The sequence below is a fragment of the Mytilus galloprovincialis genome, chromosome 9 (genome assembly GCF_965363235.1).
Source record: "Mytilus galloprovincialis chromosome 9, xbMytGall1.hap1.1, whole genome shotgun sequence".
Lineage (NCBI taxonomy): Eukaryota > Metazoa > Mollusca > Bivalvia > Mytilida > Mytilidae > Mytilus > Mytilus galloprovincialis.
In genome coordinates, this window is record NC_134846.1 from 79,882,438 (window position 1) to 80,026,616 (window position 144,179).

The 144,179-nt window shown below is 31.5% G+C and overlaps 2 protein-coding genes across 7 annotated transcripts; one reads left to right on the forward strand and one right to left on the reverse strand.

Annotated features, from left to right (window-relative positions):
- The first annotated feature begins 10,028 nt into the window (after positions 1-10,028).
- On the forward strand, positions 10,029-93,263 carry LOC143046088 (protein FAM149B1-like). Of its 6 annotated transcripts, XM_076219072.1 has the most exons (17): positions 56,484-56,938; positions 62,950-63,063; positions 70,360-70,501; positions 72,119-72,258; positions 72,843-72,983; positions 78,338-78,511; positions 78,891-79,023; positions 79,940-79,991; positions 80,469-80,575; positions 81,189-81,283; positions 82,647-82,812; positions 84,897-85,004; positions 86,034-86,147; positions 86,558-86,651; positions 87,210-87,323; positions 88,495-88,549; positions 89,944-93,263. In XM_076219072.1, exons 1-16 carry the CDS (start codon positions 56,739-56,741, stop codon positions 88,545-88,547), a joined length of 1,947 nt encoding a protein of 648 aa, XP_076075187.1. In that variant the 5' UTR covers positions 56,484-56,738; the 3' UTR covers positions 88,548-88,549; positions 89,944-93,263. The 6 variants fall into 6 exon arrangements, with proteins under 6 accessions (XP_076075190.1, XP_076075188.1, XP_076075189.1 ...); XM_076219075.1 differs by lacking the exons at positions 56,484-56,938; positions 88,495-88,549 and adding an exon at positions 10,029-10,452; XM_076219073.1 differs by lacking the exons at positions 56,484-56,938; positions 88,495-88,549 and adding an exon at positions 26,783-27,362.
- Positions 93,264-99,671: 6,408 nt separating this feature from the next.
- LOC143046089 (uncharacterized) lies at positions 99,672-132,357 on the reverse strand. Its single transcript, XM_076219076.1, has 22 exons — positions 132,291-132,357; positions 132,156-132,208; positions 128,911-129,004; positions 128,273-128,347; positions 124,991-125,056; positions 123,398-123,502; positions 122,547-122,799; positions 121,742-121,906; positions 120,596-120,695; positions 119,703-119,814; positions 118,952-119,110; positions 117,502-117,584; positions 113,449-113,527; positions 111,813-111,917; positions 110,277-110,456; positions 108,889-109,015; positions 108,335-108,503; positions 107,371-107,506; positions 106,758-106,868; positions 106,239-106,345; positions 105,503-105,581; positions 99,672-104,904 (listed from the first exon to the last, which is right to left on the reverse strand). The coding sequence occupies exons 1-22, from the start codon at positions 132,342-132,344 to the stop codon at positions 104,698-104,700; spliced, it is 2,619 nt and encodes an 872-aa protein (XP_076075191.1). The 5' UTR covers positions 132,345-132,357; the 3' UTR covers positions 99,672-104,697.
- Between the last annotated feature and the right edge of the window lie 11,822 nt (positions 132,358-144,179).

The window sequence follows — 144,179 nt, forward strand, 5'->3', positions numbered from 1 at the left end:
ATATTCTCTTAATTTTCAAAATACCGACGCCTACAAATGGATAGATGCATGGGGGCATAATGTACAGCGGCAACTTTTACATAAATATGAAGGCTGGAAGTAATGTTTATGGTAAACGCGTTTATAATAAATATGATGACTTTTACAAAACCAGAACGATAAGTTGGATGTTAAAGTTTGTTATTTTTTTTTTTTTATTTTTTTGTCTTTTTAATTTAATTCGACTTTATTGGCTTTTTAAAACTTAATTTGATTCGAGCGTCTTTGATAAGTCTTTTGTAGACGAAACGCGCGTCAGGCGCAAATACCAAAATTACAACCGGGTAACTATCTATAAAGAGTTTATGTAGATACCTTATAAAAATTTCCTGACTCCAGGCTACCAATAATTGATCTTACTCTTAATTTCGGCTGAAAGAGATATCGAAACCTCCCCCATTCCAGACTAGCACAACGTTCATTGGGACACCATGAATTCAGATTTCCTACCGTACCAATACTTAGAACTGAAATCATTGATACAAGGTAATATACGACCGTCATGCAAACGATAAAAAAAAATGAAAACAAAACGTTAAAAGTTACGACCGAAGCGCTTTTCTGGATCAGGAAAGCTGAAAGCTGAATATCTAAGGTCAACAATTAATAAAGAAAGGAAATTGTTGTTGATTAAAACGTTAAAGATGATCGCTACAGATTTATTCATCTACCGACATGATTGCAGAAAGTAAGAAATCGTAGAGAAAAACAAAAAAGTTGAAATCAAATGAGATAATACAACGTGTATTGAACAATTTTATTGCTTAAAGTCCAGCAGAAAACACATATATACTCAACCTAACCATACTATTTGACCTATACTGCGAGTTGGTCAGTTTTTACTGTTACTCCTAAAATATGGGTGCTGGGTAAACCATCGTGTAAGATGGTCATTATCAGAGCCGTGTGTGTTACACGGACCCTTATAGGATTGTAAGTATGTTTTATTTTATCACCTTGCACTTTCACATTTTGGCTGAACAATTTGTTCAATATTTTGACCAGTTGAACAATTTGGTTTAATATAACAAATTGCAATTTGGTCAAAATTTTGAATGAGTTGCAATTACTGAATAGCAACACTAACAGTCAAGTCACTGTAAGATTTTGTGGCTTTGTATGTTTCTCTAGTAGTCACAAGACCACTATGTGTGGTGTACGGAATGATTGTAAGGTTTATATGTCTGTCTGACATTGTTGACTGTGACCTCATTGCGTTGGGTCATTGGTTATAATAAGTTTATGTGATACTTGTAGTAAAATCTTCACATTAGATAATTTCAACATAAATTCAATCAAGTGTGTAAAAATCTACACAGGATAACTAACAGAAGCAGTAAAATTAAACAACACACACAAGATCACTCTATAAAACCAAGGAAACCTACCGTGGTTCAGAGAATTAAAACGTTCCTGCAACAGATGTGCTCATGTCATGTAAAGAAATCAAAATTGCAGTTTAAATCGATTTGCCATTAAAATGAAATAATAGTAGGGTAACAATCACTTCGCAACTGTGAATATATATAGACGGCGTGCACAAAGCTGAGTCCACAAACGTAACGTCTTCAAAATACTAAAAATCATTTACAACGTCCTCATTTCCTCCCAGAAAACACGAGCGTAACAAAAACACTGGACATATAGTTTATCACATAACTAAAACATAAACATTCAATGTCTTTCTTTTTTTTTGTATCTGTAGTAATATTAAAATCAGATTAAATGTATGTCACCATCTTGGATTGCAAAATAGCTGTACAAAATCGGTCTAGATCTATGCTTAAGTCTGCAAATTTTGAAACATAATTGAAATCTATGGATAAGACACGGATAAGATTGTTTTATCGTTAAAAGGGAAAATGAGTGATTGTACTATTTAGACTGCTTGAACAAAAAACAAATTGTATGTTCGATTAATTTTTTTCAACTTAATCATATAAGGGGTCATAACTCTTTTACAAAAATATTTACAAAGGAATGTTTACGAAATTTAGATACTCGTCTCGCCTGCAAAGAAAATCGAAAAAGGCAATATAAAAAAGAAGATGTGGTATGATTGCCAATGAGACAACTATCCACAAAAGACCAAAATGACACAGACATTAACAACTATAGGTCACCGTACCACATAATCAGCTATAAAAGGCCCCGATAAGACAATGTAAAACAATTCAAACGAGAAAACTAACGGCCTTATTTATATAAAAAAAATGTGTACGGAAAGGAGTCATGATCACTGACCCAAAGGAAATTAAATATTTAAAGAGTTAGGAATGGGGTTCCTCCTAGAATTAACGTAGGAAAATAGGTGATAAGATACGAAGTGAAATACCTTCTCTCACTCTGAGATTCAGTGACTGCTGTGGAAAGTAAACTTGGAATTGATAGTACAAAAATAAAACACAATAGGTCTAATTACATTGTTCATACACTTTTATCCGGGATTGGCTATTTTGTAACTATTTTACATGTGCAGTTGAATTAGTTTTGAAAATAATATTATCCAGCTACATGTATACATGTGTCAATGAAACAACGGCAATCGTATCCCTCAGAGCAATCTGCTCTTTGACTTTTTTTGGGGGGGAGGGTTCCAAACCTGTTGTTTATAAGTTGCAAATCAGGCCATTACTTTTCTTAATTCAATTGTTGCTTACTTAACATGTCTAGACTGTTTTTTTTTCTCACTTTTTAAGGCTGTATGGTTGCCTATAATTACTTTGTTATTTTAACCTCTGGAAAGCTGTCTCATTGGAAATTATACCACATATATACAGATTTTTATATGGATTGTAGACCTGAAAAAAGATGTTCAAAGTTGAAGATGCTGCAAACTTCAAACAACCTACTACTTATTTACCATGCATGTTTATCATAAAACTTTTGATCAGAACTATACATAAGTGATTTCACCATTTCTTCATATGTGTACCACTATCAATCAACAGAACAAATGCAAATAATTTTTTTTAATATTTGCATATGGTTTCCTTTAATTTCTCACATCTATTTTATTTGAATTTAGGGAAATAAGTATTATTTATATAAACAAATCTCATGTCGATATATAAATGTACAACAATCAAACATCAACCCACACCAAACTGGCTGTATTCGGAGAATTTATATTATCACATGTACATGCATTTGAAATATTTAAAATATTTTTTTCAAATTTGTTAGTTTTAGGTTCCACCTAGCTGGGATTAGAAAACTGGGATTTAAACGCTAGTCTATTAGAGGAATATTTCCCAGTGGCGAATCCAGAAATTTTCATAAGTGGGGGCCCACTGACTGCCTAAGAGAGGACCCACTCCGATCATGCTCCAGTGGTTCTCTAAATAATCAACCATATTTTTCCAGACAGGGGGGGGGGGGGGGGGGAGCTCTTAATTCGCCTTTGATTTTTTCATTGGTTGTAATTTTTATTTTATCATGAATCAGATTTGAACACGTCTTGGGGAATGAAGCTAAAGACCGAATGTCAGTTTTAGTCTTATAAATGTACTTTAATTTTAGTCTTACATGTATTTATGTGTACATATATCACTGATTCAGTGGCGATGGTGAGTAGCTATATATAGACACTGACAAGTCTTAGATAACATTTTATAGTTTTGAATGTTTCTTCATCAGTTGACTAAAATTAGGTGGAGGTATATATTATTTCCAACAGAGGGGAACTCATGCTCAACCTATATCAATTTGTGCATGAAGCGATTGATAGTTGCCAGACACTGAATGATTATACCAAATTTGTGAAAATTTTAACCTATGCACTTTAAATACGATAAAAAAAAAAATCATGTCTTTTTCAGGACTTCTGATCCAACCATGTAGTATGGCATGTTATTGAGATGTGGTTCTGGTTGATGGATGTTCATGAAGGACCTGTAGTACAAAGTATATCACTGGATTGAGCTCTCTGTCTAAGTGTATTATTAAAGTGCTTTGCTTTGAGCTCGGTTCATTGTTATGCAATTCATACTTTGTGAAATAAAGATTTTACAGACAACTCTCATGTACAAGGATGTCTCAAAGTATTATCATTTCTATGTACAATGTAAGTAACAGGGAGATAAAAGCATTTTATTTTATGTTTGAACCAAACATAATTTGTCCATTGACCAAATTTGTTTTGCTTTCACCAGCTTTGAAGGAGATATTATCAAAGAATTGATAGAAAACAGCACAGAAGCGTACTTTCTAGCTCATCAGGCCCAAGCATCATGTTAGGCATTGTCATTACTAAAAACCAAAAAATGTCTTCTAATCTGAGGATCAATTCAACATTTTAAAGTGTTTTACTAATGATACTGACAAGCCACCACAAAGATATATAAATAGAACCATACAAATAGTTAGCAAATACATATAAAAAAAGATGTGATATGATTGCCAATGAGACAATTCTCCACAACAGACCAAAATGACATAGAAATTAACAATTACAGGTCATCGCACAACCTTCAACAATGAGTAAAGCTAATGCAGCATAGTCAGCTATATAAAGGTCTCGAAATGACAATGTAAAACAATTCAAAGGAGAAAAATAACAGCCTTATTTATGTACAAAAAATAAAGAAAAAACGAATATGTAACACATTAACAAACGACAACCACTGAATTACAGGTTCCTTATATCATGTTCTCAGATATCATCTCCCAATTTAAAAAAATCACGAAAAATTGAACCTATTATGTGTTGCTCTCCTAACTATAAAATGTATCCAAAATCAAAGATGTGAAACATATTCTATCAAAATCATTTGGTAACTGATGCAATTAGTGTCTCTTCCATGCCCGTCTTGAACATGAAAACTAAACTAAATATAAAATAAACAACACTCCTAATGCTAAGGTTGGTTTTCATCGTGCAACACAGTTAATAACACATATAGGAAAATCATAGAACTACATTTATCATAAAACACTGTCAAACATCCAAACATACTATCCACACTCATCTGTGTCCACACTTGTTTATGTAAAAAAAAATGAACGAAAAAGTCAATTGTGTTGCTTTTTCGGCGTCGTGAACTGGTTGCCTGTGTCATCAATTCAAGTTGGTACTTAGTATGTTTTAAATTGCTTAAGTTAATTTGTAGGAACTACTTGTGATAGAAGCGCGAATATCAGATTAACCCTGTCAGGTGAACATGTACACCTTAAAACCACTTTATGATTTCAAAATAGTTGACATATTGCTAAAATGTAAAATAACACAAATACTGATCTCCGAGGAAAATTCAAAATGGAAAGTCCCTAATCTAAAAGACTTCGTATCTGAAAACCAGACCTAACCACGAAAAGCTTGGGAGACGGATTTATATAAGGGTCATATACGTTTTTCCAAACTTGAATCCGAATTCCATATTTGAACTTCAGGTAACATTGTAATATTTTATTCTTGTAACTTTTCATTGTCAATTTGATGAATACTGTTTAAACTAAAAGCTTACATAAACGTTGACCAATAAACCATGCAAATCAGACGGATCAAGGTCAGATGAGCCTTATACCAAGCTGACAATGATAACAATTCTATACTTCAAATATGGATGACCAATTGCGCATCGTATTTTTGAAACCTATTTGTTCCAGCTTCAATACAAAAGTATTACACGATTACGAACGCTGAAATGGCTCGGCTGCTTTACTTATCATGATGGGCCAATGGACAATGAAAATTAGCTTAAAGTTTGATGAATCTTGCCCGATAGACATGTACACCCAATATTGTGTCCCTATTACTTATAGTATCTGACTGAATAGACGGTGCCGATTAAGGAGCGGTATATCAAACTGTTTAAGCTTCTACTCGGTATGAAAAACATTCTGAGACATTCTATACATCAATTCTAGTTGACCTGTTGTATATCCTAGAATCGACTTTAGTCTAAGATGCATGATATATGTTTATTAGTTTGTAACGGGCTTTGAACTAGCTGTCCGAGTAACTGCGAGTACTCTCAGATCAGTTATCTTATAAGTGTCTTTTTGTTGTTGATATAAACCTGTTGTATATCCTAGAATCGACTTTAGTCTAAGATGCATGCTATGTTTAATAGTTTGTAACGGGCTTTGAACTAGCTGTCAGTAACTGCGAGTACTCTCCGATCAGTTATCTTATAAGTGTCTTTTTGTTGTTGATATAAACCTGTTGTATATCCTAGAATCGACTTTAGTCTAAGATGCATGCTATGTTTATTAGTTTGTAACGGGCTTTGAACTAGCTGTCAGTAACTGCGAGTACTCTCAGATCAGTTATAAGTGTGTTTTTGTTGTTGGGAAACAGACCTGTTGTATATCCTAAAATCGACTTTAGTCTAAGATGCATGCTATGTTTATTAGTTTGTAACGGGCTTTGAACTAGCTGTCAGTAACTGCGAGTACTCTCCGATCAGTTACAAGTGTCTTTTTGTTGTTGTGATATACAAGTACTCTGTGTTTTTGTTGTTGGGATATACAAGTACTCTGTGGTTTTGTTGGATATATTTCTATATGTATCATCTGATGAGTTAAGTCTTTTCCAACTGGTTTTTATAGGTCGTTCTTTTGGACGTACGCTTTATGTTTCTTACTATTTAATTTTTCACGTGACGAAGTCAATAATTTGTGTGTACTAAAAATATTGGTAATATATATTTTTTTAATATATTTAATGTATTATTCGTTATTCAAATAGAAAATATTTAAATAAATGAATAAACCCAGAACTGTCAGGAATGATCAATCATGCAAACTTTAATAATTTTAGTTAAAAGTTCAAATTTAATTTAATAATGGTAGGCTTCTGGAATCCAGCTGACTGGAAAAATAAACAAACCGTCAAGCAGTTTATATTGGACATGTTAGACATATCGATGATGAATGTATCTGAAGCATTTTTTTTTCAACAGAAATTTGGCATTCCATGGGAACCCGCAATAGTGCTCTTTCAACAAAATGTTGTTACATTAATTTATATGATTGAGTTATAATCTATTATGAGTATGCAGTTATAAGGCATATATAACCGTTAAACTTTAAAGGGACATTAGCTACGAGATTTATTGATTTCGCTATCTATTTATGTTTATATCGGGTTGTGTAACTGTTGGTAGTCTTCCGAGGTAACCTCGCTAGTTAAGTAGATAGCGTCTACACTAAAATACACACGAAATGCTTATACATATGATTGATCCCATGACTTGTAAATTGTTTATTGTAATCGTTTTATAATTGGAAATACGTTTTAGTATGTTATATATAAATCAAATACGAGAATTTGAGTCAAATCGGTGAACTTGAATTTGACAGCTAATATCTTCGAAAAAAAAATTTACTTAATGTATGTGTTATCCTCAATAAAAATGATACCCCTGGACTCACCATTGTTAATAAATTTACGTGCATTCGGAATGAGAAGGGCTTCAAATTCTCAATCTCGTGGAAAGATAATGTCACACTCTCATCTTTTGTCACTTGCAATAACCTTTTGAGTGGTCCGTACCTGAACTTTTGCACAGTAATATTAGTTACATAGTCATTTACTGACCGGGTACGGAATTTACCCTGGTCAGTAGCTTTGATACTATTCCGTACCCGGTCAGTAAATGACTGTGTAACGAATTTACCCCATCGATTCCTTGTTTGAAACGACAAAAACCTAACGAAACCAAATGCCAAATAATGCACATGTTTGAGACGACAAAATTTTTATACCTAGAAATAGACAACAAAAAACAAATGATGCACATGTTTGTGACAACATATACCAAGTGATGCACATGTTCATTTGTTGGGTAAAATGTTTTACCGTGACATTCTAAAATTCGTCCAATATATCAATGAAATATTTGCCGCTGGATCTTAAACAGCAATCATCCTTAAACCTGTGTAAGAATGATGTGTTTTAATGCATTAAATTTCACAATAGTAAGTAAATATCAAAGTCAAAAATTTTGCAGACTATCACAACTGTGTAACCGATATGTCATAGATAAACAATTATAAGGAATAGACCACACACAAGCCCTGTTTCCGTTCTGTAACTGAAAAAAAGTCCTTATATCTTTTTTATTATATGAAAAAAAACCCAGATCATTCAAAGATACTGCAAACAAAAAAGGAAACATCGTTTCCCCTTGCCTGATCCCATCAATTGAAACTTTCTGTTGTAAAAAGTATAATTATATTTACACTTATTGCATTTTTTTCATCCCATTAAACATTTAATTTAAATTACCCATTATTACAAAATGATATGCTGAAGCTGAGAATACTATAACAGTAGTCTCAGGCTGAAGTCATCAATCTCTTCAGTCAAATTTTGTCACATGCCTCTTCCGAATCTAAATGATTATGCTGGGTTTCTTAAATAAGCTAATAAGAGACTGAAATCAATCGCTATTGGAATATTGGCTATATTATAAATGTTCCAGGAATAGTTATCATGGTTATTAGATAATTAAAGTTATAGAAATATTTATTATATGATCAAAGTTCTAGGAATAGTTACAATATATATCCAAAATTATTTATAGCTACAAATGTATGGAAGTAAATTTCCAATAATAAAGTACATGCATTTTCAGCTGAAATTTGTGGCCAACTTCGTGCTTGACTAATGTATAAGCTAAACTTTCTTAATTGGTACAGACTAATGGACCATTTAGTTTAGTCACAGTGGAGCGTGCAGTTATAAAATATTAAAAATATATATAAAATATATATTCGTACCTTGTCTAGAATAAGAGCCATCGTTTAAATATGTAAAAATAAATTGTATTCCTCAGACTCCATTCTTTGTATGTACTACATGAACAGGTAAATGTCATGTGAGGCGAACATTAATTAAGATCTAATCAGATGTAAAAAAAATCAAATGACTATCTTTTTTAAAGGAAGAAATATTATGAAACCATATGTTTTAGTTCCAGGAAAATATCTTATGAAGGTGGAATTAATTTTATGTAATGTTTGTTCCCAAGAACTTTTGTTATCCATAGTTTTGTTCCAGGGGGAACAAGTATTATGCGGAACAAATATATGTTCACTTTACTTTCCTTATATAATATTTTATCCAATGCTATAAGAAAATTTCCTTCTCAAAGGATAAAATATTACATAAGGAAAGTTCCCAATGGAACTTTTGTCATGTTTGTCATATGCTAAAAGTTCTTTGGAATATTAGAATGATTAGTATGGACAATATGTTTTATATAATAAAAGTTCCAGGAATATTTGCTATATTATAAAAGTTCTAGGAATATTTGTTACATTAAAAGTTCCAGGCATATTGGAATATTGGCTATATTATAAATGTTCCAGGAATAGTTATCATGGTTACTAGATAATTAAAGTTCTAGAAATATTTATTATATGATCAAAGTTCTGGGAATATATGCTACAATATCCAAAATTATTTCTAGCTACAAATGTATGGAAGTAAATTTCCAATAATAAAGTACAGGCATTGTCATACCTTGTCTAGAATAAGAGCCATCGTTTAAATATGTAAAAAAAAAATGTATTCCTCAGACTCCATTCTTTGTATGTACTACATGTACAGGTAAATGTCATGTGAGGTGAACATTAATTAGTATGTAATCAGGTGTAAAAAAATCAAATGACACTCTTTCTTTAAAGGAACAAATATTATGAAACCATATGATGTTTAAGTTACAGGAATATATCTTATTTAGGTGGAATTAATATTAAGTAAATTTTTGTTCCAAAGAACTTTTGTTTTCCATCATTTGTTCCAGGGGGAACAAGTATTATGCGGAACAAATATATGTTCACAACTATCTCAAACAATTTCCAGTCAACTGGGTAAATAAAAGTATTTATTTACCAAATATTAATAAACACTTTAATTATGATTCGTCACAAGCAGAGTATATTGAGAATGGCCAAGAATGTCTTTAAATGGAGTGAAGTTGGTAAATAGATAGACCATTAACGCTGTAAAGAGTTATGGGTAATTTATCGGCCATTTTATTTGTTTTTATTCGATACGGGGAAAAAGTGCAAGGACAGACTGAAGTTTTACCAAATTCTTTAATTTATGAAACCATTTTCTGCTTACTAGCAAAAAACAACCTCCCAGTAACTGCATGCACAAATAACATTATAAAATAGAATAGAAACTGTAAAATAAGCCATTGGAACGTCTTGTCATTGACTGTTGAACTGGTGAACGTGAACTAGGGCATACCAACCAGCTAACAGACTACTCCACCTGTAAAGACAACACTTGTCATTTGATTAGATGGGATAAACATTACCATTTCATTCGAATTTGTTATAAGAAATGTATTTTATGAACTAGATGTATTCATCTGTAAACTAAAATGTAACTGAGGCAGTCATGATCATGACAGGGCGATATGTTAGGAAACAAGTTCCCTTGGAAGTGTCTGTGTAAGTACCATGCCTGTATTTAAATGAAGTTGGATCATGTATTATCAATTTTGTCATCCAGAAAGAAATCAACATATTATATATAATTTTCAGTAGCAAATTAAAATAAAGGGGGCCCGGGGGGAGGTTAGAACTTGAAGGCATGTGCCCCCTTTAATAGACGTAGTTACATGTACACAGCCTGTTGGATAAAAGCCAAAATTGGTATTTTCAACATTACAAACAAATACAGATACTCTTATATGCAAGTTTGTCTGCAATTACTTAAAAATACACATGTTCCGGGCCAACTTCCGGGACTTCCCGTAAAATCACAATCTAAGAAATTTGACGTCATAATGAAAAAAGGATTATTATTGTTGCTTGATGTCAAAAGGTGATTCTTAGTGGGTCTAATGTAATTTGGAGACAAATTCAGCTAAATACCAAAATTGTATATGCTTGTTGAAGCATTGTAAAATGTATAATTTTAAGCATAAATTCATCCCATATATTTTTTTATTGTTAGATTAGCCATTTCTGATTATATGATTTGTTGTCAAATCCATGTGCAACTTGCTAAACTGACTGCTAACCTTTAAAAACAGTTGTTTTCTGAACAATTTTCTTTCCTAAAGCCTTGCCATCATTAATCATTACAATTTTGTATGAATCTCTTATCAGTCTTTTTTGTACCATATGTTTTAATTTGGTTTGTCAAACAAGAAAATCAACCAGTACACCTTAAACATCATGACAATTTAGAGAAATAACTCAAATTCATATAATTAAATCATTTGAAACTTTGATATTGAAAAGACTAATGTCAGAATGTCAGTATATGAATGTGCAATCAGTGGACTCCTAAATATAATGAAAATTTCCACTTTTTTGCATTTTGCTTTAAACTTTATCAGATAGAGGAACTCAACTGTGTTTAAAAAAATGTTTTTTTGAAATCATAGCTAATAGACAGCTTAAAGTTTGAACAGAAAAACAAAAATGATCAGCAAAGAAGATCTACAAATTTAGTCAAATGATCAACACCCAACAGGAGTTGTTTCCCCTTAATAACAATTTCAACCCAATTTGTAAGCAATTGCTTTTATGGTATGGCAAATCTGTTAATTTAATAACCTACAAATGTAGATTACCAAAATGCTTGAAATAGATTCGTCTTCTGCTTTGAAAAAAATACCTACATTGTATTATTAATTGATTTAGAACAAGTTCAGTTTCCCATAAGACAATGGAGACATGTATTTATCTTTTTCTTGAAATTTATTTATTGCAAAGTTGAAAGTTGCACACAACTATGTAATTAGCAGATTTCTAAGTTGTAGGAAAAGATTTATCTGTTCAAATTCAAAAAGATGGAACAAAAATTGAACACAATTAAAGTTTCCAGTTCTAATATTATTGAAACTAGTTTGTTTTCTGAAAACATTATTGGGTTTCATGAACATATTAATTTTATAACAAGCATGAAATACAAATACATGTAGCACAACATTTATATCCTCAATTAATTTAGATATATATTTATTTTTTATTTTATAATATTCAAAATCACAATCTCAGTTACTTACATGTATAAAATCTTTCCTTTTGTTAAGAGGTTACTGAAAGCTGTTGTCAATTTACATTACTTTACATCTTAATGATCTTAGGAGCTAGTGTACAGTGGAGTAAAAGTGTTTCAAATGACATGTTTGATTTTAAAATGTTAACAGACTTTCAGATTATTTTTTTCTCTAATATATTTGAATATTCTTAATTATGAAGCCCAGAAAGTAATACTAAGATACAAATTGTGTTAGAGTTGTCTCCCTTGTTTCATTTACCTTTTGACTGCTTGTTCTACTAAATGCTTGAATGGTAAGATACCATGAGTTTTTTTTATAAATCATTGTTGGTAAGGATAGGTAAATAGGTATTGTATAAAACATATTCTCATATGTCAGTATATATTCATTTGTTTTAAAATCTTGTTGGTTTGTTTAGAAATTAATTGACCGAGACTGATCTATTATATTTTTTTCTACATCAAAGGGTTAATTAAGAACATTAGTGACTTAAGTATTGTTCGTGGAGATATCTAGGTTTCACAAGGACAATAAGCAATACACGCATAATAATGTTGTAGGTGATATCTGATCTTTTATTTGGAGGTTAAAGGTTGCGACCATTTAAAGAAATCTCAATAATAAAATCATTTTATCATGGGTATGATCACACAAATTCATAACAAGTTATTCAGACTAGTTATTTGTAAATGATGATTTGGTAAATAAAGCTAATTAAAACATGTTATGACATCTAGGACCCTCTGGTTTACATTATTGTACTAAAAAATTTAAACAGGGATTATATTCCTTGTTATAGCTGTTCTTTAAAAAGGGTATTTACATGCAGTTACAGGTTTATAGTCATTGAATATCAAGTATTTCGTATACAAATTACAGTGTGCAGATATATAAACCAAATTTTTTAAAAATTAGGCAGATAGAAATTTTAAAGTCACTTCTTATATTATAAGTTTGATAATCAATGAAAATGAATACTGCAAGGTGTTTATTTTTTAGTATGTATATGAGTACAATAAAGTTAAAAAAAGATTTTCCTTCTTCAGTCAAAGTATTCAAGCAATATGACAGTTTGCCAACATTTTACCAACATTTTCACTCCTTAAATGTCACTTTCAAATGTTTTGTAAGGTTCAATACACACCAAATATCTTCCTTGTAAATGACAAATGTTTTACTGTTTTTTTTTTTTTTATTTGCATATGTATCTTACATTTTATATATCACTTGATATTTGTATGAGTATCAATATATATTTTACCAAATATACTTGCAATTGTAACTGAGTGTCATTGTAGTCACTTCTTAAGTTTAGTTATCTTCAAGTGTCTTCCACACACATCTTTTTAATTTTTTTGAAGTCTGACTGTCACCTTTTAAGAAAAAAATGTTTGGGACAGACATCCAGCAGCACAATAAACAAAATAAACATATAGATTATTGACAAGTGTTTATACTATTTGTTTAAATCTGAATTGGTCACGTTCAATAATAAATGAAATCAACTCAAATTTACTAAAAAATTGTCATAAAACATGTAAAAAGTACTTGTGGTAATATTTCTTCTGTTCGTTGGTATACATGTACAATGTACTATAGTACAACTTTTTTAAGAAATGTGTAAAACATTTAAGTCTTTATAATCATATGGTCAGTTATGGTCAATGACTACTGAAACTTATAATTACTTTCAGTTATAAGAAAAATGTAAGATATTGAACATGGAACATAAAAAGGTATAAGATTTGGTTTTGAATAGAGTTCTAACTTATTTAGCGTTAATTGAACTTTTAATATGTACTTTTCCTCTTGATTATATGTGTTTAGAATTTAATTCTAATATCTGAATAGTATATAGAACATACTGATTAAAAAATGTGGGTAAATTGGTAAGAAAATCAATTTAAGGATACACAAATATCACCACATTGTCATAACAACATACACAATGAAGCTTTATGTAGATGTGCATGTGAGATATTTCCCTGTCAATATACTATCAATTTAAAAATCATTATCATAACTGTTTATATCAATACTGACACAAAAACAGTATTGTCAGACTTACCAAGGGCCCGGGTGTTATCAAGTAATCTTCAAACTGCCTTAAATAAACCTTTTTTGTTTATTTATTTTAATTAATTTGCACCAGATGACTATGTATGATAGCCTACGTTAATTTTGTTCCTATAAAAAGAATCTTGTTAGGTAATGCATGCATTTAAATTCTGATGTTTTTTTCGCTAACATTAGATTTTTTATAGGGATATGAGATTTCCAAGATAGTCTCTCAATCAAACTGGAGGTTTTTAGAAGTCGTATCATATGAGATCTTCTAGAGATCGGTCTTTCTGTATTGTTTCATCTTCCTTGATGAAAGGTTTAGTCAAGTGACATTGACCATATTGTATGCAGACAATAAATTTAATTAGTTGATCCCAAAAGAGACTACTATTTTGACATAATCATGTGTGCCATGGCCAGCATAGGAGAAACATACTATTTTAAAAGAAAGTGTGTATTATATGTACACTTCTTCAGTAAGCCCATAGGTTGGATATTTTGCCCTTAGTCTCATGTGGTAAAAATCTCTTTTCTTAACATTAGATTAATATTTTTCAGCAAGAGAGTTAGGTGTTTGGTTGAGATTTCTGAAGATATGATTAAAACTTGCATTTTAGATATATTCTAGAATTTTTGATTGAAATAGATTGATTGTACTGTCTGTCACAAAGTCGCTTGCAATAACAGTAAGCTAACCAGTTGAGTTTAAATGCTTTATTCCTCAAACTTTATGGTAAAAAGCTACAAAATATAAAAAGAACATCATAAGTAAACATAAAATACTCGTTTTCATTTATAAAACACACAATCAAGCAAATGTCTATATTTTGTAAACTGTTAGTGTTAAATTGGCGTTCCATAGATTGTTTTTTCAACAGAGTTCCACTGTGTCACAATATTTCACAAAAAATCGGGTAAATAGTTCAGGTAAGTATAATAAATCAATGTGTAGGACTGTTTATAAGGTAAGTATACTCCGGTAATAGTTTGTGGTAAGTTTTCGTAGGTTCAAAGTAGGTCGGCTGCTGAACGGTAGCATTTCGGTTGCCTGGTCCATTGGAAGCATAATTTATACCGATTATGCATATGACCGATGTTGTCCATATAAGAGAAGTTCAAATAAATGTATGATGTCGTATATTACTTACACTGTGCTGACATATAGCAACAAATTTCCATGCGGTGTCCATGATGTAAACAAAAACGAAAGTAAGTAAATGGGAGACAACTCCAAATGCTCAGGTAATTCACAGTACGGTCAGCACGTTTAACAACGGAGACAGCACACTCCCCTTCTGATATCACCCAGATATCACTATTCAAAGAAAGGATAAAGAATATATACACTTGTCCATTAATCCTATGCCTAAATGTACGTTTCACTGAGATGCAGAATGCAGTAACACCAATTCAGTAATCGGACGCAGGTAAGTCGTTTGTTTTCCATCCTTCATAATTCGAACTTCAGTTTTTCTTACCATCTTATCTTCACTCGGAAAGATGTGCGTTACTATTCCGACTGGCCATTCATTCCTATGGGCGCTTTTATCCTTAAGAAGGACAACATCGTTTTCTGAAAGATTCGTAGTAGCAGATTGCCATTTGCGCCTAGTTTGTAGTGTCTGTAGATACTCCCGTCGCCACTTATTCCAGAACATTTCAGCCATCACTTGAACCCGTTTCCATTGGGCCTTGTACATGTCGGTGATGTCAAGGTTGCTGAAGGAGTCATCCGCCGATTCCGTCTTGTGAGTCAATAGAGCTGATGGTGACAAGATTTCTGGAGACTCGGGATCACTTGAAACTGAAACAATCGGGCGAGCGTTAACAATGCTACATACTTCAGCCATCAGAGTAGTTATAACTTCTATGGTTATATCCTTTGCTTTTGTTTCCAACATAATTGAATCCAAGATTCTTCTAGTTGTCCCTATCATCCTTTCCCACACTCCTCCCATATGTGAGGAGTGTGGCGGGTTGAAAATCCAAACACTTCCCTTTGTAAGCAGAAAATCTTTCACTGGGCCATGTTCAATATTTATGACATCTATTTTCAAACTATTTGTTGATCCGACAAAATTCGTTCCATTGTCTGAGCGAAATACCTTGACATGTCCACGAATAGCAATAAATCTCCTTAGCGCATTTATGAACGAAGAAGAACTCATGTCATTAATCACTTCTATATGTATAGCTCGTATGGTCAAACAGGTGAAAAGAACCGCCCAACATTTATTATGAGATAAACCTCCTCTTGTTCGTCTTGCTACTACACTCCAAGGGCCAAATACATCCAAGCCAACGAACGTAAACGGAGAAGCTGGCGTGAGACGGTCTACTGGTAGGTCTGACATTTGTTGAATTTGCACTCTTGCTCGAAGTTTGCGGCATTTGAAACATTGAAAAATTACAGACGATATGACTCGCTCTCCTCCAACTATCCAAAATCCAGCGCTTCGTACAGCACCTTCGGTGAAGTGTCTCCCTTGATGGAAGACCAACTCGTGACAATATCTAACTATAAGGGTAGCAAGATAGTGCTTTCCTGGTATAATAATGGGATTCTTTTCATTAGAACTGATATCAGCCCTACTCAGTCTGCCTCCTACACGAAGTAATCCATCATTGTCAAGAACAGGATTCAAGGTAAGTATTGAACTGGTCTTAGACACACACAAATTTTCCTTTAGACAAGAAAGTTCACTATCGTATGCTTCACGTTGAACGACACGGATAATGAATTTCTGAGCTTCTTCAAAGTTATGAACGGATTTGCAGTCTACACAACTATGCCATCCATGAAAGGTTCCTGAGAAAACGGTTGAAAGAAAGTGCTTCAGTCTTGCGATTGCTCTGACTAATGCCATCCATGATGAAAATCTTTCGAAGCGATTCGATCCTAGTTTTGCAATGTCATTTACATTCGTTTTGCTAACTGTAACTAATGGTCTTATCTCTTTATCAGTGTCTGTATTTTCCAACGGAAAGTCTGGTATAATGTGCTGTGATGAAGTTCCTTTATCTAAATCCTTCCTAGTCAAAAAATCTGGTCCAATCAGCCAGGAACTGTTCTTGATCTGCGAGGCATGTGAAGGCCTAGTAGCATAGTCTGCAGGGTTTAAGTCCGTGCGAATATAAGTCCATTGATCAGGCGCCGACACACTCCTGATCCGTTCCACTCTATTACTGACGTACTTGAAAAATCTTCTACTTTGGTTGTGGATATATCCCAATACCACTTTACTATCCGAATAGAATACAGCTTTGTCGATATATGTGTCTAGCTGATTCTTAATTATTGCATACAGTTCAGTCGCTAGAACAGCCGCGCACAATTCTAGGCGGGGAATAGTATGGCTGTGTATCGGTGACACTTTAGCCTTTCCAATGACAAACTTGACTTCCGTGACTGCACTACTAGACTCTGTTCTCAAATAAGCAACTGCAGCTATAACTTGTTCAGATGCGTCGCAAAAAATGTGTAGCTCTTTCTTTACAGCTGCTGACAATCCTTCCGTTGCATATGTACGCGGAATTTGTAAACATCGGAGATCTTTTAATGAGTCTCGCCATGTTTCCCACTCTGTACGATGTTCTTCCGGTAACGGCTCATCCCAATCCTTAGTTCCTGAAATAAGCTTACGCAGAAACATTTTCCCTTGTACCGTTATTGGTGCCAAAAATCCTATAGGAGCAAACAAGCTGTTCACAACAGATAATATTCCTCGTCTCGTGTAGGGTTTTTCATCGGTTGATACATCAAACGTGAATGTATCAGAGGCCAGATTCCAGCATAGGCCTAGACTTCTTTGTACAGGTAAGTTTTCCGGTTCTAATTTAATGTCCTTCAAATCTTTAGCTAAGTCATCATTAGAGAATGCAGACATAACTGTGACGTCGTTTGAGGCAATTTTGTGCAACCTCAGATCGCCGTTCGTCTTGAGCGCCTCTTGTGTTCGCCTCATGAGGTCAATAGCCTGAGAACTATTTGGTAGTGAATTTAACCCGTCGTCTACGTAGAAGTTCCGAACGACATAATCTTTAACATCTTTCCCAAATTCAGTTTCGGAGATCTCAGCAGTTCTTCTCAGCCCAAATGTGGCAACTGCTGGCGATGGCGAATTGCCGAACACATGTACCGTCATTCGATAGTCTATAAGTTCCTGATTGGGATCATTATCCTTGTACCATATGAATCGTAAGAAATTTCTATGTGTCTCTGTCACTCGGAAGCAATAAAACATTTGCTGTATATCTGCAGTAATGGCAATAGGCTCCTTTCTAAAGCGAAGAAGTACACCCAACAAGTTGTTTGTAAGATCCGGACCTGTGAGGAGTACATCGTTCAATGATATCCCCTTGTACTTCGATGAAGAATCAAAAACTATGCGCACCTTGTCCTTTTTTCTCGGGTGATATACACCAAAAACTGGAAGATACCAGCACTCTTCGTGTTCTGTTACAGGTGGCGCTAACTCTGCATGTCCTTGTTCTAGTATTCCTTGCATGAATTCAGTGAACTGGTATTTCTTAAGAACGTCCCTTTGTAGTGTTCTATCTAGGTTTCTTGCTCTGAATAAAGCATGTGCACGATTATTCTGTAAAACAGGTCGTGGGGATCGAAAAGGAAGTGGTGCTATCCAATGATCGTTCTTATCCTTGTGCATATCTTTGTTCATTATTTCCAAAAACGTTCTGTCTTCTACTGACGTTCCTGTTTCGTTGTCTTCTTTTGTTCTTTCAAATATGGTCACTCCAAATGAATCATCTTGGTCGTTTAAAACGAGGTCGCTTGGTGTTTCTTCCATAACTTTAATGTTGTTTGGACAAGCCTTGAAGATCGACTCCCTGCTGGTTCCAGATACGAATGTTTTGTTGACATTTACTACTTCTGGAGCATGCACTTTCCCCAAGCATGCCTCTCCAACAATTACCCATCCTAATGGTAATTTCTGGGCGTATGGAGATTTCCTATGACCAATGCGTTGATCAAACACGTGATACGCCTCTGGTAAATCCCTTCCAATCAACAGAAGGGTTGATGCAGTTTCATCCAAACTCGGAATAAATCCACAAATGTCATGTAAATGAGCGTATGACTGTGCTACCTCCTTTGTAGCAATTTCGTCCTTCTGATCAGGTATTTGGTTGCATTCTATCAATGTTGGGAGTTCTAACTTTGATTGTCTATCTAATGACTCCACAATAAAGTTACAAGCTCTCCTTCCTGTGTTGACAGTACTTCCTGAACATGTAGATAAAGTGTATTCCATAGAACTTCCGTTCAATCCGAAAATGTCAAAAAATGTAGACCTGGCTAGCGACCTGTTACTTTGGTCGTCTAGAATTGCATATGTCCTTATAGCATTTTCTGGCTTACCATCTGGGTAAACATCTACGAGCAATGTCTTTGCACACGATTTCCCACTGAAACCCTCACCACATATTTGCGTACATCTGGATGACACATCTGTTTTTTCAATCTCCCCTTCGTGATTGGAAACAGGAGAAGACAATTGTGTTCCTTTTTCTATATGTAATGCTGTTGCGTGTCTTTCACTTCCACAGTCTGAGCATTTTATACTCTCCTTACAATCTTTCTTCATGTGGTTGCTCGTGCCACAGCACCTGAAACATATCCCGTTCTCCTTTAATAGCTTCCTACGTTCACTTATAGACATGGCTTTAAATGCCCGACAATTGTTCAGTGTATGACCGCCCGTTTTATGAAATGAGCATTTCTTCTCAATACTGTTGTTATTCAAATCTGAGTTCGGTAAGACATCTGTTTTTCTAGTTGAAATAAAGGACCTGTCAGCTGTGCTCCTTGGCAACGTCCTACTTGTTTTATCATGCTGATTTGTCGTCTCGTAGAAGAAAGAAGGGTCATTTTTAATCCTGCTCATGTCTCTGATGAATTCCACAAATACAGAGAAAGGTGGAAAGGTGACTTCATTCTTCTTTTTATATATCACTGCATGATTGGTCCACTTCTCTTGAATCCCATAAGGAAGCTTGTTAACGATTGGCAGAACTCCTGTAGAAGAATCGAAGTAAGCTAATGATGAGCTGTACTTTTCATTGCATTTAGTAGATTCAATTTCACCCAAAATATCTGCTAATTCATAAAGTTTTTTATGGTCTTTGTTTGTTAGTTTAGGAAAGTTCTTCAATTTAGACTTTAGTGTAGCTTCTACTAATTCTGGACTCCCATATCTTTCGTCTAAGCGCTCCCAGATTCTTTTGAGTCCTCTTTGTGGATCACTGTGATTTGAAGCTCTAATACTTGTTGCATTTTTACTGGATTCCGGTCCTAACCACTTTATCAAAAGATCTAGTTCCTCACTGGTGTTAACACTTAGCTCTTGCATAATACTAAGAAATGTAGACTTCCATAGTGTGTAAAATTCTGGTCTGTCGTTAAAACTACTGAGACGGGTCAGTAGTAGATCCTTCTTGAGTAAGAATCTGGTAAACTCTGAAGTGATTGATTGTTCTGTGTTTGCAGGTGGAACACGAGCAGTATGCATCAAATTACGTGGAGTTGGTACGAAGTCAGGATACTGTCTTTGAATAGGTGTGACTAAATCCTCTCTTTCTGTAGGCTGATTTACAGTATTTTTCACTTGCTCCTCAACAAATTTATTCGTACGTTCAACAACATTAATATCTTGGTTGACATCGTACTCACTAAGTGCTAGACCACTACGAACTTCTTCTTCAGCCTCGTAAACTTCCAGCTCGACTTTGGCTGCTTCGGTTTCCTTCTTTTGAACAAGCATATTTAAGTCAACCTGTAACTCTGCTTTTTGTCTAGACACTTTAGCATTTGATAACTCCTGCTGTTCCTCAATCATAGCCTTTTGTTTGTGTATCTTTGCCTCTTCTTCGGCAAACTTTAATTTTGTCTTTGATGCCTCAAGTTCCGCACGTTTTTGAACTAAAATGGAACTTCTCTTTGAATTAGCACTGCTCCTACCTGATCTATGCGAGGATGCTTTTGATTGCAAAGTGAATGTTTTAGTTTTCGTGAATATTTGCTTCAGAGCACTGTCTATTACCATATTGTGAGATTTGATGACATCCATCAGGTATTCAGCTTCCTTTTGACTCTCGTTAGTTTTTGTACGTACTAAAAAGTTTGTATATTCTTGTGAGGTGGCTGTATATTTGACATATATGGAATTTAATTTATCGTTTAAAACACGTAATGATTCAAGCGTTGTTTGGTTTTCTATATCAGAAATCAATGCTTCGATATTGGTCCACAGTTTTTGTAGTTTTGATAAATATGCAGCTTTATTAGACTGATGTAAGTCTTCTCCTTTGTCTGTTAAAGTCCTATCTCTTTTAGTGTTTTTGTCTCCTGAATCCGCCATTTTGATTTTCCAAAAATACTGTGTAGGCTTGACAAATAGTCCCTTCCTGTATAGTATTCCTGACCTGGTTCCTTGTTATATGTGTAAAAGTCTTTTTACTGTACTGTCTGTCACAAAGTCGCTTGCAATAACAGTAAGCTAACCAGTTGAGTTTAAATGCTTTATTCCTCAAACTTTATGGTAAAAAGCTACAAAATATCAAAGAGCTGAAAGCTCTGAAGAAAAATGACGCCACTGTCTCTAATATTGGGATAGTTTTTATGCAAGTCTTGATTTTCACATACCGTAATTAGTTTAACAATGCAACATGTATCGTAAGCATATAATTGATATTCGTATATGTGTGTGTGTGTGAAGTGAAGGTGACAACTGGCTGGTTTTTTAAGACAAAAGAATAGGTCAAGACTAGCTGAATTGTACAAATAAATACCGTAGAAAGGCTTGTATATTTCTCACTGGTACATAGTCTGAATCTGAGTCCGTTCGCTTCCATTCACGTTTGCGCCCACTCATTTTCACCCCTTTCACTTTCACACCCTACATGTTCGCACCCAATCTTAATTGGTTTTGTGTTTAATAACTATGTAAGCAAGTGTTTTCTTATAAGTATAATTGTTGTCATTGTCTCAAAATAAAGTGAGACAGCAATTTTTTTTTGGTGTTGAATAAATCTTAATTATGTTTTGGATAAGGTATTGCTAAAAATAATAATAATCCTTTCTAAATAAAGTGGTATTTTGTCAACGTTTTATTTTGTGTTGAATAACTCTTAATCATGTTTTGGTTAGTGTATTGCTATAACTTGTTTCATTGACTTGTTTCAAAATGAAGTGAGATTCTGACTATGTTTGTTTCTGCGTGTTGAATAAATTTTATCATGTTTTGGTTATATTAGTGGATTGCTATATTTTGGTTTCTATGTTTTATTGTTTCGTTGTTTCAGATCAATGGGACCAAGCTGTTAAAAACAATTATCTTTTGTGTTTTTTCCTTTAAAATCTTCAATGTTTTACTCATACCAAGCTATTAATACATTCAGTATTTACACCAAAGCAATTTAAAACAACAACCATAATTTTCCAATTATTCAACTTGAATTTGAATTAAAATTGGGCGTGAATGAGTAGAGTGTGAATGTGCGAACGTGTAGGGTGCGAAAATGTATTGGGCACAAACAGACCTGATGCCACACAGTCTGAACCCCCTTCTCCCACAAAATATTAAGTAAATAATCTTTTTGTTACTGCTATCAAAGGTCTAATGAAACTCAGATAGTTTCAAACATTTGTCAAAGAATTCTAGTCAAACTGGCACCTAGTTAAATTGGCACCTGAACGTCGTAGGAAGGCGTCCCAGAAAAATAATAAAATAGCCTTGCCAGACGTCATAATTATTTGGACTAATACATGAGATATTGTGTATTTTTCTGCATTATTTTAACCAGTTGAGCATTTTACAGGATTGTTGGTTTAATGCTGTTTAAACTTTACTGAAAAACAAACACCTTAAATTTGCTAATTATTTGGCATGAAAGTTTGATTTATTGAAAGGGACTCATAGTTTTCCATTTTATTTTAATAATTGACTTGTTTTTACAATTACACAAATTGTCTAATTGTTAAAACAACAGCTTTGGTAAGGGCTTCGTTGTTTACCTTTATACACTACATATTCACTTTCGTTTCGTGGTTTACCAAAATACACAACAACATATTCACTATGTACTTGGTAACAGTAATTAATTAATTGAATAGAAAATATTATATCAAATATTTTTGGATGCTGAATTGACGTCGAATAGGTGCCGATTTGACTAGATGCCAATTTAACCAGGTGCCGGACTTGACTTGTACGTTTCAATTCCTCTGCGATCGTTTGCGGTATTTTCTTGAGAAAACCTATTTTCCATCATCAAAGAGAAGAAGAAACTGCTTTAAAATGATTCTGGAACGCTTCATGATTGTTAAAATAAGTTTAATTCACTCAAAAACAATTTTAAAACTTGCGATTAAACAGGAAGTTTCCAAAGCACGTGTAAAAGAAGAAATTAACCGGTGAGAGTGGAAATCCGTATATGACAGATATCCCTATAGTACGACTTTGAAAGTAAAACAGTTCAATCCTTTTGTAAAACAATCTTTAATATACCTATCACATTAATGTTTGAATGGTCTTAAGCTTATTCAAACCATATAAGTCGGTATGAAACACCAAAACGGAATGAACAATAACCGATTACGTTTTGTAGTTTACAAATTCTAAAACTGGTTCCCGTCAAACTACAACACTTTGTTCGAGTGTAGTGGAATTCAAGCAAAAACCAGTGTAAACTGGGTCCTGGCTGGTTTAATACTACACAATGATGCATAATGATAACACAAGCAGATTCCAGTTTGTTTGGAAAATAGGAAATACGAAACCAAGCGCGGTAGTCAGAGCAATGTAATGAAGTTCAGGTCGGCAGTTATGGAACAATGACTGCGTCATTTTCCAATAAAAAGAACATCATAAGTAAACATAAAATACTCGTTTTCATTTATAAAACACACAATCAAGCAAATGTCTATATTTTGTAAACTGTTAGTGTTAAATTGGCGTTCCATAGATTGTTTTTTCAACAGAGTTCCACTGTGTCACAATATTTCACAAAAAATCGGGTAAATAGTTCAGGTAAGTATAATAAATCAATGTGTAGGACTGTTTATAAGGTAAGTATACTCCGGTAATAGTTTGTGGTAAGTTTTCGTAGGTTCAAAGTAGGTCGGCTGCTGAACGGTAGCATTTCGGTTGCCTGGTCCATTGGAAGCATAATTTATACCGATTATGCATATGACCGATGTTGTCCATATAAGAGAAGTTCAAATAAATGTATGATGTCGTATATTACTTACACTGTGCTGCATATAGCAACAAATTTCCATGCGGTGTCCATGATGTAAACAAAAACGAAAGTAAGTAAATGGGAGACAACTCCAAATGCTCAGGTAATTCACAGTACGGTCAGCACGTTTAACAACGGAGACAGCACATTGATTCTTCCAAATTGTATGTTTAATTTTGAAAATCCATGATGACTGGTGATCATGAACTATTTGATAGGGAGTTTTATCTTCAGGTTCACGTCTATATATATATTTATATATATACATGCGTATATATATCCTGTTACTGAAATTTTACATTGTATACTACATGTATTTAAGGTTTTCAGAGGCGGATTAAGGGGTGGGGGTGGGGCAGGAGGATCGGGCTCCCCCCTTTTGAGAAAAAAATTTGGTTTATTATCGTGACAGAAACGGGCCCCCTCTTAGGCAGCCAGTGGGCCTCCACTTATGAAAATTTCTAGATCCTCCACTGGTTTAAGACATTTTCCCAGTCCTTTAAATTTGAATAGATTAAACTTACATATGATACAGACATTAGCATTAAAGTTAAATATGATACAGACATTACCATTAAAGTTACATATGATACAGACATTACCATTAAAGTTACATATGATACAGACATTACCATTAAAGTTACATATGATACAGACATTAGCATTAAAGTTACATATGATACAGACATTAGCATTAAAGTTACATATGATACAGACATTACCATGATAGTTACATATGTAACAGACATTAGCATTAACGTTACAAATGATACAGACATTACCATTAAAGTTGCATATGATACAGACATTACCATTAAAGTTACATATGATACAGACAGACATGATCTATGGTCGGGTTTTTGTCTCTTTGACGCATTCCCCATTTCCATTCTCAATTTTAATTTTATTACCATATAAGTGGCTTATTTACATGGATAATCTAAGATATTTAAAGCCTTTGGGATTGGCATTAATTTTAGCATCCATATTTTATGATATTGTGGTTTATTTTGCTTGTTGCTAATATGAGTAGGGATTGAACAATAATTTCCTATTGGATAAAGTTTTATGGCATCCTTGGGATACTATGGTATATTAAATCAGTCATAAGAAAAATGATTTTCTTCTCAGTAACTTGGTTTTACAAGTGTACATTAGAACTTTTGTTTGAAATTATGAAATTACACATAATCTGTTAAAATTGTGTTGAAAACCAATTACATCTATTTCATTAGAATTTGCAGAATGCTGCTCCCCCTATTACATGTTTTCTATTTCTGGCCGGGGTAAACTTAAGAATGAAAAATTTGTATTTAAGTAAGCTTCAGATATTCTTGTCACACTAGGGAAACACATTATACATGTCATCACCATACAGGGGCGGATGCAGGAATTTTCGAAAGGGGGGGTGCTAACCCAGGGCAAAGGGGGGGTGCAGGGGGTGCAAAACATATGTCCCGATACAAATGCATTGATCGGCAAAAATAAAGGGGGGGTGCGCACCCCCGGAACCCCCCCCCCCCTGGATCCGCCACTGCCATATATGACCCTGTCTCTAGGTATAATAGTATAAGTTGTCTTGAATTTGAAATCACTATACAGTAGTTCATTACTATACACATTAAAATGGTGACCTTCGGTTGTTTTCTGCCCTTTGATTGGGTTGTTGTCTCTTTGGCATATTCCCTGTCTTTATTCTCGGTTTTATGGTTATTTTCTACACAAATTGAAATGTTTTCAATGAAATAGTTGGACATACTTCTTAAATTTGAAAATCTTTCATAAATATATACATGTACATGTTGAGCATGTTAAGTGCTTCTGAAATCCAAAGCTTAGTTTTATCTGAAGTGGAAAATTGATGAAAAATATTAAAACTTTTTTTCAATAGGTAATCCTTTAGCTTTTATCAGTCAAACAAATACATTTACAAAAGATTAATGAAAAGGTAACTTATTAGAATAAAAAGAAAAACTTAATGATATGCCTTTTACACTTCAATTGAATTTTTAAAAATCTTATGTTAACAAACTTTTTGTAGAATTTATTGTCTAATTTATGTATGTAGAAAAATTGATAAGTTTCTTTACAACATTTTCAGTGAAATGAAAAGAAGTTAAACATCAAAGCGACTGGCTACTAACCAAACATTTCTATACATAGCTTTTCTTATGCAAAGAGATATAGTTTATAGCTGACACTTTTACTTTTATTTCACATTTTATTGGTTTATAAGTCAATATACAAAGTTATTGCACAGGAGAAGCAGCTCTCAATTGATTAACACTGTATCTTTAATACGGGAGTTTAGACCATATGAGGACGGGACTATATATTGCCATGTGACAATCAGATAGGATTTTTTCCAGTTAAATAGCTTAACATAGAGAGGTGCTGCCAGCCCTGACAGATCTATGTTTACCTGTGTGTTTACCTTTAAGGAGCCTTGGTTCCATTCAGTAGGAATTTGTTGAATTAATCAGGTAGAAAGAAGAACAATAGTTACCTATAACCTAAAGATTAGTGGCAATATTCTACAAATCATTTTACTAATACAACTTAAATTTATTTTTAAAAGTTTCAAATATGTATCTGTTTGGGGATAAATGTCAGTAACAGACTAGCGATATTTTATTAAAATTTCCTAGATAGTGGAATTTAAATCATGTCTTTCTCAGAGAACTGTATGTATTTTTGATTGGATTTTAATCATGTAGGAATAAATGCTGAAGTAAAATTGGATTGTATTGGAAGAACTAATTTGTGATGATAGTGAAATTTACATGTTTGAAAACTCTTCTGACGAGGTTGAGGATATATTTGAATTAATTTTCTCGATAACGAGAGAAACAATGAAAGTGATTGACAGGTAGTAAGGGACAATTTTGTCATGTTACATTTGGAAATAGTTGGATCTAACCCGAGGCCTTATGGGCAAGGCAGAATAGGATATACAGAACGTTCAGCCAGTGTCACTCCAACACCTCGTAGTAGGGCAACCCTACTACCCGTTACTCCAAGGTAAGGCCAAATATTTTCAACAACAAAAAATAAAAAAATATATTGCCATATTTTCTGTACAAGTTTCATAATAAGCCAAATGTAAAAAACGTATAAAAAAAAGTAAAAAAAACAAAGTTGCAATTTAAGAAAAATAATAAAAATATTTATAACCCTCCTAGAGTATGGGGTAAAGAAATTGTTAGACTCATAATTAACATGCAAAGCATATGTAATAATATATTTGTGTTACCAGAGTAAGGGAATATAGGAATTTTGACACTTAGTTGCTAAAAAACTATTTGAACATATATATATTTATTTACTTTTCCTAAATTCTGGAAAAGTTGAATTGTGTAAACTTATATCTGTAGAAAAACAAATTAACCCTTACATATCTTTAATGTCATAAATCTTATGTTTGAACCAGTAGGTAATAGTTGAACCTTTCAACCTAAATGTATATTTGTGTTAAAATAATTGAAACTAACCATTTCAGATATATGAGATATGTTTTGGATTGATATATATTTAACCAACTTCTTTATTCCATGGAAATTTTATTGTTGAGTGTATTTTGGACTATTTTACTAGCTTATAAGAGATTTTGTTCTTATTAAATTTCTAATAGATTATGTAAACAAATATTTTATGTAGTGCTATTTTTTTTTAAATAAATTATAACACATGCTAACATAAATACTTATGTGTTATCTTCTTTTGGAAAAAGAATATTCAAAAATATATTGCTCAATAAAAGATTTTACATTTATTTTTTAGTTAAGTAAAAAGTTGGCCTAGACTATAACAACCGTGTATATTTTATTTATTTATATATGTATTTAAGAAGAAGTTTGTTGTTACTACAAATCAGTCCCTTTCTCCAAGATTGTATAACCCGTATTATTACAGTATAGATCAGTCAACCTAGACCATGATTTATTCACTAGCTCTTTGTAACAAACCTTCAAATAGAAAAATCTCAAGCACAGATTAAAGTATTAATTTCTTTATCCCAACTAAATTTACCATTTGGATTATGAAAATATATACCTAAAGGTACTTAATAAATTACATAACAGTGTTTCATTATAGGGGTGGTTCAAGGTACTCACATAAAGTCGGTTTTGTTATGCAGAAAAAAATAACAAATTTTATAATGCAATTTGTAACCTTATTCCTGTTTAACATGAAAAATAAAAATACATCTCTTTGTAAATACTTGCAAAAACATGCAATTTGTGATTACAATCTTTAAACAATTTCAATTGCATAATTAAATTTTACAGAATACTGTTTTTCTATTTGTAAGAAAATGTGGAAAGTTGAAATACTTAAATACTTAATACATATATTTAGAATCCAATATAGAAAAGGGATAATTAAATACATAGTTGAAATAGCACTATAGTTCCTTAAATGGGCCCAAAAAAAAGAAAGAATACCAAAGGTAAATCTGATAGAAGTGATCTTCAATTCTGACAATATTTATTGCTACATGTACCTTTCATTCACAAAGCCTATCAGATATGCTTTAAAAGAGCTACAAAATACAGCTTCTTGTCATATGTACATCCATAAAAAAGGTGCTTTTTGTATTGCCTAATAAATGAAATGGAATGATAAGATCCTTCTTGAATTTGAGAAAAAAAATCTAAAATTTTAAATCTACAAAATAAAATCATCATCAGTATTTACTTTGTGTATTTTGTCTGACATATTTGCTGCAGGACTTCATCTCTCATTGAATGAAGAATTGCAAAAACTGTCCTTTTGGTTGATTTTTATCTAATCATTAATATTTAGATATGAACCACAGTCTTAACCAAAAAGATATTTCGATATTTTGATACAATGTCTTATCCAAAAAGGTTGATGTAGGTAAACAAATTGTTGATAAGGTTCGTATTTAATTCAGCAAAAACCAGGTATAAAATTGTTCTTCTAGGTCAAATAAGTCGACTTACATATGTAAATGATATCCTAGTGACAACCCAAATGTTGTTTCTGCATTGAAGTGGCCAGATGATATTAATTTGTCTTTTATCAATACAATGAACATCATTTTGAATGGATTGAAGAGGTTAAGTTTTGCAATTTCTAGGACCACATAATGGCTTTTAGATCTCCATGTTTAGGTGAGAAGGCAATAATGTAAAAAAATTTCTATTCATTCCACATAAGAGAAACTCTTCAAGAAAATCCTTCATGACTCTTGCTCATCGGCAACACAAACAATCATTTTATCTGTCTGTTGATTGTGTTTGTTCTAACAGTTTGTCAGTCTGGTGCTACTCAGTAGGCTAGTAGTGTCAATTTGAAGTTTATGAATTAATAAAAATCTTGAATAATAAACATTCAATCATGATTCTGCAGTGTTTGGTATCATTGAGTCTGTTACACAAATTTAACCCTCTCTGGTGTTAAGTCTGATGAAGTCCTTGTAACACTGACATTTACCTGCCATTAAACTATGATGGAACTCTGACTTGGAAATCATTACCAATCAAAATACTGTATGTGTTTCATTGAGTGAAATAAAGTTTACTCAATCTGGATCTTGTCAAGTCTTTATAATGCTTACTAGTATTTAGGTATTGTGTTCAATGGATCGGTTTGCTGAGTCTTGTCAAGTCTTTATAACGCTTACTAGTATTTAGGTATTGTGTTCAATGGATCGGTTTGCTGAGTCTTGTCAAGTCTTCATAACGCTTACTAGTATTTAGGTATTGTGTTCAATGGATCTGTTTGCTGAGTCTTGTCAAGTCTTTATAACGCTTACTAGTATTTAGGTATTGTGTTCAATGGATCGGTTTCCTGAGTCTTGTCAAGTCTTTATAACGCTTACTAGTATTTAGGTATTGTGTTCAATGGATCGGTTTGCTGAGTCTTGTCAAGTCTTTATAACGCTTACTAGTATTTAGGTATTGTGTTCAATGGATCGGTTTCCTGAGTCTTGTCAAGTCTTTAAACGCTTACTAGTATTTAGGTATTGTGTTCAATGGATCTTACATACTTTATGCAGTTGTCCAGTCTTATCAAATCTGTACATTAACTCTGATTACTTAGTCTTGTTTTCATTGAGTCTGTTTATTTATTTATTTATTGAGTCACTTTTCATGTATTTTGTCTTACAAACATTTCCTTTCTCTCCTGTCTATATGGACTAATAATTGCTTATTTCAAAAGAGGGGCCAAAGATACCAATGGAACTTTCAAACTCATAATTCAACAACTAGTAATTCAGTTTGACAGTTTGTTGGGTTACTTTGAATTTATCTTACAAACATTTAAGACTTTTATTGAATCCCCTTTCTAAAGTTTACTTGGTTTAAACTTTAACATTAATGGGTTTGAATTTTAAAACAGAACAAAGTCCTGGCATTGATGTAGAAAATGCATGATTTAAAACAGAACAAAGTCCTGCATTGATGTAGAAAATGTATGATGTCTTGCATTAATAATGTTTTTTCTCAAACATTGATAAATTATTATATAACAAATTCTTTGCTACTGTTTCCTATCAAATCTACAGTTGACATTTACGTTTTTAGCTTTAATTTCACCCATAAAGAGTTTTATATCAAAGTAAGCAGTTTTATTAAAGTTCTAATACTCAAAATGATCAGTTGTTACCGTATCATTATGATCAAAAGTACCATCATGGCATCAACTTGAAAAAAAGTTATAGAGGTCAAAGTATTCTCTTTTCTAGCTTTCTAGTATAGAAATTAGCATTCTGTGCGAATTATATTTTACGAATATTATGCCATGTAATGCCATGATGTGAATTATATACAGGAAAGGCCTTCTCAGGAGTTCACATAATTTATTATTTGAACTTTAATCATTCTTCAGCTCTATACCTATAATGGTTTTTCCTTTACAAATTGAGACTTGGATGGAGAGTTGTCTCATTGGCACTCATACCACATCTTCTAATTTATATCTATCTATATGATTTTTTTTCCTCTTCTGTAAAACATAGAAATGGGAAACAGTTGTGGAATTGTCACTTAAGACCTGAACAATTTTGGACTGCAACAATTTTACAATTACTGTACTGTTTCCTTATTGATAGTTGTAACAATTAACAGTTGTTTATATGTATGGCATAGTTGTTAAGACAGAGAAATTAAAAACTTGACATGTGTTATTTCCTCTTGTTTATTGGTTAGAACTGGTTTGGTTACCATCTAAATGTTATTTTTTATGTTATAGTTTATAAAACCAGTTTTGTTGCCTTCTCATTGATGTATATTGTGCCTTTCCTTTTATTTCTATATCAAAGAAGGGTTACATGTCTGATACATTTTAACTCCGACTGATATTCGAGCTATCATTCAATGTTCGTGTCTCTTTCTTGCATTAATCAAATGTAATAATTTGATTTCTTTCTGATACATTATAAAATGGCTTTCTTACAGTCAAAACGATCATCCATGCATTGATCTTCTGCAATGGTGCACATAAAAACTAAATTACGTAATGAAAGTTGAAAGAGCTTCTATGTTAATGCGTTATTTGTTAATTATTGATGGAGTAATAGCTGGCACCACACAAATGATGTAATTATTGGAATAAATTCATCAAAGTATTGAACCAAAACTATAATTTATAGCACAAAAATAAATATATACATTATCAAATTCTAAAGATTTATGGACAGAACTTGAGAATAATTGATATTTTAAAGTCTCATAAAATTATCGATATATGTTTACATTAAATACAGGTACAGTTAAAATATATGTGAAATAATTTATAACTTGAAGTTTCTCATGAACTTAACTTTAAGAAAAAAAGTTGTTAAAAAGTCACAATGACTTGGTGAGAATTTATAAACAGACACCTGCTTTTATTTCTACATAGAAGAAATATGAATTTACATGGAGGCAGAATTTTTTGTTGTTTTTTTTTAAAAAAGAAGTAAAAGAAAACCTGTTGATTTGTAATACATTCTAGAAAAAAAAATTTTACCAAAGAGATGTCTCATAGTATAACATTAGTAATATGATCAATGTTTGAAGATAAAAGTGGGGAATACATTTTGGAAATTTGTCATAATTTTTTTTTAAAATTAAATACTGTAATGTATGACCAGTACGATACAGTGGTCAATTAAAACCTCTATAAATCAACAATCAAGGAGTTATGTCAACATATTCTTATTGTTTGTCTGTCAGTGAACATTTACAATACCATAAAATGAACTGGCCATTTACCACCAAATCACAACTAAAAAGGATTTGGGCTGTGTATTGAGCTATATATCTTTTTATGATAAATTTGATTGATTGTTGATTTAGGTTGGATGAATTTCAATGCTATCTCTATATGTCAAAAACAGACATATATCAAAATATGTAGCTGAATCAACAAGTTAGTTCAATAAGAAAAAAATTGGTGTTCTCTCATGGTGGGAAGGTCATAGCAGATCTATAACAACCATACAATTTACTTCTTTACAAATTAAATCTTCATTTTAAATAGTTCCTTCATATTTTATTATAAAGGTATTAAATGTTAAAATTTGGTCTTTAGTCTAAATAAAAACACTTGTTTTGGAAGTCAAGATATTGAGGTCTTTAACTTATTTACATTTTATTTTTTTTGTGTTCTAATACCTCTTCCATTTTATATTGAAATCATTCAAACCTGATAACAGCACTTGTCTTGACAGTCAAGATATGAATGTTTGACCTATATTATGGCAAAGTACATGTACATTTTGTACTCTGACTAATCCTACAGTATTACAAGTACTTTTATGTTAGGAAAACAAATACTTATAGAAAAGGGAAAACAGATGAAAAAGGTCACATGAAACTATGCAAAATTGTTCATACATGTAGGTAACTAGAAACTGTAAACATGCAACTCAGCCATACCAAATAAGGAATATGTTTTATTTGTTATGAAGACAACACTACTGATATCAAAGTTAACAGTGTCATCTTTTCCCCTAGAGCTACCAAGCTCTCTTATTGGTTGTCAATTTAATTTTGAATACTGGTAGTTTTATTGGGATAGTTGTGAATAGACTTGATAAAAACAGTTCTGAGTTTTACTTAAACATTAAATGAATGGTTGGAACATTCAGTCTATATAACCTTTCTGATGCTATGATTAAATTCAATATCGGCTGTTATTTGCTATTTTCTGCAGAATAAAATGAGAATACAGGAAACTCATTTCCTAAAAACGTAGTTATTACAAGGACGCTTCGTGTAGTAGGATAGTGCAGTGTATATGAGTCAGAAATAGCTTCTGAATGTTTTATTGTTTTATTTTAGAATTTATTAAATATGATTACCATTGAATTCTGTGTATAAAATTAAATGTATAAACCATTAAAATGACCTTACTGATGAAAATAGTAAGCACTAGTACATAACTACATAAATTTCCCTCCATCCAGCTTGTATAATCAATGCAAAGGAAGGTTTAATATAAACCACATTTTCCTTCCTACATAAATTTCCCTCCATCCAGCTTGTATAATCAATGCAAAGGAAGGTTTAATATAAACCACTTTTTCCTTCAATTTCTTTCTTTGTAAAAGGTTGATTTAATTTAAATTCTCAGCATGCTATAGATGTTCAGCAATATTATTAATCTTTATGATTTTACATTACTTTTTACTTAGTTCAATGACTTAAAATGTATGATACTATATATATAACTTGGGCAAAGCATTTAATACTATTTGATAGAAATGTCTAAAGGTATACTGTTTATGGATTTTTTACTTGAAAGCATATTTTTTGTTGTCAAAACAGCATGAAATTTGCCAGAAAATGAAAATCTGGCAATGCCAATGGTTCAGATTGTGTTGATTTTTTTTACACCTGATACATTAGAAAGTGCTAATGTGTAATTTTATTTGACTGTTGTTTGCCTGGTTTTATAATGAGCATAACTGTATTTAATTTTTGTTTTTTGATGATGTGGGTCACTTTGTATAATTACTTAGACTGTTTATTGCTAAGTGATAAAGTGCTTTATATTGTATTATAATAACCTTCGACTGTTGTCTGGTGGTATAGAGCTTCATATTGTGTAATAACCTTTGACTTTTGTCTGATGGTTAAATAGAGCTTCATACTGTATAATTTTGTTTATTGATGGTGGTGTGCTTTATGTTGTATATTGTCCTTTGACTTTACTGGTGGTGTTGTGATTCATATTGTATAATGTCCTTTGACTGTTTACTGGTTGTGTTGTGATTGATATTGTATAATGTCCTTTGACTTTACTGGTGGTGTTGTGATTCATATTGTAAAATGTCCTTTGACTGTTTACTGGTTGTGTTGTGATTCATATTGTATAATGTCCTTTGACTTTACTGGTGGTGTTGTGATTCATATTGTATAATGTCCTTTGACGGTTTACTGTTTGTGTTGTGATTCATATTGTATAATGTCCTTTGATTTACTGGTGGTGTTGTGATTCATATTGTATAATGTCCTTTGACTGTTTACTAGTGGTGTTGTGATTCATATTGTATAATGTCCTTTGACTGTTTACTGGTGGTGTTGTGATTCATATTGTATAATGTTTACTGGTGGTGTTGTGATTCATATTGTATAATATCCTTTCTTTGATTGTTTATTAATGGTGTTGTGCATCATACTGGATAATGTCCTCTGACTGTTTCCTGGCGGGGTGCTTTATATTGTATGTTTTTTGACTGCTTACTTGTATTGTGCTTCATATTGTATAATGTCTGATTGTGTACTGGTGGCTGTGTGCTTCATATTGTATAATGTCTTTTGACTGTTTACATGTGTTGTGTGATTCATATTGTATAATGTCCTTTGACTGTTTACTGGTGGCCGTGTGCTTCATATTGTATAATGCCCTTTTACTGTTTACTGGTGGTGTGCTTCCTACTGTAGAATATCCTTTGACTGTTTACTAGTGATATTGTGCTTCATATTGTATAATGTTCTTTGACTGTTTACTTGTATTCCTATTGGAATTTTGAAAACAAGGATGTATACTTGTATTGTGCTTCATATTGTATAATGTCCTTTGACTGTTTATATGTGCTGTGTGCTTCATATTGTATAATGCCCTTTGACTGTTTACTGGTGGTGTTTTGATTCAAATTGTATAATGTCCTTTGACTGCTTACTTGTATTGTGCTTCATATTGTATAATGTCCTTTGACTGTTTATATGTGCTGTGTGCTTCATATTGTATAATGCCTTTTGACTGATTACTGGTGGTGTTGTGATTCAAATTGCATAATGTTCTTTGACTGTTTACTGGTGGTATTGTGCTTCATATTGTATAATGCCCTTTGACTGTTTACTAGTGGTATGCTTCATATTGTATAATGTCCTTTGACTGTTTACTGGTGGTTTGCTTCATATTGTATAATGTTCTTTGACTGTTAATTGGTGGTGTTGTGCTCCATATTGTATAATGTCCTTGGACTGTTTACTGGTGGTGTTGTGATTCATATTGTATAATGTCCTTTGACTGTTTACTGGTGGTTTGCTTCATATTGTATAATGTTCTTTGACTGTTAATTGGTGGTGTTGTGCTCCATATTGTATAATGTCCTATGACTGTTTACTGGTGGTGTTTGTGCTTTTTATTGCTTAATGCCCTTTGACTGTTTACTTGTGTTGTGATTCAAATTGTATAATTTCTATAAACTGTTGACTGGTGTCAGACATTACATGTACATTGTACATTAAATCTGTATTATTTCCTTCAAATATTGACTGTTGGAATAGTGTCTCATGTTTTGGGGAATTGCCCTTGGTGGAATGTTGTGTGACATGCAGTACTTCAAGTATTTTCATTGAAGGTTAATTTTATAACTATTCATTGAGATTGAAGGAAATGTTCTGGATTTTTAGTTTTTGTCTCATTTGATTACATTGAAATATGGAATTCTCACAGAAATGTATCTATTTCTTTAAAAAAAAAACAAGACATGCATAAATTACTATTGTTTGTTATTTGATACTAAACATGAAATATAGGGATTATAAAATTGAGGTCTATCCAAATCCCATGAAAAGTCATATGGGTCAGTATAAAAATATGAAGTGGTAAACTCTACTTTGTGAAACATGGGATTTAATAACTTTGATTTCAATATTTATGATAGCTACATTTTAGGCTATATTAAAAACAAGTCTAAAAGTTTCTTGTTCCATAGATTTGGTTAGGTAGTTGTCTTGTCTTAAGGTCGCAGATCAATACCTGTAAAATAAATCCTATAGATAAATATGATATCCTTTATCAATAATTCAGAACTGTACGATTTGCTGTAAGGATTAAATTACAAACATTCAGCTTAAGTTTTTCATAAAAACAAATGTCTTCTTTTTTAGTATGTTTATTTTAGTAATTCTAGGTAGCAATAAGGTCATGTTATTGAAGACGTGTTTCTTCACAATTCATGCTGAAATTTAAACATGAAAGTTTTAAAATAACAAATAACAGTTAAAATGTTAAAATGTTTAGGACCTTTAAAAGTTCAATATTGTTGGTAGAACTGATGTTAACCTTTAGAATAAATGGAAATTCAATGTTTTTATCATTTCTGCTATTAAATCCATTGATATTTTAGAAAAGGCAAAAAAATATCCTCAGTAAACACAATGCAATGCTTTGAAATTGTGTTTTTTCTTTTCTTCTGGTAACTTATAATTATCTTAGTGATGCCGTGAAATAATTTATAAGATTATTTCACTCAAACATGTATTGGTAATTCATGTCTGGAAGAAACATTATACTGTACATCATTTATTTTGTTGTTGTTTTATTATGAACTGCAAATGTCTATCTTAACATACATTATACCGTTACATATATACTAATACAAAACCAGAAAGGTTCTTACTGAATGTACATATAAAATGTATTTTCATGTATATTGTCTGCTATCTGCTCACTATAGATAGTATTTTTGTATATTCTCTCCTTTTGGTACACTGCACATTGTACTTGTATGTGAATTGTCCAGTAGCAGATCCAGGGAAGGGAGGGGTGGGGGGGGGGGGGGGGGGAGTGTAGGGGTGTTTCCGGCATTGGGACCCCTCTGTTTTTGGTGATCAATGCATTTGTGTGGGACATATAGTTGGAACCTCCCCCTTTATCCTGGGTTAAGTACCCCCTTTTATAAATGGCTGAATCCGCCCCTGTTGTTTTCATGCTGTACACTTCAGATTGTACTTGTATGAGTATTGTTCTCTTGCTGTACACTAGATTTATCTACATATAGCAGGGGTCTTGTTAAGACGCGTATTTCATTATAGTATGACAGAAAATTAAATGCATCCTGGACTCATCAATATCTTTTGGGACTCACCATTTCTAAAAGTGATGAGTTCCAGGACTCACCATGAAAAATTCCTAGTGAAAACCCTGATATAGTACTTTTATGTGTATTGTTCTCTTGCTATGCACCAGCTGCTATACACTACATATTGTACTTTACTACATATAGTACTTTTAGGTGTATTGTTCTCTTACTGTAACTACATATAGTACTTTGATGTGTATTGTTCTCTTGCTGTATACTACATATAGTACTTTTTATACGACCGCAAAAATTGAAAAATGTTTGGTCGTATATTGGTATCACGTTGGCGTTGTCACCATCGTCGTCTATGACCATAAAAGGAAGGTTGGGATTGATTTTGGGAGTTTTCGTTCCATCTGTTAAGGAATTAGGGGCCAAAAAAGGGCCCAAATAAGCATTATTCTTGGTTTTCGCACTATAACTTCAGTATAAGTAAATAGAAATCTATGAAATTTTGACACAAGGTTTATGACCACAAAAAGAAGGTTGGGATTGATTTCGGGAGTTTTGGTTCCATCTGTTAAGGAATTGGGGGGTAAAAAAGGGCCCAAATAAGCATTATTTTTGGTTTTCGCACAATAACTTTAGTAGAAGTATATAGAAATCAATGAAATTTTAACACAAGGTTTATGAACACAAAAGGAAGGTTGGGATTGATTTTGGTAGTTGAAATCCTGTTTTAAATTGGTCTTCATGAAGTCTAAAGGGTCCAAAATTAAACTAAGTTTGATTTTAACAAAAAATGAAATCTTGGACTTCTTTGATATGCTGAATGTACTTAGATTTTTGATTATGGGCCCAGTTTTCAAGTTGGTCCAAATCAGGATCCAAAATTATTATAATAAGTATTGTGCAATAGCAAAAAATTTTCAATTGCACAGTATTCAGCAATAGCAAGAAATCTTCAATTGCATCTGGTTTGTGTATTGTTCTCTTGCTGTAACTACATATAGTACTTTGATGTGTATTGTTCTCTTGCTGTAACTACATATAGTACTTTGATGTGTATTGTTCTCTTGCTGTAACTACATATAGTACTTTGATGTGTATTGTTCTCTTGCTGTAACTACATATAGTACTTTGATGTGTATTGTTCTCTTGCTGTACACTACATATAGTACTTTGATGTGTATTGTTCTCTTGCTGTAACTACATATAGTACTTTGATGTGTATTGTTCTCTTGCTGTATACTACATATAGTACTTTGATGTGTATTGTTCTCTTGCTGTACACTACATATAGTACTTTGATGTGTATTGTTCTCTTGCTGTAACTACATATAGTACTTTGATGTGTATTGTTCTCTTGCTGTACACTAAATATAGTACTTTTTTGTGTATTGTTCTCTTGCTGTACACTACATATAGTACTTTTATGTGTATTGTTCTCTTGCTGTAACTACATATAGTACTTTTATGTGTGTTGTTCTCTTACTGTACTCTTAACTTTAAAATATTACTTTCTTCATATCTTTCACCACCTTCTTTCATTGCAGATGATTAGTCTTACTTAAAAAAAAAAAGTCTTCTTGAAGAATGCAATGAACATCATCATCATCTTACCATAGGGAATAGATTAATGGTTTCATGTACTACAAATCTTAGGTTAAATGCTGTTCAAGTAGGGAATGCATTCACACCATGCTGATATTATGTGCACTATACATGTATGTAGAAGCAAACATTCATTAAAAAAGGCTCAGTTTTTGTGTGGTCAGCATTACCTTTTGTTTGTCTACTATTTTCTTATGTAACAGCTACTGTTGAGTAGACTGAACATTATAAATCTTAATGACAAAATAATCTGAAGTAGGATTAAAAGTAGCTGACAGAATCGTGTTGTACCGGGATATTAGTGAGTGTCAGTTTGAATGGCATCTTAATGTACAACCAAATAAACCATACATGTAAACTCAACGTTCCCTTTCATGTCTTACATAATTTGAAGTTTACTTTATTGATTTTCATTTAATAGGTGGTTTACTTGTAAGGTATAATGGGCTTTGTCAACCGTCAATTGTGATGTTAGAGATAATTAGAACAATTTGGGCATAGTTTTTGTTGATAAGATGTTTATCCAAGGGTCTACCTACTTGGTTGTTAGTATGTAAAGTGGCTATCTGTGGTCCCTGCTTGTTAGTTTTACCTTTACTTATATTCTTTTCTAGCTGACTTTACAATGATCTTTTTTTTATTTTTAAATTTCTTTTGATATATGTAGAGGATCCATTTAGACATAAACAAGACATAATTAAAGTTATATTAAGAAGTCAATTTCTCAAAAAATGGCTGTTTTACAATAATCTTTTAAAATAACGTATGCCTATGTTCACTGATATATGAAATGTTTCTTTCTGAAGCAACATCATTAACAGCAGGTTCTGTCTCCACTGCATGAGTTGTGATGATGCACTTCCACTGAGTCTGACAATATAGATTGCTATATACCTTTCTCTTAACCCCCCACTTTCCCCACTCTCATCCTAACAAACCACATAAGAGTTTCTGTCTCTAGTGTGTTCTTGAGATGAGGAACAGTAAAAGAGCATTTGCTTTGATTATGGTTGTGTTAATCGTGTGTAGGGTTTTGATGCCAATACATATCCATTTTCAGTAAGAAATTGATCTGATTGACAGGCATTTATTCAGTGTAAAACACACTGATTTTATTGGCACTTGTTCTGTCATTGTTTGTCATCAAGAAGTGCAGATTGTGCAATAGAAAACAAAAGATCTGTAAACTAATTCACTTAAACAAAAGTGATTGTTTTGTTCAATTTCCTTAAAGAAATTCAATTTTCCCAGAGATAAAATTGACACTTTAATGGTATCAGTGCTGCACTCAATTTTTCAATGCATGTTGTTGTATAAACGATATTATGTCATGTAGATTGCATTGAAAATAAATATTGTACACTTTGACACTACATTTGTCCTTCAGTTGTCAATTCTCAACACCTCTGCATGGAATATACAGATTATACTGTCTTTTCTCTCTGAACCATTTAAGAAAACTACAAAGACTGCAATTTAAAGTTTGATTTGAACATTTTTCTCTGTATTTGAGTGAATATTGATTTGTAATTGTATATTAACTTTTGAGTAGGAAGAGAAGACCTTCTGCTTGTTTATTTGGTCTTTACTCAACTGTATGATGGATGGTGGGTTTTTTATTCCGATGTAGTGCAGAGAATTAACAAGGGACAACCTGTTCTCAGTTGGGCCTTTGATATAATTGAACATAGGTTTTTCCCTCATTTTTGTGATCATATAAACACTGATATAAATATATATTTTTATTTCTGTCATAATGGATGCTGCTTATGGTATATGACCAAACACTGAATATTTTGATTATATTATTAACTCATGTTATCCACGTTTGAGGTGTTTTGTACGATTTTTTTTTTTAAATTACAATATCTATTATTTATATTGTATGTGATACTCGTTGTACTGATTTAGGGGTGTTAGGTTTTTTTTTAATTGAAAATAGTTTTTGTTGTTGTTGAGTTATTATGACTCTGTTACTTATGTTGAAATGAATTGAGTTGTTTGAATCTTTGAGAAAGGTTTGTAAACAGAGTCAAACTGGGGGTTTCAAGTAAAACCAACAACCAAAGTGTACAAAATCAGAACTGTCAAAAGAAAACAATTATTGTCAAATAATCACAAGAGTGTAATAATAACATATATAATCAAATTCAGAATTAATTTATCAAATTCACATCTTTATAAATGGCTGACATTAGTACCCTGACTGAGTAGTAGGATAAAATATCAAATTTATTGATTCATTTTTTATCCTATAACTACTTGTCATTTGAAAAGAATTGCAAATATTTATTTTAATTGGCAGTAATGTCTAATTAAAAGATAAAAATGATGACTTGATACAACACAAATTTAAATGTGACGTTGTTTGGTTACTGTGTCACAACATTACGCTGATAGTTTAAAAATAGTAAATGGTATAGGCCCTCATTGTATATTGTATTGATGACAGTTTAATATGAAGTAATAGAAAGTATTGATCCTGTATTATACAAGGTACAAATCAATATATTTGTTAATTATTTGTACAGGAGCGCTGTTTGTACTTCTCAGACCTACTTACTTAGTTTCAACAAAAGCTCCATATTTTGTTTGTCAATTTTTTAAATGGATTGTTGACTTGATATCACTTCATTATCTTTTCTCCCAGAAAGCTTTGTTGTTGGTAATCGTAACGATTTAGTTGTAATGAAAATATGGTCCGGTTTTCTCTATTTAATGATTCTTCAGGTTATATTTATAAAAGCAATGCTTTTGTGTTTTTAAATGATTTGAATGCATTAACAGCTTTGATCCCAATTGATATCTATCTGTACAGAAGCTTGTACACATTGACACCATAGTGTGGAATCTCACTGGGAGCCATTCATAGCTAAATCTTCATAGTGTTTCAAAATCATGAAATAACCTAGTGTGGTGCATAAGTCCAGAATATCTATTGGAAATTGTCAGTGTCTTTCTTAATTCTGTGCTGATTGACATAAAGAGCAATGTATAGGGTGTGGTGATTGAATTAAAGTATTAGGCAAGCGTGGAAAGGAGTTTAGCATTTTCTTTATTTGAACATTCAGTATAAATCTAGCCTTAGAAAACTATTAGTCAATTTAGTGTAGTTTTTTTTGTAATAAGATTGTGAATGTGTTTACAACTGAATAAATGTATAATATTGGATTTTGTTTTTAATGTTCATGTTGCAGAAGTTTTATTGTGCATACTACACTGTATAAATTCTGAGATAGGGCCATTCTGATTGTGCCATACATCAATACATGACTTCTGTACTGGGAAGATATTTTCTGGGTCTATGATCAAAGATCCTTTTTTCCTTTACCTTTTTATTTATCTTGTTATAGATTGTAAAGTCATGATGATTCGTTGGATTTCTAATTGAAATTGTCTCTAATTATATTTATATGTATGGCGTAGTCTAATTAGGCTTTGGTTCTTACAAATCTATATTAGATTAGTTTTTGCATGAGAGATGATTTGCATGTTACTGTCATTGCTATCTTCTCAGAAGCCTTATTTGGTATCAATTTGTTACAATGACTTGCACATTATTCCATTTGGATCTGTATCTAAATGTTACAAACATAATGAATTCTGGGTAATTATTTCAACTCATGTAAGAACTGTTGTGTAACAGAATAAAGATCAAAGAATGATTTTTTTGTGTGTAAATTAGATACCACAGAAATTATTGTTTTAAATATTTATGATTTGAACAAAAGCATACCAATTATAAATGAATTTTAGTTCTGAATTTAACTTTAATAGAGTATACATTCAAAAGAATAATTAATTATTAAAAATCCAACACATTATCAGTTCTAGATATTACAAGTCTTTAATTTTTTGTTATTGGAAGTTTGCTGCCTCGCCATATCCTTTAATTGACATCAGTGGAGTTATCAGGGTGTTACAAATATAGACATACAAAATTATGCTCCCAGAATACCCTGTGCAATTCATCAGAATTTATAATTATGGCTCATCATTGAATGATAACCATTAAATGTATTTAAATGTATATATAATAAAGATTTATATCCTGGTTCTCATTTAAGAATTTATCAACATGGAGATCTTGTAGGAATGTACATAAAGACTTTAACGAGTCTAAAAAACTGGATGTATTTTTATGTATCAGTGAGAGAAAGAATAAGAAACCCATAACCATCAGAATTAATAATGACATCTCTAAATAAATTCTTGAGAACTCATCCACAAGCACTTGCCACTACTCATCCTTTTCTCTTTGAAAAAATAATTTTATTTGATTCATGCAACTGAACCGTTCTAAAAGGATGAACCTTGTTTTAAAAGTCTTTTGTGAACGCACAAATAGTTGAGCATCAAGGATATACATATTATAAATATCTTTATTCATATAAATTACGAGTATACCATAAGGTTAGAAATAATGATTTAATATCATTTTGTTTGTCAATAATGTATGTTTACTTGGATTTATTTTAGTGGATACAAATTTTTGTAAAAGAGGAAACTTGGCTTAGTGGTTTGACATAATTATGTTTCTATTTAAAGGGGCATTAGCTGACAAATTCATGGCCACCAAATTGACTGATACTTTCAAATTTGAATCTTGAACAAATTACAACATAAGAACAATATAATAGTCAAAAGTAGGAATCAATAATCAATGCATGTACTTATAAAAAGTATCAACATTTTAAAACTGACAGCTTATGATAATACTCATTTATAAAAAAAAAAAGATACAAATTTTTATATCTTTCATATAGGATTTAGAATTTGTTTGTCTTTTTAAAAAAATAATTATGACTTGTGTAGACATAGCTACAAGGCTCTGTGTTGAAGATTGACTTTGACCTATAATGGTTTACTTTTTACACATTGTGATTTGTATGGAGGTATGATTGGCTCTCATGCCACATCTTCTAATTTCTATATATGGTATGACTTTTTTTTTATTAACAACTCCTATGTGGATTTTGATGATATGGTGATGTTTGCTCTAAGCTGTCTTACTTATATATTATATATCTCAGCTCCATAACATGGAATATTTTAAAACTCAATGTATCTTGGTTTTTTTTTTGCCTTGTACTAAAGAATTTTTTAAAAAATATAATTACATAAACCACAATATATAATCGAATAGTTTGTGGTACAATGTATTGGCTTAATGAAATGATTTCAAAGTTTAAATGCTAGTTAAATTTAAAAATAGACTCATTCATGATTTATGAATAATTTTAAAGCAAGTAGTTATGATAATTATATACAAAAATATTGTGAATACCAGGTAAGGTGATAATTGTTGTTGTTTGTTCTGTGCCATAGTGATGGGGAGGAAGTAATCACACAGATATGGTCTATCTTCTCGGAAAAAAACATCTTGCGGAAAGATTTAATCGTTTTTTGTATTTTGATGACAGGTAAATATGTTTTCATTGGATTTCTGTTACAAAAGATTTGTTTTTATTTTAAATCAGTTTCTTTTTACTCTTGATAGTTATCTCTCTTTCTACAGTTTCAATGTATTAAAGGGAGATAAATCTGGCATGACAAATGATGATGTTTCAGAAATCTGTTCATAAAGAGTTTGTCTTATAAGTGATATGTTCAAATTTTTTGTTCCTTGTCTCTATGACATTAGTCTCAGAAGTTGTTTCTGTTGTTTTTTTTTTGTAATTTACTTTAAATGAAAGCTTATAAGAAACGAATTTTGCATGGAGGCATTCAGAAGAGCTTCTTGTTTTCATTTCCAATAAACTTTCAAAAAACATTCATTTCTTTGAAATAAAATATTTCTGTTATGTAACAGTTAAAGTCTTTGATCACAAAATTTCATCAGAAAGCAGAATAATCTCATCTGCAGTTAATTGCCCATCATAACGATGAATTCTAAATATATAAGCCATGAAATATTAAATTTCAATTATTATATATTACAGGATATTATTTTATTGCTTCATATTTCTATTCTCTTGTGGGCAATTTATGATGTTAACTATGTTTTCTATGAAAGGAAATTTGCAAATTTAATCCTTTGCAACATTGTGTTAAAATAATACCAATTAATTATACAGAGATGATAATTCTGTTCTTCAGTTGTGAATACATAAATTGGAAACATTTCAAAAAAAATCCGATGATGCAGCCAATGACGATCTGTATCTGTATGGAATGACTTCATATTTGGTCAGCGATGAGTTGCAACATGTCACAATCAGACCCAGCTGATGATACTTTTTTAATGTACCTAAATAATTTTGTCATCACTACTAAACAGAGTGACAATGTTTGGTCACCAGTTTTTTGGACCAATCTACTTCCTGTGAGCCAATATTTTTGATTTTTCAATAATCACACATTTTTTCCAGTACTACTGAACAAAATAATTTTATAATTTGGTCAGATGCTTGACATTTTTAATGTTTGAATCATTTTTGACCTGTCATTTTAACCCCTACTTCCTGTTTTCTGATACTTTGAATTATGAGTTGGGTATTTTGAGCATAAAAATGTGTGCATTTGTGTTTCTGTGTTAGCATACTTTTCAAAAAGTTGATTTTAAATTCGTCTTTCTGATAATAACTTTTAAAATTCTCAGTTCAGTGTTGCATTTCAAAGAGTCAGCGAAGCTTGAGAGAATTTATTGTCTTGTATTCTGAATCATGTATAAATATGCACAATATCCAGCTGCATAAAAAAACACACCATAACTATCAATAATATGTATATGGTTATAAAAATGTGCAATATCATCATCAGAACATTAAGGCAAGAAGTGTGGAAACTAATAATGTGTGAAATTAAATGTTTCTATAACGACATTACAAATCAAGATTAATGGACTATTTATTTTAACATTTACATTTAATGTTACATTCTATTCACTATCTTTAATGAATATGTGTAACATAAACTATAATTATAAGATTTGTATACAGACTTATAATTAGTTCTGAAGTATTGTATCTCTATTATAAATTCTATTGTTGTTTTTATTCTTTTGCTTATCTGTCAATGAAGTTAGAGAGACATAATTAACCAAGTGGAATACATACAGTAATTTTTTTCTGAAAAAGGTACATAAAAGCCTTCAAAGACCAGTCTTGTCCATGATGTTTATCTTTGATTATTAGTTCTTCTTTTATGATGTGTTTCACTTTTTAAAAAGGTAATATGAAACCTTATTTTAAGTTGTAATCCAATAGTTTCTTTCCTCTAAGTCAGTTCTTAAAAAACCTGAATGTTTGCAGCTAATAAATAACCCATGATATTTATTACATAATTAGTTTTGTACTTTTATTGTTCAACAAAAGCATGATGTCCAAACATAAAAAAATATTATGTTTTATCATTAATGATCAGAATTTTGCATCATGTAATGAATGTTCATCTTGAATAGTGGGCCTAATACATACTATACGATACATAATGATATTATTTTTTTTAAAAGGCTGAGTCATAAGCATGATAATATGTCAGAAAATTCAAAGTATATTTCATGAAAAAAAGTAATAATATTTTTTGTCTCCAATTTTCTTAGCTAGAGCTGAAAAGCTGGTGAGCTATTGCAGTTGTATGAATTATGGCAGTGGAAGATGGAAAGATACTTTTTTTTCTATAGGGTATATAGGATTCATAGTGTTTTTTCTGCCAAGTTTTTATCATTTGATGATGAATTTGGAGTGTACATGTAGATACATACATGTATGACTTGTGTGTATCACTTGTTTTGACCAAGGATTGATATAGTATGACTATACCAATCCTTGTTTTAACTTCACCATTTATGGAAATGATGAACAAACATGGTCAATATTTTGTTTGTTGGTTGATGTCTTGCTAGACATATTGTTATTCTTACAAAGCTGATGAATATTTAATGCCTTGAGGGATAACTGAAAAAGATTTAAGACGCACAAAAAATCAACTGCATAGTGCATGTATGTTGCTCAGTGGGGGATCCAGGGTTTGGGGGTTGGAATCCCCCCTTTGGAATCGTTTTGGACGATAAATGCATTTGAATGGGGACATGATAGTTGGAACCCCCTTTCTCCTGGGTTGGGACCCCCTTTTAAAAATGGCTGGATCTGCCCCTGTTGCTTGTACGTCGTTACTGCTGTGGATCAAATCTAATATTATTAAGAACTGTATGGTCAATTCATTACTACTGTTAAGTTACTTTACTGACTTTAAAGACTTTATAGTTTGTAATTTTAGGTGCCATGTTTTGAATAAATATCTTTTTATACCTCTTTCCAAACCAAATTATAAAGATGAAAACAAATCTTTTTTTCGTCATCTTCTATCCTTTTTGTTACACTGGGCATTTATTCTGTATCAATCGCTTAAATATTGTGGATGCTTAAAGTACTGAAGTGGCTTTTTTTTCTGCTCTTACAAATAGGGTAAAACTTTATTTTAACCCTATTCATGCACTTGTTTGACATTTGTTCTTATTTGCTCCTTCTAAATAACTAAAGAGCTGAGTGCAGATTACATAACAATTTGTTTTAGATATTACCTGTAATACTGATGTAAAGCTAATTATCCATACAAAAATCGCTTTTTGCCCACAAAAGGAAGATTTAATGTAAATTGTTCTCAAGAATTTATTGTATTACAAAAAATCTCCATATGTTTTATTTTTCTGATAATTTTATTCTTAGTTTGTGAGATTGCAAACTATTTTAAATGCATTAAAACACAGACATGGAGCATACAGAAGTTTAACTGTCGATTTGTAAAAACATGCATTACTTAAGGTACTAATAACTCCAATTGAAGAAACATATAGCATTGAAACATCACTTCTTTTTTTTCAATAAAATTTGTACACCTGTCAAACATAGTGTTTGTGAACCTCTATTATACACAATATTTGTGAACCTGCCAATCTGTCAATGCAAAGTGTTTCTGAACTTGTCAATGCATATTGTCATCTGTGAACCTGTCAATGCATAGTCACTAGTGTTTCTTAACCTAGCTGTCAATGCAAATTTTTTGTGAACCTGTCAATACATGGTGGTTCTGAACATGTAAATGCATAGTGTTTCTGAATCTATCAATACAAAGATGTTTCTGAATCTATCTATGCATAGTGTTTGTGAACCTGTCAATACATGGTGTTTCTGAACATGTAAATGCATAGTGTTTCTGAATCTATCAATACAAAGATGTTTCTGAATCTGTCTATGCATAGTGTTTGTGAACCTGTCAATACATGGTGTTTCTGAACCTATCAATACATATAGTGTTTATAAACATATTAATTCATAGTGTTTCTGAAACTATCAATACAAATATAAAAAAATGTGCTATGATTGCCAATGAGACTATGCTTAGTGTTTTTGAACCTGTCAATACATGGTGACAGTCTTTTTGAACCTATTAAAACATAGTGTTTATGAATATGTCAATGCATATTGTTTCTGAACCTATCAATACAAAGTGTTTGTGAACCTGTCAATCCTCAGTGTTTGTGAACCTGTCATTGCATATTGTCTTTGAACCTGTCAATGCATAGTTTCTCTAAACCTATCAATACAAGGCGTTTCTTAACCTGTCAGTGCATATTGTCTTTGAACCTGTCAATACATAGTGTCTCTGAATCTGTCAATGCATAGTGTCTCTGAATCTGTCAATGCATAGTGTCTCTGAACCTGTCAATGCAAAGTGTTTCTTAACCTTTCAATGCATATTGTCTTTGAACCTGTCAATACATAGTGCCTCTGAACCTGTCAACACACTGTTTCTGAACCTTTAAATGCATAGTGTCTCTGAACCTGTCAATACAAAGTGCCTCTGAACTTGTCAAAGCATAGTGTTTCGAAATCAGTTGTGTTTGTGAACCATTTAGTACATAATATTTGTGAACCTGTCAATACATAGTATTGTGGCAATAGGATCTGTGAACCTTGTAAATATGTTGTATTGATGCAATATAATTCGTGAACCTGTCAGTACATTTGTATAAGTATTGGGGCAATGTATTTGTGACCCTTCTAAAACATTTTGGAAGTAGATCATGGAACTTGTCAATACATAGTACTATTGCAAAAGTATTTGAGAACCTGTTCAGGCTGTTGGTACATAGTTTTGTGACAATAAAATGTATGAACCTGTTGATTATCATATTGTGGCATTAATATTTGTGAACCTTTCAGTATATAGTAGTGTGGCAATTAAATGTTTGAACCTGTTGATGATCATATTGTGGCATTAGTATTTGTGAACCTGTCATATAGCAGTGTGGCAATAAAATGTTTGAACTTGATGCATGATATAGAGGCAATATTAGAAACATGTATTTGTGAACCTGATACAACTTGTCAGTAGTAACAATAAAATGTTGTATACACTCTTTGATGTATTTATCACCTTAGTATTTACATGAGCCTTTCTCTTTTACAGAAATGTTTATACAATCACTTGAATTTTCTAAGTGCATGGAGAAATTTCTATAATTATCAATTATAATGAGAGATATAAATGACCTGAAACCACAATTAATTTTTGTAATGCATTTTTATAGAACAATGCAAAATGATTTTTACAGTATTAAAGTGTACTATTTTCGGGACAAACTATAGAAAATTTCATCAAATCTAACTCAAAACAAATCAATTATATGTTTTAAAGGGGTCTTTCATTTGACAGCTTCAGAAATACTCAAATTCAACTTTCTTCCACTAGATCAAGTCACTACATCAGCTATAGGTTCGTGACATCATTTTTTTGTTTACAGTGTAATTTCATCCTCCATCTTGCTATTATATGCAGAAAACATGAAAAAAATAATTTTAAAGATGTATTACAAAAATTATTACATTGCCCACACACAGACTGTGTAGACAACAGAAATCAAAGGGTGATAATTGTTGTCTAGGACCAAACGTGTGATAATTCTGCAATCAGTTACTATTGTTATACAGTGTTAATTTTGCAAATTTTGTAAATATAAAATGCAGAATATACCATTGTATTCAAATAAATATCAAGCTTACATGTAGTTAGACTTGTTTTAAAATAAACTTAGATATGTCTTAATTGCCCACTGTCAAAAACTACCTTTTGAACATATACCGGTAACTGATGTTTCTTCTACTTTTATGTACAAATGTAGTCTTCTACCTGTAGGTGGCCACCATCAATAAACTGATTATTTCTTAAAACAGTTGTATTCATTATAAAATTGTTAAGAAACGCTATACTATAAGATGTTACACTGATAAGTTTTATCAGGATTTTTTTTATCAAGTGGTTGTTGTCATTTAAACATATTTGGAATACCAGTACCAAGTCAATATTGATGATTAAATCGGTCAACATCTCCTAACACAGTCAACATCTCCTAACACAGTCAACATCTCCTAACACAGTATTGGATTTAACCACAAATGTTGACACAGATGTCTTTCTTGTGAAGGCAGATCATGTTTGATTGTTTGAACAAATGAGTACTTCTTTATGGTTAGGAAATATATGTACTCTTGTTCTTCCTTTGGAATTGTTGACAGACATGCATTTTCTTCTAGTAGAATTGTTGAGACAGGTTCCTTTGGAATTGTTGACAGACATGCATTTTCTTCTTGTAGAATTGTTGAGATACAGGTTCCTTCCTTTGTCTGACTAGATGCTTGGCGTTTTCATAGAAAGAATACAAATGTGTCATCAATATTGTTCACCAAGTGTTTTCTCCTTATTGGTAATATATTACCATGGAAAAAAAGGGGGGGGGTCCCAACCCAGGACAAAGAGGGGGTTCCAATTATATGTCCCCATTCAAATGCATTGATCGTCCAAAAAAATGGGGGGGGGGGGTTCCAACCCCCAAAACCCTCCCCCTAGATCCGCAACTGATTGACTTTCATGGTTACATATAGAAGTTACTACGAGTCCAAATAATTTGGATGTCTTGGTAGGCTATTTTGATAGTTGCCTTTCTGCAACAATGAGATCAATGAGGAATATATAAAAATGAAAATTGAAAAATTCCCTCAGCAGACCCCATTAATCTATATATGAACAAGAAGTACTCCGTCCATGATATAAAAGTCTATATTCATTTTGATTATTATCCCCAGCATCCATACCCTGATAGTACCCATGACAAAATATCAAATACCAGTTTGTTGACCTTCTGATATTAAATGGATGGAGAATTTCCAGCTGTGAATGTAATATTAGTTTATCCAGTGGATGATAGGCCAGCTTGGCATTTTTTCATCTATTGTTTTTTAATATTGAATCTATATTTATAAATTACAGACAGCCCTTGTTCTAACACCATGAGTGACATTTTTGCAATTTAGTTAAAGTACTTGTAAGGAAATGGCTTAAGTTAGTACTGTTCTTCTGATTGTATTAGAGAATTCCAGTAGATTTATCACAAGTCTCTGTGCTGTATGTTTGGTTAAGTCAGTATAGTTCATCTGATTGTATGTAAGAATTCCAGTAGATTTATCACAAGTCTCTGTGCTGTATGTTTGGTTAAGTCAGTATAGTTCATCTGATTGTATGTAAGAATTCCAGTAGATTTATCACAAGTCTCTGTGCTGTATGTTTGGTTAAGTCAGTATAGTTCATCTGATTGTATTAGAGAATTCCAGTAGATTTATCACAAGTCTCTGTGCTGTATGTTTGGTTAAGTCAGTATAGTTCATCTGATTGTATGTAAGAATTCCAGTAGATTTATCACAAGTCTCTGTGCTGTATGTTTGGTTAAGTCAGTATAGTTCATCTGATTGTATGTAAGAATTCCAGTAGATTTATCACAAGTCTCTGTGCTGTATGTTTGGTTAAGTCAGTATAGTTCATCTGATTGTATGTAAGAATTCCAGTAGATTTATCACAAGTCTCTGTGCTGTATGTTTGGTTAAGTCAGTATAGTTCATCTGATTGTATTAGAGAATTCCAGTAGATTTATCACAAGTCTCTGTGCTGTATGTTTGGTTAAGTCAGTATAGTTCATCTGATTGTATGTAAGAATTCCAGTAGATTTATCACAAGTCTCTGTGCTGTATGTTTGGTTAAGTCAGTATAGTTCATCTGATTGTATGTAAGAATTCCAGTAGATTTATCACAAGTCTCTGTGCTGTATGTTTGGTTAAGTCAGTATAGTTCATCTGATTGTATGTAAGAATTCCAGTAGATTTATCACAAGTCTCTGTGCTGTATGTTTGGTTAAGTCAGTATAGTTCATCTGATTGTATGTAAGAATTCCAGTAGATTTATCACAAGTCTCTGTGCTGTATGTTTGGTTAAGTCAGTATAGTTCATCTGATTGTATGTAAGAATTCCAGTAGATTTATCACAAGTCTCTGTGCTGTATGTTTGGTTAAGTCAGTATAGTTCATCTGATTGTATGTAAGAATTCCAGTAGATTTATCACAAGTCTCTGTGCTGTATGTTTGGTTAAGTCAGTATAGTTCATCTGATTGTATGTAAGAATTCCAGTAGATTTATCACAAGTCTCTGTGCTGTATGTTTGGTTAAGTCAGTATAGTTCATCTGATTGTATTAGAGAATTCCAGTAGATTTATCACAAGTCTCTGTGCTGTATGTTTGGTTAAGTCAGTATAGTTCATCTGATTGTATGTAAGAATTCCAGTAGATTTATCACAAGTCTCTGTGCTGTATGTTTGGTTAAGTCAGTATAGTTCATCTGATTGTATGTAAGAATTCCAGTAGATTTATCACAAGTCTCTGTGCTGTATGTTTGGTTAAGTCAGTATAGTTCATCTGATTGTATGTAAGAATTCCAGTAGATTTATCACAAGTCTCTGTGCTGTATGTTTGGTTAAGTCAGTATAGTTCATCTGATTGTATGTAAGAATTCCAGTAGATTTATCACAAGTCTCTGTGCTGTATGTTTGGTTAAGTCAGTATAGTTCATCTGATTGTATGTAAGAATTCCAGTAGATTTATCACAAGTCTCTGTGCTGTATGTTTGGTTAAGTCAGTATAGTTCATCTGATTGTATGTAAGAATTCCAGTAGATTTATCACAAGTCTCTGTGCTGTATGTTTGGTTAAGTCAGTATAGTTCATCTGATTGTATTAGAGAATTCCAGTAGATTTATCACAAGTCTCTGTGCTGTATGTTTGGTTAAGTCAGTATAGTTCATCTGATTGTATTAGAGAATTCCAGTAGATTTATCACAAGTCTCTGTGCTGTATGTTTGGTTAAGTCAGTATAGTTCATCTGATTGTATGTAAGAATTCCAGTAGATTTATCACAAGTCTCTGTGCTGTATGTTTGGTTAAGTCAGTATAGTTCATCTGATTGTATGTAAGAATTCCAGTAGATTTATCACAAGTCTCTGTGCTGTATGTTTGGTTAAGTCAGTATAGTTCATCTGATTGTATGTAAGAATTCCAGTAGATTTATCACAAGTCTCTGTGCTGTATGTTTGGTTAAGTCAGTATAGTTCATCTGATTGTATGTAAGAATTCCAGTAGATTTATCACAAGTCTCTGTGCTGTATGTTTGGTTAAGTCAGTATAGTTCATCTGATTGTATGTAAGAATTCCAGTAGATTTATCACAAGTCTCTGTGCTGTATGTTTGGTTAAGTCAGTATAGTTCATCTGATTGTATGTAAGAATTCCAGTAGATTTATCACAAGTCTCTGTGCTGTATGTTTGGTTAAGTCAGTATAGTTCATCTGATTGTATGTAAGAATTCCAGTAGATTTATCACAAGTCTCTGTGCTGTATGTTTGGTTAAGTCAGTATAGTTCATCTGATTGTATTAGAGAATTCCAGTAGATTTATCACAAGTCTCTGTGCTGTATGTTTGGTTAAGTCAGTATAGTTCATCTGATTGTATGTAAGAATTCCAGTAGATTTATCACAAGTCTCTGTGCTGTATGTTTGGTTAAGTCAGTATAGTTCATCTGATTGTATGTAAGAATTCCAGTAGATTTATCACAAGTCTCTGTGCTGTATGTTTGGTTAAGTCAGTATAGTTCATCTGATTGTATGTAAGAATTCCAGTAGATTTATCACAAGTCTCTGTGCTGTATGTTTGGTTAAGTCAGTATAGTTCATCTGATTGTATGTAAGAATTCCAGTAGATTTATCACAAGTCTCTGTGCTGTATGTTTGGTTAAGTCAGTATAGTTCATCTGATTGTATGTAAGAATTCCAGTAGATTTATCACAAGTCTCTGTGCTGTATGTTTGGTTAAGTCAGTATAGTTCATCTGATTGTATGTAAGAATTCCAGTAGATTTATCACAAGTCTCTGTGCTGTATGTTTGGTTAAGTCAGTATAGTTCATCTGATTGTATGTAAGAATTCCAGTAGATTTATCACAAGTCTCTGTGCTGTATGTTTGGTTAAGTCAGTATAGTTCATCTGATTGTATTAGAGAATTCCAGTAGATTTATCACAAGTCTCTGTGCTGTATGTTTGGTTAAGTCAGTATAGTTCATCTGATTGTATGTAAGAATTCCAGTAGATTTATCACAAGTCTCTGTGCTGTATGTTTGGTTAAGTCAGTATAGTTCATCTGATTGTATGTAAGAATTCCAGTAGATTTATCACAAGTCTCTGTGCTGTATGTTTGGTTAAGTCAGTATAGTTCATCTGATTGTATGTAAGAATTCCAGTAGATTTATCACAAGTCTCTGTGCTGTATGTTTGGTTAAGTCAGTATAGTTCATCTGATTGTATGTAAGAATTCCAGTAGATTTATCACAAGTCTCTGTGCTGTATGTTTGGTTAAGTCAGTATAGTTCATCTGATTGTATTAGAGAATTCCAGTAGATTTATCACAAGTCTCTGTGCTGTATGTTTGGTTAAGTCAGTATAGTTCATCTGATTGTATGTAAGAATTCCAGTAGATTTATCACAAGTCTCTGTGCTGTATGTTTGGTTAAGTCAGTATAGTTCATCTGATTGTATGTAAGAATTCCAGTAGATTTATCACAAGTCTCTGTGCTGTATGTTTGGTTAAGTCAGTATAGTTCATCTGATTGTATGTAAGAATTCCAGTAGATTTATCACAAGTCTCTGTGCTGTATGTTTGGTTAAGTCAGTATAGTTCATCTGATTGTATGTAAGAATTCCAGTAGATTTATCACAAGTCTCTGTGCTGTATGTTTGGTTAAGTCAGTATAGTTCATCTGATTGTATGTAAGAATTCCAGTAGATTTATCACAAGTCTCTGTGCTGTATGTTTGGTTAAGTCAGTATAGTTCATCTGATTGTATGTAAGAATTCCAGTAGATTTATCACAAGTCTCTGTGCTGTATGTTTGGTTAAGTCAGTATAGTTCATCTGATTGTATTAGAGAATTCCAGTAGATTTATCACAAGTCTCTGTGCTGTATGTTTGGTTAAGTCAGTATAGTTCATCTGATTGTATGTAAGAATTCCAGTAGATTTATCACAAGTCTCTGTGCTGTATGTTTGGTTAAGTCAGTATAGTTCATCTGATTGTATGTAAGAATTCCAGTAGATTTATCACAAGTCTCTGTGCTGTATGTTTGGTTAAGTCAGTATAGTTCATCTGATTGTATTAGAGAATTCCAGTAGATTTATCACAAGTCTCTGTGCTGTATGTTTGGTTAAGTCAGTATAGTTCATCTGATTGTATTAGAGAATTCCAGTAGATTTATCACAAGTCTCTGTGCTGTATGTTTGGTTAAGTCAGTATAGTTCATCTGATTGTATGTAAGAATTCCAGTAGATTTATCACAAGTCTCTGTGCTGTATGTTTGGTTAAGTCAGTACTGTTCATCTGATTGTATTAGAGAATTCCAGTAGATTTATCACAAGTCTCTGTGCTGTATGTTTGGTTAAGTCAGTATAGTTCATCTGATTGTATGTAAGAATTCCAGTAGATTTATCACAAGTCTCTGTGCTGTATGTTTGGTTGCCATAAATAAAAAATCAATTCATTATCACCTGAAAATACCTGAAAAATCAGTCAGTGGACATTTGATGCTTTACACCATTTCACTGTCATTGATAACATCACACAAAGTTCCTCATTAGATGTTCAATAAATCTTGAATTAGTTTTGTATGATAATGAGGTAGTAAGCCCCTCCCTATCCTTCATTTCAACGGCGATATAGTTTATTGTCCGAGGAACAGCGTTTCAATAAGGGTATAAAAGCTTTGTACTGCTGATAAATATGAAAACTATGACCGTACTTAGATTAAGACTCCAAATTTTATTACATATTTCAACACATAAAAATTTTACCTGTCGTTGTGTTGTCCAATAGGCTACATTGTATAGACTTGTTGAGAAACTAAAAGTTAAAAGTCAACTAAGATTGTTTACCTTCATCTTGTCACCGTTACGCAGGTTAATTACATGGTCAAGAGAAGTTATTTAGAGACAATGAACGTTTAAAGTCTTTCATGTTCACCTGTAAACAGGTGATAATTGTGTGAGAAAGTTAGTGGACAAACTGTCTCTTTGTTGATATTTTACCATTTAATTGAGATGTGGAGGAAATGGAGATATAAACTGATTTAAGGATGTGATTTCTTAAGTATGGAAACTGAAGTGACTGTTAGATATGGGATGTCGAATCATAGTTTTCCGTGGACTAAATTGGATATAAAACCATCATCTCGAGGGTCAAGTACAAATTCTAGTGTTCTTTCTAAGCAGTTTGGTCTTCCGATTTACTCTCATAACTATGGGCTTTCAACAGCAATGGTTTGTGTTAGTGCCAAAATACACAACAGAAGGTGAGGAGAAAATTATTTGTCTTCTAAATCTTTTCAAATCTTATTTTGTTTATTATTATCAATTTATTCAAAATTAGAATTACTTTTATTTTCACTTTTCCTGTAATTTGAATCAAGTTTAATATTTATTTTTTTTACTATAGGAATTAATTTTAGTACTCAGTATCATTTTCTTTTGGTAGAAATAAACCTCCTGGTTAAAGGCGTTAAAGATAAAGTGTAATTTTTTATGCATTTTGTAAATAAAGTTTTATTTGAAAATAACTAACAGTGGCATGAAATTGAGGTTTGAAAAAAATATATTATGCAATTCTGATCCATCTGTTTTTAAATTTTTTAGTATACGAAATAAGTAAACCAAGGATTTTGTAACTATACAATTCCTTGAGTAAACAAACAAAATTCTGATATTAAAATAACAAATTGTGAAAGATCTTAGCTTTATTTTCTCTCAATCCTTGTTAAAGGCATTAAATAACTTTTGAAAAAATGCCATGTTTGAAGCATTTTGTAAAGAAAATGAGGAAAAAAAACTAGTTTAAAAAAAATAACTAACAATGGCAGGAAATTAAGGTTTTAAAAATTAACAATTCTGATACTTTTTTGAACTTTTGCATATACAAAAAAAGTAAACAAATATAATTCTGATATTAAAATGACAATTTGTGAAAGATCTTAAATTTATTTTCTTTCAATACATCCAAATCAAACAATGCTGCATTGACGCAAGACCAATTCAAATTTTAACCCGGATCCTAAATATCAAAATGTTGAAAAGTATATCTTTAAAAGACATATTCTTCTATAAAAAAAAATTGAATCGTTATTGTCAAAGTAAGGAAATATGTGCATGTATTAGTCTATATTTTCCCATACATGTGTTAATTAAGTTGTATGTGGTAGTTAAGGTGTAGTTTAGGACGGTATTGTCACCCGTAGCTGACAGTTGTAATTTATTACTTCTAATGAGATTTTTTTATATACTTATAAGTGTTGAAACCTTATCCAGTGGTAAACTGGCCTACAACAATGATTTTTTGTGACATTAGGTCATTAAATTGTTAATTAATACTGTACGCATTTTGTTGTTCACTTCATGGTATGTGTCACATGAAGAAAAAATGTACCAAAAGACTTTAAAAAGGCCATGATCTGTGCACATGTTGGGCTTCATACGTTAATAAAAAAAGACTAATTTGCGTTTCGGTGCATTGTCTTCAAAGAGTTTATATATAAATTATAAAGATAGGAACTTTGGTGAATATTAAATATTTTATGCTCCAGAAATATTGAAGGCATTCTTTACATGGTTTTCAATTCCATTTTAACAAACAAATATCATAAATTTTTTTATTCATAATGTATGAAAAAATAGAGATTTTTATCTGTATTTAAAATGTTGAAAATAATTTATGATGATTTTTATTAGATATTTTTTAATGAAATTTAAATCAGATAAAGCTGTACAATGTTTTGAATTTAATGTCTATATATATACATCCATGTGTTTATGTTGTGGTTGCTATTTATCAACAGTGCTTTAAAGTCAAGTAAAGATAATATTAAAACTATTTTGAAATTTACATGAATTTATTTATTGAGTTTAGTGTAGTTTGTTAACATTGGGTTGTTCAGTCTATAGTGTTTTGTCTGCATTGTCTTTTCCATGATATTGACAGTTTCCCTTTGACCTATTGGTTTTGAGTAATTACCTCTTGGTGTCTGGGATCACCTCTTTGTTTAATATAATTTAGGATGCTATCATATAGAAATGATCCACTATATGAAGTTTGAGAAGGTTCTCAGCATGAACCTCCAGCATGATGCTCTTGTACTCTTTTTCTCTCCCAAGTCAGAACTGTGCATGAAATTGTTAAAAAATAATGAGCAAAATTTTTCTTTTTCTTTTTTTTTTAATGATTTTACCACTAAATAAAATTTAAGTTTATGTCTTTTTTCCTATCAATAAACATTAAAGTATTCCTGTGAAAATCTCATTTTGCCCAGGATTTTAAAATTTTAATTTCAAGAAGTTAAATTCATTTTTTTATGGTTTTTTTTCAAAATAACTTTAGAAAAAAAAACATATATGGAAAGAATTGTGATTAAATTGATTCCGATATTTTTAATTTTAGTTTTAGCGTACTTAGCTTTCAAGTATACTAAACCAATATTTGTGATAACTCTTCATAGTGCCATTAAACATGCTAGATAATTTAAGAAAAGAGCAACAACAAAAAAGATTTTGCATAAGGAGGGATATGTTTGTAGCAATTCTTTGCATATCTCTTTTTAAAGAAAAGTTCTAAATTGAAATATTGGACCAAGTTTTTAGCCCACCTAGTAAAAAGATCAAAGTAAAATAAGTAAAGAAAGATGCAGGTGAAAATAAAGTGTATTTAAATCCGTTATATGCTGAGACAGGATCCTTGGACATGAAGAGAGAAATGGGTGTTACTTGATGTTTTCATTGTGATATTCAAGATATGTATTGTTGTGGTTAATTGTTTTGAACACTTTCATCAAACTGTCAAAACTTTATTAAGCATTATTGACAATGGAATTCAAATGTAGAAACTGTTGCATTATATAAAAGACAGATGAAATGATGGCTTTGTCAATGAATGGGTCCTGCACATTGTCTAAAGTTTTGTGGGGTGTCTGGGCCAAAAAAATATACTACAAGGTGTCAACAAATGTTTTTTTAAGAAGTATTGTTCATAGTTCACAATATTCAAACTTATACAAAATAACCAAATAGAAGTAATCTGAAGAAGGGCTATATGGAGAAAATTCGACCTTATTGTTTTAAAGGAAGACATCATAAACACACAATCATTTTTGTTATGTACTATGTCTAGGAAATGAAAATCCCAACAGTAAATTGTTTGTCTTAGAAAATTTTAGAACTGTTAGCACTCTAACATGAAATATTTGATTATTTTTAGTTTTATTTACTTAGATACAGACTGTTACAATGTTGTAAACTTAATAAAAGTTTAGTGACATGGGTTAATGTTAGATAATGGAATTTGTTTTAGATTAGTGTTGGTCAGTTGGTAACAATGATAAGATATGGTAGTTATTGACCTTTGATATTGACTAACTTTGCTTCCTAGTTATTGTGAAGAAGGCTTGTTGACTTAAGACGTTGAGCGGTCATGTATAAAAGCACCATTGAACAAAGACCGTACAAATACCAGCCTTTGTTGTCATTATATACCTTGTCTAACTGTTGATTGATTGTTATAAGACCTTTAGTACTAGCAGCGATTTTATCGGCAAATGGATTTTACCAAACTTGAATATTGTTGATTCCCATAATGCTACAAAAACATAAAACAAATCGTAGAGATATGTTTTTAAAGGAAAATGTTTTACTGATATTGAAAGCTTGTTAGGAATTTGTTAGAATTCCTGTTTCTTACTCAATGTTTCAAAGCCTACTAATTAAATCTTGAAATTTGACATAAGTCCTTTTGAAAAAAGTACTAAGAAATGGTAAGTAATCTGGTGTCTGAGTAGGGGGAGAGAACTGTGAAAGCCAAAGGGATGGTCAACAATCTTCTTTCAAATATTTTGAATGGTGATACTTGTGTTTGTTTGTTTGCTATGCATAGATATCCCTAATCTGTAGTTAAAGGAGGATATCACCCAAAACAACCTTGATTCTGTTTATCTTCAAATTCATTACTATTTCTGGATTTATTTTTTAACAGTCTTTCCGTGGACATTACTTTTTACTTTGGTAAATTAAATACAAAATTTTAGAGGGTCCAAAAGTTTATATAAATGAACTAATTGATTCAATGTTTTGAATCTCTATTATGTATTGTAAATAATGTCATCGTAACTTTAGTGCTTACTTTATTCAAGTTTAAATCAGTTTAAACAAACAAATGTTACTTGAGAGCTATGTTTCCTGTTACACAACTTATTGCTAAGCATATATAAACCAGGATGTCACCTAATTTGAAAAATTTAAATTTACTTTGTTAATGTTTTATTCCATTAGAAAAATATTTAGTATGCTGTTTGATCATTAGATATTTGGGGAGACTGAAACATTATGAGAGATATTTAGATAAAATTGTCTTTTCAGTTTTAAAATATTTGACTTTGACCAAGAGTTATTCTACTCCTTGCCCATTGGTCTTTAGTCATAGTATTTCTCACTGTCAATCATTCTGTTTATGTTGAAGTAGTAGTAGTGTACTCTTTCCTTTTAGAAGAAATATTCTATTGTAAAAATTATGCATTTTACCCAGAGTTCTAAACACATGAGAGTGAAGAAGAATTACCCTTTCATTATTTTAATTATCCAGTATATAATGGACTCAGGAGACGAGGAGTTAGAGCTAAAATTTCTTTAATTATACTGTGACTTTTTGTAATTTTGATTAAAGCTGTATTGTTAATACATTCAGCCTTACCAATGAACTTCACTGTCATTGGTGAAGTTGTAATAATTAATGTTTTACCATATTTTATTTTCATGTAGTTATATGAAGTCAGTAGAATTTTAGTGTTGAATATTTGGCTCCAATAAGGTTGAGCTGTCACAAGTTCTTCTAGATTTAATGAAAAAGAAAAAGCAGTTTATTTTTTAAAATTGAATGAAATATTCCTGACTTTGCTATAAATGTACAGAAAAAAGTGATTGTAATTTCACACTTATTTATTTACTGCTATAATGTAACAAAATTACTAAAGATCATTTGAATATTTCATTATATTTTTTTTCACCTGCAAGATGGTCCTTTTCCAAATTGAATGCTGTTGAGTACAAATAGAGAAAAGAACATATATATCAAATGAATACATTCCGCGTTATATATCGTTATACATCATTATACATCGAGTAGGTTGGTTTTTAAAATGTCCCACAGTTTTACTTAATGAATGAATTAATTGTTGGGGATGTCATCCGTTTTGTTGCTATACAGTAACACTACCTATTATGAGCATTTTATTGTCAGATTTTTTGTTGATAGGACTTTTTTTGTGACAATGAATGGATTTTATATTAGTAACATCCTTATATTTATTGAGAAACTGATTTAAATGTGCATTACAGTTGTAAATTATGGTGTCTTTTTGTGGTTAGACCACATGTGACATGATTACACTTGTTTCTTCAAATACCTTACATCACATTAAAGGGTATCTTAGATATTTTACTGCTCTAGTTGAAATTAATACCATATATATATATAATTCATTGGCATGTTAAAGATACATTCTTAGGCTTTTATGTCATTTAATTAAGTAACTGCATCAGTTTATTTTCAAACTGATCCACGCCATGTTGATAGTTGCTGTATTGTATTTTTAGACCCTATTTCTACAGAATATTTTATGTCCATTTGACTGTCTACTTTGCAAAATGCTTGTAAAAGTCAACCAATCTCAAATTAATTTTTAAATCTGATTTTGTTTCACAAGAAAATATTTTCTTTGTAAGAAAGAAATTATTTTCCTCAAATTTTTGGGTGTAATTATTGTACCGAATTTTGGTACTTGTAAAGGTCACTGCTTTTCTCAATTAAGCATTTGTATTAACCTGAAAAGGATAACAAAACAATAAGTATTTTCTGAGTGAGCAGTGACCAAACTTGAACTTTGTCCTTGATCATGTCAAGACACGGTATAACAGTAATCTGTCACATAAGTTCATTGTCATGGCTTTAAATCTGCAGTCAGTCTGGTGGAAATCTCATCCAGTCATTTCTTAGGGCTTAGGTCATTTAGTCAATTTCACTCCACAAGAATAAAATTAATACCTGCAGATTCTACCTTGAAAGATATCTTAATTGCCCATAAACACTTACAATAACATCTTATAAGGCATTGAAAAAAATCATAATTGCAAATTGAGGACTATCCACCTTACAAAAGAACTATAAAAGATACTGCCAAAAGCCCTTCTCTTTTGAGGAGGAGTGTTTTCCTCTTTAAGTTCATGTATTGATATTTATAATATTATTATATTTATATATTTCCATTTTCAGACGTGGTTTTCGCCAAGATGATGGTACATCAGCTTTTGTGAAGTCATCCGAGACATCTAATGCACAATTCTTGCCAGCAGAATATTTACGTACAGTCAATGAAGCACTCACAAGGTAATGCATATTCATGTTTAGACTTTCTATACATAGTCACATTGATACACATACTAGTTCTGAAGAGTATGACATAAGTGTCTGTTCAGATAGCTATTTTTTGGACAAAAAGTTGCGTTTAAAGTTTATTTATAACCTCCAACCATGCATGTAACGACTTGTCTTCTCAGTAGCTTCACTAAGTTAAAATTCTGTTCTAGTTTTATAACAACCTTGAAATACATGTCCAGTTCTGTCATAATGATATTTATTGCTGTCATATAAACTATAAAAATATAAGATTAGAAAGATTCTATTTTGCATATTATCATTTGAAGCTGATATTTAACATAAGGGTAACAACCATATGTTTCCAGCAAATATTTGCAGGTGTATAAAATTTAATGGTCTTTTTAGGACTATAAATATAGAGCATCATAAAATGAAGGACAATTAATTGTGTGTTTTATTGGTGGATTTCTTGTGAAGAAGGGGCAGCCATTGCACCATCTATTTAATCCTCCTCAATACACCTTGTGATTGTTAAAATCTGAGTTTTCTCTACAATAAAATATTTATTGTTGTATTTTATTTACATTCGATCATGGATGTGTATGATGGTCACACTCCATTACGTATGGTAACATTGTGGTTTACATGACTCTACAGGTGAAGTTGATGTAACAGTTTGAGCAAGTTAAAATATTTGACCTGTAAAAGTAGAAACTAAGTTTATAAATCCAACAATAAACATTATTGTTTCTGCCTTGAACTCAAGTGGATAGTTGTCTCTTTAAAGATAGTAGTTTGTCTGCTCAGTATCCTATAGTTGTCACCTGGTTGGATAGTCAGTTGAGTTGTTTCTGCTCAGTATCCAATAGTTGTTACCTGGTTGGATAGTCAGTTGAGTTGTTTCTACTCAGTATCCCAAGATTGTAAACTGGTTTAATAGCTAGTAAATTTATAAAGGTTTGTGCACTGAGTATCCAATTGCTGTTACCTGTTTGGCTAGTAAATGAAGTTGTTTCTGCTCAGTATCCAATAGTTGTTGCCTGGCTGGCTAGTAAATAAAGTTTCTGCATAGTATCCAAAAGTAAAATGCACTTTCTGCTCAGTATCCAATAGTTGTCGCCTGGTTGTCTAGTTAATGCACTTTTTGTTCAGAATCCAATAGTTGTCACCTGGTTGTCTAGTAAATGCACCTTCTGCTCAGAATCAAATAGTTGTTGCCTGGTTGGCTAGTAAATGTAGTTTATGCTCAGTATCCAATAGTTGTTACCTGGTTGGCTAGTAAATGCACTTTCTGCATATTATCCAATATTTGTCACCTGGTTGTCTAGTAAATGCACTTTCTGCTCAGAATCCAATAGTTGTTGCCTGGTTGGCTAGTAAATGTAGTTTCTGCTCAGTATCCAATAGTTGTTGTCTGGTTGTCTGGTAAATGCACTTTCTGCTCAGTATCCAATAGTTGTTGCCTGGTTGGCTAGTAAATGCACTTTTTGCTCAGAATCCAATATTTGTAGCCGGGTTGGTTAGTTAATGAAGTTTGTGCTCAGTATCCAATAGTTGTTGCCTGGTTGGTTAGTAAATGCTCTTTCTGCTCAGTATCCAACAGTTGTTGCCTAGTTGTCTAGTAAATGCACTTTCTGCTCAAAATCCAATAGTTGTAACCTGGTTGGTCAGTAAATGTAGTTTGTGCTCAGTGTCCAATAGTTGTTACCTGGTTGGCTAGTAAATGCAGTTTCTGCTCAGTATCCAATAGTTGTTGCCTGGTTGTCTAGTAAATGCACTTTCTGCTCAGTATCCAATAGTTGTTGCGTGGTTGTCTAGTAAGTGCGCTTTCTGCTCAAAATCCAATAGTTGTCACCTGGTTGTCTAGTAAATGCACTTTCTGCTCAAAATCCAATAGTTGTTGCCTGGTTGGTCAGTAAATGTAGTTTGTGCTCAGTGTCCAATAGTTGTTACCTGGTTGGCTAGTAAATGCAGTTTCTTCTCAGTAATCATTGATCCAATGTTACTTGGTTGGCTAGTAACAGGAGTAAACTGTTACTAGCCTTTTCTAAAAGTACACCAAAAACAACTGATTGGATAATTGTTAAATTTATTTGGGTTTAAAATTTTTAAAAGTTTGATTACCCAGATTTTATGTTAAATTCCAAAACATTTTTTATTGAGGATTTCCACTTGCTCTTTGTATTCCATGACAAAATTTCTCTTTTATTACTGTCTGACTTTTTAACCTTATTTGAATTCCTTTTAATGATGACTGCTTGTTATGAGTGAAGAGAAATAATAACAATGGTTTTATGTACTATTTAAAGATAGATTAGTAGTGCCAACATACACGCCCTGTAGAAACACTTAGTTTTATTTATCTATAAAAATCATATTTGACTTATGATGGGTTTCTTGGTTAATCCTATCACAAATTCTCCCATTGGAATGTAAAAATATAAAAGTTACTGCATTGAAATGGGTGAAATAATTATATCTACAAAACCTAAGTAGAAATATAATACCTTATCGGGAGCTAATAGATTTTAACTTAGAATGAAAGAATTATACATAAAGAAGACATTAACTAGCTGATTCTCTGTGACTACAAGTCATTTGACGGGAATTAGCATTGTACATGATACCTTATCCATCCGAGCGCAAGTTATAGAACAAGAAAATAATTGAACAAAATCTTTCACTTGGCTGCATCAATAAGAAATACATTTATATAAACCAGAATAAATATTCTTCATTTTTCAGTCAGTTGAATGATAACTACGTTTCTATTCCTCCTTTGCAATAGTATAGAATTTTAAGGTTAAAATTGCTTTTTCATGACGTTTTAGAAGTTTTTCATCAAATGAGATTTTTTTAAATATATATTTCATCGTTACTTTTTTCATTGATGTGTCTTTTCAGTTCTATGCCATGTACTATATGAAGCAATACTGATATTTACATCAAAGAAAATAATAAGCAAAATTTATATATAATCGATTAGAAACCATTAGAATGATTATGAAACTTAATTTTTTATGAAAATTGAAAATTATTTACTTAAAAATGGGGCAGATGAACATTTAAAGTACAAACTCTGAAAAATGAAAAGTACACATAAACAAAGGTTAAACCTGATTGCCTGTCAAAATCTCTTAATATCAGTTAAGAAGGTTAAATAAAAATCCAATAATAATGTTTTGGCAAGTTTTAGTATTGGATCTTATTTAGAATATGTCAGGAAGTACAGATAGTCCTATCAAACCAGCTTATAAAGGATAAAAGTTATTGATTTATTAAATAGTCTTCTAGAATTTGACCTTTTGTAACCAATTTCATTCTAAAAAATAAATTTCAACTTTTAATTGGATTGTTAATAAGTTTAGGCTGATTCACCCAAAATTATTCAGGGGGGAGCCATGGAGAACGTACCCTTTGACTGGAAAAAATATACTCTCTTTGCATAAAATCATAAATGTAAAATTTTGCCTCTCTCAGTAACCCTTGAGGATATTTTTACTGTTTTGTCAGTATGCACCCCTTTTCCACTTAACCCTGTCTTTGCCCCTGGTAGGTCATTTCTCCTCAGACTGCCAAGACCCTTTATAATATAGTCAGTTTTCATGATAATCATCATTCAATATAATATTGAGAAGAGGTGTTATGATTACCAATCAGACTACTCTCAATCAGAGACCAAATAACCTATAAGTTAGCAACTATAGGTCACCATATATCCTTCAACAATGATCAACACCCATACCACATAGCAAGCTTTTAACCCCTGGAAATTCCAAATGTAAAACAATTCAAACAAGAAAACTAAAGGCCTGATTTATGTGCATACAGAATGACCTCCCTTACTCGAATAAGATCAAATAAAAAATGCTACATATATTTAAATATAGGTTTAAATGCATTTACAAAGAACTAGCTTTCATTTGAAACTGAAATACCAACAAGTTTGATATACCGGTACTTCCCAAAATAAGATTTTTTTTTAATGTTGATTAAAGTAAACATTCATTTAGTAGTGTAAATATATCTATAATTGATAATTGTATTCCTTTTTTAAATAGATTTTGGGACTTTTTCAAGGGTGTGTTATGTAATTTTATTACTTATGATTCTAAGAATTACTTTGTATGGATGACAAAGGTTTAATTAATCCCATGTGTTTACTAATGTTATCTTTAACTTTTACCAAATCTCAGGGTCATGTTAGTTTTCATATTTTTTTTAGATAATTTAAACCTTAATGTACTGTTGATAATTGACGTTAAAATTTTATTTGAAGGAAAATCCTTTAGAAAATATGACATCTTAAAGGACATACTTTATATATTTAATGTTCAATAATTTTTCTGTATACAATATGATCTTCCCCAAATTTATAATATACATATTTTTTTTTATGCTTAAGAAAAGTCGGTAAATTAGTACTTAATTGTCTGTGAATTTGCATTACACCTGTCATAGAGCAAAGACACTGAACTAGAAGAGAAGGTGTATTATTTTTACTTTCTCTCTTTCTTAATTGAATTAAGTAGTGGATTCTATCAAATACATTATCAGAGCAGCAAAAAAAATACTTATTACAGGTTGAATTTTAGCTATTGTGTTTAAAGCCTTGATATTTCACAAATGACTATGAATCTTATAATAATTTTAAAAGATGTTATCCTGACAGAAGGAAATGATTGCACACAATCTGCATTCTATAAGTTAGATTGTATTTACTTTTTAATGGCACAGAAAATTGAGATAGTTATAGTTTTTGTCGAGCCTGCAACTTTTGTTGCAGAAAGCTTGACATAGGGATAGTGATCCGGCGGCGGCAGCGGCTACGGCGGCAGCGGCGGTGTTAGCTCACTTCTTAAAAGCTTTATATTTCAGAAGGTGGAAGACCTGGATGCTTCATACTTTGTATATAGATGCTTCATGTTATGAAGTTTCCGTCAGTCACATGTCCAATGTCCTTGACCTCATTTTCATGGTTCTGTGACCACTTGAAAAAAAAGTTCAAATTTTTTGTAATGTTGAATTCTCTCTTATTTTAAGTAATAGGATAACTATATTTGGTATGTGCGTACCTTGCAAGGTCCTCATGTCTGTCAGACAGTTTTCACTTGACCTCGACCTCATTTCATGGATCAGTGATCAAGGTTAAGTTTTGGTGGTCAAGTCCATATCTCAGATACTATAAGCAATAGGGCTAGTATATTCTGTGTATGGAAGGACTGTAAGGTGTACATGTCCAACTGGCAGGTGTCATCTGACCTTGACCTCATTTTCATGGTTCAGTGGTTATAGTTAAATTTTTGTGTTTTGGTCTGTTTTTCTCATACTATATGCAATAGGTCTACTATATTTGTTGTATGGAATGATGGTAAGGTGTTCATGTCTAGCAGGCAGATGTCATCTGACCTTGACCTCATTTTCATGGTTCAGTGGTCAAAGTTAAGTTTTTGAGTTTTGGTCTTTTTATCTAATACTGTATGCCATAGGTCAACTATATTTGGTGTATGGAAATATTTTATGATCTTTATGTCAGTCGCGCAGGTTTTATTTGACGGTGACCTCATTTTCACGGTTCATTGCACAGTGTTAAGTTTTTGTGTTTTGGTCTATTTTTCTTAAATTATAAGTAATGGGTCAACTATATTTGTTGTATAGAAGCATTGTTAGCTGTACATGTCTGCCTGGCATGGTTCATCTGACCTTGACCTCATTTTCAAGGTTCATTGGTCTTTGTTTAGTTATCTTGGTTAATGTTAAGTTTATGAGACAGTTGTAATAAAACTAAGCTTTATACTTAGGACTATCAACATAATATCAATGATTAGTATAGAAGGCGAGACATTTCAGCGTGTGCACTTTTGTTGAATATACAGTTAATGCATTTTTCTACTAGCATGTTTTTTGGGGAATGTTTTCTCTCTTCTTGGTTATGGTCCAAGATTTTGTTCTTGCGATCTTCAAAACATTTGTTTCCCCTAGCTGTTGGTAAATTGTTTACTGTCTTAATTTGTTAAGATATACTTATATTTTGCTGAACTGGTTTGCATTTAGGAGCAAGCTGAAGCCCCTCTTGGTGTGGGATTTTCTAGCTATGTTGAAGCTTTTGATTGTTTTCTTCTCTTTAGTTATGTTGTTGTCTCTGACACATTCTCTGTTTCCATTTTCAGTATTCTATTAACTGACAATTGTGATATATATATTAATATTATATATAAACAAGTCTAAATTGAAAACTACGTTCATTATATATAGATTAGATATTTATAGTATCCACCCTGATGATATGGTTTAGCCCTGTAAGTTGTGACAAAATCAATTCAGTTATTTCGCAAAAAAGTGAAAAACAAATGATTTGTACCTGTTGTTTTAATAGTATTCAGAAATCAATGCTGAGACATGGAACACATTTATCAGGAAAAACAATTTCCACTTCAAATTTTGATGTAAAATATATCTATAGGAATATTTTTTTTTCTATTGGGTTGAAGTTCTTTTCCTGTTTGTAATGCCCTTTAAAATACTTGTATATTATGAGTGAAAATCCTTGTGGATTATTTTTTGTTGTTTTATCAGAACTTTTTATCAGGATAATTATGTACAAATAACAATTATTTTGACATTAAGTTGATTTCCAATGCATGTGTTACTTGAGATTTTCAATCTAGTGTCACATCAATTTAACCTTTATAATTATAGTTATGTCAAAATAAGTATTATATGAGTTTTTTTATTCAATTGATTTAGGTTTTTTTTGTATGTTCATTAATGCCTATCAGTCTGAAGGCTGTTGTGAATGTTGTCCTATACATGACTTTTTATAAGTATTATAGTCGGTAAAAAGTTGACCATTAGTTAAAAATACAAAGCTTAAAGGTTATTTCTCAATGCCTTTTAGTTTGTATTCTTATTTTGAATTTGATATAGTTTCTTTTCTTTCTCTGTATATGGAAGGACATAATGTCATTTTAATCTACTTATCCATGTCATTCACTTTTGGAGGGAAAAATCTGCCACTGGACATCATATACATAATATTAATCACAGAATGTTTTACATTGTGAATAAAGGATAAGAGCTTTTTAGGTGGTATGCGGTATGGATTTTGATCATTGTTGAAGGTTGTTTGGTGACCTACAGTTGTTCTACGTCATTTGGTCTCTGGTAGCCAGTTGTCTTATTGACAATCATATGGTCTTGATTTTATTTAGATGCTGAAATAATAAAAAAAAAATTTGTTCAGAATAAAATGGATGAAGTTGGTCAGTCAAATAATAATCCATTTATATCTTTTGTACATTACAGTTACCAAAGTCCATCAAGTAGTGGAAGGTCGTCTCCTACAGTAACAGATCATGAAACAGAGAGTACAGCATCATCAGCCCAGATAGGATGGACAGGGAACACGACAGAACGTAGCAGCACAGATTCTACCTACTCCTGGGATGTAAGTTGTATATGAAATTGAGTATGGAAATGGGGAAGCTGTCAAAGAGACAAAAACCCGACCAAAGAGCAGTAAAGAGCTGATGGCCACTAATGGGTCTTCACCACAGTGATGTGTACTTTTTCAGTGATAATGGATGTCATACTAAACTCCAAAACATATAAATGAACTAAAATTAAAAATCCTACAAGACTATTTAAAAAAAAAGTTCAAAAAGGTTCTAAACATCCAGAAATGCTCAGTAATAAGTGTTTTCAGAAAATGACTTCATTTGGTTATGGACCACATTCAATGAAAAAATTATAAATATTTATAATTTAAATATGCCAATTTTGAGAAGAATAGCCTCTCATAGACTAGATTGCTGCTCTCCAATGACTTTTATCTATGCAGGATACCAAAAACTGTACCTTCTATCATACTGTATGGACTGAGGACAAATCAGTAGGTCATGAAAACATTGCTTTTTCAAGAGGTATCCACTCTTTTCTCATTAAAGCTTTATGCCCCTTGTTGATCTAGAAGCCACAATTTATTAGAACACATGGAACATTTCAGCTCATAGGTGACGATAAGTCAGTACTCATCTGAATATTTTCACTCTATTTAATTTTGAGAAAGAAAAATAGTTTAGTCATCAGATTCTATAAATAATAAATGTGTGTATTGCGTTGTAAGAAACAATGTTGTCTTATTAATCCAGTCCAATTGTCAATTACTATTATCATTTATCAAAACTTAGATAATATAAGAATCAAATTTCATATCGATACCTGATACAATAGACCCACAGTACTTTTATAAATTCTGCTATATCATGATGATTTTGTCCTAATCATGGCATCCATCTTAATTTCATCCTGTTATTGTTGTTTTAATGAATGTCACAGTATTGTTATTCGGTATGCTGCTGTCATTGATTTTATAATAATCTTTGCTTTGCAATGCAGGGTTTGCATAAAGGAATAAATAAAAAAAAAATGTGGGGCAGCAGCACTTTTGTATAACTTTGTGCTATGTGACTGGAAATAAAAACTTATTATACCCTGCTTTAAAAAAAGTGCTGGTATACTGTTTTACATCTGTCTGTCTGTCCGTCCCATGAATATTTTTTGTCACATCTTTCTCAGGAACAACATCATAAGGATTTGTGAAATTTAGTTTCAGGGTTAATATCAGTCATCTATACTGTGTGATGCGTTTTCAGATTCATCACTGAGGAACTTCCTGGGCAGGCGGGGGTATCATCAGTGAGCAGTAGCTCACAGTTTCACTTGTTTTATTTGACTTTCAGTGTTGTGTTTTCCAGTGTAGAAGCTGGTATTGGTTTCCTCTTTGTCTCGTGTTTGCCATCAATCTGCAGACTCTTGATTACAACCTTATAAGTTTTGGTCTAGTTGACAGTCTTTATTTCCACAGTCTCATAATTTGAAAAACTATATAAACTGTATTTTATTGATTCTAGCAAAAACTGTTTCAATAAAAATCTCCAAAATATGTTAGATAATAATATTTTCACTTGTTGAAATTTTATTTTTCATTAGAGTTTGCTGTATGGTTGATCCCACACATAAAACCATCTATTATCTAACTACATGTATTATGTTTTTTTTATAGGAATTTGATAAGCAAGCTGCAAAACAGGTGCAATCATTCTTTGAGCAAATAGACTCAGTTCTATTTGAACAAAACACAGACGGTCCAACATATATCAAAAAAGAATGTCAAGAATGGCAGTTTCAGTTTCCGCATTTAAGGTTTGTGTGATAATATGAGTGGTACCTTATCTTAAGATATTATATTATAAAGTAGATATTGAAATTTATTGTTAATAAACAGAATTATTTAGGGTCTGAGGTCAAAAAATGGTCAGGTCAGACAAACTTGCCAGTTTTTGGGACTAGATGACCTACAGAAGAAATATATTAAGAAAATTCAGTGACAACACAAAATAAAAATGAACAAATACATGCTAACTTTCTTTTAAAAGGATTTGTTTTAATTTTCCAAGCAAACAACACCAATATGATATTGTCAGTTTTGACTTTCACTTTGTTCAACATACAACTGACATTGCAATTTTTTTTGTAACATCACACATTTGACTCCACGTTCTATTGAAATTAGAACATGGATTTGTTTACAAAGTTAAAGAAGAACATCATTTTAGCATTCTCCACAAATATGTTACCAAGGCAAAAATCAGTATAATAGATAAGAAATACAATGAAATGAGACAACCAAAGTTGTTAATTGTAATACTTATATATTTATTGTTTGTACTGTTGATTAAATTGTAGAATTGTAGGATTTAGTAAATGATTGATTATTTCTCCTACAGAATTTTGGGTCACCAGTTGATGATCCCTCAGGAGTTGGGATATCATGTGATACACACCGATTCTTCACGTCCTTCGACAGGCAGCATGGGTATAACAGACGTTACAGATCACGACATATCAGGCACTCCAGATCTTCAGGGGTAGGCATCACAACATCATATAGGGTTAACTATTTGTAATGTTATAATCAAAAGTGTTATATATGCACAAAGTATGCACTGGTCACTACAGTGTAGTATGAGTTAGCTGGGTTAATGTGTTCAACTCATTTCGGTAGGCAGTAATGGTAGCATTTTCTTCTATTCATCTGCATTCCTTTTGTAATTTCAATATGTATGATGGAAGTTTTGAAGCTGAAACTTTTTTACATGTGTGGTTAAATTTTTCAAAATATGATTATTTTATCTTTGATTTTGCACACCTTGAAACTTTGGTAATGTGGCTTCATGAGTTAAAAAGAAATCCCTATTTTCACACAAAAAGTTGCCTTTAAATTTATTACATCACACACATTTATTTACCCCATAGTTTTTACACTTTTATTCTATAAAATCAGTAAATCTGCTCTCTTAATCTGCACAAATGGTTAAGCTGAGTGACTGGTTAAAATAAGCATCATGTCCAATATCTTTGCACAGAGTATTATGTTTGGGAAATTAACCAATCTGGTCACTACCCTTTTAATTCTGTTTGGACATTGGATTTTCTCTTGGTCATCAAGAAATGATACCAAGATATTGCATTGTAGATTTGATGAAATGAAATAAAACATATGAATTGAAAATTATGAAAATTCAAAATAAAGGGAAAAGTAATAGATAATTTAGAATAGATAATCCTTTATAAAGAAAAAAAAAATGCAGGATTATTTGATATTGAGATTATCACCTTAGTAAAGTATTCTGTCTTTGGGTTTTTTCTACACTTTAAAGATAAGTTTTACATGACTTAAAATGAAGTACAGATTTATGTGATTAGTGATGGCTTGTTTAACATATTTATCTATTAGTTAACTACTACTTTAGCTTGTTTTAGGTGAAACATTCTATTTTGAAAAATTGTTTCAATTTTTTATCAGTTAAATTTGTAAACTTTTTAAAAGTACCCTTTAATCTTGTTTAATAATTCAAAATCTTGAGACTGTGGTCTACTTATATTACATATTTAAAATAATCACATTTTCATTATAGATTATAATTTTATGTTAATAAGACGATCTTTGTCACCACATTTATATATTACTAAAACAAATAAAACTTTAAAAAAGAAGATAAATTTCATATTAAACATTTGTCATGTGTTTTTCCTCTGTGGATTTTTATCTATGTAGCCTGTGAGATTAGCTTAACTGAGTGTGTGATCAAATGACAGAAGGCCCCCAGTTGTGTTTAAACACCTAAATTGTCCTTTTTTCACTTAGTTTTAAAAAGTAACATTTTACTCCAAAATTTACTGTTTAGATGTTTTCGAAACTAGGTTTCTGAGGCTTTTGTTTAACATGTAAAAGGTACTTATATAAAAGAAAAAGAAATATACAGTTAATATTGATGAAACAGCAACAAAACAACCAAAGTTGACTAGTCAAGTAGAGGTCACTCAATATTTTCAAATTAGTTCCTTTAATTGCTCCTATTCTGAGATGTTGTTCATTGATGGTTGACTTCAGATTTAAATGGAATTATTATTTTTTTGATTGGAGATCACTATATATAGTTTTCAATGATTGACAAGTACCTACTCTATCTTGTAAGCTCTGATACATACAGAAATTTCTCTCTTTAAAGTTGTAAACATTTGGTGCACAAAAATACTGTGTTAAACTGAAGTGACCTTTGATATGCTTATAATACTAGAAAATCGGAAGACAAAATTAAGGTGACAGTAAAGATGTTTTTGATATTAATAACAGATAAGAGTCAAATTGATTATTCTGGAATCATTTTTCTGGATGATAAGTCCCATCTTTTCCAATAAATGACACGGCTTCAATGAGATCAATAGCCTATAGATAACAGGACCAGTAATTATCTTATTACAAACAAATATACCTCAAGTGCTTTATTGAATTGTTTCATAAACCTGTAAAATAGGGCTACCTATCATGGCGTCATTTGTGGAATAATAGCTTTGCACTTCACAAGAAAGCCAGTTATAATCTGTTTGAAGTGAATAAATTGAATTAGTTATAAATGGTGCATCAATCTGTTCCAGTGTTAGAAGTGTTCTCAAGTTCAAAAAGTTAAACGAAATATTAAAAAGACATTTGTTATTTCGGTTTAAGATATACTCTGTCTGCCAGTACATCCATTTATACCATACTGGTGACAGATTAAATCATACACTTTGGAAAAAAATCAACCAGACATATTCTGTAATTTTTTTGTGTACATTATTAGGGCCCCGCCTTTAGGCGGGTCGCCCTATAGTGATCAGTCTGTCCGTCCGTCCGTCCGTCCAACGTCCGTCCGAATCTAGAGAACCATTATGATTTCATACTTTATACTTTACATGTTTATTAACCACCACCAGAGGGCGTGTCATGATGTGTGTACAACTTCCTAGGTCAAAGGCGGGTCGCCCTATAGTGATCAGTCTGTCCGTCCGTCCGTCCGTAACACTTTAACTTTGTGTCCGCTCCATACCTAGAGAACCATTATGATTTCATACTTTATACTTTACATGTTTATTAACCACCACCAGAGGGCGTTTCATGATGTATGTACAACTTCCTAGGTCAAAGGTCAGGGTCAAAAAACTTTGGTTTCAGTTGACAACCCTGTGTCCTGTGGTGAAGATCGTGTCCGCTCTATATCTTGAGAACCGTTATGATTTCAAAGTTTATACTTGACATGTATATGAACCAACACCAGAGGGTGTGTCATAATTTATGAATGACTGCCTAGGGCAAAGTTAAAGGTCAAAAACTTTGGTTTCAGTTGACAACCCCATGTCCCATGGTAAAGATCGTGTCCGCTCTATATCTTGAGAACCGTTATCATTTCAAAGTTTATACTTGACATGTATATAAACCAACACCAAAGGGTGTGTCATAATTTATTTACAACTTCCTAGGTCAAAGGTCAAGGTCAAAAACTTTGATTTCAGTTGACAAACCCATGTCCTATGGTAAAGATACAATTTTTTAATGCACATTATTCACAGCGGGGCCCACAGAGATGGCTCCCATCTCAATGATATCTAGTTAGTATTCTAAATAATTTCATATAAGCCATGTACTTTTGAAACAGGTCTCCAAGATGTCCCCGTCTTGAAATTTATTTCATTTCTATAAAATAATTTACTTAGCATTCAAATAGAATAAATAATTTCATAAACTAAAATCAAGAAGTTTAATATACAGGTTTTATCTTATGAAATGTTTTTTTCTTCATAGATTGAATTTTCTTTTTCCAATATGTTAATCAACCCTCTCGTGAATTTTCTTTTACCAGTATGTAAATCAACCCTCTTGAACTTTTTTCCTCAATATATTTTTAAAAATTCAATAAGTCTTGCTTCAAAAATTGACTGTGATAGTGACACATAGACTAAATTAAACACTGTTGATCCTCTCTGGCTCTCCTTTGTCTGCTCATCTTTATCAGAAATTCTGATTTAAATTGTTGCTGAAAAATAAAGGAAGCACCATTTTGCTTCATCTGAAAATTTAAAAACGGCCTTGAAAAGCCTAATAATTCATTTGTTGTGGCTAAGGTCTTTATCCATCATTAAATATCCATGGAAGATGTAGATCAAAATTGTTGAGATAATATCAGAACCATTTAAGACATGATTCGTTTGATGTGAAATAAATTATAATTTCTTTGTGACTTTTGATTTTTATGATAGCAAGATAAATTGACTTTTGTATTGTGGTGGTCAATAAATTAATGTGTGAAGAAGACCTCTGGACTATAAATCTCTACTTATATTGATCTAAATAAAACATAAAGGGATTTCTAATCAATGGTATTATCTCAAATTATAAATATTGTGAGAATTAAGTTTGCACAATTTTATTAAATAAATAACTGTATCTATTTTAGTTTCTTTAGACTGGTATGATCTAAATGAAGAGAATATTGATGGTTTTATTGTTGTCAGCTTATCAAATTTATTGTCATTAAAATGGTCCTCAAGCTCATCATAACAGCTATTTTCTGGTGTTTGTTTTCATATTTCCATGGTAACAGGATAAATGGGAAATGTATCAACATCTGCTAACATATAAAAATATCAAGATAATAAAAAAATGGACAGGTTATGAAATTTTATTGATTTTTATACTATAAGGTATTAAGTTTCAAATAATATTGAAGATGGTTTTATTATTGTGATTAATGACAATATGAATTATAAACCAGGTGGGACTTTCCTGGGAGGAAATAGGATGACTTTTATGCTACAGGTGTAAACAAAAATAATGTTAGCCATTGTTCAGCTCTAAATATTTCAGAAAATATAAATTGATCATAAATTATAATTTCTGTAGCAAATTAAATTTGTAATAATGAAAGGATGAATTTCTTATAAGTTCAGTTAATGGTGCATTGACTTTTTTTTATAAGTGAAAAAGATCTATTACCTTACTCTGTGTGACACTAAAGAAACTTTTAACCTTGAAATGTCATTCAAATCTTCAGGGGATGAAACATGCTGTATCAAATATATTCTTTCCTGGATAGGACAGAAATTAAAATTGATTTTTAAATTAGATTTAAATGAATAGATGACAAATGACCTCAGTTTGGGCATCCTGATACTATCTAGTAATCATCTGACACTTTCATTTTCTTTTGTTAGATATAAATTCATTTTCATTTAAACAGTTGATATAGGTATTAAAATTCTGTTTTTAAATGATATATCAATATGCATTTATTAAGCTTTGTCCAACAAATGGGTTCAATTATGATATTAAAACATTTAGAACATGTCACTTTTTAAAGCTCCATTCCTAAAAGTTTCTTGATATGGATGGGCAAATGATAAAAGAGTAATCAGGGACTGGACATGCTAACAATGATGAAGGGTAACAGGTTTGCCTAGAGTACAAAATATTTTGATGTTTCATTAAAATTTAAAAGCACGACAATAAATATTGTATTTGAGATTTAAAATTAATATTCTTTGACCAGGGTACAGATGGTATAAAAAAGAAGATGTGGTATAATTGCCACTAAGACAACTCTACAAAAACCCAAATGACACAGAAATTAACAACTACAGGTCAACATATGGCCTTCAACAATGAGCAAAGCCAATACTGCATAGTCAGCTATAAAAGGCCCCGAAATGACAAATATAAAACTATTTAAGGAGAAAACTAACATCCTAATTTATGTATATTCCTCAGTTGTTACATCTCCAAATAAATTAATGGATTTCAATGAACATAAAACAATGATAATATGATAAAGCCATACAAAGAATTCTATATAAAATAATGTTGCTGTAGGTCACTTTGTTTACATTCCTGTATTTTTTTCTTCAGATTATCATTAACGGGTAGATCAATCGAAGCTAAAAGTGTGCCTATTGAAGCTCGTTCAGTCTTATCAGGGAGAGAGGACAGTTCACTGACATCAGAATTTACTCATCTTGAGGAAGAAATCATTGAACAAGAGGGGTATTATGAAGAAGTCATTGCCATTGACTATAAAGACATGTAAGTTCCTCAGGAAGAACACACTTGGAAATCTAATATTTTATTTCCTTCAATATTTGACGTATGACTAAAGATCACTTAAAAATAGTTTTTGTCTGTATTAAGATAGTCAGAAATGAGAATCGCAGATGATAGAAATTAAACACTTGTCCAGTTGTAAAAAATCTCTTCTGAATTGTCTTTTCCAATTCAAACTAAAAAAGAAACTTATATAAAAATATCACTTACAAACATTGCCACCAGTTGTGTTGATAGAGCCATTTTATTTGTATTAGGAAACAGTTCTGTATCGGTAGTATGATGACAACTGTGTAGCTAACATTAGCATTAGCAAGTCTGTTGTGTAGTTAATTTTTAAAAATAATCTCTTTTATTTCAGATATGATGAAAGTTCAGAACAGAAGAAACAGTTAACCCCTAGACGCCATAGAGTAGGATACCCGCCAATCACACCTAACGCCTGTGTCAAGGATAGTGTCCTTAGTTCTGTCTTTGATTCAGTATGGCAAGAAGTAAGTAGTTTAATTTTTGAACCTAACGCCTGTGTCAAGGATAGTGTCCTTAGTTCTGTCTTTGATTCGGTATGGCAAGAAGTAAGTAGTTTAATTTTTGAACCTAACGCCTGTGTCAAGGATAGTGTCCTTAGTTCTGTCTTTGATTCGGTATGGCAAGAAGTAAGTAGTTTAATTTTTGAACCTAACGCCTGTGTCAAGGATAGTGTCCTTAGTTCTGTCTTTGATTCAGTATGGCAAGAAGTAAGTAGTTTAACTTTTGAACCTAACGCCTGTGTCAAGGATAGTGTCCTTAGTTCTGTCTTTGATTCCGTATGGTAAGAAGTAAGTATTTTAACTTTTGAACCTAACGCCCGTGTCAAGGATAGTGTCCTTAGTTTAGTTCGGTGTTTGATTCAGTATGGCAAGAAGTAAGTATTTTAACTTTTGAATAGGCAATAAAATTTAGAATGGAAATGGGGAATGTGTCAAAGAGACAACAACCCAAACCATAGAGCAGACAACAGCTGAAGGCCACCAATGGGTCTTCAATGTAGCGAGAAACTCCTGCACCCAGAGGTGTCCTTCAGCTGGCCCCTAAACAAATATGTATACTAGTTCAGTGATAATGGATGTCATACTAATACATGTACTTTATTGTCATAAACACAAAATATATGGATAAAAAAGCTTGCATTCCTGATATTTTATGTAGTTTTGTTGGTTTGCTGTCTCAATGACATATACCCATTCAAAGTATTTGAAGTTTAACATAAAAAAAAAATATTGTAGACGTATTGTCAGTAATGAAGAAGTAAATGGAAATCAATCCACATGTTAATTTTATATATATACATATTAACTGTTGCCTCCCATAAATACTAGCTTCTATCTCAATAACCTTATATATGATATTGTTTTGTTTTTTTCATTTTAGATAATTGCTTGGACCCGAAATTTGTCGAAAAAATACTCAGTTTTAGTTCTAGGTAAGATATGTATATAATTATTACTCAATTAATATTATGATTGTTTTTAATTGGAGTGTGGAAAATTAATCAAGAAAATATTCTATTGCAATTTTTGAATTATGAATGATATGGGTTTTTTTCTTGGCTAAATTTTACGGTTAAAAATCCACAAGTAACATATCGTAACTAAGGAGTGGGCCACCATATTGAATTGTTAAAGTAAATAGATGTCCAATTACTATGATATAATAAAAAAAATAAAACAACACAGTCTTAAAAAATGAAGTTTTAAAGTGATATTATCGCAATTTAAATCACAAAGTAACATATATGAAGGCTTTTTGATCTCGTTTATTGCGCTCCCTGGACAAAAAGCTTCATATTGTGACTGACAACTGATTTTACAATATGCAGACAACCTGATAACCGGTATATATTACGTTTTCAAAGTTTATGAAAAATGTTTATATGTATTTCTATCTTTTCGTCTTGTAGAAGAAAGTAAACCTCTTACTATACCTATGCAGCCCTCCTCTCCTCAAAACAGACATGAACATTCCATGCTTTCTCGGGAACCATCATTTAGTCAAGCTATGTATAGAGTAAGTATAAACAAACAAACCATTGTTTCTGCAATTCCAATTTTTGTAGTGGAATGTTTAAAAAACTATTTGTTATTTTTAAGATGAAAAAATATAAAAAAGACTAGAAGAAATAGTATTCACTAGGAAATTTAATGTAAATCAAAACATTCAACCTCTGGAAACCCATTTCTGAAAAAAAAATTCAAATATTCTGAATTCTTTAAAGCACAAGTTTTATATTATCAGTATGATTACTCTGACATTAAGCAAACAACAATGGACCAATCAGCTTGATTTAAAAAAGGCAACAAAAAGAGAAGTTCAGTATTATTAGATCAGAAACCTTTCAACTTTGTCATTTCTTTCTTGTCATTATTTGTTAAGTCATCACATAATCACACTAATTATGCTTTTGTGATTTCTTTTCTTGAATTACATACATTTTCCAATGTTAACAATTTATTTATAAAGTTCAGGATTTTGAAATTCCAGGATGATACACTTCTAATGCCTTTCTTTCATTCAAGTTATTTATACAAGTGAAACCTCAGTTGGTATTTACAATTTTATTGGCAGCTTGTTTTTTTCAGTATGATATTCTAATTCTAATGATTTTTTGATTTTTTTGTAGCAACGTTCTTATACAGCAGCAGGTGCATTAAACTTAGACAATGTTCTCCTCATATCAAGTAAAAAAATATCAATGAGAGAACCATCAAATTTACAGTAAGTTTATTTATAGAGGGTGGGTCAGAGGGGTCCTGTTCCCTAAATCCCAGACTTAAAAACATGAAATCCCAAGGTTCTGAATTTAAAGAAATTTAAATCCTGACATCCCGAAACTCGAAAAAAGAATTCCATACATCCAGAAAGGATTAATCCTGAAATCTTGAGCTCGACATACCGAAAAAGGTCCTACCCCTCCTCTTTATACTTTCAGTTAAACTTAAACAATGTTAAGTAAAAAAATATCAGTCAGGGAACCATCAAATTTACAGTAAGTTCATTTTTACATTCAGTTAAACTTAGACAATTTCCTCCTCATATTCAGTAATAAAATATCAGTCAGGAAATCATCAAATTTACATATTCAGTTGGGCTGTTTTTTGTCACATCTACAAAGTTGAAAAAGGAAGTTTTAAGGTGCTGTTTCTGGTGGCAGTGACATCAATAATGTGTTTGTTTAAGGTTTTCAGTTTCAATCATATATATATATAAAAAAAGAATAAGATAAATCTATAAATGAATACATAATATGATGGTACGTAAATGAGACATCAACTCAATGACACAAAAAAATAAAAAAAACATGTAGAGATCAACACTTGCCAAGAATCTAAAAAATACAATGTGAAAAGAATACTGTCATCACCAAATTTATTCCATTTTACTATAGAAATAGACCAAACACATTGAAGTTTTATGACTTAATGAATTTCCAAAAAAATGTACAGAACTGAACTAACTATGTAAACTTATTAAGGAGATCAATAACAAATTGAACTTTTCTAGGTGAACAATTGTGAATGCCTCTATCTACTTCCGTATATTATTATTTATGTAATTGTATTGAAATATGTATAATTATCTCTTATACCTTTGTAACTTGGTTTGTGAGAATAAAGATATATAAATACTACAAATAACATTAAAAAAAAAACATTAAAATGAGACAACCCCTGAGAAAGTTTGTGACTTGAAACAGGCACATGACCATTAAGCAAGGTTAACTAGTTTGTTTAGATGTCAGTCCACCCCTATTTCATCTTGATCTTCAGATTATCAAAAGGTACAAAAAAAAAACAACAGATAGTTCAGAACTAGAAAGGAACTGAACTTTTCTTATATGTATAAAATAGTCTCTAAACCAAAAACGTAGTATATTTGATAAGATCTTAACCAGAAATAGTGATTTCATTATGATAAAACTATGAATTTATTCACCAATTTTGAAAATTATTAATTGTTGCTATGTGAAAAAGCTGAATTTGGAAAACTGTTGATTACATGATTACTAAATGATTTCAGTTTCAAGAGCTTATCATTTTGTTGTTGAAAATTATAAAAAATGTACCAATTCTTGTTTCAGGGACTATGCAGAGACCCCTGTACCAGGTACAACCCGTCCAGCATCTAGCTTTCCAACAAGTGCTACTGTTAGACGTCCACATAGTAATACCAAGTTTGTCAGGCCTGCAGCACAAAAACCTACAAGACTTGCCCCTATTCAGTCTGATGCAACCAAATCATACACTGTAAGTTAAAGGGATTTTATTTATAAGTTTTTACGCTAGAGTCTGTAAACATTTCTACAGAATTGTTTTGTAAGTATTTACATCAGTCGTTTATTTTACCTGTTTGTAACTTACATGTATTATTGTGTATATTTAAAATTCATTGCTTATGTCTTAATTACTTTAAGGTTTCCACAAAGTTTGATTTATATCGACTAATTGCTATTAAATATAATAAATTATTAAACTGAAATTGAGTTGAGGTTAAAATGTTGGAGGTTTTTTAAAACTGTATAAATAGTTTATATAAAAGTAAATAGTGAGTTTATGAATGAATATTCCAAAAATGATGATTCAAACACTTCTTCCATAAAAAGTAAGTGAATCATGTAGATTTGTGAGGAATTAGTTGAATGAAGTATACACTAATATTTTAGTTGTTATTTTTTGTAGTAGGTTTAGGATATTTCTAAAAGAATTTTAACCAAAGCTTACAAGGCTAATTAATCTCTTTGCTAACACAAGACTGAACGCTTGTTCCTTAAATTTTTACCTTTAAAATCAGAATTATTAAGGATTTTCTTAGTTTTTGCTGTTGTTTTATAAAAATAATTTATATTTTATTTGTTTGAAAAGTATCACACAGAAAAAAGAAAGGACTATTTTTTAATCTAATTAAATATTTTATCACTACTTAATAGTCTGCCAGAAATTTTCTGTAGTTCCCTCTATTTCATATACATACAGGTGGAACATTTTCATTGCATTTTGTTACTATAAACAAATTTTTTAAGATCATTTTCAGGTTCAGGATATCAAATTTTAATTGCATGATAAATATTCCATGAGCCTCTCACTGTAATATAACCTGAATTTTAAACAGGTGAAATGTTTTGAAAAGCAGATAAAATCTTTAATACATTTAGATATATATTATTAATTTGCATATTGCATCAGAAGCGCAGAAATGAAATGACTCGGTGAAAGTAATTTAGCCTTTAATTGGAAGTCACACAGCAGTATGATATGCCTGAATGATTTTGCTAAGTCATTCCATTATGTTTTATATCCCTGTGGCATTCTCTATTGTAATTATTATTTTTGATATTAGCATATTAGTACATTCAAAAGCCTTTGGTGTTTCATTTCTTTTCTAAAACCCTTAAACAAATAAACCCATAGAGCTTTTCAGGATAAACTAAAATGAATGTAGAAAGTGTGAAATACTAATTACTTGTAAATATTTGTTTACAGACTTAAGTTCATTATTTAGCACTAATATTTAAATGTAGTTTTAATTGAGAATCAGTGAATGCTAATAAACATGCAGTTAAATTATCCTAATAAAGAACAAGTTATAAAGAAATGAAAATAACCTTTTTACAGTTAAAATTTAATATAATTTTAAAGGGCCTGATAACAGAGACTTAGAGTAGGGAACATTGTCATAGTACAACAAGGGGATGTCTCATGCAGGTGGTCTTCTAAAATCTATATTTTCTGTTGGGTGATGATAAAACCAGAGGTAATAGGGTGACATTGTTTTGTTCTGGTTGGTGGTCTCTTAGTGATGAAGATTTTACCAACAGTAATAGGGCAGAAATTTCATACTGGCAGGCGGCCTCAGATGATAATAATTCAGTAGAGTTGTCCTTTTGTGGTGGATGGCCTCCCGTAATTTTATCATGCTGAAAATGATGATCCTTCTGGAAATGATGTAGGGTAAGTAGTTCTTTTGCACTGAGGGCCTCTGATGATGTTGATTTTTCTGATGGAGGGGCCGCTGGTAATTTGGTGGTCTCTGGGGATATAGTTACTCAAATTTATCAAGGTAAAGCCGTCCTTAACTGGTGACTGGCTTTAGATGGTTGTTTTTGGTTAGTGAACCTTATGGGGATCTTAAAGAGTTGAATGAGGTAAATTGATGTTTGAGTTGATTATTCCTGGTATAGGTGATTAAACTAGTAAGAGGTGATATGACAAATCTTGTCATTCTTTTTCTGTTGGATAACCTCACTACAATATAATTTGTGAATTTAATTGAAATATTGTTTGAATTAGAATTTGTCAATATGTATTAACTGAACTATGTCTCATGATTGTAGGAGGAGAGAGTGGGACCAAATGGTGCTTTACAGGTTATTAAAATAGCTCATGCTAGAAATGGAGCTCTGCCACCATTAAATACGGAAGTAGAACCTAGCAAGGGTCAGGTAGGTTTATTTTATAAAAGTTATCTCTTGACTTTAAGTTGTTGAATATGAGTGGTGAATATGTCATCCTATATCAAAATACAGAGCTATGGTATGATTGCCAATAAGATGATTAACCACCAAAAAACCAAACAGCATTGATTTTAATAACTGCAGGTTCACTGTTATGCCTTGAAGAACAAGGAAAACGTAAACTGTATAATAAGCCATGCAAGGAATTGTTTTTGGAAAAATTACAACAGTATACTGTTTGAAAACTGATTTGTTTGCAAAAGTCTGAAGAGTATTGATGTTAACAACTACAGGTTCACTGTATCGCCTTGGGACAACAAGAAAAACGTAAACTGTATAATAAGCAATGCAAGGAATTGTTTTTGGAAAAATTACAACAGTAAACTGTTACAAAACTGATTTGTTTGCAAAAGTCTGAAGGGTATTGATGTTAACAATTGTAGGTTCACTTTACCACCTTGAAGAACAAGAAAACCAAACTGTATAATAAGCCATGCAAGGATTTTTTTGGGGGAAAATTACAACAGTATACTGTTAGAAAATTGATTTGTTTGCAAAAGTCTTAGAATTGGAAAGCCAGCTTTTGATTAGATTAACACCTGTATGACCTTGTATTGCAGTAAATTTAATATATTAAACATTGTACTGGCAATGAGCATTTTTTGTTATTTCATTGTTCATTTTAGGTTATATAATTATATAATTGAAATAAGTAGAAACAATGACATTGGTCTTATTACAGGACTTAAAAATAAATGGTTTATAATACAAACAGGAAATAAAGAGAGTTTATTACAGACCATAATAGACTGTTAACCATATACAATCTAACTTATATCAGTTTATTGATCTAAAATAGTAAATTGATTGAATGTTTAATCTTCATGTGATAACACATTGATATGCTCTCAATGATATTAAGATCTTTTAAAAGAACTTGTTGTTAATCATATTTTTAGTACCAGTATATTGTTTATATGCCATATTTATAAATTATTTCCTTTTTTTTTATACCAGAAGAGAGGGAACAGTCGTGCCAGTAGTGCTGTGGTAAAAGACAGTTTAGCCTCTCACAGAGAACGATTAGGCATGATGACTGATGCTAGGCCAAGTACCACACATGCAATGAGGGTAGGTAGAAGTATGCCCATCTCTCTCTCTATCCTCACACACACACTACAATTTGTCCTCACACAGAAAGATGTAGCATGGCAATAGACACTAGTTAAAGTATTCAAGTATTATATAAGTGTTCAGCATTGGTGTAAGGAAAAGAAAAAAAAATGTCTCCTTTTCACAATTAAGACATCTTATTCTAGATCAAGAACCAGCCGTGCATTATTAAATATTCTGGTTAATACATTAAAAGATCTTCTTCTAACAATGAGAAAATAACTATTCTAGTAACTGCTGTTAATTGGTCAACATAGATCATATAAAGTTGAAGTTGCACATATTATATCAAAATATATAATATTTGTATGAAATTGTTTTGAAATTAACAGTAATCATCTAATATATCATCCATTCTATATTTTCAGTCTGATACTCCGCAGGGAAACTTCAATTCAAGAAGGGCATCAACACCATTTGGACCAGTCTTGAATGCCATACCATCAAGAAGTGCTATTGGAGGTTAGATGTTTAATAAGTTGGTTTAATTCATAGCAAAATCCTCTAATTTTGCTATCATGATTTTAGGAAAATAAAAATCCTCTAATTTTGCTATCATGATTTTAGGAAAATAAAAATCCTCTAATTTTGCTGTCATGATTTTAGGAAAATAAAAGTCCTCTAATTTTGCTATCATGATTTTAGGAAAATAAGGGAACCATTCCTTATGGAATTATTACAAAAACATGGTTTTATACTTTTAAAGGAGAAATCCAAGGGCCATATTATTATTATTAAAACAAAAAGGAAAACAACTTTGTCAGACATTAAACAATGACAACCACTGGTATACAGGCAATAAACTGTTTAAGAAGCAAGTATCTGATTGGCTTTGGGTTTTTTTTTTTCTCTTCAAATAATGTAAATTCAACCAATTCCAGGCAGTTTTGAAATAAAATGATTCCTTTATAGTTATAACTTTAGCAAGAGTAATCTTGTGTTGCATAAAAGTTATTTGTAATAAAAAGACTGAGATATGTTTAGAATTTGTCCCTGCATAATGTTGAGATTTGATTGCAGGTGGAGGCATGGTCCTAGTAGGCAGTGGTTTACAACCATCTAGTGAACACCCTTTACCATCAGAAATATTGGAAGATCAAGAAAGTATAGAAGATGTTCCATATAATAAATGGAGTAAGTGATCACAAAAATATATGTATAAGGTCAAGGTGAAGGTCATTGCTGTACAAAGTCAAAGGTGAAGGTCATTGCCAAATAAAAACAAAAAAGTTCTATTCATAATCATAAATTTTGCTCAGTTTCGATAATCAAATGAATATAAAAATTTCCATATATTTTCAGTTTCATGAAACATACTATTTTAAATTTCTGTAGAAAGCCTAATGTGAAAGTCAAATTTTAACATGCTTATTGACGTGATATTTTTTTTAGTTTAGAACTGGCATTTTTTTTCCACTAATAATTGCAGTAGGATAGAAGTACTTTTGCACACATTGTATTACATATTTATTATTTCCCTCACAATTAGACAAAAGAGACCCACATGTATGTAATAGTTTACCAATGTTTCAGTTAGTTCTGTTATAAAGTTTAAACCTGTTGTTTTTATCAGATTTATTTTCCTATTATTTATTTCTTTACGCTTATTCATAGAATAATTAAAATTTAAATGCTCAAAAGGACAGTAATTATGTTTGTTGTGCACACAATTTATGACTTGTAAATTGCAGTGATTTTGAATAGGAATGATGTGTCATGCAATATTGTAGGCACTTTCCTAAGCAATATTTTCTTCTTATGAATTTCAAAGGATTTTTTTTCTGTTTTTACTCCAAACAAGCAATTATTTGGTTTAGATAAACTTATCATAGATAACAGGATTAAAATTCGGTATACCAGAAGGTTTAAACAATTGATATATTGAAATTTTAAAGAAGGTTTAAACAATTGATATATTGAAATTTTAAAGAAGGTTTAAACAATTGATATATTGAAATTCAACTATAAAATGGCTTCAAGGTTAAAAATTTAGAATTGATAAGACCAATCAAATTTTAAATGAAATCAGATCAAATAGAAAACACTGGATTCATTGAGGCTTCTATAAGTTAAGTTGAAGAGACAACTATAGATAATAGGAACTGCATTTGATTGTAGAAATTGCTAATTGCATAAATGAAACCGTTTATATTATTTTGAAAATAGGATAGCATTTGATAACAAAATATAGACAAATTTGTATTTAAAAGTGTTCCAGCTTACATATAGAATAATTTGTACTTATGTAAAATGTTCGACCACACGCATAGAATTATATACTTTTATTTTATCTTGGTTATCACAGGTCCTCATCCTATTTTATCACCTAAATCACAAAAGTTTATGGACTATTTGTAAAGGTAAACAACACCTCCCTTCCTTCGTGTGTTTTATTACATTATATTCAATATAAAATGTTTGTGTGTGTAAAAGTTGTGTCAAGCAAGTGTGGTACACATTGAATTTATTTTATGCACAAATAACAATCACGTTTTGTGTGGATATTTTTATTTGTGACTCTTTTGTGTATACTGTCACTAAGAACAATTTATGTTTATTGATAAAAGTTTTACTATCATATACTTGTTGATTTATAAGTTTATTTTTCAGCTTCTTAGATGTTTATTTTTAGTAATATTTTGTCGGTGAAACATTTAATTGTTATTTATCACTATTATCAATAGAGAGACAAAGAGAAAAAGACTATTGCAGGATTACTGTTTATTTCCTTTATACAATATAAAAACAAGAAGATGTGGTGTGTTGGCCAATGAGACAACTCTCTACAATGGACAAAATGCACAGAAACTAACAACTATAGGTCAACGTATGACTTTCAACAATGAATAAAGCCCGAACTGCATAGTTTACTATAAAAGACCCCAAAATGACAAATCTAAAACAATTCAAACAAGGGTTGTATTTTTGTCGAGCCTTCGACTTTTGTCAAAAAAGCGAGACTAAGCGATCCTACATTACGTTGTTGTCGGCAAATATTCACTCTGTGGTTAAAGTTTTTGAAATTTTAATAACTTTCTTAAACTATACTGGATTACTTCCAAATGTGGACAGAAGTTTGTTTATGATCATAAGATAGTATCCATAAGTAAATTTTGTAAAAATAAAATTCCATTTTTTCCGTATTTTACTTATGAATGGACTTAGTTTTTCTGCGGGGAAACATAACATTCACTCTGTGGTTAAATTTTTAAAAAATTTAATAACTTTCATATACTACTTTTAATTTGTACCAAACTTAGACAGAAGCTTGTTAATGATCAAAAGCTAGTATTTAGAAGGAAATTTTGTTAATATTTTGTACCTGTGTATCTGTATTTTACTTATAAATGGACTTAGTTTTTCTTCCAGTTAACATTACATACAGTCTGCAGTTAAAGTTTTTAACATTTATTAGATTCATAAACTATCCTGGGTTTTTAACATTTATTAGATTCATAAACTGTCCTGGTTTTTTACCAAACTTGGACAGAAGCTTCTTACAATCAAAAGATAGTATCAAGAGGAATATTTTTATTGATTTTTTTCCTCATTTTTGTTGAACCTGTGATTTTCAGCAAAAGTAGGCGAGACACTGGGTTCTGTGGAACCCTTACAAATTTTTCTATACCATTTGTTGACCTCTAGATAAAGAATTTAAAAGTTATGATGGATTAAATATTTTCAGCTGTCTCCTTTCTAATTGTTGTCCTTTCACATGCTGTTTGACTAATTGTTAATATTTGGTTTTTTGTAGCACCTTCACCTCCCAGTCATCACAACCCATACTACAGAGGAAGACTGAAGCATTATCCATTAGGTGTACGTCCATAGCACTTAGTGACTAATTCATTGTGCCAAACATGATTGTGTTACTGGAATGTATATCTCAGGAGTATTACGTGTGGAGCTTACACCTCAGGAGAAAACTGTCAATGTTGTTTTATGTGCATGTTATGAGTTGAAACATACATCTATCTCCTTGGAACTAGTGTTTTCTGATTATATTCATACAAGAAGTTGAAAACTACATATTAGTGTACACTAATCTCATCATAAGATTCTGGCATGAAAGAAAAATACCGGTGGTTGTTACTTTACAGGGCAAAAATCATTTTCTCCACATCCAGTAAACAGATTGTATATTGTTTGTTTGTTTGCATTTAGATTCTGAAAATCTCATTTAAAGTGCTACTAGACAAGTGGCATATTTAACAAGACACAAGACTTCAGTGACAACAGTTAAATCAGTGCTGAATCAGAGACCCCTTCATAATTCAGTCATTCCACAGGGGAGATAATTCAGATTACTGAACAAAGGGAAGTAATGCTAGAACTAAAGGAAATAAATTCCTGAAGCATTAAGTGACTCCTGAGTGTTTACTGTTTAATCTGTGCACAAAAATAAATGGCAGCAACTAACAAAACTTACAAAAAAATTGCCAAATTGACATTTTACACAGCAAGACTGAAAAATGGCCATAAATGGCAAAAAGCTGTGATTTGTCTTTCTGTGATAATGTAAATATGTAAATATTAATCTATAGAGGCCAAGGCAGCTTGTTTTCTGCCTGACTTACCTCACATATGATGTTCTGTGGATGTTTACACAGGAGGCATTATTATATTTCTTAATCATGTTTCTATCGACATGTCTAAATAAGGTTACAATTGTTTTTAATTCCATATCCCATCAACATATCATGTTTAAGACTCAGGATACGTGGTATATGTCTTTATTCTTAACATTAAATCGTTTAATTTTGGTTATACTTATATTTATTTATGATATATTTATGAATATTTAAACAGCTATATGGCAAATAATTAATTATATTATGTTAGTTATTAATGCTGTTTTATTTAATGAATAAAGTGAATTAAAATTGAATGACTGTTTACTTGAACATAAAATGGCAAAAGAAATTTGAACCTCAGAAGTATGGCTGCATCTTTGCATTCAAGGTTTAAGGATGAAGAATGCAGAATTAGTTAAAAATGATTTTTAATTCCATTGCAATCACATGCGTGTCAAGTTTATATGTCTACACATCTTCCAAGTCTGTCTGAGCATTACATTTATGTTGATGGTATCCACAAAAACCAACAGTGTACATGTATTGCGATTTTTCAATTGCTTCCCACAAGTATTTCATATGTTTTAACAACAATTCTTTTCTGTATTGTAAACTGGTCTAATATTTTTATTGTTGTCAGGAAGCAGTTTGAAGTTGCATTCCATCTTCAGTTTCCTACTTTTGTTACAGTGGTTAACCCTGTGATAATCAAACCTTCTTATTTATAAATACAACAGTGATGTGACGTCCTTGTCAAATCTTGATGTAACACATGCAAAATACTGGGAAGAGGACAAAACAAAAGTACCCATCGATTTTGATAAAGAAAAAAAAAATCCCAAAATGATAATATACTATTGTATAAACTACAATGTGATAGTGCTAGCTACTTCTCTTTTTAAGTGTAATTTCCTAATTTTATAGACTGATTTTATGTTAGTGTTGACTTATTTAGAAGGCCTTGCCGTATGTTGTTATATAAAACCACTGCCAGTTGTCCTGTAGTTTATTATTATTGATTGCACTTAACATGTTGTAACTAAAATCGCCATGTGATATTTTGTTTTGATACCTAATTTATGTTTTGGTCATTTTGTTCATGTTTCAATGTAATTTTTTTATTTTATAACATTCCTATGGGAATAATTGCTAATTTTTATTGGTATTAATACTTATAGATTATTTTTTAATTATTGTTCTTAAAAACATTTATCAATCATCCCTCCATATATGCTATCGCTCTGTCCATATTTCATTAATATCAAGTATTTAATACATATATATTACAATTGAATTTCCTTAACTGTCCTTACATTACAGTGATATATATTGTGATTCTAATGAAATTTAAAACAATAAATAAATCAACAAAATATATGATTTTCTGTTTGTTTTGTTATGAATACATGTAATTGAATGTTATGAAACAAAATGCCATTATGAATATAGAAATAGATATTTATAACTGATATTTTGTATAAATCATTGTATTACAGAAGTGATGTAACTATTTTCTTAGGTTCATGAAATTTAGTATACATTAAAAAAAATAGAACATTGTCATTGAAATATTGTGTGGTGGACGTAACTTATAACCTACAACTGACATATTTCAAATTGATATCTACCAATAAAAATATTAAACATGAAAACATTTTATTACACTCTCATTTCTTTAATTGCTAGTGACAAACATGAACAGTCTATGCATATGTTGATTAGTTGCACGTTTTATACAGCTGGTGAAACAAGCAGTGTAACTTATTATTGTAATTATCATACACATTTAAACCCATAACTTATAATGTAAAATCTTCATATCTTTTTAAAAATATTCCAAATTTATTGTTTATTTTCTGGTGTTGGACATTTGATTTACAAGCTATGATCATTCATCAACAGACATTTCATAGCCTTTCAGAAAAGTAAGACTGTAAACCGAGAAAAATATATGTTGTTATTTTATTTCTCACTTTTCCCTGGTAAGAGATGTAAAGTATGACAAAACCACATTTTGCACAGGAAAATCGGCATAGAAATAAGATCTTTATTCAGTTTTATGAAAAAGATATACAATATGAAAATTTCTTTATATTCAAGGAGATTAGCCTTTACGTAAACGTATATAATTTAAAAAAAAAAATTGTTTTGCTTATTTCCATGATAATCAATCATATTTTCTTTTTATTATATTTCATTAAAAAGTGCATTTATTTCAAATATTTTTGAGGTGACATTTAGTAATATTTATTGGTCCAATTTTTCACTCGCTGTTACATTAAAAAGATGTATTTCCATTGAAGTTGTTAAAAAAATGTCAAAAAGATTTTTATTTATTCACTTGTAATCTTTGAATTCAAGACATTTTAAACAAGTGTTAGTTGAAATTGGGACATTAATGTAACCAATGTTATTTTGCTGTGTAAATATTATGCTGTAGCTATGTGCAATACGTGATCTGCTACACACGTTTAGCTGTAAATAAATGATAATACATATAGTGTGGTTTATATTTTTTATAGGAAAGGGAAAAGGTAGAATAGAGTGGCGAATTCAGTATCCGGATATATACCTTTTGTCCATAATACCTGTATTATAGAGTTAAGTGCTTGTTCTGCCCTTATTTATATGGTACAGTCTTCTGTGTACAAATTATTATTCAATAGATCAAAACGAAAAAAAAGACAATTTAGTGTGCTTGATCAATACTTCAACATGCCAAATGTTTATGTGCTTGTTCCAAGTAAGGATCTTTGTCAGTGATTTCAACCAATGCTTTTCTTATTTGAATATATGATCTGCCTTGGATAGAAACCGACCTTATGCAAGGCCAATACTTTGGTGGATTTCGGAACGTTCAAATACGGAAAAAAAGATGAATTTTGTTCTATTTTGAAGGGTTCCTATACCTACTTAATTTTCAAATAGTTACATACTTTGCCTATATATTTTTTCTTTTGTCAACATGAACTAAGTTAATGGATACATGTATTGATATTCATTTGCCTAAGGTGGATATCTATCCGACGCAGCTCACATGTTGTTGCAGATGACACCAGGTGCTCCGCAGGGCGCAGCTTTATACGACCGCAGAGGTCGAACCCTGAACAGTTGGGGCAAGTATGGACAAAACATTCAAGCGTGATACAGCTCTGAATTTGGATTGTGATCAAATTTTTGACATTACATGGGTTTTTTTTACACAAAACAAATGTCAAGATTTTACAAATCAATTAAAGATTTCTTCTTCAAACTTTTTAAATCTAAAATTAAATAGTTGACACAGCATAGGTTTCTGACACGAATGAATGTGGTCTAATGAACTTAAAAGTTTTTTTTTGCCTTTGAGCAATTCACTATGCTGTTGAATATTAATCCTCTCAAAAAAATGTTTGAAGAAATTTTCTTTTTATTTATGAAATCTGAAATGAGAAAAATTTAACCCCCCCCCCTTTTTTTCACATCCCTGTTTCCCTTTTTCCAAAACTGATATCAATTCAAATTTCTAATGGAGTTTGCAACAATAACTACTCTTTTAAATACATCATAAAATATTAAAATGTAAAATAAAGTGCTTGTTATCACTGAATGGTAAAGATTGGTTGGTAGTAAAAGTGAATATACATTGTTTATTGTATAAAACAATAAAAAAAACTTCATCAGCAACATTTTATATTGGCAAATTTCCAATGAAGTTATTTACATAAAGTTATTGGCAAATAAAAATAGAAAATGACATCATAGTCATGTCTGGCAAATGTCCAACATACATTATCTAAAAACATTTTAGATAAGATAAGGAAAAAAAGCTTCATCAGCAACATTTTATATTGGCAAATTTCCAATGAAGTTATTTACATAAAGTTATTGGCAAATAAAAATAGAAAATGACATCATAGTCATGTCTGGCAAATTTCCAACATATACTACCAACTACTATTCTATACAAAGAAAGATAACTCCAATTGAAAATTAATTGCTATTGCACAATATTGTGCAATTAGATATTTCTTGCTATTGTGCAATACTGTGCAATTGAAAATTTCTTGCTATTGCACAATACTTGATATGGAATCCTGATTTGGACCAACTTGAAAACTGGGCCCATAATCAAAAATCAAGTACATATTTAGATAAAGCATATCAAATAAGCCCAAGAATTTAATTTTTGTTAAAATCGAACTTAATTTAATTTTGGACCCTTTGGACCTTAATGTAGACCAATTTGAAAACTGGACCAAAAATTAAGAATCTACATACACAGTTAGATTTGGCATATCAAAGAACCCATTTATTCAATTTTTGTCGAGCCTTCGACTTTAGTCGAAAAAGCGAGACTAAGCGATCCTACATTCCGTCGTCGTCGGCGTCGTCGGCGGCGTCAACAAATATTCACTCTGTGGTTAAAGTTTTTGAAATTTTAATAACTTTCTTAAACTATACTGGATTTCTACCAAACTTTGACAGAAGCTTGTTTATGATCATAAGGTAGTATCCAAAAGTAAATTTTGTAAAAATAAAATTCCATTTTTTCCGTATTTTACTATAAATGGACTTAGTTTTTTCTGCGAGGAAACAAAACATTCACTCTGTAGTTAAAGTTTTTAGAATTTTAATAACTTTCTCAAACTATCCTGGGTTTGTACTAAACTTGCACAGAAGCTTGTTTATGATCATAAGATAATATCCAGAAGTAAATTTTGAAAAAATAAAATTCCATTTTTTCCATATTTTACTTATAAATGGACTTAGTTTTTTCTGCGGAGAAACATTACATTCACTCTGTGGTTAAAGTTTTTAGAACTTTCTTAAACTATCCTGGGTTTGTACCAAATTTGGACAGAAGCTTGTTTATGATCATAAGATAGTATCCAGAAGTAAATTTTGTAAATAGATTAATCCATTTTTTCCATATTTTACTTTTAAATGGACTTAGTTTTTCTCCAGGGAACCATTACATTCACTCTGTGGTTAAAGTTTTAAAAATTTTAATAACTTTCTTAAACTATCCTGGGTTTGTACCAAACTTGGACAGAAGCTTATTTATGATCATAATATTGTATCCAGAAGTAAAGTTTGTAAAAAGATTACTCAGTTTTTTCTGTAATTTACTTTTAAATGGACTTAGATTTTCTTGCAATCATAAAATAGTACATGTAACAAGAGGAATATTTTTATTGATTTTTTCCCTCATTGTTGTTGAGTCTGCAATTTACAGCAAAAATAGGCGAGACACTGGGTTCCGCGGAACCCTTACAAATTTTTGATGAAATCAAACAAAGTTTAATTTTGGACCCCCATTTGGACCAACTTGAAAACTAGGCCAATAATTAAAAATCTAAGTACATTTTTAAATTCAGCATATCAAAGAACCCCAAGGATTCAATTTTTGTTAAAATCAAACTAAGTTTAATTTTGGACCCTTCGGACCTTAATGTAGACCAATTTGAAAACGGGACCAAAAATTAAGAATCTACATACATAGTTAGATTCGGCATATCAAAGAACCCCAATTATTTAATTTTTGATGAAATCACACAAAGTTCAATTTTGGACCCTTTGGGCCCCTTATTCCTAAACTGTTAGGACCAAAACTCCCAAAATCAAACCCAACCTTCCTTTTATGGTCATAAACCTTGTGTTTAAATTTCATAGATTTCTATTTACTTATACTAAAGTTATGGTGCAAAAACCAAAAATAATGCTTATTTGGGCCCCTTTTTGGCCCCTAATTCATAAACTGTTGTGACCTCAACTCCAAAAATCAATCCCAACCTTCCTTTTGTGGTCATAAACCTTGTGTTAAAATTTCATTGATTTCTATTTACTTATACTAAAGTTATTGTGCGAAAACCAAGAATAATGCTTATTTGGGCCCTTTTTTGGCCCTTAATTCCTAAACTGTTGGAACCAAAACTCCCAAAATCAATCCCAACCTTCCTTTTGTGGTCATAAACCTTGTGTCAAAATTTCATAGATTTCTATTCACTTAAACTAAAGTTATAGTGCGAAAACCAAGAAAATGCTTATTTGGGCCCTTTTTGGCCCCTAATTCCTAAAATGTTGGGACCAAAACTCCCAAAATCAATCCCAACCTTCCTTTTGTGGTCATAAACCTTGTGTTAAAATTTCATTGATTTCTATTCACTTTTACTAAAGTTAGAGTGCGAAAACTAAAAGTATTCGGACGACGACGACGCAAGACGACGCAGGACGACGACGCCAACGTGATAGCAATATACGACCAAAAAATTAAAATTTTTGCGGTCGTATCAAAATGGAGGTAAAGTAAGATATTGATAATTTTGCTGTTCAGGAGTTATGGTCCTTATATAAATAACTTCAATTTGACTGAACAAAAATCCACAATTGCAGTATATAAATAGATTGAAAAAAAAAGACAAATCTCAATTTGTAACTGGATTTGTTTTATACTTAACTTGCAATTTTCACATTTGAAAGCTTATGAGACTATTAGGCCAGAACAATCCTCGACCGCTCTACTCAAAAAGACAATTAGGACAATATAAGTTGTAAACTCCAACAATCTATGAAGATAACTAATCTGATTCTATTGACCTATGTAAATCTAATTGCTTCTGTGAGTTTGCAGACACTACACTCCACTTATAGATTACATAGTATCTTTCTTCTAGAGAACCAGTTGTCTGGGTTCAATACTTTTTAAACATGTAAGTTTTGAAAATATTAAAAGTCAATGAACTATGACTGAAGGTACATGGCTAAACAATCTCCATGGAAACGAGATATGCCAATCCTAATACAACTGCATACCAAATACCATTGACTTATCATAAGTAGTTCCTCTTTAAACAATCCTAAACACAAACTAATACATGTAAACTAAGCCAATTTTCAAAGTCAATAAACCATAACTGAGGGAGTCGGTGGGTTTGGGTCAAATAAACTTCATGGTAATGAGATATGCCATTCTTATACATCTGCATATCAAATATAATTGACCTACTGCAGGGCTGAAAAATGTCCATGGAAATGAGATATGCCAATGCTTATACAACTGCATACTAAATATGTTTGATTTCCAATAAACTGACCTAAGCACAAACAAATACATGAAAACTAAGCAAAAATTTCAAAGTCAATAGACCATGACTGAGGGGGCGGGGCCAAATAATCTCCATGATAATGAGAAATGCCATTGTTTATACAACTGCATACAAATTATTATTTACTTACCACTAGTGGTTCCCCATAAACTTACCTAATCACAAACTAATACTAGTACATGAAAACTAAGCAAAAGTTTCAAAGTCCATCGACGATAACTGAGGGGGGCTGGGCCAAATAATCTCCATGGTAATGAGATGTGCCAATGCTTATACAACTGCATACCAAATATCATTGACCTACCACTAGTGGTTCTCCATAAACCTACCTAATCACAAACTAGTACATGAAAACTAAGCAAAAGTTTCAAAGTCAATAGACCATGACTGAGAAGGCAGGGCTGAAAAAATGTCCATGGAAATGAGATATGCCAATGCTTATACAACGGCATACTAAATATGTTTGACTTCCACTAGTGGTTCCCCATAAACTGACCTAAGCACAAACTAATACATGAAAACTAAGCAAAAATTTCAAGGTCAATAGACCATAACTAACGGGGAGAGGCCAAATAATCTCCATGGTAATGAAAAGTGCCAGTTCTTATACAACTGCATACTAAATATCTTTGACTTACCACTAAAGGTTCACCATAAACTAGACCTAATCACAAACTAATACATTGTTGAAGCCACTGACGCTGCTGACAGCGAAAAACATCATACCTATGTCTTGCTTTTTGACTCAGTCATGCGAGACATTAAATGGGGAATGTGTCCATGGGACACAGATGATGCCCCCGCTTTTATATCATATAAAGTTTTAAAAGATAACAGCAGTTTATTGGAAATCAAACATATTTAGTATGCAGTTGTATAAGCATTGGCATATCTCATTTCCATAGACGAAACGCGCGTCTGGCGTACAAAATTATAATCCTGGTACCTTTGATAACTAATTAGAACCAATTAAAAGGGACATTATCAGAACTGAAGAATGGTAAAAGTGATGCTACCCGATTTAGAACTTGATCTGTATTTTGTGGAAATAAGCATTGTGTATAAGTTTCATAGGATTTGGTTGAGGCAAACTTAAGTCTAAGAATGGAAACAAAATAAATCAGCAATTTTTCCATTTGTAAAGGGGAATAACTCTAGAATGGTTAATGTGACGCCACTAAATTTCAAACTTGATCTGTATTTGTGGTAATAAGCATTGTGTATAAGTTTCATAGAATTTAGTTGAGGCAAACTAAAGTTAGAGAACGGAAACCAGTTTGAGAAGTATGGACGGATGTACAGACGGAAAAGGATCAAACTTAATGCACCCTCTACTATGGCAGGGGCATAAAAAACAACACTGAATTTCTTTATTACTTCCATTGTTCCTTAATCATTTGTCTGGAAGTTTCATTGTCCTTACCATGCAAACTATTGGAGTTGTAGAAAAAATCTAATCAACACTATTGCTCTGAAGACCATTTACCAAACTAATTCTCCAGTTACATGGAAATGTCATGACATCTGATGGATTGACAAAATATTCTGAGGAGAACAGTGATTGCCTATTTTGGTACCTATTACATCTTCAAAAGAATTCTGATTTCAGAAAGGTTGAAATTTTGCATGAAGTGCAGCTGATGTATATTTTGAACTAAAGGTGATAATGATAGGAAGCAAGAGAGGGTCCCAAATAAGTTTTACCATTTAAACAAAGATATCTGGTAGGTAATTTAACTAGTATGGAAAGGGATACAACTCAATCACACCTCATGTGAAAAGCAAACTTTAGATACTGTGAAAATGCAATAAATATGGACTCCAAGAATAAAAATATTTTATTGAACTGCTAAATATTCATGTTCACAATTATGTTTGATTTCTTAGAAAATTCTGTAATTGCAAGACTACATAGCCTACATGAAGTTATAGCAAAGCTTGTTGTAAAGAATCAAAAACTTTTAATTTTTAGAGCTTGATATTTGTGTTATATGTTCTATAGGTGGTAATTAGCTAGTCAGCTGAAAAATAAAATACAATGCTTGTTAACCAGCACTGCTTTTAAATAGAAATAACTACAGTTGCTGTTAATGATTCTATTTTCTACATGTTCCAAAAAAAATTATATAATATGTGTATCTATCCTTTAAATTTAGACAATAAAACAAATATCTAATTTCCAAGGATGAAATTTGAGATAATTTTGCTTCATAAATAATTATTTTCATGATGATTAGCGGAAATTCTGTAATTTACTAAGACTAAAAGTAGCATTTTCTTGATTTAACAAATTTCATGTATATGTAAAAATGATGATTAGAACGTGTCCTGGTTTGAAAGTTTAGTTTCAATAAAAAATACACTAGAAAAGAATACATTCTATCCAACCTCCTTGGAATGACAGAGTGCATTTGATTTTATTCTTTATATTTGTTTTTTTTACATAGCAACTGAATTCTTATCAAAATTTAAAAAAAACATTAGTTCAGGCATAAGGGGCATTATCTTGATACCAAGTAAGTGCTTTCTTGGCCCAGGTTTGTCAGTGATGTTTTTTTTTTTCATTTTAAACAGAAAGTACCAGAATAGTAGAATGTTAAATATAAGAAAGTAATGACAATTAAAGCAGAATACTTTGCTACATTTGCTTTAAATCTTTAGTTTGTTATAATTATTACTAGGAAATACAACACCACTGTTTTAAATAAAGAAATGATAAAAACTCAGAGATATTTTATCAGATTATGCTTATAAACATCTTATCTGTTCTTTTCAATTTTTAAATGAATCTATCGTCACAATCATTTAGTATATAAAATAATTAAAACTATAGAAAAATTGGTATTTTCAGAAAAACTATTGTCATAAAAATATGTTTATAAAAAAGAAAAAACTGTTGTCTGCAGTAAATAAATATATTTGATCTCTATTTTAATTAATTCCTTTGCTAGTTTTATACCTTAAAAACATGAAATACATAAAGACAGAGAATGATTGAAGTTTTATAAGATAAACAGTTTGTGGTCATTGCTACATTGTACAACTCTTAAGATTATCTCCCTTGATTATGATGACACATTGACTGAATATAATATCTCTGATATCAATTCTTTAAGCTGAAATATACATATAAATTCCCACATCCATAAATTTATGTTTTGTTTAATGTTTAATGATTAATGATTATCTCAATGAAAATATAAATCTGAAGATACAAATTATATAGTCTCAAAAATAAAGGTTTGTGTTTGACTTATATAAAAACCTGTTGTTCAAAGGCTATCATAGCATAAAATAAGACAAAAATATATACCATCATTGAATGGAAAAAATATTAAAATTTATTTTGTTTGATGCTAAGATTAAGGAAGGAGGAAATAACGATAGGTCTGATTGCAGAACAAAATAGCCTTCGAATAAGAACCTAATATGTAGGTGGTTTGTTATGCCACTACCGAAATACAAAAATGTACCAATAACCAATCAGAATTAAGTTGCTTGGATCTAGTGTCAAGTAGCATTTATGATTTATTTATATAGAAAATAAGTGCTTATCAGAAAAATGTAACTTTTAGGAAAACCATTTTTTAAACAACAAAGAATAAAAAAATAAATAGTTATAATTTTACAGTAAATTCTTGTTTTGTAAACATTATTTACATAAAATGTTCAAAAAGTATAAATGGAAAAATGTGCTTTTAAAAAGTACTCCATAATAAATAAGGTTTCATTATAACAAACATGCTAATTACCACAAAAAGATAATAAAAATAAACAACATGTTGACTATTCAGAGAAATCTGTGGAGATTATAATATCTACCTTTTGTATGAACTGTTCCCGAGTAGTCAGTTTTTATACAACGGATCCAGTATACAAGTATCTGTGATTTTAGGATAAGTTGATTACAATTATAGGATATATTTTGTAATTTTAATAACAAACTTATCATTAATTTCTGATGATCAACCAATCTTGTCTAAAAAAGAAATAGTAAATGGTTAGAAATGCAAAAAATATAAATGAAAAAGATTCACAGAATTATTAGAATTTTCCACTCTCAGAATCTTTCGTGAATTTCATGTGAACTTAAAAAACAACATTGGTATTGATCAGGATTTTAATTACATTTGAAAATTTACATGTTATCTGAAAAACTTTATTTTGAAAATTAACATGAATTTCACATGAAAGAAATTCATGTATTTTTTGCATTAAATTAATGTGAGTTTAAGCTTGTTTGAAATGAGCAAAATTTCCCTGTGTACAATTACATCCCCATCTTACAATAAAAATTAGTTAAGAATGATCAAAGTGTGAAATAAAAGTCTCACATTATGTCAACATATCTTACATAAATTTGTAACACAGGCATTAAACTGTAAAGTAAGGCTAAACATCAAACATTAAAGAACTGGTTTACTATATAACAGGAATGTTCTATATTCCCTGGGCTAAAAGGTGCACCTGAATATGATGTCCAGGGCTGTTTAGTGTCAGAATTTTACTATTTACCTATCTGGTAGTATAAAAATAGTATTGACAACTTACAACTCTTCTAAAACTTAGTTCCTTTCTTACGGGAGAGAGAGAGAGAGAACAGTATTATCCATATGTTAATAAACTTTGTTTTACTATTAATAAATGTGTATCTAGGTAAGATACTACTGTTTTAGTACTATGGATCTCTGGGAAACTAACCTTTATTTTATAAACAAAAAGTTTAAACAAAAATAACTAGAGCATGAAATACTTCTCATGGCAACAAAAATATTGGTGACCAATAATCAGATCTATAACATGAAGGCTAATTTAATTTAATTTACAATCAAGAATTTAGATTCATCAAGAATCACTATGTTACAAAGCAGAAGAAAATATTCCATGAACAATGTACATAAATGGTGAATAAATAAGTTCAACCCTGTCCCATGTTTATGTACTTGTCCCAAGTAAGGAATTTTGTAAGTGGTTGTCTATTAGTGTTTCTGTGCAATAGAATTGACAACCACCAATAAACCATATCACAGTCAAATTCTTGTTTTATGTATTAAAAGTTTTTCATTCACAACCAATCTGGAATTACAAATAAATCTATGTCCCTATGACAAAGGACTAAGAAGCCGTATATAAATCTATTTTTAGATACACTGTTTCTAATATGTTATATACATTACATTCCTTCTTTATACATTTTAAATGGTGTTGGATAATTACACAATCCAGTCTTTTATGTATCATTTTGACACATATTCAATATATAAGTATACTGGTCATTTTAAAAGCAAGACTATTTACACCTTTGTTCTTGCAACAAAAACAAAACAAACAATAAAAACATGTTTTCCCAAATTTGATCACAGTCTTAGAAATAATAAATTAACTCATAATTATAATAACTCTAAAATGGTTTATAAATAATTGAACAAAGCTTTTCTTCACAATTTTTATATACACAATTTGTATAATAATAATAATAAAAACTTGCATGCACTATTTAAGTAGCGTTATTTCTTCATAAAATTTAATAAATCACATAAATTAGATAGATTTTTCATGTTTGCCAGTTGTTATGGATGCACAATAATTTCTGATTTTACTTATTTATTTGTTTGACTTTTTCCTTTAGCCATAGTGATGTCTGTGTTTTCTTTTGATTTTGTATGCCCCTCTTCTGGTTTGTATCTTCTTTTACATTATCAATACTGATTTGTTTATACTATAATATTTACCCTGAGTCCATGGTATAATGAATATACAGAGATGTTACTACCTCTAAATTAACTAACTCTAAATTGTGATTTTTGTCCATCTCTAGGTAAAGGTCAAAAGTCTTTTTTATATAATAATCAACTAAATATTAAAATAATTAAACACAAAAAAGTTCTTAATCAAAACGAGGTGTAAATATTATTCTTAACGGATGACTTAGAAAACCAAAAAATAAATGAAATACGTTTGTACAGCAAAATAATGCACACAAATGTCCAATCTTAGAACAAAGGCTATATCCATGGTGTCTACAGATTTAAAGACAATTACCTAAAAATTGAAGTGTGAAGAAATCAACAGTCATTATGTATCCATTTATGTAAACAGAACATTTACAAAGGATCCACAAAGGGAAAATACTGAAACACATGTTAGGGAGGAGCTAGTCAGACTTTTTTTTAGCTCATGATTCAGTTAAGCATATATATACTGATGAGTGTGGTTCATTTTACAACTTTGTGATAAGAAAAATATTTTTATAATTATTTACCTAAAATAGTGCATCTAAATAAATCAAACAGTCAGATCGATTTAACAAACTAACAAATCAAATAACAGAAACAGTGAATGTGAATTTATACTGTTTCCAAACCACAGATTACTAATGCAAAATTAACATTGAGATTCAGCTTTGTGTGCACTAACCTTTCAAAAGCACACATTTCTGTTCTTTTTTTTAAAGCTTAAACATAAATTTTACACAAAAAGATTCTTAAACTTTGATGTAAGAATAGAAACACTTTTTAGCAATAGCAGATAATAATGTAAAATCTTTTTTGAGATATTGTACCCATTTTTAAATCAACCAAAATTGTTTCTATCAATCAAATCACAACAGCTTTCATTTTGATATGTGCAAATTGTTCCTACATAATGGTATTTTGGGAATATTGTGTACAACCCCTTGACATTATCTATCTGCTACCATTTTGTGAACAGGATTGTTTGTATAAACTGTGGTAAAGAAACAGCTTATCCACTTATTATAAAGATAATAAAGTCACAAACTCAACAAAATAATGTAAATAAATGGCTTGTCTACACTGTAATCAGCTGATTTAGTTTCAAACATTATCACAAGGAACTGAAATAAAAGTTTATGGCTCGACTGACATCATAATCAGCTGATATAACATGTAACATTAGGTCTTCATCACTGACGTCATCACCTACGATCTCCTTCATTTGGTGAACACAGGCTTCTAATCTGGCTGGATCTTCTATCCTCAAGTCTGACACAGAGGATGTGGTTGAAGAGGAACTGGTCGAACCTGACAGTGTCTGAGGAAAGATAAATGGAAGATAATCTAAAATCAAATTTGAGTGGACTATAAACTTAATAAAATTATAACAAAGCCTGTTAAAAAGTTTTCCTAAAAACTGCAATAATTTGATTATATAACATTTTGCTCAAATACTTTAATCCTGAGAAATTTATCCTGTGGCTATTTTCTGACTTTTTCAGCGGAGAAAAGAATCCTGTGACTATTTTCAGTAAGTCCTGTATTGAAATAAAAAAAAAAACGGATTTAAATGTATGTTCTACCAGATATGTATTTTCAAGTTTTGGCATGTGATATTGTATAACCAGTTACTTTTCATAAGGGTAATATTACAGTGATTAAGACGAAACTTGTTTTTAAGACATTTCAATTCAGAATGATAAATTAACATCAACTTTCCGCTTTCTGTGTTTGACAACTAAGTTAGAACTGTTTTCTGGTCGTAAACAAATGATGTCAACAAATAATACATAAAACTTTAATCTTAAAACACTGTAATGCATACAGTCATTTTTAAAGTATAAACATTGCATGTAGATAAAAATAATATGACAATGCTTTATAAGGGATTTTCAAAGTAATAGAAAATGACTTACCCCAGCAGCTAAATCCACCTTATGAATCATATCTTCAATATCACCAACATTTGGAGTTTCTTGATCACTGGAATCCTCTCTGAAAAATATAGAAATGTCAGCTATAAATAGTAACAGGAAGTTATAGATTAAATTTACAAGCATAAAGTATCTAAATTATCTTTTTATTTGTCCTAATTAACTGAACTATGTCTTGTGGGAAGATGAAGAAAAAGAAGCCTATTGTCCATGTCATCAGCTGTGGCCAAGTTACTGAGTTCACAATAAATCAATGTTTATGGCCTTGCTGCCATGCATATTCAGAGACTTTCTACAAGGAACAATAGCAATAAATATTTTTATACATCATGAATATTGTCTATTATTATACCTCAGTTATCATTTTCTATATAAAATAAGTACACAATATTTTGACTATTTTTCAAATTGCAAGCGTTGAACTATTTGACAGGTCAATAGTTTCCAACTATTGTACCTCGATGAAACTATATGACCGTACGTGTCATTATGTTTAGCAGAATTTCAAATGCAGCTACGGGATGGAGGATTTTGAAAATAACAGGGATGTTGAGACGTTGCGGTTTACCTATTTTATCTAGGTTTGACTTTAGTGCAGTACGTAACAGTGGCATTTCCTCAGGGCAATAGTTGCACCTCTGGGACATTAACTTACTATTCCACTCATACCCAGTCAATAAGTATTCATTATCTAACTTGCTCTTATCATCAAACATACCCATTTGTCAATGCTTGTATTTCATTCTTCAGATTTTGAGGTAATTCTATATATAGTTCACCTTCCATCAAAACAGGATGTTTCTGTATATACGACACTGTCTGTTCCTAAAAAACAAGTAGAATTGTATTACAATGAATCCTGCATTAACATTGTCTTATCTGAACTGAACTGATGACATGCATTAAATATTCTTCATTTAATATAAATTGAATTCCTATTTATTCAAACAAAATTTTTATCTAAAAAGGGCTTTATTTTTACCAGTTTTAACTGTATAATGCTGATATTAAAATTTTTCATCATTTATTAAAAGAAGGTTTTAGTTGTATAACTGTTTATATACTTTCAAATATTGCAAAAGTAATGTGTTTCTTGTATTTTGTAAGTTCTTTTTTAACCACAATAAAACTGAATCAACATTTCTAGATTTTTTCCTAAGTCATATCAGTAAAACTACAAAGTTTGAAAATCTTCAAAACAGATTTTGTAATTCAATTAAGACAGTATTTTCCTAACCTTTAATGCCTTTGCTTGGAGTTGATCTGCCATACTGAACAGATACAAAGCTGTTTCGTTGTTGACATGTTTTCCCAAAGAATGCTCACATACACTCTTTAATGTGTCCACCTGAAATAAAAGTTACAGGTATTTCTATAGGTTATTCCTAGGATTGAAAGGAAACGATGAGATAATAGTTGAGCTATAGTAATGCAAGTGTAGTGACTGTTTTAAAAAATTCAATAACTTGACTTTCAATTGTGATTTCAATAATCTCTTTCCTATGAATTTACTTTTAAAATGATGAGTTATTTTTCAGCTTCACAACAGGAAACAGAAAGCAGTAGGTTTGCAAATAACATTAAAACAACTATGACAGAATTGAAGTTATTTCAAATAAAAATTCATCTGTAACATTTTTGTTCAGAATATCTATAACTTAAGATAACTAAGCTGAAGCATGCCTCTGTGTGTCTTTGGCACATTCCCCATTTCTATTTTCAATTTTATACAATGATTATAATTCATATTTCATCAGAAAATGACATAAATTGTTATATCATCAAATTTTTACAATATTAACAAGACAAATACTGAACCTACAAATTACAAGCTTGTATAGTAATATTACCTCATATCTATCAGCTAACGTGAGAAGTTCAGTAAGCTGTTCTGGTGAACTGTGTGATGTATCTAGATTTCCTCCATATACAAATTCTAGGAACAGGTTGAACACTTCTGGGTTGGTGTCATGGATCGTTATTTTCCTATATACAAAGAAATCTATAGTTAAACTATCATTTTACTGATGAACAATATTATTATTTAAGGTGGTACCTAACACTACAGGGAGATAACTCTGTAAAATCAGCTAAACGTTTTAATAACGTTGTGTAGTTAAGGGAATATTAAGCATCTCAATGATCAAAATAAAAGTTTGTCAAACTGCTATATAACCAGTGTAATTTTTCTGATAAAACGGTTGGTTCAAATTTTTTGAAATTTTCATATTTTTGTTAAAGGGTCAAAGTAAATACTTTGTAAAAATTTTATGAAAATTAAACGAGCCAAATTAATTTTAGTGAAAGTGTTTGGTACCACCTTAATATCAAGCATAAATTTGTGCTAAAAATAATCAAAGAAAAGAACATATCAAATATGAAATTTATAGCTAAACCATCATGTTTTCTTTTGAAAATCATGACAATTTTTTCATTAGATCTAAAAATAACATCTGTTAAATAAGATCATATATAGACAACAATTATATGACAAATTCTTCTAACAATTTAAAATAGGTATTTTTTTTTGTTCTTTTATGCGTCTAGTTACTTTTACCTATGATTGAATAAGGTCATCTCCATTAAAACAAACTCTTCAAATATTGTTTGAGCATAAAAGAGAGATACCAAAGGGTCATTCAAATTCATGGCAAAAAAAACTGACATTGCAATGGCAAAAACAGAAAAGGACCAAAAGACAAACATCATGTCAACTCTTCATGCACCACACATCTCTACAAAACTCAGCTGTTAACTTGAATGTATGACACTGTTTTCAAAAGAAACCAATGCCTTATGTCTAACAATACTCACTTGTCTATGGATTCTCTCATACCACTAAGTAACGCCCTTTGAAACCACCGACATCTCGTTGCTAATATGACACAATGAGCAGGAATTTCATAGTGATCTGTATCCCTGTCAGATTCGGTTTTCTCTATGGGATCTCCATGTGTATGGTCTATCACAGTGTCACCAGTATCTAAATAATTTACAAGGACTCAAATCAGATGGTTGAACATTCTAATTTTTCAATTCAAGCCGCACAAAAAAAAAAAAATACAGTCACTAAGATTTTTATAAATAGTAGTTGTAATAACCAGATAAAAATTAGTCTCCAAAATTGAGAATGCTGCTAAATATTGACAAATTTAAACTTTCATGTAAAATGCAAACTTCTGTTTTGGAAAACAAAAACAACAAATGTAACTATCAAATAACTTGTTATACAGGTATAAACAAAAATATTAATTGCTAGATTAATCTTCTGGTATATTGTGAAGATATATGTGAAAAAATTCGCCATATATAACAAATTTTCATTTTTATCAAAGATGTCAATATACCAGAAAATCTCCTATACTTACCATGTATAATAATGATTTCAAATACCATGTCTGTTTTCTGTTTCTTTTTAAATAAATCTAATGCCCTCTTGGCCGTTAGACTATCCCTAGCATTGGGTGATATGCATAAGGATTCCACAGAACTTAACTGAAAATATACAAACAATCTATAGAATATAAACAACAAATTGGCATATCCAATGTATCATATGACAGGAGGTCTGACAGATCAGAAAATATAACTTATTTTTAATTTGCTGACCAAATACTGTGACAGAAGTACCTGAGAAAAAAGTGTTGGAAATAATTGTTGGACAAACAGTACAATAGTCAGCCAGACAAATTGAATGCAAAATAGCCAAAACTCCTATATATTAACAGTATTAAGTAATGAACTTGCATGTGTTTATTTAGATATATGACTGATTTTAATTCATAGCACCAAAATGTCCTACAGCAATTTATTACATTAGGTATTATATTAAGAATTTCGGTAAATTTTTGTTTAATATTGAAAAATTTGTAATATGTAGTTGTATTAATTATTTATCATATGAATTTATTTTCATTCTCCGCCATACATGTATTGTGTATAATTATTGTATTTATATTTCACTGATGCATTCAAAAAAAAATATTGTAAAATTGTATATTCTATAAGCTGTATTGCTTCTGAATAAAGTATTATTATTATTATTACATGACAACTATGAAAAATCTCCTGTTGTCATATACCCTGAACAGGGACTATCAACATGACCTGTAAACCCCAAATTTTCTAAATGATAAATCCTGAGTTGGATTTTAAGTGTAGGATTACAATTTTTGACATGTCTTCAGTTCACTGCCATGAGACCATAACAGAATGTTAGACAACACCAGCCTGTTGTGATGATCCTGTATCAAACTATACAGATTGTGTACAAGAACCTTGTGATTAGAAGTCATAAATCTTATGAGTATATAAGTTGGTTCTTTAAAAGTCCCCTTTAATAATTCCTTCTGACACCCATTTTTCTTTTTATAAATCTTTTACTTGTATTATTATAAGCCATCTGTAAAAATTTTATAAAATCCTTGTTATTTTTAATAGTTTTTGAGAATTTAAACTTGTCAATGATAAATTTATGAAAAATCAAGAGTGAACTCTTTTCCGCCAAAATTCAATGACTAATATCTCGAAAACAAGCACATTGACCTCTATATTTTTTTTGCTTTTTTGGTTCCTTTATTAATCCCCTTTCAATATATACTAGTGTTATTAAAAGCTTGTTATTTTGAAACTGAGTAGCGAACCTCATTAAATGGATTGTAAGTCATGTGAAATGTTCGTCATATAATAATATATTTTTGTAAAGTGAGCCACATTATCATATAAGTATCTGTAAGACATTAAATCATCCACTTACTTTGGCATATTTTGTAGATTTTTTACTTTCCTCTTTGGTTGAGCTTTCTTTGGTTTCTGATGTGAGTCCGAGCATGGATAATGAGTTAGTAAACTCCTCTTTGTTGACTATGTCTATTAACTCATTGATTGCTGGCTGTAAAGTGTGTCTGTAGCTGCATAGTTTACTCACTGTCCAGGCCTAGACAATAATTCATATTTATATTGCATTTTAATTGAAAGCATTCAATGCACTATATATACTTTGTAATCATGAGAATCAAAATGGTTTTGTGCATTTTGTGGATTCTCTGATTAATTTAAAAAATAAAGTTTATTGACAGAAGTCTTATGACAGAAATGAAGTACAAGATAGTACAACAATTCATATTGCTATACAAAAGCAGTTATAAGGTATATCAGACAAAAAATAGACTTAATTAAGATTTCTTTTAAAGTCCATTTAAAAATATAATCTCCTGAAAGGTTTACTTATTATGAAATAAACAGCTGCGCCATGAGCGCATGATACGCCCGACGTCTTGTGTGGAAGTTTTATGCAATAATCATAAATAGTTTCTGAGAAAGTTTTAAGCAATAACCATATATTGTTTTTGAGACACGGCGGGACATGTGAAACCCTCAACCCTGTTTTTTTTTTACAAAAAACTAAATATCACTAAAATGAAATTTTCAATCAAAACCAAAAAGTATACAGATCTTCAGATTAATATAACAAAGAAGTGTGTAAAGTTTTAAGCAATAATCATAAATTGTTTTTGAGATACGGCACAACATGTAAAAAAAACCTCCCCCTTTTTTTACAAAATACTCAATAACTAAAAAATGAAATTTTGAATCATTACCAAAAAGTATACAGATCTTTAGATTAATATAACAAAGACATGTGTAAAGTTTTAAGCAATAATCATAAATCGTTTTTGTGATATGGTGCGACATGTAAAAAACCCCTCCCCCTTTTTTACAAAATACTCAATAACTCAAAAATAAAATTTTGAATCATCACCAAAAAGTATACAGATATTAAGATTAATATAACTAAGAAGTGTTTAAAGTTTTAAGCCATAATCAAGAATCGTTTTTGAGATACGGTGCGACATGTGAAAAAAACACACCCCTGTTTTAGTTACAAAGTGCCGTAACTCAAAAAGTTTTAATCTTATTTTCACCAAAAAGTATACAGATCATTTGACCATCATAAGAAACAACTATGTTAAGTTTCATGAAATTTGGATAAGTCGTTCTCAAGTTACGGTGCGACATGTTTATGCCGGACAGACAGACGGATGGACAGACAGACAGACAGACAGACGGACGGACGGACACCGGACATTTGTATAACATAATACGTCCCGTCAAAATTTTGACGGGCGTATAAAAATTGGAGATAACAACACACTTCCAGTTTTATCAACTAATTGCTTTTTCTAGAACAAGAGAAATGATCTGTATATCAGTTGTAATTGTCTCTTATCTTTGGGACTAACACTCCTCATATATGAGAAGCCTACATCTAATACACATCTTTTCTACTTACCATCTTAGATGATGTCAGTTTAAATAAGTATTTCCATTCTTTCCATTTCCATTTCTCCTCTATCATAAAAGCAAACTGTTCTACTCTTTGTATTATTAATGGAGCCTGAAAGGATAAAAGAAAAAAGTCAATTAAATGCATCAATGATTCATGTTTATAATGATTTAAATGATGCTTGCACATAATTTCCTTTAAATATGTTGTGAAATGAAATTCCTTTACACATTTCACAAATTAAAATTGACCTTAAGATTTTCTTAAACTAAGCATTCAGTGGTTTTGAAATGAGCCTGAAATATCTTCAGAAAAAAGAAGTTTTTTTTCAAATAGCTTTGAAAACATATAAATGTTTTTAAAAATTTCCTCAATGAATTCATGTCCTAGATGCTGATCTATTGCACTTTAATATTTATAGAAATATATAACTGTAAAAGACTTAAATTCAAGATTGAATTGTATATAGCAATGGAACAATTTTAAGCAATATCTTGAACTGGAGTTTTTTTCTTTTGTTCATAATTGTATACTTGTAGTTAAACCTTTTTTTGGAACAGATAGATTCTTTGACCATGCAAAACAAATATGTTTTTAATAAAATACTTGTATTGACAATTATGATTTGACACTACTACATCATTCTGTAACTTTATTCATAATAAATTGCATGACAAGGACTCAACAGGATCTATAGAAAGTTCACCTCACTGCTGCACATGGTTTGAACACTAGACAAACAGTACAGTAAATTCAAAAATTATTATGTACATTTATTTTTGGAATTTTTGAAGAATGGACAAAAGTGTGAGATTAATTATTGCAATTTCAGAAAAATCTGCACACAGATACATGTATGGGAGCATATACTGTTGTGATAATCAACAGGTGCATGAATCTGCACACAGATATATGTATGGGAGCATATACTGTTGTGATAATCAACAGCTGCATGAATCTGCACACAGATATATGTATGGGAGCATATACTGTTGTGATAATCAACAGCTGCATGACTCTGCACACAGATATATGTATGGGAGCATATACTGTTGTGATAATCAACAGCTGCATGACTCTGCACACAGATATATGTATGGGAGCATATACTGCTGTGATAATCAACAGCTGCATGACTCTGCACACAGATATATGTATGGGAGCATATACTGTTGTGATAATCAACAGCTGCATGAATCTGCACACAGATATATGTATGGGAGCATATACTGCTGTGATAATCAACAGCTGCATGAATCTGCACACAGATATATGTGTGGGAGCATATACTGTTGTGATAATCAACACACAGATATATGTATGGGAGCATATACTGTTGTGATAATCAACACACAGATATATGTATGGGAGCATATACTGTTATGATAATCAACAGGTGCATGAATGTGCACACAGATATATGTATGGGAGCATATACTGTTGTGATAATCAACACACAGATATATGTATGGGAGCATATACTGTTGTGATAATCAACAGGTGCATGAATCTGCACACAGATATATGTATGGGAGCATGTATACTGTTATGATAATCAATAGGTACACGAATCACAATGATAAAACCTGGCAATAGTTCTCAATTGACAGTCAATTAAGTTTATTAAGACCAAGAATCTTACCTCTCTATCTTTGAGTGTCTGTAAGAATGATGAGATTAAACTTTTCCTCTCATGGACTGACTTTCTATTGAAACGACCTCTGAAAAAGTACACATATAAAAATATACAAAGATAAAAGGTTTCAATTATCATTGATTTCTATTACTTTTGTTTTTGAGTGATAGGATGTAGATATTCATATGAAAATCAAATCCATGGTAAAGAACGGTTAACCTGCAAGTGATATACAAATAAGTGACAAGATTGGACCATTTGCATGTAAATGAAATATTATACAGCAACATTTGCAGATGATTTATAAAAAGAGGCCAGATACAAGTAACAGAATGGAGGAAAATATATTTTTGATACAAAACAGTTGAAGGTCCAGCCATTTACAAAGATAATGTTTGATAAGATCCAATCATTACTAAATTCATGTGGAATAAAAATTGTACCTGAAAACATTCGACAATTTGGACAGCTATCAATTTTAGAATTTAAGCTTATTACAAAATTTCATTGACAATTTTACTTTCAATTGTTGTGAATTGTCATTAAGATAAAAAATATTTCAAGGGATCAGAGCGTCACTGATGAGTCTTAAGTAGACAAAACGCATGTCTGCCATATCAAATTATTATCCTGGAACCTTTAACAACTATTTACATCACTGGGTCACTGCTGGTGGACATTTCATTCCTGAGGGTATCACCAGCTCAGTAGTCAGCACTTTGGTGTTGACATAAATATCAATTATATGGTCATTTTTTAAAATTTCCTATCACCAAACTATGATTTTTTTGAAAACTAAGAATTTTCTTATCCCAGGAATAGATAACCTTAGCTGTATTTGACACAACTTTTTTTTTTTAATTTTGGATCTCAATGCTCTTCAACTTTGTACTTGTTTCGTTTTTTAACTATTTTGATCTGAGCGTCACTGATGAGTCTTATGTAGACAAAACACCGGTCTGGCGTATCAAATTATAATCCAGGTACCTTTGATAACTATTTACACCACTGGGTAGATGCCACTGCTGGTGGAAGTTTCGACCCCAAGAGTATCACCAGCTAAGTAGTCAGCACTTCAGTGTTGACATGAATATCAATTATATGGTTATTAGGTCTTTCCACTTTTCCGTGGAAAGACCTATTGATTTTGTTCTGATTATTATTATTATTTTTTTTTTTCTTCCGCCTAATTTCTTTCTTGCGTAGTATTGTTGTTTCACAAGATGTCGCTTAGATATATGAAATATGATATCGTAAAGTGTATGCGCTTTAAAAACTGACAACTGCGTAACCAAATACTTTACGTTGTAAGAGTTACCTCCCCAAACACTGTTTTTCTTGTGGCCACTACTCCTCCGTAACCGTAAAAGATTACGACAAATTTGTTTTACCAATTTGCTCATAACGTCTTCAGGATTAGGATCTTAAATTGACCGAAGCTATCCGGAGACTCCATATGAGAGTTATTTCCCCTTTTGCATTTGAGATAAGTGATATGCATATGAACTCGTGAACCTTTAGGCGTATAAACCTAGAACCGCTTTATTTGGTGTCCTGAGGTCCCAACTTAAAAAATGAGGTCAAGGTCAAAGGTCAAGGTCATGATCTAAATTTTGACATTCACTTCAAACTGCTTTTTCTTTGAAAAAAGTTAGGGGTAAATTTGAAACAAATGTGAGCAAAATGTTAGTCGCGACATTATTTATGTCGTGAAATTTTGTCGAAAAAATATGCGTAGTATTTTGGGGGTTTTCATGCCACTGAAATGGAAATATCAACAAATTTACTAATTATAGCTTCAAACTTTACAGCTCTCATGGTGCGTACATGCAATTTATCTTTGTAAATAATCCAATGCCCACAACTACCTATCTAACTCCCCCCCCCTTTTTTTTTTTAGGAATCCCATTTCTATTTTATTATAAAAATGCTAATCCATCTTTTTTATAAATAAATTTCTTTCTGAAATACAAATCTATTCATGCACAATAAAATATCTGCTCCAAATCATGTACATGTATTTCTGAGAATTGATCGATAAACGTTTTGTTAAAGTACTATAACACCGGCATTAATAGCATTTTTGTGTGCATGCAATGAATGAGTCGACCAGTGGTCAGCGGTCAGCGATTGGACAATAATTTACCTGTAAAATAAATCGAGAAAATATATTTTCCGTTAGCAGTACAAATCACGTGCAGTCCGCTTAACGTTCCAATCTGGATTGAGAAATTAAAATCAATGATGTAGAAATCAATCCAAAGTTCGTAAAAAGTAGTAAAATCCTAGAATCAAACTTCTAAACATGCATTAAAAAACAAATCTGTGTTCCCGTAGATACGTGTGCAAAAAATGCATGCACAATCCGACATCAATGACCTGTAAATGAAAGAAAATTAAATCCGTTTGCACATTCTTTATACATAGGTGCATGTGCTCAGGACGACGTCTCTCTCTGCAAAGGATTATAATAAACTATCTGTTTGACTATATCAGCTTGGTGACGTCACAATCGCTGCATCCGGTACTACCTAAAATGAAAAAGGGGTTTTCCCCTTTTCGAAAAAAATAAAATGTGCACGTACATTTCAAACCAAGCAGGTCAGGTTCGATTTCCTTTAAATACAAAATTGAATACAATGCACACACAATAAGATCAGTAAGTAAATAAGACACACATCCTGGGAAACCCTATAAAAAACAAAACATGTATAAAGGAAGATGCAAGGATTTTTTTTATAGGCGTGTATATATATCCTTGCATGTTCCTACAAATATCATAATTTCAATACAACTAAAATGTTGCACGGACCCGTTTTTACGTGTTCACAGAGGCTAGGTCTCAAGTGTTTAAACACGGGCACTAGGCTCTCAATGCCGTTTTCACGTGTTCCTAGAGGCTAGGTCTCAAGTGTTTAAACACGGGCACTAGGCTCTCAATGCCGTTTTCACGTGTTCCTAGAGGCTAGGTCTCAAGTGTTTAAACACAGGCACTAGGCTCTCAATGCCGTTTTCACGTGTTCCTAGAGGCTCCCCAAACACTGTTTTTCTTGTGGCCACTACTCCTTCGCAACCGTAAAAGATTACGACAAATTTATTTTACCAAATTGCTCGTTACATCTTCAGGATTAGGCAATTTATTTGGACCGAAGCTTTCCAGAGACTCCATATGAGAGTTATTTCCCCTTATGTAAATGATATAAGTATTATGCATTTCTAACTGGTAAACCATAAGTGATAGAGACCTAGGGTCTTCAGATTTGAGGTCCTTGGTCCAAAAAAATGAAAATGAGGTCAAGGTCAAAGGTCAAGGTCATGTTCTAAATTTTGATTTTTGCTTATTTTCACTGATTTTCAAATACCGTATGACATATCGACAAATAATTTTTCATAAATTGTTAATTGCGACATGTCCTTACTTGTATATTTTGGGTGAAAGGGTGCCCAGACAATAAATGGGAGTTTTTGCCCATCTTATATTTAGGTTTACCCGTAAAGTGATATTACTCTTTATCCAAACATATTAAAGACCTAGGGTCTTTTGATTTAAGATCCTTGGTTTGTGACCTTGAAATTGAGGTCAAGGTCATAGGTTAATAGGACGTTCTAGATTTTGACCTTTGCTTTAAATTGATATTAATACATCATAAAACCATGGGAACTAACATTTTAAACTGGTTTTTCATATTTCAATATCAAAATAGATCTTTACTAGTGGAAAGATCTTCAATTGTTCTCTGAACAATTGGTTTTTAATTTTTATAAATTTCCTGTTTACAAAACTATGAATTTTTCGAAAAACTAAGGATTTTCTTATCCCAGGAATAGATTACCTTGGCCGTATTTGGCACAACTTTTTTGGAATTTTGGGTCTTCAATGCTCTTCAACTATGTACTTGTTTGGCTTTTTAACTATTTTGAGTGTCACTGATGAGTCTTATTTAGACAAGATGCATGTCAAGCGTATTAAATTATAATCCTGTTACCTTTGATAACTATACTACTTTTATGTAAATTTATAAATAAAACATAAGTAGAACATCTAACTTTATTACTTACGCCTTATCAAGAAAGAATTCAAACTTCCCAGAAGCTGTGTCGTGGATATATTTCAATTTCTTTAATTCTCGTATATGTAAAGCCTAAAATTAAAGAAACATATTTAAAAACAATTAAACATTAATCAGTTTTTTCACAAACAAAGACAAAAATCTTACACAAATTCATTCCATTCTGTCTTCTCTGTTATTCTCTCAATTTTTCTGTCTTCATATATTTGGGTAAATTTTTTTTTTCAATCTATATCCATGTATTGTATATGTCTACTTTCAAGTATATAGTGGTAACAAGAAGACTTCAAAGGTAAAATATTGTCAGATCTATTTTGTTACTTTCAACAAATGAAATATGTTTTAATTAAACTTGGTTAACATGAATGCATTGTTTATTCATTTTCAAAACATAATATACTTGCAATTATACTTTGAACAATGTTCAGAAATATTAACTTTATGAGTTATTATTAGTATTTATAATATCCTTATAAGAACAAGAAAATTTTATGTGTTAAACAATAAGTGGAAATGACTATTGTATCAAAGACAAAGACCTATTGGTGACCTTCTGCTGTTGTCTGTTATATGGTCGGGTTGTTGTCTCTCTGACACATTCCCCATTTCCATTCTCAATTTTATCATTGCCAATTGTACCAGCTGGAAGTCAAGGTTGGTTATTTGCACTCAGACCCAATATTGATATCAGCCCTCAAAAACCCATATCGTGCCCCCAAAATGGTACTCAAATCTATTTGTAAACAAGTATCAAATGACAATGCAAGTAAATTCATACAAGACATGAAAAATGAGAAACACACAAAAAAAAAACTGAATGGACAACGAGTCATGGGCAGTGGAGCCAGGAGGACACATCTGTATCTCAACTAAATCTGGCAGTACTTAGACAGATTTTTCTTGTTTCAAATTTTGTTAATTCACTATGATTTTTTCTTAAAATGTTTTTGAATTTTTGTTAAAAATATGCAACATAATTTGATATATGCTCTCTTTTTTGTCCAGCTGAAAATATGTGATAAATAGATTATTACTTGTCATCTTCCATATTGGCACTGGTATCCCCCCTCAACCCATATGAAACCCTCTGGCTTGATATGGGAGTCTAGGGCTGATACCAGGGCCAATATGGAAAGTGCCATGAAATTATCTATAAGTATACTAAATGGCTATTCCAATACAGATTCATTTGGTTGTTAAGAGTTTAATATTGAAAAAGCTATTCAAAATGTTCTATATATAAATTTATTTTGAACTATGAGGTTTTTCCATTAGTACAGTCATTAACAAATTTATTGTCATGTTACAATCCTCAATAACATATAGATAGATAACAAACCTACTTGTCATGTTACAATCCTCAATAACATATAGTTAGATAACAAACCTACATGTCATGTTACAATCCTCAATAACATATAGTTAGATAACAAACCTACATGTTTTAATGTTTTTCCTAAGACGTCTTTTACATCTTTTTTATGTTTCTCTGTCTTTTCTGCTTTTTCTTTGTCTGAGATGTTTTTAGATATTGCAGTGTCTAAAGCTGATTTAAAATCTTCTACAAACTTGGTTAACATTGACAAGGACACCTCTAGCTGTAAAATATGTACACAATATATCACATAAAGCCCATACTTCTATTTTTAGAACAAATTCTAATATGACAATCTTCTTTCACTTTGTTATTCCAATTGATTTTTTTTTTTATCATCTACTGATATTTTCAGAATGTTTTTGCTTCATCAAATCAAAGTGGTTGACACTCAAGGGTGTATTTATAGTTCCCCTCAGAAGTTATAATTTTTCTGTTAGAATTAAACTTATTCTTTCATACCATTAATCATTTAAACATTAGTAGGCACTATAATTGTTCACATTCAACGCCTCACTAATGCTTGGTGTAAAAATATTGACAAAAATGATACCTACCACTGTTTTGTCTTTTTCATTTTTAGCCATGGCGTTGTGAGTTTATTTTCGATTTATGAGTTTGACTGTCCCTTTGGTATCTTTCGTCCCTCTTTTATATCGAGCATAGGGTATGGCATGAAAGAATTTTTTATTATTCATATTTACTTATGTGTCGATATAACCAGAGTCCAACCCTGTTTAAAAAAAACAACTATTTTTTATGCAGATTTTTAATTGTATGCAACATATGAAAATTTTGAGATTCTGAGAACTTACCTCTGGTAAAAAATATGTGGCTATTTCGTCATCTTGTTCTGGTTCCTTGTAAGATAACTGTGTCTTAAAGGCATCAAAAAATTCATGGAGTTGCTTTATGAATATATGGAATCTAGATAGAAACAAAGCAAATAGAAAACCATATCAATAGTTGAGTATACAATCATCTGACTTGTTTAGAATAAGCAGGGTCTCTTATAAATAACTAGCATAATGGATTGTTGCACATCATTGTTAAGTGTAATGCAATAAGCTTTGTCTTTGACAAATTACAATTGTATGCTATATATTTCATTTACTAACTCATTTTTTAATTATTTTGAAAGCATTTATGGTTGGAATTTAACAAACCAAGTGTTGAAAGACGACAAATTGTCTGAATATAAATAAGAAAATAAGAAAAAGAAAAATCACAAAAATACTGAACTCTGAAGAAAATTCAAAACAGAAATTCCCTAACCAATTGGCAAAATCAAAAGCTCAAACACATCAAACGAATGAACAACAAGATGTAGTATGATAGCCAGTATATTTATTCATATTGTCATATTTCTCTTGTCATAAAATACAACAGCTACAAATGCACACATAATTCGTGACAATGTTAAAATAATGCATTGAAAAATAAATGAAAGCTTGTTATAACTCTTAATTGCATGGTTGTATCAGGTTGTAGCATAAAAATGTAATTATAAGAATTGAATTCTTCTTTTTATAATTTTTTAGGGTTGTAAAAGTATTGAGCGTTTGCACTTCTTATAAAATGTGTTTAAGTCAACACTATACACCTTAATAATATTCTAAAATGCATTCTATTTTCAAATAATATATCAACACAAATACATATACATTCATGCATGCATAGATGGCTTATAAGCTTGGCTTTTTCTTACCTGGTTTTAGTGTATTTAATAATATCATGTCTTTCTTCTCTGGGTAGCTCACCACTCCTTCTTGCAAACAAATCACACAAAATCATGTACTTTGAAAAAGCTAAAATAATAAACAAAAAATATTTATTTTTCTTCATACTTAAATTACTTAATTTATTATATACCTAGTAAAACAGAGTCAATTTTATGGGTAATATATCCAATTGCAATAGGCCTTTATCAGCAATCTGTGATGATATGATGATGTTGGTAGCAGTCATGGTTGCATACATATATATCAAACCCAATCAAAAACATAACTTTAAGTACTGTGGATTCATTATTTTTCATTGAACACCAATTTCTGTGGCTTTCATGGGTAAAGGTGAACACAAATTTAAATGTTCAACGAATTACAAATTTTCCATAGGCTTGTATGCAGACTTTGGCAGAACCAGGAAATTAAATGTCCACGAAAGTGTAAGTCTTATTCAATCAATGAAAATTGGTACACACGAAAATAAATGAATCCACAGTATATGATACAGCAGAATGCATCACGTGTGTAAGTAAAGGTAGAATCTTTGGTTAACTTGCTTGTTAGATAAACTGTGGAGTTATCATTAGGTTAGGTATACTACCCTCCTTTTGGAGTAGTATAGTCCTACAGACAGATAGAATTGGTTAGAGGAGGGTAGTTTACCTAACCTAATAATGACTTCACAGGTCAGCTAGCAAGCAAGCTATCCAAAGATATTACCTTTACCTACACACTCAATGCATTCTGATGTAACAGCTTTATGACTATGTCGCTTGAACTGTCATGGATTGTTGTCTCATTGGCAATCATACTACAACTCCATATTTTTATAAATGTAAAGTTTTTCATTTTTTTTTTCAAAAATATATATTCTTTTAGTTCAACTGGATTTCCAATGGTACCAAAATCACAAAGTCTAGTAAATTTAATGCTCCATTTTTCAAATGGTGTTAAACAAGATTGATTTTTTACAAATAGCATATAAACAAATGGAAAACTTTTATTCTGAAATGTGTAAGCCTTTACAGTCCCACGTCACTTTCTGTGATAAGAAATTATACTGATTTGTGTCTTTGCCTTGTTGTAAAATTGGCATATACCTCACAATCTGTTATCTATGGACTCACCTATAGCCCCTTCTCTCAAGGCTTGTTTCATTACATAGCATAACTTAGCAGGGTTATGGGACAGGACATCGTCAGGTACCATTGTGTTTCCTCGTTGTCGACATTTAAATAAATCTACGATTCTGTCAGCACATGCATGCATGTCAGCTATCAAACTGACAATTTCTATAAATAGAACAAATAAGAATATTTAAAGATCAATATATTGGAACAATACTCACTGGGTATAATATGATGATGGAAGTTTTTAACGACCTTGACTGGCTATATAGCCCTCACCCAGTCAGTGGGTATAAAATGGATGTACATGCTTTAAATAGAATAGAATTTTCATTTTTTTATAGTATTAGATAGAATAACACTTAACATCATTTAAAGAGTCCTGATGTATAGAAAATTGCATACCAATCAAAAAACATCATTTAGGGTTCATGATTAGTAATAGTTAAAATAAAGTTCTCATAATCTGGAAACATTTCTGAATTGATTCTAATCACAATTACAAACGCTTAGAACATTACGAAGTTTAAATAAGACTTGTAAAATTTTATTTATTTTGTTTTAACCATAATATATCTTTTAACACAAGAAAAAAACCTCTTTAAAATTAACTAGTTATTAGAAATTATCTATACATTTTATCTCTTTCAATGGTTTTATCAAATAACAATTATGAACCAATTAAAGTTCTGTCCATTTGAACTGCTTTTGGATGTTTGGGTCTACTTTTGTATTGTCCATGATATATCTTTTCCTCAATTTCATGTCATCTACATTTGGCAAATTTTTTCAACAATTAACTTACGTTGTTTAAGAGCAGTATTCTTCAAGAAACTTTGACAGATCTGTGTAAAATTTTCCAGTCCCGGTAATTTGCCAACTACTTTGATACAATCTCTAGCAGTTTCTTCTGATAATCCTTTAGGAAGACATTCTGTATACAGATAATGTAAAACTGTCTCTAAAATATCTTCCTTCAACCCACTAAGAGGTGGAGGTGTACTGGTCCATGCTAAGCCAGGAGCAGTCATACTCAATATTACTGAGTGAACTTTGAACTGTAAGTAAGGGAATAAAATTGGTAGATTTATAAGTTAAACAGTAAAGATGCAAGAAAGGGTAGACTTTTGAAACATTGATGTGTTGTTCAGTGTATGAAGCATGTAAATGTGCAAACAAAATATATAATAAATAAGACCTGGTCATGGATGAAATGCTATAATATCCCACAGACAACATTTACAATAACAAATGGTACAATTTTTTTAGAGATCCATACACTTATACACAAATTGTAAGTTACTGTCCTGAAACAGTTAAAATAATAACTCCCAATATCTAATCCCAACCTTCCTTATGTGGTAAAACATAGAGAAACTCCATTTATAGCAAAATTTTGCAGTTCAATAATAATTAAGATTGTTTTTAAAAAACTTCTTGATAATAATATCTAAAACATCATACCTCATTTTTTCTTGGAAATATCTAAAGAAAACTGGCAATATGAAAAAATTTATAAAAAAAAAATCATACTTTTGCAGATTTCAAGAGAATTGCTTTTGGCACATTCTAACTTACAAATTATAAGCCTGATATTTTGCACATTGAAATTTGTAATAACTGTTTGTAAAAATCTCTCTTATGATATACACTTACTATTTTCCCAGTATCAGCTTTTATTGCTACATCATGGAAGTAGCCTTGGTCTAATGCTTCAGTATATGTATACTGTTCTAGTACTTCTGGGTCTTCTTCACTTATCTAAATAGAGATTATCTCATTGGTTAATGTGGAAAAACAGGATTTTGATAAACTACAGATATTTTTGGCAATGTAAGTGTACAGCATGTTCAAAGAGGCGGTTTTTTTTCATTCAAATGTTTTACTGTACAACAAAAGTTTTATTACACAAAAAAATGGGAAGTTTTGCCTCGGTTAAGTATATAGCACTGTTCTCACAATGACCAAAATTGTTCACTGTTACCTGTATTTGTATATATTAAACTACTTAAGCTTGAAGCACACACTTCATTCAGTTCATTATACACATATATATATTCATGTTGTGCTTATTATGGTGACTCTGTCTACTCTAGACTATTGAACCAGATTAGGTTTCAACTCAAGACAGTTAAATTTTTTCTTATACGATCAAGAAATGTGAAAATAGCACAATAATTAGAGAAATATCAATTCCACCACTGCAATAACAGTGTTACGATATTTCTCTACTTGAGAGAATTATATTTTACTATTCAAAGCGTGAGGCTTGCGGAGCTTTGTGAATAAGTAAAATTTCACTGTTGAGAGTAGAGAAATATCGTAATACATGAGTTATAGCAGTGAAATATGTTTCTCTGATGATTTTTATCCTTCCTATTCAGATATTTGACTAGTGAGGAGAAATATTTTTCTCACATCAAACAAGAAATGTGAAATAGTACAAAAATTAGAGAAATCAATCTTAATGATCACCACAGTTTCAATCAGACATATAATTTCTTATTGTATGAAATTTGATATAATATAGGGTTATTGCATGAATATTGGGGAATATTGTCCCGAGTTGAATTTTATATTGCACGAGCTTGCGAGTGCACTATATGTTCTAAGAGGGACAATATTTCCCAATATTCATGCAATAACCCTTTTATTGTATAGCAATATAATATTTGAAAGTAAAAATTGGTTTAAACTAAGATTTTGTCGTTGATGACGTCATGAATTTTGAAGATTTATTGCACTAGTGCAATATTGGAATTTATTGCACGCTAACTTTTGGTTACTCTCTGTGGGAAATATTATATTGCTATACAATAATAAAGTTTATTGCTATTTTGTGCATTTTTCCTCTGATCTTTTTTTGTGATTATTTTTCATATTATGCTACTCGCTTGAGATGGAAGATTATCGCTAGAAACTGAGGAGGCATGTGGCGTTGCTAATGAAATTGTCATGAAATTGACAACGTCGTCATAGGGTAAAATATCGATAAACAGATTACCATTGGTCATCTCAACTCGATTGCATTTCTCGCTTTTGCCGTACAGGCTCAAGCGAGAAAATCAATCTTGTTGAGATGATCAAAGATAACTATAAATACTAATTTTAAAATGAGACCTTTGCAATACACAATGTTATATAAGGTTGACATTTATATTTATAATCTATTGTATATCTTTTTAAATTAAGGGATCTTTTTCAGTCATGTTGTATCAAAGGGCAAAATGAGTTATCATGAATATCTACCTTCTGACATTGTAGCATACAACATCTTTCACATGTCAATAACATCAAATCATCTGATATCTCAGCCTGAAATATAACAAGTTTTCAATAAATATAAAATTAACTGTTAGTTGTACTGATTTTCCACAAACAAAAATTGCTTGACACCTTATATATGATATAATGACACTAGACCACCTAGGAAATTTGCAGTTATCAGTTATGAACATCGAAAATCTCTTGATTGATTGTTTGATGGAGAACCCCCTTTTTCACTTTTATTTAGTCACATAATAAGCAATATGCATGCATGTTGTGACTTGTTGTCATTTAGATTACTCATATGCCCAATGTAAGCCTTCAGCAATAGAAATGACTGAAAAGATTTAGGCAGATTACAGTGTATAGTAAAAAATGTTTTGAATTATCATGCCAGTAGCAGGTAGGATTCCATGACCTGGTTGTTCATCATTTGATTCAATCATCTAACAAATGGTTAATATGCGGATTAAACAAGAGATGAGCATGAAGGGGTTTTTCAGTTATGGGACTTGCTTCCTTAAGGAACAAAAATTTGAATCTGTCTCATTAAAATGAACCTGTCACTGAGAAATTTCACATACAGTCATACAAAAAGTCATTAATAAACATTTGTTTTGTTTAGATCAAACTTCAATAGACTTCTTATCCATCCCCTTCCAATTAGTTTAAGTTAGACTTAATATGGTATTCTAATATGAATAAACCCATGCTCTAAATCCAATAATTTTTTTTGCACATGCGTAAATTGACAACTGCAGAATAATGAATTTGATCAAATTGGCATGCATTTAATATATTTCATTAACTTAAAACACTTCCAAACTCTTAAATGGTGCACATGTTGTTATTAATTCATTTATTATGACTGTAATGTGTTGCATATCGAAATTGACATATTTGACCTAGATCCGACAACCGTACATGCTGGCTGTTCATAAACTCCTCCCTCTAAAAAATCACAGTGCCAGCTGTTTGCTTCTTTACAAACTAAAAAGGGAGGTTCATGGAAGAGCCTACACAATCGTTTTACCTTTATACACATCAGACATAGAAATTACCTTAATTGTCCTAGTCAGAATCGAAATAATTGATGCAAGCTATACTTTATTGTAGTTTTAACATGGGTAGGCATTATATTCGTGTTATATTAGCCCTCACTATTGCTCGGAAAAAAATAATCACAAATATAACGCCTACCCATGTTAAAACTACAATGAAGTATAGCTTGCATCAACTATTTCTCAATTAAATGTGCCGTTAGTTTCCTTGTTTGAATTGTTGTACATTTGTCATTTAAGGTCCTTTTATAGCTGACTATGTGGAATGGGCTTCGCTCATTGTTGAAGGTCATATGGTGACCCATAGTTGTTAATTTCTGTGTCATTTGGTCTCTTGTATACATTTGTCTCATTGGCAATCATACCACATCTTCTTTTTAATATGGAAGATTGATATTGTGTTCCATATAAAAACTAGAGGCTCTAAAGAGCCTGTGTCGCTCACCTTGGTGAATATTAAAGGAAGCAGATGGATTCATGACAACATTGTGTTTTGGTGATGGTGATGTGTTTGTACAACTTACTTTACTGAACATTCTTGCTGCTTAAAATTATCTCTATCTATAATGAACTTGGCCCATTAGTTTCAGTGGAAAATGTTAGTAAAAATTTACAAATTTTATGAAAATTGTTAAAAATTGACTGTAAAGAACAATAACTCCTAAGGGGGTAAATTGACCATTTCGGTCATGTTGACTTATTTGTAAATCTTACTTTGCTGAACATTATTGTTGTTTACAGTTTATCTCTATCAATAATAATATTCAAGATAATGACCAAAACAGCAAAATTTCCTTAAAACTAACAATTCAGGGTCAGCAACCCAACAACGGGTTGTCCGATTCATCTAAAAATTTCAGAGCAGATAAATGTTGACCTGATAAACAATTTCACCCCCATGTCAGATTTGCTCTAAATGCTTTGGGTTTTGAGTTATAAGCCAAAAACTGCATTTTACCCCATGTTCTATTTTTAGCCATGGCGGCCATCTTGGTTGGATGGCCGAGTCACCAGACACATTTTTCAAACTACTAACCCAAAAGATGATTGTGGCCAAGTTTGGATTAATTTGGCCAAGTAGTTTCAGAGGAGAAGATTTTTGTAAAAGATTACTAAGATTTATGAAAAATGGTTAAAAATTGACTATAAAGGGCAATAACTCCTAAAGGGGTCAACTGACCATTTCAGTCATGTTGCCTTATTTGTAAATCTTACTTTGCTGAACATTATTGCTGTTTATAGTTTATCTCTATCTATAATAATATTCAAGATAATAACCAAAAAGAGCAAAATTTCCTTAAAAATACTAATTCAGGGCCAGCAACCCAACAACGGGTTGTCCGATTCATCTGAAAATTTCAGGGCAGATAGATCTTGAACTGATAAACAATTTTATACCATGTCAGATTTGCTCTAAATGCTTTGGGTTTTGAGTTATAAGCCAAAAACTGCATTATACCCCATGTTCTATTTTTAGCCATGGTGGCCATCTTGGTTGGATGACCAGGTCACCGGACACATTTTTCAAACTACTAACCCAACAGAGGATTGTGGCCAAGTTTGGATTAATTTGGCTCAGTAGTTTCAGAGGAGAAGATTTTTGTAAAATATTACTAAGATTTACGAAAAATGGTTAAAAATTGACTATAAAGGGCAATAACTCCTAAAGGGGTCTACTGACCATTTCAGTCATGTTGCCTTATTTGTAATTCTTACTTTGTTGAACATTATTGCTGTTTACTGTTTATCTCTATCTATAATAATATTCAAGATAACCAAAAACAGCAAAATTTCCTTAAAATTACTAATTCAGGGGCAGCAACCCAACAACGGGTTATCCGATTCATCTGAAAATTTTAGAGCAAATAGATCTTCACCTGTTTAACAATTCTACCCCATGTCAGATTGCTCTAAATGCTTTGGTTTTTGAGTTATAAGCCCAAAACTGCATTTTACCCCTATGTTCTATTTTTAGCCATGGCGGCCATCTTGGATGGTTGGCCAGGTCACCGGACACATTTTTTAAACTAGTTACCCCAATGATGATTGTGGCCAAGTTTGGTTTAATTTGGCCCAGTAGTTTCAGAGGAGAAGATTTTTGTAAAAGTTAACGACGACGACGGACGCCAAGTGATGAGAAAAGCTCACTTGGCCTTTTAGGCCAGGTGAGCTAAAAATTAAACTTTAAACAATAAACACTTACTTTAAATTCAATGACATGTTCTCTAAAAGTTCCAAAAAACTTAAGTAACACAGATCCATGTCTTCCAGCTGTGAACTAAAATAAATAACAGAAAGTTAATATATATTGAACCCATGCATTATATGCTACTTACCATATAAAGACTTATAAAGTACCAGATATTTGTGTATGCAATTTCAAGTTGACTAGTGTTCTCCTTGGAATTTTTTTTATATCATCCTGGTTAACTGGAAATTATGAAATACCACCTGGTTCCTAGAAACTATACCCTCACATTCATAATGCTATCTATAAGAAATTGATTTTAGAGAGCATCACATTCTAGCATCTCATTACCATGATGCTAAATTTAAAAGCCCCTGGGGAGCACTGTCAACAACAAAATAGTCTCTTTCTATATTCAATCAAACTATTTTTCTGCTCTCTAATGATGTGATATCTTATATACTGTATTATTTTTAAAATAATTTAATTTTCAAACATGTTTTACCAGGTCTATTCTCTAATCTATGTTGTTTTATGCATTATGAAAATATACTGTGCTTATTTACTTAATTACAGGTTAATGGCTTCATGCAAATGTACTGTGCAATATAATAACTTGCTTTTCTAATTAAAAAAATAGAAGTACACTTTACCTCGTATGAATCAGAACTAAAAAATGGTGCAGAATCTGTTTCATCTACAAGTTTCCATGACACATCTCCACTGTCATCCAAGTGGAATTCTGATCTATTAAATAAAACAATTACTAGTAAGAAGTTAGATTTATGATAACAGATAGTGATGTTAACATTTTAGTGACAAATTAATTTGATTATAGATGAAAATGCTGATTTATTTGAGTCAGAATTTCATAAAAATGTTCAGAAATGTCATAAACTTAAAAATAATGTGATCCATGATAAACACAGAAAGTTTTGTACTGCAACAAACCCTACATGAAGCTGTAAATAGAAGGGTAAGGACAAGAATTATGAGTAAAAAAACACCATGTTTAGTGCCTAGATATGATTTTGATGGTAAAATACAAATTTTGAAAAATAAAGTGGAAATATGAGTAAAGGTGTAAAGCTCTGTATAAAGGAGATATGCCAAAGCTAATAAAACTGCTTCTCTTATGGTTGTGGCCTGTTATCTATTTCTTGCATGAAGATAATTTCTGGTATGACATTGCATGGTCTTTGGTAGATAGTTGTTTTGTTGACAATTAAATACAGCACATATTTCTATTTGTATTTTGTTTATTGATTGCATTATTTATAAAACAGTCCGTTGTTTTTCTTGTTTGAATTCTTCTACATGGTAGTTTTGATACCCTTTGGTTGTTATAGCATACTATCTGCAGGGTTAGCAATATGTTAATTACATTTAGACTTGGATAGAGACCTGCCTCATGGGCGATCATATTATGATACTACCTCTGGTCGTAAGATTACTGTCTTGTTGACAAGTATCCATCTCTTTTATAGACATGACAAACCATATATTAAAAAATTCAATTAGAAAGTTAAAAGTATCTTGTACTACACGCAAATAAATGACATGGGAGTTTCTAAATCAAATTTGGACTTATTAAATACTTTGACACTTGGTGTATTTTGACGTTTTCGTTCTCTTTTATGGTATACACCTTCCTCTTACTAACTTCAGTTTCTATGTTTATGAAAAGTATTTTTCCAGTATCCTAAATAAAATTAAGTAACTCCTCTGCAAATAAACAAACCAACCAACCAACAAAAAAATGATCAGGTTTGGGATTGTTCGTTTCTTGTTTAGATCTGGTAAAAAAAACTTTATCTGCACAAACATTTTTGTTTACAGGCATGTTTACAGGCATGTTCATTTTTGTTTGTACAAACAGCTTTTAGTGTCATAATGCTAATTAACCATGTAAACATCAATAATTTCACAAACAAACAAACTTTAGTGTATCGTGGAATGAGACTTTAGCGTGTTCCATTAAATAGCATAGACCATCACACTTTAGCATTAATAGCATATCAAAACATCGCATTTTAGCATATACAGTATAGGCGATTGCACTTTAGCGTGACCATCATGATTTTGCGTCCCCCTCACACTTTAGAGTCCTACACATATGAATACCAAATACCATTACCTTTATACCTTACCATTAGTAACTGACCTAATCACTTAACTTTAACATGTAAGCTATCAATTGCAACAATGCAACAAATGTGAATAGACCAGGACTATGGGAACAGGCTAATTATTCTCAATGGAAATGAGTATGTGTCAATGCTCTTACAACTGCATACCAAATATTCTTGGAGTGCCATAAGTGGTTCAGTATTTCAGTACCTTGTATCTGGAAAGTCAGTATTTCTGTCTTCAATACAAGCATGACAAGAAGTAGTTTATTCAGAACATAAGTAAATCTGACAAGCAGGTGTGTCAAACCTTACTATCTGACTAAAATTAAAAAAGGGGATGGTCATGATGGTTCACCTTCTAGAAAATCTTTATATTTTTACTTTTTAAGTAGAAAACTAGAAATATATACAAAAAGGAGATAAAATACTTATCACGAGTCAACTCTGAAAAGATGAGGGGTCTGGTCTTAGAGTATTCTTCATAAAATTTCATATCACTTTTTTACACACTAAATATGTTAACCCAACATTTATAACTATGACCCAGACATATCAATAATGTTATAATGAACTGTTATTGACAAGATTGTCCTGAACTCATCTATTCATCTTCAAGTTTGCTGGTGAAACAAAGAAAAAAACCTTTGTATCTATCATGTAGAATTTACAAATACTTTCCAATGAATATCTTATCAGATTTTTTTATCATATTTACATTGTAAAATATCAGCTGCACAAAATGTATCAACCTTTTTGAACTTGATTGCTGCAATATCAATATGCAGACAACCTGATAGTCAGTGCATTTCAGTCAATGATGTCACGTTTCAACCCATCATGTCCATGTGCATACATCCACATCAATTTATCGGAAAGCAGGACAATTTGCTAACTCGCCCAATTTATGATCTAGATGAATATGTAATTCAGGTCTGTAAACTCGCCCCACTTCATTAAAAACTTATCTATACAGTATACAAAAAAAATAAAAAATTAAATGATGATTTATTTCAACAAATAGAAAAGACATGTATACAAAAACATGTCTATCTAAGCTTAAGGTTTTCTTAGGTATTTATTTTATTTTTAAGTGGTGCGAGTTGGTATTACTAAATTCATCATTTTATATCTATTTGCAATGAATGGGCCAAGTTGGCAGATCTTTATTCACCAGATTTCAATCTTTTCATAGGTGGGGCATTGTCCCACCTATTTTGTAATGGGATTTTACCCTTTTTTCATAAGTGGGGCAGGTTCTGGTAGACAAGAGTGAGGCAATTGTTTTAAGAAAGTTGGGCGAGTTGGTGAAAAAGTGGGGCGATTAGGTGTGGGGTGATTTGCCAGTGGGTCAATTTGTCATTGATTCAAATTATCAATGAAGTTAAAAGCACTATAAAATCAGTTTATTACTAAAATGTACTACATTTGAGACTTACCGCAACTTGCTGACTGGAAATTTAAAATTTCACTCCCCATGTTTAATACATATGACTAGTCAGCATTAGTGCCATAACAGGTCACCAGTAATGCCTGAATAGCATAAGTTCTATACATTGTGTAACTTAAAATTGAGGAAATGTAATAGTTTTTTTGTTGTTGTTTGTTCTTCCTTGTCATCATTGTAAATTGCCTTTAACTGGTTCACATGATTGTTGACTTGTAATTGAAATTAAAGGTATATCCTTCAACTCACGATGTTTGTAAGTATACAAAGTGAATCATTGTTAAAAATAGTTATTCTGTAATTTCCATGAAGTATATCTTACCCTTCAATGCCTGTTGTATCGACTGTTCCAGCCAATGAAACACATTCAACGATCTGAAATAGAAACAGAAAAGAGTGAAGTTTGTGTATGTTTTATTCTTATCCTTCCAACCAAAATTACAAGAGCCTCTCTTACCCTCCAAGTTCCAAAATATTTGTCGAACTGATCCGACACTCCAAGAGTCGCCATGTTGATGTTTACAAACAGCTCTCTCTAGAGTTTTCATATTTTACATTCTTAGTTCATAGTCTTCCGAAAGCTATGTACTTCCGGAAATAAAAGTACACTCGACCTTTCCTCCGTACAAGCTGATATATAGATATGAGGGTCTTGTATTGATGATTCCTCATTTTTGATTTATTTTGACTCATTTTCTAGCTTTATTATTTTTTTTTGCCATGATCAGTCTCTATTCTTTAAACCCACCCTAGCATTCATAGTACTTGAGTTGTATAAAACCGGCTTTTTAAAACTATGGATTTTTTTGGAAAAAAAAGTTTGTTTCCAGTTTTTGGAGAAAAAAATAATTTGTTTTTGATTCTGAGAAAAATGCTAAAATTGAAAGAAAAAAATAGTTTTCGACTTGTCGCCAAAAAATAGATTGTTTTTCGCCACAGGCGAAAAAAAAAGTTTGTCCAGAAAAAAAATCCATAGCCCCCCCCCCCCCCCCCCCCCCCGAAAATCAAAAGGTTGCTGTCTTATATATCACTGAATGCCTCATGATTTTCTATTTCTTTAAGTAATTTTTGGGAATATTCTTTCTCTGTTTTTTTTTCTTTTCCAGTTATTCTCACTTTCATACTTTGAAGCAAGTTAGCAAATTTTATATAATTATCATGATTTAAATTGTTTTAATCTAGAGGTTTTAATCATATACAATTTAAATCATTATGAAAAACCGACAAATACTAAGGGAGCAATACACAGTTAGGAGTTTAGTTTCGCATTTTGGCCCCTGTGGATTTTTCAAATAGGAAAGTTATTGTATAATAAAATTCATTTTTAGACAGCTGAGTGCTAATTTAGCCTTCAAAGATGGTTTATAAGAGCATCAAGATTATTTTTTACATGTTTTATGGGCTGTTTTCTGTTTGACAATCTGTATTTTCATAGCTAGAACGGCCATCGGTCCAGAAATTAATGTAATGTTTACAAACACTTTTTTTTTACGCAATTTAAAAAAAAATGAGATAAAAGACAAATGATTTTCATTGGATTTGCTGAATGATATATGTACACAGTTTCAGAAAAGGTATTACTTCAAGCGATTGAAATTCTACTTTTAGCCAAATTTTGGGGAAGTATGTGACATCTTTCCCCCCCTTTTTGCAATATTTTATAACAAATAAATGCAGATTGTTGCCATGGATACACCCTAAAAGAAATTATATTTTACCATTTTATATACTGGATATAAAATCTATGGAAGATTCTGATTACATACATATGCCCATATATGACACAAACAGTAAGCTTTATATTGCAAGAAAGCAATGAAAAGGGGATGGTAAAATTTATAAGGGCAAATTTTAATATTTTTTCCTAACTGTTTATTGCTACATAATCATATATTCATGCATAACAAGTGTGGACACAGATGAGTGTTGGTAATAATTTCTGCATTTGTGCCTGCAGTTTTGCTTTTATGTGTGAAATTGGTAAGAAGAAGCTGTAAATATGTATGATTATTGGAAGGTTTGTTCGTTGAACATGTTCCATGTTGATGCACACCTTGTTTATTCATACATATTGAAAAAAGTGGGATTGAATCAATTCAACAGTGACTGATCTGTGAATCATCAAACATATATTGAAAAGCATCAATCTAATCAACCTATCTTGTATTAGAAATAATTTGTATAGGCTGTGCATGGTGTTTGTTTGGTGATCATTTTTTGTGAGTTCTCAACCCTCCCCTTTACTTCAGTGTCACAAACTAAAATTAAACAAAAACAAAAAGATACAAGACAAACAAAGGCCACATGCTCCTGACTTGGAGTCAGGCGCAAAAATGCGGGGGAATCAAAGTGCGACGGGGTTGAACATGTTTTGTGAACTCTCAACCCTCTGGCTAATGTAAAATAAAACATACACACGGCAAAAGGCAAAGGAAAACTTAGTTTAAAAGAAGGCCGAGACCGATGTCAGAATAGGAAACGGAAAAAACTAAGCGAAATGACAATGATACATAAATCAACATATGAATACTATCTTTTACTGACACGCTAACTATATAAAAAAAGACGATGTGGTATGATTGTTAATGAGACATCTCTTCATAAGAGACCAAGTGACACAGAAATTTAACACTTTAGGTCACCGGTACTTCCTCCAACAATGACCAAAGTCCATACCTCATAGTCAGCTACCAAAGGCCCCGAAATGACAAATGTAAAACAATTCAAATGAGAAAACTAACGGCCTTATCAATGTACAAAAAAAAATAACGAAAAACAAACATGAAACACAGCAATGTATATTCTTAATTATCAAAATTAGTTCAACTTTTATAACTTTCCAAGTTAAACAATGTGAACAATACATGTATGTGCATCCTAAAGTAAAATAACTACCGAAGCAAAAACCACAAAAAGTTCATTTTAATAAGATGCAGTTTGCGCTTCACCATTGAGGAAATAGTTATGAAAACGAAAGTCTTGAAAAATAGTAATAAAACAATCCGTCCAATTAATATGAACGTCCATTTTAAATATAAAGTTTATCAGCTGTAAAACAAGGAAAGTACAAGGGTAACTTGTGAATAGATTAGATTTTGTACGATATTGTGTGTAAATACTAAAACTTCCTTTTATTGAGATAATAAAAAAATTATCAGGGCGTTATAAGATAAACATTAGTGGACCCTGTATGATGTGTATCAACTGATTAATAATCACACAAAAATCAAGCGTTCTTTACTGAGAGCGTACCTATCTAAATTGAATGAATGAATGGGGGGGGGGGGGGGGGGGGGGGGGGAGTTGTATAACAATTTGTCATGCACATGACAGTGGCCGGAGTCTATTACTATGACTTCTTGTATAATGTAACTTAAACTACATGTTGTTTGTTATGGAGATTGAATACACACCCATGCAATTGTTTTGTGTTACTAATAGTAATAAACGTTGCTTGAACTGCCAAATGTTCTTATATATTTGATTTTGCAATTTTGCTGAGACATATATGTCATTAGTTTCTTCTCCAGCTAAATGGCAATCAAATGCAAACAAATTTATAAATTATTTATTGATTAGAGTAAAATGAATTCTATGTTTCTTTGTATCACATATTAAGCAATCATGTGAACATTCTTTCATACATGTTTTTGTATTCACAAATATCAACCGCTGAAGTGGCAATAACGTATTTAAATAACGGTTTTTAACAGGTTATTTGCAGTTTTAATCACATATTCAATGATAATGCACAAATAAGGGATTGATTTGTTATCAGAAACAGATAAAGCCAGAAAAGAATGTGCTCGCTACTGTTATCAGTTTATATAGAGTATTGTTGTTGTCTTTACTAGATTGTGGGATTTTCAGAAAGTCAGAGGAATGTTTCATATAAATTAGTATTGGGAGGTATGTTATTGAGTTAATTCCTAGGCTATTATTTATGGGATGCTAAGAGGTAAGAAAACAACCACCACTTAAACACTAGAAGGTTTGACAAATTGTCAATAGCTAGTATATCTTCTTCAATATGAATAACAAGTACCACACCAAAAACCAAATACCATATATATCGTGTTTCTTCCATATTTGTATTTAATTTTTCAACTTCCAATTCGTCATAGAATTGACAGAAGTAAAGAATGGAATGTCTCATCTGCGTAGATTGATTTGACTAGATAATGTGTTGAAAGACATAATATCGAAAACCGTTTACCATAGACTTATAAGTGCCCTCTTTATCATCTCATCACCAAGAAAATGGAAACCAGGACTATGACGAGGCTCGGATTTAAAACTCCACTTTCGAACCCTGTCGTAGTTAAGGAAAATCAGTAAATTTCTACATTATATTTGTTTATTATGATTTGTAGAAATGCTTACATGCTTGAGTTATAATGACAATGACATTTTGTAAAAAAAATTGTAACTTCAAAATTTAAGTTGTACAATGTTATATTATATAAAAAAAAAAACGTGCACAACAACAACCAAATTACAAAAGACGTGTATGGAATAAAAAAAAACTAAGATTAGCCAAGAAAGATAGCAATCACCTAAGAACAGTATGTCACCGACAAGAACGTTATCGGCTTTGCCGAAGTCTTCAAAATTGAGGCAGTTTAAAATGTTAGCTAAAGCTTGGACCCGAAAAACTGAAAATTTATTCTAGACTGAACATTTCATAAACACGAAAATTCCGAATCTCCCCAAGACATTTCCCAATCATAACATTAGTCTTTATATATAAAAAAAAATCTTGTATTCCTATCATTGGTATTCAATGAAAAATTGCACCCAGTGGCATAAAGTGGGGAAGTTGTTTTTAAATTATGGAAACTTTATGAATGAATAAATAATTTATCAAAGTGCAACCTATATCAAAGAAGTTAGTAAGATCACTTCAGATTAAAGACCATTAAAAAAACACTTTGGACACAACTTCATAAAAGCTAGATTAACATTGATCTGAGCAGACTGAGACGGAAAAAAATGTCAATGTCTTTCGTTCCATAAATTATATTTTGACGCTGAGTGTGTCTCGCTTGAGGTCACATGTCTAGGTCATAAAGAAAAAAATATTCACATAAAGACATGTTTTAATGCCTATGCTGACTCCTAGATATTATCATGATTATTAATACATGTGCTCGGTCATGATTTTTTTTTGGCTAATCCTTCGTGAAAGACAACAGCTTCATCAATGTTTTTTTTAATAGATACATGTAGAGGGTTATAATCAGAATAGCTTCTGAAAAAACTGCAAAAACTGCAAAAACTATAAAACATTAAACCCGTAATACCTGCTTTTGTGTATTTTTTATGTCCATCGAACAAACATTGAATAGAATTTTGGAATCAGAAAGATGACACAAGAGATATAAAAGGGACATCTGAATGAAGTGTTAGACATTTCTGATGAAGAATCAGATACTAATTAAGTGTATTCATCAAATTAGGTACAATGTTTGCATGTTTGGAATACATAATTGCTCAAATATTGTAAAACATTTTCGATGCCCCCCATTTGAAGTTTAAATTGTATACCCCTTTTCATAAAAAAAACAAAAAAAAAACACTTGCCCCTTACCCCCTTATGTTACTAATGACAGGTCCCTTAATCATACGAAAATCGAACTCTCGATACAAATGTGTAAGTCTGTACATCTTGCCAACTGAAAAATATAAGACGGAATCACTGCAGCATCACTGAAGGAAGGCAAAGTTAACATTTGTGAAAGGAAAAGTAATAAAATAAGACGGAAGAAATCAAGGGAACATTCAAAACACCCAACCTGAAAGAGAAAATGAAGTGTCACATATCAAAAATAATTCATACACTATATGCATACATAATAAAACAACCAATATCCAGCCAAAGACACTACATTGTAAATAATAATTATATCTTCATAAGTTTTTTTAAGGTTAATTTGATACCAATTTTCAAAATTATAAGTTATGTAGAGTGTAGTTTTTCTTCGAGTTATAAAATATATCTCTAAAACCCAGTCAAAACATCTCGGGGAAAAGGCAGGATGAAGCATGGAAAGCTGATCAGCTTCAGGGACAATGCGCGGCCCAACGACCTCGAATGTACTGGTGCCTCCTACATACCAAATTGTAATTAACGGCCCTGTAATTATGTTACTATGTCAGTCGAATGTTATTTTAGGTATGAACTGTATACCACTATCTTCGATAGTAAAACAACATTTGAAAATCGGTATAGTTCGTTGCTAAATCTGCAAATAGTCACGGAGACAGTTTGGCGACAAATGTGTAAAACTTTTATTTGAATAAAGAAAAGTAAAAAAATATATTGAAATAATTAAATTGTTTTAACTAATACCTAATATTCGGAATTGTTCGAACGTTTTTTTTCAAAATTGCCAATAAAAGAGGAGATTACTCGTGTCCAGAAGTTAAATTTATAACGCAATTTTTACATTTAGCAAGAAAACAAGTTTTAGTTTTATTTTCTGATAGCATATATAGTATATACTCTCATATTTTAATTAAAAAATTCTATCACATTATTTTTTATTCTCTCAGTAAAAGGGATTTTCGTGAATAATCCGTAGTTTGCAAAATTGGGCAATATTGCACTACTTGCACATTTTACTATATTAAAAAAAGTATAGTTAGATCTACATTTGAGCAAAGTATATGACAATTTTATGTGATGAATTACATACTGGTGATCCACCATAATGATATTGGTCTATTTGTGATTATTCTTCTTCGTCTTCTTTCGTTAATCTGCAACGGAAAAATACCATGACGCTGATGCTGTGTCATCACGTGCAGGTGCTGTACACTTGAAGTTGTGACCAACAAAACCGAAAAAGTAAACAAATATATACAAGTTTAAAATTGTGGTCGGTGCAGGATAAAAACAAGGATGATCTTTACAGTATCACAGTTTCTCTGGTCTCAGGATGGAAGTGTTACCAGAGGTTTTCCTTGAAAGTGTCCGAGTCCGTGTCAGTTGCGATGTTTCCTGGTAGATGTTCCCTGTCTCGGATTGTTTTCGGGTAGAAGCTGAATTCGTACTCGGAGGTGTTGCATTGTGGCTGCATGATGCTGACTGTGTGGCTATGACGTGCTTTCCAGGCTGTTTTTGACGAGATAGTATTTTGGAATTTCGGTGGCTACTTGCTTGTGCAGTATTTTCTGAAATAATATTAAGCGATTTGCTGTTCTTCTAGTTTCAAGAGTAGGCCAATTCAAAGATTGTATAATTGCGATCCTTGAGTTGGGTTGGTAGACGTAGTTCTTGATTACAAATCTTGCCGCCCTGTGTTGTACCATTTCTATACGTTTGATGTCCTTCTTCCAATTGGGGTCCACTACTGGGCTACTGTATTCCAGATGTAGTCTTACCAGAGCAATGTAAGCGTTTTGTTTAATTTTTTGAGGGCATCTATATAAATTTCCTCTTACAAATTCAGTTGTTGTGAAGCTTTATTCATTTTTGTGGTAATGTGATGGTTCCAATTGAGCTTGCTGTCCAGTTAGGTATGGGTTATTTTCTTTTAGTTCCAGCTTTGTGAATGTAAGAAGCATGGTCTTATAATTCTATTACGGATGTTATGTGTTGTCTGTAGAACGTAGCATTTCTTTGGATTAAATGACATTTTCCAATCAATAGACATCTTTTCTAATTCATTTAAGTCTTTCTGTAATATTTAAGTATCGTTATGAGTTTTGATGTCTCTGTATAATAAGTAATCATCTGCAAAGAGTCTTAAGCTGGTATCAGTTGTTAAATTGTCCCCAATGTCATTGATGTATATGTAAATAGAAGCGGACCAAGTACGATACCTTGTGGAACTCTGGATCGTACGGTTGCAGGTTGTGAGTTTACAGCCACCTAGGAGTACTGTCTGTTTTCTATTTTGGAGCCAGTTATCTATCCAAATTACTGTGTACTTATCAATACCCTTGTTCCTGAGTTAGTGTACAAGATGACGATGTGGCACGGTATCGAAGGCTTTGATGAAGTCCAGTATCAGTATATCTGTTTGTCTTTTATTATCCCTTACTGGCTAGCTAGATCTTCCGTGGTGTTTATATGCTGTTGTTCGCACGAGTGGTTTTTTCCTGAATCCATACTGGTATGATGACATGAGTTTGTGGTCATCCAGGTAGTTCATTATACTACTAAAGTAACTAAAGATGATGTGCTCCATAACTTTGCAAGGGACAGATGTAAGAGAGACAGGACGGTAATTTGCTGGATCTGTTTTATCCGCGCCCTTTTTAAGAATCGGGACATTACCGATGAGCCAGTCTAATGGTACTGTTCCTAATTTGATGGATTTATTAAATATTAACTCAAAGTATGGTGCTATTTGTTCTGTTGTTTCTTTCAGGACTCTGCAAGGTATCAGATTAGGTCCTATTGCTTTGTTAGGATTTATATTTTTCAGCTGTTTGATAATGCAAGGTAACGGCATATTTATTGGTTTCATGTATATTAAATGAATTCAGTAATGCATTGTTGCTTTTTTAATGTATTTTTTTTTCTTAAATTAAAAATAAAAAATGAAATATTAGAAAAATCTAAATAAAAACGAAAAACCTAAAAACAAAGAAAAATTGTAAAAATTTATAATATAACAAATATACAAAAATATTGAATACAATTCATTTGACAATCTATGTTTAACTGTATTTATAAATACATAAATTCGAGAGAAAAAAATACCAGGCATGCGCCGGTAAGTAATTCAGTAAACATCAGTATGTTGATGGTTTTCTGAAACTCAAGAAAAAGATTACTGATTTTATGTATGTGTGTTGTGTTATGCACGAATTTACCGTATACATGTTTTAGTTTTGTTTGGAACCAAAATAACAAAGAAGTAAATGCGTCTAAGTCTGGGCTACAGTTTGCTTGGTATAATTGGCCGTTGTTGGTTATGAATGTTACAATTTCATATAAAATTTAGCTAAATTTCACGCGAGTTCTTCGAAAAGAAGGTAAATTCAGTCGTCAAGCGACGAAAGCAGAAAAAGTTGAAAAAGTCGGGAAACTCTTTTCAAGATTATACTACCAACACGTCCAACTTAAAAGCCACGACAAAAGCCAGACCAGGATATTTTATCATAATGTACAACAGTACGACAAAAGTCAAAATGCATAAAGGTTATTTCTGAAGATAAAAGTAATATCTTCGGGTCCTCTATGTTTTATACATCAGGGTGCCTGGGTCACCTTGTTTTCTTTCGACTAGCAGTAAATTGCTTGTCTAAATGGAGCTTCTGCTTGGCTGTGTAGGATGTACAAGTTTGCAGCCATGTCAAGTCATATAATCAAATCAAATCAAATCAAATATTTTATCGTCATGCATGAAAGGGGATGTTAAATCCCATGCCTCTTGTCAAGACAGTGCCACACTCTCTGCACGTTAGAAGCCTTAGAAATATCTTTGAGGACTCCGTAGGTGGCCTCCTGCAAGTCTAAATTCCTGTCCCTATCCAGTATACCCTCATTTTCCAGTGTCAATCCAAATTTCCCTGACCTTTGCACAAAGCATAAAAGATTAATTTAAAGTTAGTTATACATATAACAATACAACATAAGCTCTGTAGAGCTTTTATCAAACATACATATATATGATACGCACAAGACATAAAACACATAAAACAGTAATGACATCAAAAAGCATAAATAATGGCACAAGTACAGTAAATTATAGCAATTAATTAGCAAAATTAAAGCATATAAAGTAAATATAAAATGCAGATACTGATAAACTTACGTTAATGCAATAGCTTTATCCTGGATGGCTTCTATTACAAGATCTACCTATTTTGTTTGTTGATAACTTGTTCTCTTCCTGAACATGCATGAAATATTTGCCACAGTCACTGGACATTTAAGCAACCAACAATTAATCAATCTACTGACCCCTCATATTGGAATGTTGTTAAGCAATTTCTCATTGCATAATTATATTCATAATGTATATTAAGTTAGAGCCTAGAGGAGGGTTGAGCACTCACAAACATGATTAACTCCACCACTATATTTTCCTGATCAAATTCAGGAGCCTGTAATTCAGAGGTTGTCATTGGTGTTAGTTACTCATTTATTGTTGTTTCATCAATTAAGCTGAGGCAGTTGGTTTTGATTGTTTGACATGTTTGAGGGGGGATAGGACCTTTATCGGGACTCCGGGATCGTGTCTTTTTAAGCTCGGGATTTCGGGATTGACCCTTTTGTGATCCGGGAATCCTTTTTTTCGGATATCGGGACGTCAGGATTTACTTTATTTAAATTCGGGACCTCTGGATTTCGTTTTTTTAAGTCCGGGATTTCGGGATTAGGACCCCTCCTATCCCCCCTCATGTTTGATCAAATGAATTTTTCATCTCAACTTTTTACAGCTGACTATGAGTTCAAATTCAGGGGTTGAAAAAAATTATAGCCTGAAACAACTATCCCTTGGGCAATCAAAACATGTCATCAATATGTCCCATGGACTTTAAAAAAGGAAATCTTGATGTTTATACCCAAAAAGTATGTGGAAAATCTGTTCCTCACTATTTTTAAGGTCACCTTGCCTGAAGGGCCAAGTGAGCTTTTCTCATCACTTATACTGAACATGCTGAAATGCAGTCGACTTTAGCGTTTGATATTCTGGCGTATCACAAACAAACAACTTGTTACGTCTCATTTCATTGGCCGAAAGATTTAAATACAACAACAATGTAATAAGTGTGCACGTGAATTGACACAGGTGACTGACAATGGAATTTACTTTGTTACTACGAACATAAAAACAATGATTTGTATAGTTTACAAACCTTTGGTCAAAAGAAATAAATAAATGTTTTATTAACTTCAAATAGTGGGGTCGAAATATTATACTGATAGTTTGTTTTAAGTAATATTCTAAGTTCTTTGCATGCAGCAACTCAATTATCTTGTACCCGGCGTGATGAGAAATATAAGGATAAAATAAAATACATGTGCCGCTTTTATACGGATGAATATATGAACCACTTTCAATTTCTTTCATACTGACAATAGGTTATAATTCTAACAATGTCGTAGTCACTTATAATAAGTATCTCATAATACTGATCCATTACAATCATTAATCAGTGGTTGCACTGACATTCCTATTTTATTATTTTCATGCTATAAAACATACACACAGTACAAAAATGTAGCTATAAGCGTACCATAAACGGAGGAAATTGTCCCCCAAAGATAGAAACAAAATAACTTTAATCGTATCATTGGTGAAACTGAATGAATTCAGTGAAGGCATGTTGTTGTAATAAATTGAAATGTTACATCGGCGAAGATTATTTCTTATGCATGTGTGGAACTAAATAATAAATTAATACTTGTGAGAAATCGTAGTTTATAAGGAACAATTCTCTTGTTTGAATTCAGGGCCTTTTATAGATGACTATGCGGTATGGGCTTTGCTCATTATTGAAAGCGGTAAGGTGACCTATAGTTGTTAATTTCTGTGTCATTTTGGTCTCTTGTGGATAGTTGTCTCATTGGCAATCATACCACATCTTCTTTTTTTAAATATAAATGTACTGTTTTCGATTTTAAATGGATGAACATTTATCTTTCAATTTTATACTGTAAGAATAGAGCTGCATAACATTGTTGAACTATCCGCTAAAGTATATGTAGTATGTATTCGTATTTAAAATGAAATACAAAACGAAACGTGTATGATAAACTGATAAACAAAATATCAAGAAATTAAGGATGACTAAATGCATGCACCAGAAGAAACTCACCTTTCTATCGATACATTTGAATGATTTAATGAATAAACACTTTTTTAAAAACTGTTTGTGTCTATTTACATAGATATAGGAGGATGTGGTGTGAGTGCCAATGAGACAACTCCCCATCCAAATAACAATTTATAAAAGTAAACCATGATAGGTCAATGTACGGCCTTCAACACGGAGCCACTGAACAACAAGCTATAAAGGTCCCCAAAATTACTAGTGTAAAACCATCTAAACGGGAAAACCAACGGTCTATAAATATTTACAATATATAATTTACGTTCGTTTTTCAACCAAGAATAGCAAAACCTAATGAAGCATATCGTTGGAGTTTATAAACTACATTTAATCATCCCCTGTGCCATGATTGGCCATCTCCGTTTTTTCTTAACAAAGCATGGTGTTATGAATTTACTTACAATTTCGGGATTTCTTTTTCTTCAAGTAAACGGAATCAGAAAAAAATCGCTATCCTATGTCGAATACATAAAACTTAGAAAAGAATATGAAGTGTTTGTAGAATAGTACGGTTTCATTTTTCAAGTACAACGTTAATTCATCGAGTCCA

What these genes read in the sequence shown, in the direction of transcription:
- LOC143046089 (XM_076219076.1), bottom strand. Translation starts at nt 132,344, where the DNA reads ATGGCGACTCTTGGAGTGTCGGATCAGTTCGACAAATATTTTGGAACT. An exon ending in GAATACTGCTCTTAAACAAC is followed by an intron (nt 121,907 to 122,546) that starts GTAAGTTAATTG and finishes TTCTATTTATAG; the next exon opens with AAATTGTCAGTTTGATAGCT. An exon ending in TAGGAAAAACATTAAAACAT is followed by an intron (nt 117,585 to 118,951) that starts GTAGGTTTGTTA and finishes CTTTAATTTTAG; the next exon opens with GCTTTACATATACGAGAATT.
- LOC143046088 (XM_076219070.1), top strand. Translation starts at nt 56,739, where the DNA reads ATGGAAACTGAAGTGACTGTTAGATATGGGATGTCGAATCATAGTTTT. An exon ending in GTCAATGAAGCACTCACAAG is followed by an intron (nt 63,064 to 70,359) that starts GTAATGCATATT and finishes TGTACATTACAG; the next exon opens with TTACCAAAGTCCATCAAGTA. An exon ending in GTACCACACATGCAATGAGG is followed by an intron (nt 86,148 to 86,557) that starts GTAGGTAGAAGT and finishes CTATATTTTCAG; the next exon opens with TCTGATACTCCGCAGGGAAA.